The sequence below is a fragment of the Eubalaena glacialis genome, chromosome 20 (genome assembly GCF_028564815.1).
Source record: "Eubalaena glacialis isolate mEubGla1 chromosome 20, mEubGla1.1.hap2.+ XY, whole genome shotgun sequence".
Classification (NCBI taxonomy): Eukaryota; Metazoa; Chordata; class Mammalia; order Artiodactyla; family Balaenidae; genus Eubalaena; species Eubalaena glacialis.
Window position 1 is genome coordinate 6,422,522 of NC_083735.1, and position 134,973 is coordinate 6,557,494.

General features: G+C 43.6%; 6 protein-coding genes across 8 annotated transcripts; 2 read left to right on the forward strand and 4 right to left on the reverse strand.

Annotated features, from left to right (window-relative positions):
• Positions 1 to 5,779: 5,779 nt before the first annotated feature.
• Positions 5,780 to 7,537, reverse strand: SPAG11B (sperm associated antigen 11B). Its single transcript, XM_061177240.1, has 2 exons — positions 7,483 to 7,537; positions 5,780 to 5,934 (listed from the first exon to the last, which is right to left on the reverse strand). The coding sequence occupies exons 1-2, from the start codon at positions 7,535 to 7,537 to the stop codon at positions 5,780 to 5,782; spliced, it is 210 nt and encodes a 69-aa protein (XP_061033223.1).
• A 15,139-nt stretch (positions 7,538 to 22,676) lies between these two features.
• LOC133081178 (sperm-associated antigen 11B-like) lies at positions 22,677 to 56,850 on the reverse strand. Its single transcript, XM_061177239.1, is given in 5 exon segments — positions 22,677 to 22,886; positions 23,135 to 23,367; positions 28,269 to 28,418; positions 29,437 to 29,663; positions 56,802 to 56,850. Coding segments are annotated over 4 exon segments (462 nt in total). The 5' UTR covers positions 29,492 to 29,663; positions 56,802 to 56,850; the 3' UTR covers positions 22,677 to 22,862.
• Positions 33,196 to 35,846, reverse strand: LOC133081475 (beta-defensin 104A-like). Its single transcript, XM_061177611.1, has 2 exons — positions 35,789 to 35,846; positions 33,196 to 33,380 (listed from the first exon to the last, which is right to left on the reverse strand). Exons 1-2 carry the CDS (start codon positions 35,844 to 35,846, stop codon positions 33,196 to 33,198), a joined length of 243 nt encoding a protein of 80 aa, XP_061033594.1.
• LOC133081476 (beta-defensin 106A-like) lies at positions 37,146 to 44,846 on the reverse strand. Its single transcript, XM_061177612.1, has 3 exons — positions 44,798 to 44,846; positions 42,185 to 42,322; positions 37,146 to 37,255 (listed from the first exon to the last, which is right to left on the reverse strand). Exons 1-3 carry the CDS (start codon positions 44,844 to 44,846, stop codon positions 37,146 to 37,148), a joined length of 297 nt encoding a protein of 98 aa, XP_061033595.1.
• On the forward strand, positions 49,697 to 53,524 carry LOC133081477 (beta-defensin 105-like). The gene is made up of 3 exons (XM_061177613.1): positions 49,697 to 49,766; positions 50,487 to 50,528; positions 53,397 to 53,524. Exons 1-3 carry the CDS (start codon positions 49,697 to 49,699, stop codon positions 53,522 to 53,524), a joined length of 240 nt encoding a protein of 79 aa, XP_061033596.1.
• Positions 56,851 to 78,007: 21,157 nt separating the features above from the next.
• On the forward strand, positions 78,008 to 96,588 carry LOC133081332 (zinc finger protein 705A-like). Of its 3 annotated transcripts, none has more exons than XM_061177441.1 (9): positions 78,008 to 78,199; positions 81,158 to 81,310; positions 85,269 to 85,556; positions 85,818 to 85,888; positions 91,335 to 91,420; positions 93,038 to 93,164; positions 93,884 to 93,979; positions 94,473 to 94,549; positions 95,013 to 96,588. In XM_061177441.1, the coding sequence occupies exons 5-9, from the start codon at positions 91,409 to 91,411 to the stop codon at positions 95,658 to 95,660; spliced, it is 960 nt and encodes a 319-aa protein (XP_061033424.1). In that variant the 5' UTR covers positions 78,008 to 78,199; positions 81,158 to 81,310; positions 85,269 to 85,556; positions 85,818 to 85,888; positions 91,335 to 91,408; the 3' UTR covers positions 95,661 to 96,588. The 3 variants fall into 3 exon arrangements, with proteins under 3 accessions (XP_061033424.1, XP_061033422.1, XP_061033423.1); XM_061177439.1 differs by having other exon boundaries at positions 95,010 to 96,586; XM_061177440.1 differs by lacking the exon at positions 85,818 to 85,888 and having other exon boundaries at positions 95,010 to 96,586.
• Positions 96,589 to 134,973: the final 38,385 nt, after the last annotated feature.

Here is a 134,973-nt window from a genome sequence, read left to right on the forward strand (position 1 = left end):
TTGTGCATCCAGAGCTGAGAACCATGGCCTGAGGTAGAGAATCGTGGTTCCCTTGCGTCCTCTCCAGCAGCTTCACTATCTTTTCCCTGCAGTAACATGACTCTGGCCATCACCACATCCCCCCACTAAGTAAGGCTCCGAAGGAGTGGCAGACAGAGAGGAGCTGCAGTGAACGCTGGTCATTTCACCACATGATCCCACAGACCCACTAACAATCTGTGAGAAGGAAGGCTAGCCCTCCTCCTCAGAGACAGAGACAGCGCTCTCGGAGGAGACATGTCATATGATGCACTTCACGTCAGAGAGGGAGGCGTATTCTAGAGGGCAAACCTCACTCGGGGGCCCGCGTTTGTACCCAGAAAGATAGTGCTATACGAGGAGAGACGCCAGGTGGGCGACACCCCGTTTCAGACAGACAGAGCATTCCCTGAGGAGAAACGTGGGATCCTGGGCCTTGACCTCAGAGAGGTCAGCAGCTCTCTTTGAAGACAAGGCCTGGTGGCCTGCTCTTGTTCTCAGACAGACAGAGGTCACAATAAAAAGAAACACCAGGGCTTCCCTGGTGGCGCGGTGGTTAAGAATCCACCTGCCAATGCAGGGGACACGGGTTCGAGCCCTGGTCCGGGAAGATCCCACATGCCGCAGAGCCACTAAGCCCGTGAGCCACGGCTACTGAGCCTGCGCTCTAGAGTCTGCGAGCCACAACTACTGAGCCTGCGTGCTACAACTACTGATCCCACATGCCACAACTACTGAAGCCCGTGCGCCTACAGCCCGTGCTCTGCAGCAAGAGAAGCCACCGCGATGAGAAGCCTGTGCACCGCAACGAAGAGTAGCCCCCGCTCGCTGCAACTAGAGAAAGCTGGCACGCAGCAACGAAGACCCAACGCAGCCAAAAATAAATAAATAAATTAATTAATTAAAAAAAAAAAAAAAGAAACACCAGAGGATCGGCCATTTTCCTTCAACAGCCCTCTAGGAGGAGAGGCGCCCAATGGACAGGGAAGAGAGCTCCCTGAGGAGAGAGGCAGGGAGGCTGGGCTCCCCTCAGTCAGAGAGGGCGCTCCTCGAGGAGAAACTCAGCGGGGATGGCAGCCGAGTGTTTCAGAAGGAGGGGCAGATCTCTCCGAGGGGAAGTGCGCTGGCTGGCTCTCCACCTCAGAGAGAGACCGCGCCCTGAGGAGAAAGGCCAGGTTGGCGGCGCTCTACCTCAGAAGAGGAGAGGGCCCTTTATGAGGAGAAATCGCGAATGGCCGGCCTTGTTTCTCAGACAGGGAGAAAGCGCTCTGAGGAGGAAAGACAGCTCCCCTTTTCAGACAGACAGAACTGTGTGGGGTGAAAGGCTGCCTGCTTCCCTTCCTCCCTGTGAGAGAGTCACTGCTTCCTCTGGTGAAGGGTTGTACGCCCTCCCTCTCTTCAGGGGGAGAGCACACACCGCTGGGGATTCTGAACGTTCGGCGGCTTCTAGGCCCTGTTTGTCAGGGAGGGAAACAGGGGGCGGCAGTAGGAGCCCCTTGACAGCCCCCCACATTTTGGGGGCCACCTTGCCAGATGCCATCTGCTGAGCTTTCTCTTAACTTCCTGTCTTTCTTTTTTGTCTTTCCTCCTTCTCCTTCTGCCTCTGAAATGTACTGGACTTGAGCTACAAGCTCAAGACAAATGGTGGACAGGCCTCAGGCCCTGGGCTTCCAAGGGCGCATCAGGCAAGCAGAGGAGCGTGGCTGCCGGCGGGGGTGACGTTCGCCCCAGGTGTCCTCGGGCAGTGCAGCAGGGGCCCCAGGTCACTTGGGGGGCGCTGTGCCGTGTCCCAGCAGGTGTCGTGTCAGCCAAGGCCTGAAGGGCAGAGACTGGACGTGGGTGAGCATCGCCAGGGCCTCGGAAACAGAATGTACAAAGTCCAGGAGGTAAAAGATCAAAGGAAGTCCCAAAGTTTAAGGCTGCTTGGGCGGGTTGGGGCTTAGCCAGGGGACGGCTGAAGCTGGGGTCACCCGGGTTTGGTGTGAGGGGTCTCGTGGTCCACGTTGGAGCGGCTCAGGGCTCCCCATGACGACGAGCAGTAGCCCTTGGAGACTCTGGGGCAGAAGCGAGGGTCAGGGCCTCGGAAGGTCTCGTCTGGCTGCAGAGGATCCTTATTTCACCCCCAGGAGAGGGATGTAGCCCGGGACCATGGGTGGATTTCTGAGCTTCCGGGGCCTTGGTTTCCCTGACTCCTCCGTACGTGATCGGGCTCTACTAGGTTCTTTCGGAGGAGACGGCATCATTTGCGTTTCGTGGAGGAGCGTTCTGTCCCGGAAGAGGAAGTTGACAGGTTGCGCTAGTGCAACATGATCGTCAACGTGTACGGCCTTGTGGCCCACTCTGGAGGGTTTTCGTGTTGTTTTGTTAAAATTCCATCGCAGCCTTTTCCTGCTGCATCGCCTCCAAGGCCGGCGTGGGTTGCAGAAGGCAGAGGATTGCTCTGGAAGCGTGACCAGGCGGGGCTTGGCCCGAGAGATGGTGCATGGTGTTAGCAGTCACTTCCACAGCACGCCGTTGTCGCAGGGTAGGACCTGGTGGCAATGATCTCCTTCAGAGGCAGGTGAGGGAGCAAGTTTGTCACCTTTCTCTCCAGTTTACCTGTATTCAAAGACCCCAACACATGGGGAGGGCAAACATGTTCGTCTGAAGAGTCCAGATGAACTTGACAAAGATTAGCGACATTGAACTCGGCTGAGGGACTGTTTCACCCATGAGGGGTTTAAAAATCCACTCAGGCTATAATTGTACTGGGAAAGACCTTGTGTAAACGGGTCCGCGTGTATGCATGTCTGTATTCTGATCACTAAATTACTCCACCCACTGGTATTCAAATGTGATGTGTACTATTTCCGCATTGAAAAGCAATCTCAAATCATTCTATGTCTTATTTGAATCGAGAAGTTTCCACCATTAACTAACAAAATTAATCACCCATAGAGGCCCAGTGCTCTATCATTCACCAGGAATTTGAAATCAGTGGATACAAATATACGCCCACATTTCAAATGAGGAGCCTGACAGGCATGACAGTTGCAGGACTGGAATTTGGGGTTTGGATTCCTCAGTCAAGAGTCTTTCCATGACACTGTGCTCCTTATCGGGGGGATGGTTTTGTTAAATGACCCTTGGGCCCCATTTCCGTCTATGATTCTGTGTCTGAGGGGCAGGCAGGCGAATACTTGTCGTGGAGACTCAGGTCCAGGAGGGCTCTTCAGGGCTTCTCCCAGCCTTGTTTCTCTAGTTCTGTTGCCTACGGCGGGGAGCAGGGGCCCCCTGAAAATGAATGGGTCACGTGCTCGGCTCTGAGGCTATGTAATAGGGCAGAGCTAGTAAGGTCTTTGTCCCACTTTCTGACCAGTTGTGAGAGAAAAGAGGGGGATGCAGGCTTTAGGCTGTGAGAGGGATGTGGCAATCGTCACAGTGTGGTGTCCCCAGTCCCCTGGCGGCTCCCACGTCCTGTCCTTGGGGCAGAAAGGACAGCAGTGGTAGATGGAAGATCAGTGTTTGAGGCTTGGGTTAATTTATTCATTTCTTCGCCTCTTTCACACTGACTGTGCTGGGCTGGTCACTAAAGTTCCATATAGGAGTAAGACCCAGACCTGTCCTGAGGATTTCATAGGCCAGCAAGGAAGTAGCCATGTAAATAAATAACAGCAGCACCGTGACAGATCCTAACATGGGGGGCACCAAAGAGCCTGAGGGGGCACAGAGCTCCAGCAGTAGATTCCGCTGTGCAGTGTGCAGGGGCCGGGCCGGGAGGGTCCTGTGTGGAGGGACACTGGGGCCCGCTGGTGTGGAGGGAAGAATTGCTCTGTCCTTCCTAGCTGCTCACTAGCCATCTCAGAAGAGGAGGCTGAGTCTCTGAGAGGCACAGTGGGAGATAATTATACTTAGCTCAGAAAAAGGAGCCATGGGGGATGTATAAAGACTTTCCAAGTATAAACGCTGGACCCCTGTGGGACCCAGGTGGGCCCCTCTGTCTCCCACCAGCTGCCTGGGGCCCAGGATCACCACCAGGAACAGTCCAGGCCCTCCTGGGGCCAGTAGAGGGTCCCTGCTCCCAACTCCACTTGCACCAAGAGAAGAGACTAGCCAAAACCCTGGGCGCGCCCCTGCCCCCCTGCCCCGGGCCCAGCTATCCCTGGTCACTGACGAGGCTCTGATTCTACACCCACATGCTAAGCTGTCACGGCTCTCAGAGGTCTAGACCAGCTCCCTCATTTTATTTTTGAGGAAAGTAAGGTCAAGTGAAGGGGCTAGAGGCAGAACCAGACGCCGGTTCCCCAGTACTCTGGGCCCTGGCCCGTTCCTTTGTGGGTGTGTTTGTTTTTTTAGTCGTTAGTGGACAGAGGTATGGCACATGGAATGACAGCACTCTTGGCTGAGTATGTGTCTGCCTGTCCTGAAGCACGAAGACCTGTCGTGTTTCACTTGGGAGCAAAAGCTAAGCCTGTTTCGAATTCCTTCCCAGGCAGGCATTCCCTCCAAGTCCGGCACTGCCCCTCAGTCCTTTGAGGGGATGACAAAGGGCTCCACAGAGATGCCTGTGATTAAGAGAGACTCCACTCCATGCAGCCCCACGCGTCTGTCTGATTCCATTTAGAAAACAACCACGAGTAAGTTTAGGAGAGCCTGGGGAGAGGCCAAGGCATTATACCAAGTGTTCATTGAAACTTGAGCTGGGAATCAAGACATGAACCAGAAGGAGATTTTCTTGGTGACTCTTAAAGTAAGTTCAGCTTATTTGTGAGCAAACTGGACTCAGGAAGTGAACAGAAATACGGAAAGAAGGTATCTTACCACGCTCTGTAATTAGCCTAGAAAGAGCTTGGCTCCTGGTCTCCGACATCAGGACATTTGCTTTTATTATTCTTTTACATTTCTTACCTGTAATGAATGTTCATTGCTCTTTGGATGACTCGCTCAACGATATGGTATGAGTGACAACTTCCAGCAGGATTCGGAGAAACGCAAAGGGCCACGGGCTGAAGCGTCAAGGACTCTTCATGAACAAGAGCCCTGCCTTGCTTTGTTTACTCAGATATATGTTCTTCAGAGGTAACATAGAACAATGGGCACTTGATTGGTTAGATATGCAGGAATCCACTTATGAATTGTTCACCTGGGGAAGTTAACTTAGCCTTCTGATTTTCATTTCCTTTCCATCCCTAAAATGGAACTGCTTCAACCTGATTATATTCTCCATAAGATTGTGTGTTAATCAGCTGAGATAACCTAAGACTAAATGTTTGAAAATTTTAAAAAATCCTATTTACATGTGACTTACTGTTATTATTACTTGAGGAGTCTATGGAAAGGGGACAAGGTGCATTATAGTCTGGGAATAAGTAGGATGAAGCTGGGATTGGGTTTGATGAGAGGAAAGATGTCATTTGGTGGAAAAGAGAAGAGTAGATTGGCTGCATTTCTGTCTCTCTGAAGATGAGATCAGCTTGGTTTCTGGTCTACCCTGATTTGTGGGTAGGTAAGAGACAGTCCCTGGACCAGGGAAAGGAGGTGGATATTATAAAATTCTGAGACTCTTTAAAAAAAAAACAAAACAGAAAAAGACAAGGTAGGCAAGCTTTTAGGAAAAATCTTTTATCAGACCTTCACCCTTGGTGCTGGAGTCATTCAACAAATATTTATTGAGCACCTACTACAAGCCACACATCCTTCTAAGCCCTTAGGATACTTCAAGATCCCGCCTGCCTTCTGGAAGCTTACATTTTAGGTGCTAGATCCGCCATCCATCTCTGGTTTATTTTTTTTCTTCCTCTGTATGTGGTATGCAGCACCTATTCCAGGGATCGGAGCAGATTTCAGCTTTTTTCTCACCAGAATGGCAGAAAAAAAGTCTGCAGGTTCCATGTTGCATAAGGCAGATAACATTTCTAATTCCAGGTGGAATGTCCCCTATTGATACAATAAATTAGAGTTGATATTTAGTTCATATAGCAAAAGAATAAAGGATGACCCCAGCCCACAGGCCAACTCCACAAGGTTATTATATTCTTAAAAAATTAAGTGTCTGGACAGGTTCCAGTTTAACTGGGCTTCAGTTTCTTAGCTTTAAAACAGGGACAATAATCCATACCTCAAAATGTTGTCAGGAAGATATATATAATACTTATATTTTTATATGTTATTGTACTGTATCAGGCTTCTCAAGCTTCCTGGTGATGGATGTGAGTTAATGCAACAGGGAGAAGCAGAGAGAGTTTTGGAGAACAGAGTCAAATGATTGGATGGGTGGGTCTTGGTCTCTAGGAAAATAGGAAATAGTTCTGATTCTCAGCTTGTGGCCTAATTTTCAGTTTTACAGCCTACAGTGAAAGAAAGAAAAGAAAACTGAGTTCTCCTCACCATAACTTGTGGATTTGTAGGTCAAGCACAACTACCCAACGTTCCCATAAGGAAAGCATTTTCTATTTGTCACAAGAAAAAAAAATGGAACTACATGTGGTGATGGCTGTTGGCTAGACTTCTTATGGTGATTATTTTGCAGTATATACAAATATGGAATCGTTATGTTGTACACCTGAAACTAATGTAATATTATATGTTGATTATATCTCAATTTAAAAAAAGAAAGCATTTTCTATTTGGAAATGAGATGGTTGAAAGAAAGGTCTTATGTCAGGTCTGCAAATGCCAATCTATCATGACTCAGAAAACCAAAACACCCACCGAGTTGGTCTTACATGATTTAAAAAACAACCTTGCACAATCTCTCAGCTCCAAATGGGGTGTACTCTCTGATGCCATGTCATCTCAGCTCTGTCATGGCTTTTTGGGGAAGACGGCCGAGTGAAGAGATGGGCTGCGCATCTAATGAAGATCAAAGAACCACAGCCTAGGGATCTGGAGACCTGGCTTGGCCTTCCTTCTTCCAGTAACTAATGATTTCTCCTTGGACAACTCATTTACCTGGCTATGGCTCAGTTTTCCTCTGTAAAATCGGCTCTCTGTGAAAGCTGGAGGAATGCTAGTGTCACGATGAATAACTGCTCTGACTGTGATTGTCAATTGCACCGCAGGACAGTAGCGTTTCTCGGGAGCATGGTTTCCTCTCTCTGTAAAGTGCGGGGTTTCCATAGAAGAGCATTCATTCCCTTCCAGCTCTGACATCTGTATGACTGTCATTTCTTTCCGCAAACTTTTCTCAGACTGTGATGAATGCTTTCTATTTGTATCGGAACAAAGATGACCCTTTGACTTGTGTTATGACCCTGAAAACTCATATTTAGCTTTTAAAAACCTCTTTATAGGGAAGATCAAAATGGTCCAGAGCTGAGCCCCAAAGGGGTCCACCTGCACCCACCAACAACACACAAACACACACCCAACCCCCCCTCCACGGACACACAAATCAATGAAATTCCTGTACTGCCTTCCCTAGGCTCTCCCAGCTCATCCCTCCTGGCTGGGAGCAGCTTCCTACCTTGACCAGGAGATATTTACCTGAGTTCATTTGGACCAAACAGAAGAGAACAGCGAACAGAAAGAGGGCCTTCATGTTTTAAGGTTCCCTCAGGTCTCCCCGCCCTCCTGTGCAGAAAGCAAATCTGATGAAAGAGCCAAGTGGAGTGGAGAGGAGAGGGACAAAAATAAGACATTTATAGGTTTTTGGGAACACTACTCAGGAATGAGCACAGTTATCTGGTCTACTGACTAAGGCTGTGGGCAGAAGTTACTGGATACTCTTCCTTTCTGCCTAAAAATAGACAGGCTTTGTCGAATTCAGGGCTTGACCAATAGCCTGGCACATAGAGGCTGAAGTGGAAGGACGACAGGGGTGATGGTTACTTAGAACCAGGTGCTGGGCTAGGTGATGGCAATAGAGACGTGCAAAGACATGGTCCCTGCCTTCAAGTAGCTTCCGGCTGGGCAGCATCTACCACACTGGAACACACGCACACACTCCCAGGTGTGTACCCCAGAGATGGAGGCCCGTGTGCACAAGAGACAGGTACACGCATGTTCATCATTCATTACAGCTGTCAACACAATACAACCCCAAAGCGTATCACAGCATAGTCATAGAACACATACAACATGGACGTACCTCACGAACATGCTGAATGAAAAAAAGAAAAAAAAAAAGCTGGACACAGCATACGGTATTATCTTTTAAATTTGGCAAATCTAATCTATGTATTAAAATTCAGGAAGGGGTCTACTTTGGGGGAAGAGGGTAGACTCTCCACTCCTTGGACAACATTTTCTTGGTTGAGGAGGTGGGTCTAGGGGGAGTCATGGGAGCCTGGACCTGTGGGCCGTGTTGACCTGTGCTGGGGAGAGCACTGTGGGGCACTGGGGTGCAGGATGGAGCCCCATCTGAGAAGCAGGATGGCATTAGAGCCAGGTCTGGAAGGCCAGCTTTCCACGTAGGTTGATATAACAGACGATGTTAAAATGCCCAGCTGATGCAGCTACACTTTTGCCCCTACATGATTTTAGTCCCAGCATCACTTAGATTTATTTCCCTTGAAATTCACTCACGAAGAAGTTAAAAGCAAGTCTTTTTCCATCCTGTCCCCCAGGCCTTCATGATGGCTACTACCAGTTTCTTATTAATTCTTCCAGAGGTTTTCTATGTGTATATAAGCATATATGAATCTAAACTCCGCTTTTTAAATAAATGATAACAGATTATACACGTTATTCTGGACTTGCATTTTTTCATATGATATATTCAGGGGATTTTAAAAATAGGTGCTTGAAGAACTTCACTCTTTTTAACGGCTGCATAATAGCTACAAGACCACTTATAGGTGGTCTTCTGCCCCTATTTAACCAATTTGCAGCAAACATATTTGACCATGTCAGATGGCAGTCCCATACTTCTGAAGGTGAGCAAGGGTACAGGTGAGCAGTGTGGACACCCAGAGGAAGGGGAAGGCCAGGCATTCATTTTGGAGATTCCAGTTCTAGAAAGATCAAGCAAAGGAAGTGGGTCCTAACAAAGGATGCCCTTATTCACTGGCTTTTCTGTACCCTGTAAAAACACCTATGAAAATAGGACATAAGGGGAAATTAGTTGGGAACTTTACCTCTCTTTGTCAACAAAAAGGTCCACCAAGCGCTAAGTAATTATAAAATAGATATTAAGATGTGTGTGTATGTATGACTCAAACAGTAAATAATAATATTAAAACTTGAGGGCTTCCCTGGTGGCGCAGTGGTTGAGAATCTGCCTGCCAATGCAGGGGACACGGGTTCGAGCCCTGGTCTGGGAGGATCCCACATGCCACGGAGCAGCTGGGCCCGTCAGCCACAACTACTGAGCCTGCGTGCCTGGAGCCTGTGCTCTGCAACAAGAGAGGCCGCGATAGCGAGAGGCCCGCGCACCGCGATGAAGGGTGGCCCCCGCTTGCCGCAACTAGAGAAAGCCCTCGCACAGAAACGAAGACCCAACACAGCCATAAATAAATAAAATAAATTAAAAAAAAAAAAGAAATAACTTAAAAAAAAAAAAACTTGAAATTCTTTTTCTATGGAGCATTTGTTCTGAACACATCTCTGAAATCACCCATTGTAAAAAATGTATAAGCAGATTGATCTAACCCTTGAGAAAACCGGCTTCTAGGCCAGAAAACAAATCCTAAAAGTTCAAGGGTTCCAATGAATAATTATAATTCTGAATGCATCTCTGTGGATGGAGAAAGTGTAGCTATAAGAGATAAGGATTATTGTTTAATAAAAACACTAGAGTGTATATACACAAATGTATGGGTCTCTTTTTTAAAAAGTCACCTTGGTAAATGAGACGATAAAAAGTATGTTTTATTCTTTGTATTCATTCTTGCTATTGATACTGACCTGATTTAGAAAACATTTAAGGTAAAGGTGGATGGTGTATTTTTTTCTAGCAGTAAAGCCCAAATAGTTGTGAAATTATAGTTTGGAAATTGTTTTCAGTATAGTTTGGAAATTTTATGAGCTATGTTGGAAAATCGGCTCATTTGGGGGAGAAATAAATTAATAGTATCAGGATTTATCACCTACCTTTTCCTCTGCACTTGAATCTATTCCCAAGTCACAGACTTGGAATGCAACCACTAGGGAAGAATTTCATAAATAGTTTGGAGAATCAGGCATACCATTCCTAGGGATGATAAATGACCTTCCTCGTGTGTTAATTATGCATTGTTGTACCTTTGTTACCTTAAGTTGTCACATAACTCACAGACCATTAATAGCAGTAGCCAAGCATCTGAGAATTCCTTGACAGGAGAAGCTATATCATTAGTTGGTTGATATAAATATTCTGTACATCAAAGATGTGACTCATAATCACTATAAGACTCTACAAAAGGACAGCTCTCTGCACTGTCCCATTTTTAACAAGCTTAATCCTGCCCTCTTTCTATTACCTTGGAACCTGTAAGGAGAATTCTCATTCGTTAAAAAACCAAGCATTAATTTGGCCATTGCCTATCACTTTGGTTTCTGTATCTGAGTGAGGGAAACAATAAGAGTTTCCTCAAGGGGTTATTTGGGGACTATAAATAAGACAAGTAAAATTCCAAGCGCCATGTTTGCAATAAGGCGTATTTGGCAAAAGACAGCCATCAGCTGGAGGCAGACTGGTGGACTGGCTCTCCACTGCAGCCTCCAGAAAGAAGAGGCCGTTATTCTTCTGACTGGCATGGACGCCAAGGCACTGGAGCCTCCAGGTACCCAAGGTGCTGTGTTCTGTGGCACAAGGAGGGAGACTGCCTTTCCCCTTTTCCATTAGGGTCTGCTGGAAGGATCCCAAGGCTGTATCGTTGCTGCCCAATGTTTTATAGAGTTTTTACTTCCAATGTCAGTCTAACCATTTCATTAAATGTGTGATTGGACACAGTGAGAACTGGGCTGGGAATTCCACCCACCTGCCACCCAGGTGATTCTGAGATAGGGTTCTACTGTTCTCAGATTAATGGCGAGTGAAGCCATTTACCCTTTCCCACTCATTTATTTATCCCGCTAAAATGTAAGCTCCATGCAGGCAGGAGTTTCGTGTGTTTGGTTCTTTATTATACCTTTGGCACCTAGAACAGCACTTATCATATAATAACTAACTGTTGAATACCTTCATGTTCACCAGAGATAAAATTCAAATCAGTACAGAGCATATGTAAAGAAACACTACAAAATAAAGGTAAGAGAATAGTTTTGGGAAGACTCAGCAAAAGACCCATCCTGTGAAAAAGATCCACTGCAGGAATAAGAAGACAATTCTGTCTCAAGTATTTAAAAAACAAACAAACGAAAAACAGCATATAGGACTTCCCTGGTGGCACAGTGGTTAAGAATCTGCCTGCCAATGCAGGGGACACGGGTTCGAGCCCTGGCCCAGGAAGATACCACATGCCGCGGAGCAACTAAGCCCGTGCACCACAACTACTGAGCCCACGTGCCACAACTACTGAGTCTGCGCTCTAGAGCCCACGAGCCACAACCGCTGAGCCCGTGTGCTGCAACTACTGAAGCCCGTGTGCCTACAGCCTGTGCTCCGCAACAAGAGAAGCCACCGCAACGAGAAGCCCGTGCACCGCAGTGAAGACCCAACACAGACAAAAATAAATAATTAAAAATAAATAAATTTATATTAAAAAAAAACTGTATCTACCATTTACAGGCAACTGTCTACAAGGACAAAACAAGGTGGGATAAAATAGTAGGCAAGGTTTTTAGAAAATGAAATGGAAGAGTAAAGTTTTTGGTACTAAGGAAAAGTCCACACTTTGGAAGCTGAACTAATGATGTGAAGATCACACTTGAGGTGGCATTCCAGACACAGTAGGAAAAAGACACAGACACGAAAACTACTAGAGACGGTGAGACACAAAAGTCAGAGGAAGACAAGTCAACCTAAAGGCTACGGTATTCCTGAGAAGAAAACAGAAAATTTTCAGAGGAGATATAATGTGAATGGCGGTTACCGGGGGCTGGAGGGAGGGGAAGTGGGGAATTATTAATCAACAGGTGTGAAGTTTCAGTTACGTAAGATGAATAAGCTCTAAAGATGTGCTGGGCAACGCTGTGCCTGTACATGCATTGTACACCTAACATTTGTTATGATAGATATCACGCTGTGTTTTTATCACAATAAAATTACATCTTTTTAAAAAAGAAATAATGTTAAAATACTATTTAAAAATAGTTTGTGAAGTGGAAAATTACTGAAATAAGCCAGTTTATAGGACTTCCCAATCTTCAGATGAAACCAATTAAATGAGAATTGCAGTTAAATGTGCCTTAATGAAATGTTTAAGGCATAAACAAAAAGAAATAAGAGCCTACCAAAATCAGGAATCCCATAAGAGAACAAAAGCAGACCTACCTTACCTATTTCTTCCACTACACTAGATGCTGGATGAGGAAGGGCGCCTTTGAGATTTTAAGAGGAAAATTGTGTTGCAAGGATTTGGTTCCATGACTGATTATCTCTCATGGGTAAAAAAAGAAAATCATTCTGAAATATTCAAGGAATCAGAAAATATTTCATCCAAATGTTACTCTTGAAAATATTATAAAATTTATATTTGTTTCTATACTACATTGTCTTTTTTTTTTTTTTTTTTTTTGAGAAAAGGAATACCAGGTGCTATTTTCTGCCTTCAGATTTGCCATGTTCAAATCCATTTTCATGTGTCCTTGTAACAAAGGGCAGAAAGCATGACTGTGTCCTTCAATGTTAAAACTCTGTGGCTTTGCCATTCTGTTGGTTCCAGAAGTAACAGCTACTAGTGAAAAGCATTTAGTGGTTGGCTAAATTTGTCTTTTCCCTCTCAAAGTCATACTTAGGTTCATACTTACAGTTCCTCTGTCCAAACTGGCTCTTCACTTTTCCTGAAGCATTTCCTACTTACCATATGTCTATTTCAGCACATATAGTGTTTCATGATCCCCTTTTTATCCCTGTAGAAATAAACAGAATTTTCAGCCTTCACTACCCCAATGGAATTATCTCACACTCCCCTAAAAGCCATAGGGCAGTGTCGTGATTATCTATAATAAGACCAATTTCTCTATTCATCAGAGGCTTCCATCAAGTCCCTGGTTCCCAGCTGCATGAATTACATCAACACAGCCCTTGGGTTTAGACCAAGTGAAATAATAAACTGGGTCCCCACCACCTGACTCTGGCTGGGGCAGTTGTTCTTATTTTTGGCTGAGGATTCTTACCACAATATCCGCTTGAAATGATCTTCCCACTGACTTCCTCTCATCCTAGAATCCTTCTGGTGTGTATTTCTTTTGTGTTTATTCCTGTAGCTTCTATTAAAGACCAAAATGACTAGTCAGCAATACCAGCCTCCTTTCCTCCTAACCCTGGAAGCTCCTTTGGGGCTTTCTTTTCACTATCCTAACTCAGTTCTTTAGTTACTTCCTATAATCCTCCATATTACACCCCCCTGTACAGCTAACAATCATTCACCGGATCCTTGGGTAAACCAGGGAGAAGGTTGGGGCAATTATTATCATTTTCTTAAAGTCCTACACCAAATTCTTTTCTCATTTGTCTCGCAGGTCTTTTTTCTCTTCCAGGTTTACCATAAGTCATCACAGGAGAGCACGCCAAGCTCCTGCAGCCATATTTCCTTTGTCAACTGAGGTACGCGCATAATTTATGGAAGTAGGTATCCCAGACACACCTCTGTTTAATTGTCTTCACCAGCTGTGGTCATGCTATTGGTTTCCTAGGATGAACTACTCATTCATACAAACACAACTCATGGGGTTTAGGGCACTTTTGCCCACTGTGCTCATCAGGAGTTACCCAAAGCATCAACACAATTATTATTAGAGTTGAGACTAGAACCCAAGTACCTGGCATTCCCAGGAAGTGTCACTTCTACTCACTCACTCACATACACAGTCATCTGCAGCTCACAGAGTCATATGCCCTCCTGCAGGGAAAGCACCCATCTCCAGGGTTTGTTGAGAAGCTTGTCCTAGCCAGTGCTGTCGGGGAACATCCTGAGAAAGAAACGTGTGTTGTCTTAGGAACAGCAGAAAAGCCCACACCCACACGTTGAGTCTTCTGGCTCAAAGTGAGCTGGGTTAGGGTCCTAGGCATGTCCCTGATCTCCACCTGATCTAGGTTGGATCATTTAACTCTGCCTTAATTTTTCCAGCAATGAAACAGACATGATAACGGACCCGTTGCAGGAACCTTGGATAGACAGGCAGGAAGTAGTGACCAGCTTTCTCTAGGGGAGCTCTCAGAGCTCAGAGAAAGGAGAAACAGGGTGGAGGCAAATCAGAGAAGGAGCCCAGAGGAAGCAGATGGAAACGAGAGAAGAACAGATTCTCTGGGGCTTTCCTGTTCTCCCGAAAGTGTAAAAGGACTGGCCATGTGCTTCACCGCAGTGCCCGCTGGTGCATGTAGACCTAACAGAGCCATTTAATCAGACCCCCTAGGGAAGCACCCTCTGCCCCATAGTGGGGCTTGACATTGTTTCCCTGCAGCTGGGGTCTTTCCCATCCCTGCTGTCCTCATTGGTAATACTGATGTTGCTTGTCTGACCCCAGGAACCTTTTCTGGTCCATCAAGAAAGAGGCTGTGTTAATGCACTCAGTTTCCCTTCATTTGGACATACTAATTTTAATTTTGTTCTTATTGCTAAGAGATTCCCTGGGTCCAGTAAGGTCATGCCCTATGACCCAAGAGATAAGGGCAGGCCAGCTCAGAGCAGGCCAAGCCTGCAGGTAGCTGTGGTGACCACTGCATGTGTGGACCTGAAGGAAAGATTCGGTGTGGTCGTTATTAATCACCGGAAGCCCAGTGGGGATGAGATTGACTGAGCCCGTCCTCCCTATCTCCTTGCCTGCAGACCTTGGCACTGCGGAAGAAGCAGACTTCCTGATGACAGGGCAGCTCTGGGGCATGGATGAGTCTGAGGGATCAAAGCCCCGGGAAGGCTTCTTGGGGTACAGTGGGCGAGCAGCACACTGTGTATGGATGGTGGGCGAGGGGAGCAGACAGCAAGGCAGTCAGGTGTGTTCCAACCGGCTCTGCATCCTGGTGCCTAAAGGATCTCTTCCCACCAGGGGTACAGCGGGTGTCCATAACGCCTGGCCAGGCCTCGGGGCCCTGCACTCAGCGGGCTTCCGGAAAAAGACCACCACCGTGTGACTAATAGAGCTGCTCGCTCAAAACTGACCCTGAGGAGCCAGGATGCTAGCTCCCTTGTCCCCAGGCAGAGCTGCAAAAATGACCCAGAATGGTATAAAACATCAGCTTTTACCAGTTTCTTATGAATCCCCAAGCAGGTTCCAAAAACCCCTCTGGATAACATGCTTTAATGTTTTATAATCTTAATGCCCAGGAAGTTCTTTCTTATGTTAAATTTATGACTTTCTGGAGGCAATTTAAGTCTACTATAGACTGTCTCTGCCTAGGATCAAAGTAGTCTTTGTTTATAGGTACATACATATTTATCCTTAGGCACATCAATTTTGTCTTTTTAAATGTATATTTAAAATTAAGAGTAATACAATGACAGAGTATTTTTAAAGATTAAATAATTTAAAATCACCAATAATCTTAACACTGGAAACTAAAATCTTTTTTTTTTTTTCTTTTTTTGCTTTTGGACATATTTTTCACAATTAATTTTACATCAAATATGTAAAAATTGTATCCTGCAACTTCTAAGAAAGAAAATTTTATTTTATGCATTTTTATGGTTTTTATTTGCTTTTATGTTTATTATACCTAAGGGATATGGAATATCCCTTTAAGTATTAATGTTCCTTTTGGCCAGCCCAATAGATCTAACATAGTTTGCTAAGATATTGCTTTATTGTGAACATTTAAATTTTTTTCAAAAAGTTTCTCAAAACATTTTTGGTTATTTCCTGAGGATAATTTCTTATTCTTTTTTTTTTTTTAATGAAAAAAAAGGTTAAGACAACTTAAGATGAGGTTTACCCTCTTAAAAATGTAAATGCACACTGCAGTATTGTTGTGTACAGGTACAATGTTCTACCACAGATCTCTAGAGCTTACTTATCTTGAATAACTGTTACTTCACACCCACGGAAAAGTAATTTCTGGGAAGCAGAATAATAAGTCAGCAAGTACAAGTATTTTAAGTCTTACATACATAGGTTAAAAATCTCTTCACAAAGAGGTAATATAAATTAACAATGCTTCGCTGTCCCTAAGTATCAGCTTTGCGTGAGTATGCCTGTGTGTGAATTAAGCATGGAACACATTTATTCAGAAAGAAACCTGGAAAGGCAGCATTCTGTAAAGAGGTCTGCATGCCTAGTTTTGTCACCCTGAGCTCTGGAATCCTGATTGCAACCTAGATACCCACACATAATACTGGAAAGGATTCTTAGCTCATAAGAACTCAACAAAGATGTAGAGAGAATGAGGGGCTCAAATGTTCCTGACGGTTGACTAAGAATTAACTCAAGCCTAAAAATAGTCACCACTTACAAATATTTTATAGCAAGTTTAGGCAAATTCCACTGTTTCTTCACTGTGGATCTAAGATATCTTTGAATCTTCTTTTGAATAGAGATACTCACAAAATTCTAAGATAAACAACATATGGTTTCTGTACATAGAACATGATCGTCACTTGCTGCTTACCTCACCAAGAAATCCATAGCTGTTCTGCTTGGGGAAGTAGGGCTTAGAAGTCAGTATAAACTCACTACAAGTTCAAGGGGAATCAGCACTTTCAAAAAGTAGGAGAGAGTAAACTAAACTAGAATAAGTGCCATTTCAATGGAAAAATTGCAGGAAAAAAAATTTTAATTAATGTGTATTATTTTTAATGAGATTTGAAAAGATACAGTTTGGTCAATAAAAGGAGAATTGAATCCCATGAGAAAGGCACACTCTGAGATAAAGACTTTTTGCAAAATAGGAATATTTTAAAATAAAGTCTAACATTGGAACTTGAAAATCCTAAAATAGTGAAAAGTAGAAGAGCACTGCAGAAAGATAAATTAGTGATCTAAATATAAATAAATAAACAAACAAATAAATAAATATATATATGTAAATAAAGTAGAGAGTAAGGCTGGAAAGGCATCGAGATTATGCATGAAAGATAACAGATAGGGAGAATATTCCCAGGATAACTCAGGTTTAAACAGTAGGCATTCCAAAAAGAGAGAAGGGAATCAGTGAGGGAAAAAATAACGTAAGCTTAAATATACCATATATAAAAAGAGCACATATCTATAGATAAGAATGAAGTTATAACCCAGCCAAATTATTAAAGTTTATAGAAGAGAAAAAATGATCAATAAACAAACAAATGAAAAAATGCCTAACTACACAGTTATCAGGGTGTGCCTATTTTAGAAATGTGTTACCGTTTTTCATGCACCAGAGTGAAAAGAATTATTTAACTTTTAATGATATTAGAGGTTGGCAAGCATGTGGAGAAGCAGATATTTTAACATACTGCTGATGGGAGTATAAATAGATATCCTCTCTTTAAAGGGTAATTTGTATAGATTAAGATTTTAAACACACATACTCTTTAACTTAACTGCCAATTTTCAGTATTTTTATATGTTTTCTTAAAGATGATTGAACCAAAATGCTTATTGCATATTGTTTATAATGTCAAAAAATGATAGCAACAATTTGTCAACATGGAAGTGATAAAATAAGCTATGGTAAACCCATAGAGTGAAATATTATACAGCCATTAAAACAAACAGGGTGAAACTATATACACTTGCCTACAGAGATCTCATAGATGTCATTTTAAGTGAAAAAATGAAATTTACCTGAAAATGCCATTTTCCTGGGGACTGCTACATGGAATTCCCCTAAATTTGCTCTTTGCTCCTTGGAAAGTGTGCAACGGAAGTGAAGTGTGATCAAGTTTGGGTAATGGAATACTAAACTCCTGAAACAAAGATGCACAATGTAGCAATGACCTAATGGTTGACATCTAGCCCATCTTATCCGGTTCCATCCCACCTCCCCTGCCCTATTTCTCATGGTTCAGGAGGAAATAGACGGAAGATTGCTTGTTTGAGGAGAGGGTGGACCAGAGCACTGTCCCGGGCTCCTTTCCCATTCTGTCCATCAAAGAAACTCCATTTCAACGGGAGCACCATGGGCCCCTCTTCCGAAGGCCCCGGAAGAGGGAATTCTTGTTCCAAAGAGTTTAGGCTCACCTCTGTTGGCAGAGCCAAGGTTGATCTGTCATCCTCCATCCTTCAGGGTCACTGTCTTACTGATACAGAATATTCTATACTGCCGTTTGGAGTATATATCTCTATTTGCATATGGAGGCCATCTTCCCATTGTCTTGTAACTTACAATGCTCTACAGACCAACAGGAGGACCCAGGGCCTGCTTACTTAGATTTATTTTTGTTGGTGGGTTACCTTTGAAAAGCAGATGGTGCTGGGGATCTTCCCTGTCCTTCAAGATCTGAGTAAAATTTGGGGGGTAGACCATAGGATTAGTAGCTACAGGATAAATGGGGGAAGTTGCCCCTTATTACAAAGTGTGACTCCATCTGTGTTTTCACTCTTAACATCCTTGGGGTGGTTACGATAGCCCTCTGGATCTTTCCATTATGTCACAGAAAGTGTTCCCACTTCGGTCCTGCTCTGGACTGCATCAGAAACACAAAGGCATTGGTCGGCACTGAGGTTTGGAAGTGGGGGGAGATGTTAATATGGCATCTAACCTTCTCTCGGTGGATAAAAATTCCCTCAGTCGGGACCAGGTTAGGACCACCCCCAGCCCAGCCTATGGGCAGAGAGAGGGGCAAGTCTTCACTAGCCTGCAGGCACTTCCCCAAGGGCTCTTGGCGGGTAGGGAGGTTAAACAATGCAGCAGAGGAGGGGGGAGGAAGGAGAGGAAAGGGCATGGAGGCTCCTCCTCAAGTCTCCACCCTCCCCCCCAGGCTTCTTCCACCTTTGTTCCTTCATTCACTCACAAATACTTACTGAACACAGACAATGTGTTAAGACGTGCTGAGCTCTGCAGTTTGGCAACGAAGGTACAGATGTGCTCCCTGCTCAGGAAGGGCGCCTCGTGGCGTAGAGGTAGGTGTTTGACCATCCTGCCTTTACCTACCTAGACCAGGAGAGCAAAGACAGGGCCTGCCCGGTCTTGGGGGTGGGGGACCCGGCGTGGGACTCTTCCGGATTCGAGGACATTTACTCTCTCTCTGAAGGTGAGTAGATCAAAAGAAGGTGTCGAGGCAGCGTGGAAGCAAAAGGTCAGTTCGTGCCAAGGAAGATCTGGAGAGGCTGGTGTGGCCCTTGAGGAAGGAAAGGCCGTCACGCCTGGGACTCCGAGAGTCAGGAGGAGAGGAGCGTCAGAGCGTGTTAGGTGGAGGATATGGGCTTTCTCCTGGGAGTGGGTCATCTGCTCTCACACCGACGGCTTTCAGGCAAGGGTTTTTAAAGACAGTGTTAGGGGAGAGGGTCATAGGAAGCGTGCTCCTGGACCTTATTCTGACCAGTTGGTGGTGAAGAACCAGGCCATGTTTCCAGAATCTCAATCATCGACCTTCTGGTTCTGACCAGTCTGGGGTCTACATGCTGGAGGTCAGCATGTAGCCACCGTCCACCACCCGGCTGGGGGAGCTCTTAGTGTCTGCAGAACAGCACAAAGATGTGCATCAGGTTGTTCTCTCTCTCTCTTCAGGAGGAACTAGGGGTCCTGTGACTCTGTTGTTCTGATCTCTTTGGAACTCGGGGAAGGTCTAGGAGGGTCCTTTTTTTCTACAAACAAGAAATGGGGGAGACGGAGGGGCTTTTGTACCCAGGGAGGCCCTGCAGGGTCTTACTCGGTTTCAACCCCCCTTTTTATTTGATACTCCTCAATTCTGAGGGGAACAGGGGCGGACAAGAAAGGAAGCAAAGTTTTGAATAGAGAGGTTAGTCATGAACTCTGTAAGGGAGCTCAGTTTTAGGGGGACTGCAATTCCCTCCAAGGTCTGAACTGAGAGGGGCACTTGTGCGATTGGGTGGACCCTGGGGCGTTAACGACACCCAGGAACCCGGGAGCAGACACAGCTGAGGGTGGGGCTGTTGGCGTTGAAGTTCAGTTGTCCTTGTCAGGAGATGATTAAAAATACTCACATGGAATTCTAGCCAGGGACTAAGGGTAAAGAGATGGGTGTGGGACTTGCTGACCAGTGCTCACATTTCGAATTATCACAATAAATGTACTTCTAAGTCACCAGCAGTATCACAGGCTCCCACTGGTCATCGGGGTCATGTGACACAAAAGGCCTTTATCTAGTGAGGCTTTCACTTGGCCTAAAGGGTCAGAGGCTCCGGCCTGTGCTGTGGTTTCATCTCAGGGCATTTCCCCAGGAAGGTCTGGTCTGGTGTTGGCCCTTTACTCCTGACAGTATTAATAAAGGGCTTCTTGTAAATACAGGAAAACAGAGAAACAAAAACTCCAAGTGGCTTCCTATCTTCCTCAAAGTGAAAGCCTGAATCTTACGCTGACCTCTGAGTTCTCTTTGCTGGCCTCCGCTGGCTGTTCCTCAAATGCACCAGGCTCGGCCCTTCTAGGGGCGCTGGCGTTTGTTTCCCCTCCTTGGAGTGCCCACTGCCCACCAGATACCAAGGGCTCACTCCTCACCTTCAGGTCTCAGAATCTACCTTCTTGGAGAGGACTTCTCTATCTCCTGCATCCAAATGCCGCCCTCTGCCTGACACTTTGTATCCCCTCCCCTGCTTTTTCTTTTTCCGTATCATTTATCACTTTCTAATAGATGTTTTATTTATACACCTTGCTTATTGGTCTCTCCAATTAGGATATATATGAGCGATCAGAGGGTGGGAGATTTTGTTTGTTACTGGATCTCCTGTATCTAGAACACTACCTGGGGCATCGTGGATGCTTCCTAGATATTTGTTGAATGAATGAGTGAATGAATGAGTGAGTGATTGAATGAGAACAGGGAAATCATTAGAGAGATTTAAAGAGAATGGTGACATATGTAGATGTGTTTTTTGCAGGGAGAGCTCTTGTTTTCTCCATCTCCTTCTCCGTCATCTCAACTTTATGCTTCCTTTACAGACTTTGCCACACACACATGTACCTTAGCTCTCATACTTAACCATTATTTTAACTCTTACACACACACACACACACACACAAAATCCAAAAAACAAAAACAAAAAGCTGCCTTGAATACATTTTTGTTCTCGCCACTTAGAGGGAGACACTGACATCCTAAGGCTTAGTACCCAAGGCTCTATTGTTAACAGAACTCCAGCCAAGACCCAGGTGTCTGATGCCCGGTCGCTCAACTAGGTGTGGCTGAGGAACCATGGAGACAGAGGCATCCTTCACTTTCTCCTAGCATCTCTGCCTGCTGTCCCAGCATCTGTGCATGTTGTCTCAGCACCGCTCTCTTTCCTGGACCGCTTTCTCCTTCCTGTCATAGGTCTCTCTTCATCTCCTTCAGGGACTCCTCATTTTTCTGTGCCTCATGGAAACGTCAGCATTCTTCAGTGCGTCCCTCTGAAATCTGTCCCTGGGTGATAGGTTATAAGAAGGCAGTTTCTGCCTACAAGTGAATGACTTTGACTCTTTTTTTTCATTTTTTAACCAATTTTTATTGGAGTATAGTTGATTTACAATGTTGTGTTAGTTTCTGCTCTACAGCAAAGTGAATCAGTTATGCATATACATATATCCACTCTTTTTTAGATTCTTTCCCCATATAGGTTATTACAGAGTATTAAGTAGAGTTTCTTGTGCTATACAGTAGGTCCTTATTTGTTACCTATTTTATATAGAGTAATGTGTATGTGTCAATCCCAACCTCCCAATTTATCCCTCCCCCGACCCCTTTTCCCCTTGGTAACCATAAGTTTGTCTTCTACATCTGTGACTTTATTTCTGTTTTGTAAACAGGTTCATTTGTACCATTATTTTAGATGGCACATATAAGCGATATCACGATATTTGTCTTTCTGTCTGACAATCTCTAGGTCCATCCATGTTGCTGCAAATGGCATTATTTCGTTCTTTTTTATGGCTGACTTTGACTCTTTTATTTCTTGTCTCCTTCTCTCTCCAGGAACTTGTGTAAGTCCATCCAGGTCCCAGCTGGACATGGTGAACGCCGCCGGCTTCTAATCCGATGTTCCCCAGACCGGTCTAGCCCTCCCCATGCTCCACCTCCTCCCCACGTCCCGGGCGTCGCCTGGTCCCCAGGACTCTCCCCCACCCCATGCCTTTCCTTCTCCTCCGTCACCAGACCTGTAACCTCAGCCCCTGCAGAAGCCCCTGAATTGTTCCCTCTTCAGAGCCTCTGTCACCGCCTCAGCCACTGACCACATCCTCGGCCTTCACTGTCCCAGTCATCTCTTACCTTCCTGCCTCTGGTCTCACACATTGTCAGTCCATCCCCAATTCTTTTGTTAGAATGAACATCCTAACACTCAAGTATGATTACGTTCACTCCCCTGGCGCACCTGGTAACCTTCTCTTGTTTAGCCCTCCGAGGTCTTTAGCGTAATATTTGTTTTCTGACAACTTCACACCATTTTCCTGCACCCTCCTCTTTTGGTCCTTGTAATTAGTCCCTCTCCTTTGCCGTTATGCTGAGCTTCTCCCCATTTTCTTAGCAAATCATTCTTTCAAGTTTCCATGACTTCCTACAAACTGTACCCTTTGCCTGAAAAAATCTCTGCTTCTCTCTTTCACTTAAGAAACTCCTAATCATCCTCCAAAATCCTGCTCAAATATCCCCAGGAATCCTTTCTTAATTCTCTCATATTCGTCCTCCCCACATTTTGGATATACTCACATTTTAAAATATGCAGCATTTTGTTGTTTTTATGTATTGAGATGTTCTTCTCCTCATATATCCACAGTTTCAATTCATTACATTTCTCAGTGTCTAGAACAAAAGTAGGTACTCAAAAAATATTTTTAAAATAAAAAAACAAATGACTTGAATGCTTTCCTATAAAGGTTTATTACATCCATATCTACCAGTAAACATTGTGTGATTTGGAAGGTATTGTACATCTCAAGCTAAGTCACTTTCTCTAAGATCACACCGAAAGATCACGTATAGCAGTTTTTGACTTTTCTTTTGCTGCAGTAGGATGTTTAGACTGTCAGGAGCAGATGACCAAGCCTCACCTCCTCTCTGCTCAGCTCCTTCTCCAAAACACCCGCGTCTGGATTGATGGCCCAGGAGAACAGGGCGTGGACAAAGCTTTGGCTTTTATGACAACAACCTCAGTTTTGAGGTAAACAGCAGGCATCTTTCTTTTTAGAGCAATAGCCTAGTTGTAGTTCCATATAATTACAATATTTTTGACATCTGCCATCACCTCTCTTGCAGTTGACAACTTTGAAATCTGGTTCAATGTCTGTATAAAGAAATAGCCAACGTTAGCCTCTTAAGACAATCTCAAGAATCAAACACTGGTTATCTTAGCCCAAAGGGATATGGTGGAGGACGGCAGGGGATAGGAAACAGATTTCTTTTGTACATGATCTATTGTATTGCCATGCAACCATTCTGATAGCATCAAACTCAGATCCTTGATTCCGGCTTAAAAGTCACCTTCACTCTCCCTGCAAATTCAGAGGCAATTGGGAGGAGAAATGGTGAGGGATGCATTACAGTACAAATGTTGTACTTTAAATTATTTAGAATGTGGTGTAGGGGGACAAATAAGGACTCTCTGAGGTAAACTGTGAAGTGACATGGCCCCATCAGACATGTACTAAGTGCAACGGTCCCTGAGGAAAGTGGGCAGAGCCGTCCCTGTAAGGGTGATGAGACATCTAGGCCAGGCCAGGCAAGCAGGGGTGGCAGAGGGTAGAATTTTAAAGAACTGAAAGATGTATTTTCTCGCCCTCGCTACCTTATGAATGCCTGGACCTGCTACCTTAAACATGAGTCAAGTTACTTGAGTTAATATGAAATTGATGTCTCACTCTATTATAGTTCAAGCACTAAAATTGTTAAACATTAATTTTTCTCTTAAGTAGTATATTATGATGACAATGATGGAAAAGGGTGAGGGGCAAGTGTTAAAAAAAGAAAAAACTGATGAACACAATGAAAGCAGAGGCACAATATCAGAGAATTAGCAATAAGTGTCTGGCTGGGGAAGGCTTCTGATGGATACCAGGGTGCTCCGATGATCACAGGCGCTGCCACCGATTTGAGATTTGACCTTCAGACTGATTAAATGTGAAGAGATGTTACCTTCTTCCTGTCCTAATTTCTTTCATCGTATGCCTTACAATTATTTGGTTAGATCAATGAATCAATTGGTCAATCAATTAAATTATTTTCTTGTCACTTCATTTTCAGATCAATAATTTTTTTTTTATCCATAAAAACCTGCACATAGAGAATTCCCTGGCAGTCCAGTGGTTAGGACTTGGCGCTTTCATTTCCGGGGCCCCGGGTTCAATCCCTAGTTGGGGAACTAAGATCCTGCAAGCCACTCAGCACGGCAGAAAAAAAAAAAACAAAAAACACCCTGATACCATCACCATAATCAAGGTCATAAACATATTCCTCGCCTCCAAAAGTGTCCTTGTGTCCCTTTGTTTTTGTTTTGTTTAGTTTTTGTTTCTCTCGTGGTAAGAACATAAGACCTACCCCTCTTAACAACTTTTTAAGTGCACGACCTGCAGCATTAACTATAGGCTCTGTGATGTACAGCACACCTCCAGGATTTATTCACTCAGCATAACTGAAACTTTACCTTATTGAACAACAGCTCCATCTCTTTCTCTACCCCCTTCCTCTGGAAACACCCTTCTATTGTCTACGCCTCTACCTTTGATTATTTTAAATACCCCATATGGCTCATAGTAGCGAGTTTAAAACTATAAAATCAACTCCAGGTATATAGCTCTGCTTCTTCCAAGAGAGAGATTTACCTCCTCAGACCTATCATTCATCTAGTTAAGCCCCAACAAAATCCAAAGATTATTTTCATTATGGCATCAATGGCAGAGGACTCTAGAATCGTCTCAGCGCTGCTGAGAAATGTCATGTGTTTCTAGGTCATCCTGTGCCACAGCTGCAGAACAGTCATCATTAGGAACCCCTTTCTTTTGGGGATTTAAAACTTGTCTAAGTGAGAGAGCGGTAGTATATATATGGACATATAAACACTACCAAATGTAAAACAGATGGCTAGTGGGAAGAAGCCGCATAGCACAGGGAGATCAGCTCGGTGCTTTGTGACCACCTAGAGGGGTGGGATAGGGAGGGTGGGAGGGAGAGCTAGAGGGAGGGGATATGGGGATATATGTATACGTATAGCTGATTCACTTTGTTATACAGGAGAAACTAACACACCATTGTAAAGCAACTATACTCCAATAAAAACGTTAAAAAAATAAAATAAAAATAAAACTCCTTGTCTATAATGTTCACTCCATGGCTCTCTTTAGTCTTCTGATCTACTCAAAATAATCCTGTCTGAAGGGAGTTATTGTATCCCGCCAAGTATCCTAGTCTCATGCTGACCTATGTCACTTGTTTTCAGGTTATTTGTGAAGTAGGTGTTTGTACCTTCTGGCTGTCCTCTCTAGGCCCCTCCAGTGGGAAACAGAAGTGGACACACACCTTTCACCGATCAGAGGAGCTCATTCTTACTGCACCTACACACAGTCCAGACCAGCACTCGCCCTCCAGCCCCTCTTCAACCTGCATCTCTGGTCACCAAAATGAATTCTAAAAAATTAATAAAACTAGTACCCTGAATTGAACCAAGAGGATAGTATCGTAGGTTCTAGAGGAAGATAGTTTTGAATTCACACAACTTTTCTGCTACTTAGGTGGTGTGTGCTTTTGAGAAAGCCACTCTTCAAGGAGCTGAGATTTCCTTGACCATCAAAAGGAGGTGATAAACCTATACTCTAAGTTTGTATGAGTTCTAGCAAAGTACCTGGCACACAGTAGATGCTTATTATACTTAAATCATTATTATATTAATTAAATTGTTTGGGACATACTTTGGTCCTAGAAGCCTCTAGCCCTGGAATCTTTTACCAGTCAGTAAGAGCAACAAGAGGACGGATGGCACAGTCTTTGGAGACCATTTGGCTGGCCCTGCTGCTAACAACTCTGACATCACGTGGGGAAAGGCCATGGGCCTTGTTCTTCTCAGTTTACTCATTTGCAACATGGGGATAATAATAGTACTTATCTCCTAAGGCTATTGTGAAGATTAAATGAACTTATGGGAAGCAGTTGGAACAGACCAGCACAAAGTGAGCAGTATATAAATATTATTGTTACTATTATTATTATTACTCATGATAATGTCTTGTGGATTGCCACAGTAACTTATAAGACAAAATGATCTAATGTTATGAATCTCGTGTACAATAAAGACAAGTTTATAACAACATTTTGTCCACTAAGCATTTTTGTCATGAAGCAAAGCCAATTTACCCGAGTATTCACTCAAGAAATCATTACTTGTAAAATAGATAGCTAGTGGGAAGCAGCCGCATAGCACAGGGAGATCAGCTGGGTGCTGTGTGTCCACCTAGAGGGGTGGGAGGGAGACGCAAGAGGGAGGGGATATGGGGACATGTGTATGCATATGGCTGATTCTCTCTGTTGTACAGAAGAAACTAACACAATATTGTAAAGCAATTATACTCCGATAAAGATGTTAAAAAAAAAAAGAAATCATTACTGAGAACTTATAATGTGCTAAGTCCTGTTCTGGGTGTTGGGCTTTGCACAGTGAATGTGGCAGTTGATCTCTTATTCTCTGGTGAGGTTTACATTTCCCACTAGTCTTCATGTGACTTTGGAGACACAGGCAGAGCATATAGGGGACACAGAATTCACGTGGTCCAGAATCTCCAACAGGTGGATCACAGTCAATGGACCGTCTTGAGAGCATCCCTTGTCAGTCCCCAAGCCAGTTGTGTCGTGCTTCTCCTAGTGGCTCACGTGTTCCCTTCTCTGTTCTTGGTGATTTTGCCAACAGCATCCTTCTCTAGCACCAGCCTTCTCCCTTCTGCTCCAAGAAACATCCCTGCCAACAGACCTCCCCTCACAAACACCCATGTGGACAGACAGACATGCATGCAAACAATCCAATCACTCTTCCTTAGAGAGAAGTTGCATTCTTAGTGCTGGTTGACCCTTAGGTTGTAAAGACACAGCGACAGAGGCCCAGGAAGCCCACGCAGCTTCCCTGAAGTTCACCCTGCTGCAGGCAGGGCACAGGGTGTGGTCAGCAATGAGCTCTTTTCTTTAGAGATCCTACTCTCTTCCGCCAGCTGAGTTACTGAGGTCTCTGAGGCTTGCAGCCGAGAGGTGGGCGAGGAGGAGGCAGATCCGAGTTTCTCACTGATTTGTTCTGTGATGCGCTGACCTTGTGCCCTGGCAGCCAGCCGGCAGGAGGAGGCACCCCTACTCCAGCTCGCGGCTGACTCTTTCGCAGGCCCTCAGTGTCTGGTGGCATCTAAGGCACGTTCTCACTGACCCCTCAGGTCCTCAACAGACACCCTCTTCCAAAGGACCAAAGCTGACCCCTGTGTGAGGCCCAAATCTGGACCACGGAAAACAAATACGTGTTCTGCCCACCAAATACCTAGGAACGCGGGCCCATTCCCAGGCGGCGTCCACCCCTCCTTTGCACCTGCACCAGGGAAACTCAGCAGAGCAGCTGCCTCCCGTTAGACTTTGGCCGCCGAAGAGGCGTCAGGCCAGCGTGGCCTCCTGTGTCAGGAGAGACTTACTCAGGTCTCCAAGGGCCTCTCTTGAAGCCCATCTCCGGTGTCTCGGGGTGGGAACAGGGCCCAGGCCCTTTCCCTGAGGAAAAGCATGAGCCTCTCAAGTCACCAGTGGCCCTTTCCAGAAGCTTCTTCCCAAACTCATCTCAGTTTCCCCTTCTCTGTTTAAGGCCCTTGACAGGGGGAGGATCTCAGACTCGCCTCTCCGGGTTTTGGTCACCCCCTTTCTATAGAGCTGTCCGCCTCTGCACCCACGCACGGGGGCACGTCTGACCGGCACCATCCCCTCCGGCCACCAGCTTTGGGTGAAGTCTGAGCAGCGGCCTCTTGTCTGCTCGATGCTCCCACGTTTCACAAGACCTCCAGGGGTCCCGCCCTGGGGGGCTGTGAGACTCCCACGTCCCTTCCGACGGGCAGAGCAGCCTGAGCCGTCCACGTACTGTCTCTGCGTCTCCAGCACTGCTCAGCTGCCACCCCGGCCCGGTCACCCCGCATCTAGTCTTCCTGTAAAGGCTCTGCCCTCGACGTACCCATCACTTACCCAGGAAGGGGGGCGTGCGAGGTAAGAGGTGGCGTTCTACTTGGTGGCGTAACGGGTGAGACCCTTCGGTTCCACGTCCCGGGGAGCCTTCCTTTGGTCCCCTGGGACCCTCGGTGTCCCGCTGGTTAGCATACGTGACCCTGGACAATCCTGTCTCAGAGTAAACACACAGCAGAGAACGCTCAGAGCTCGCCATTCGCAGACCCAGGAGGATGAGGGGCTTACATTCCGAGGCTCGAGTGACAGTGGAGGCGGGAGGGGCAGGGGGATTGTCGCCCAAGTTTACAGTTCCGGTCGTGCAGGACGGGTACGGCCCAGACCTGCTGTCCAGCTTAGGTAACAACACGGCCTTGTGTGCTTCGAAATTTGCTAGGCGGGCAGATCTCACGTTAGGTGTTGTTACCACAGGAAAACAACAGCACGAAGAAAGGGCCACGGAAACTCTGGGAGGAGTCGGGGCGTCCGTCCCCTTGGCTGGGGGGATGGAAGCACAGGTGTTTGCGTATGTCCACACGCATCACACTGTACACAGTAAGCAGATGCCGTGCCCCGTGTAATAACCATACGTCACTAAAGTGCAGAAACAGAGAGCGGAGGATGGACGGAGTGGGCTGAAAGAGGGGCAAATGTGACGTGTGTGTGTGTGTGTGAGAGAGAGAGAGAGACAGAGAGACACAGTCAGAGAGAGAGATGAACGACCTGGAGCCTGAGTACCCGTGGAAGCCAAGCTGACAACCCCTAGGCTGTCACCAAGGTAGTCGTTGAGACCCCCTAAATGTCAAGGTCCTCCCTGACACACACTGTCCTTCTCTGTAAGGGGAAGGGGATGTTAAAAGGATAAGCAAGTGGAGTCAGGGTTGGGACCCTCCCTCCTGGGAAGCTATGCCAACAGCACATTCACAGTGTCATTCACGGGACTTCCCTGGCCAGCCAGGGGTTAAGACTCTGTGCTTCCGATGCAGGGGGTGTGGGTTTGATCCCTGGTCGGGGATCAGCCAAAAACAAAGAGTGTCATTCACAAACCCAGGCAGAGACTCCTACTGAAAAACCCACCAGGAGATGGGCTCCCAGGGCTGAGTTTCTCAAGGCCCAGCCTGGACTCCTATCCTGGAAATGACTACTGTGGAGAGACCCTGGCCCCCAGGCCCAGGCCACACTCCCAATTTACCTGGGAAGAGAAGAACCACCAGGAGAAGGGTGGTTGGAGAGAGGAACTGCCTCATGTCACCGAGGGGATGGCAGCTGGGATGCCCAGGGTGGCCGCAGGCGGGCGGGCGGCAGCAGGGCTTCCTTTATAGCTGGGCTGGGCGAGTGGGCCTGTGGCCCAGGATGGGCTGCATCCTGAATAACTTCCTGCTTTCACAGGACACAGGTAGATGCATTACTTTCCCACTGCTAGTGGAATAAACAAACATTGAGTCATTTTTCTCAGGAAGTAAATAATATGCCTGAGTGCCTTGGGCGGATTTGGTGAATAAGACAGGTAAGGGGAAGAGAGGAGGAGAAGGAAGAGGGGAGAGAAATGTCATTAACACAAAATCGCCAATTTCAAGTGCTGATGGTTAAAGCACGGCTATTCGTTAAAATGGTGACATAAATAAAGCTGCCACTGTGCTCCTACCCTCTCTTCTGAACATATTTATTTTAGCATAAAAAATCATGCAGAAAAACACAAAGCGTTTCAGGTATGACCTGACTTTCAAGGCTGTCATTGCCTGAGCTTGCAGAGGTAGTTCCAAAGCCACTCCAAATAGCCCTTCCTGTTCTTCCTCCCGAGGCTCTCCCTCATCTCTTTTCACCCTCCAGCCTTTGTAATTTTTTCTGGCTCTTTTTCAGTTTTCTCCCCTCTTTCTATTCTCCTCTTTCCCCCAGATGCCTGACTATTGATGCCATTGGGTCCAATTCAACACTGTTTTGAAAACAAATTGTGTAACTGAGCCTGGGTTTTCTCTTCTAGCGATAATTAAGCCAAAGGCGCGTCTTCATCGTCTTCTTAGCAGGCATGAGATTTCATTTTGCTGCTTTATCACAGGCTTGTGCAACCCAGGCAGGGTGTTCTGGACTCAACCAGACGTTATAACCATCTAACGTCCAATATAACGTCAGTGACTCTGGAAAGGGCAGTGTTTATCCCATGTATCTTATGTGCATGCACATTTTGGTCCAGAGAAAAATGTCTTTGATTACTTGTGTAAATGAAAATACATCTGTTCTCCCCAGAGGAAGGTGGAAGTGGGTGGAGAAGGGGGCAGCAGGTACCACGGACACTTGGCATCCGGGGAAGCAACAAGGAAGCAGAGGAGGATTGCAGCTCTGAACCGATGCTCACGGACTTGTCCCAGCATCTCGACCCAGCAATCACCGCTCCGGGTCTTGGGCGCGCAGAGGTTCTAGGCAGAGGTAGCATTAAGATCAAACACATCCTTTTATTTTTAGGCATTAGGAAATCTTCCAATTCAAGAGGACATTGGGGATTCTGGCAGGGGTGGGAGACAACTGGTCCAAGATAAGGGTCATTAGTCACCGAGGCCACCAGATTCTGACAACTGGACATCTGAAGAAAGTAGATGGTCAAGAAAGGAAGTGAAAAGCTGTGGTTACCTCAACTCTAAATGGAGATTTCTTATTCCCTCACCCCATGCTCTCTGTACTTTTATATTCCAGTCCAGCAGCTATTTCTTATAGTTGTACTTATATGTACTTAAGTGTAGAATTGGGATCTTTTATAAAGATAATGCAAATTTTACAGTATATAAGCAACTTATTTCTACAGATGTTTGTTTTCCCTATTAAAAAAAAAAGAGAAAAGAAAGCCCATTCTAATATTCAGAGGTTAATAGTGATGAGTCACGGATCAACCTAGAACAGTATTTTGAACACTACCAAATGTAAAATGGATGGCTAGTGGGAAGCAGCCGCGTAGCACAGGGAGATCAGCTCGGTGCTTTGTGACCACCTAGAGGGGTGGGGTAGGGAGGGTGGGAGGGAGATGCTAGATGGAGGAGATATGGGGATATATGTATATGTATAGCTGATTCACTTTGTTGTACAGCAGAAACTAACACACCATTGTAAAGCAATTATACTCTAATAAAGATGTTAAAAAAAAAAGAAAAAAGAACAGTATTTTGATAACCACCGCTCAGCTAAAGGAAGGCTCTAATTCATTCAAATCATCTGATCAAATTAGATGAAGAAATCGAGCCCCAAACAGTCACGTCTCACTTCCTCTGTCTAGGTCTTAAGATAAAATAATCCCTCTCCAATGCTTCTGACAAGAGCAATTCTTGAGTAGGAGGAAGAAGTGAAAAGCTCGTCCTGCTTTTTGATAGACAAATGTTGGCAAAGTCATTATAAAAGCAGTTGGTGTCACATTGGTCCTAACAGAACAAAGTTCTGAGTCCTCTTCCAGAATTCTGTGTTCTAACAAAACCATAAAGCAATTTACCTGCTAAAAGCCACATCCATCCTGAGGGGGAGGAGAACCCATTTCAGAACATTCTAATCACTAGTTCTAACTCCTGTTTTTTGTCCATGCAACTAATAACTAGTATTCTTTTTTGTTTGTTTGTTTTTTGAAGCCGCTTAGTATGTGAGATCTTGATTCATCTGAACCAAGTAGGTGAGCTAAAGTAAAATGGTAGAGGCTGGGCTTCCCTGGTGGCACAGTGGTTGAGAATCTGCCTGCCAATGCAGGGGACGCGGGTTCGAGCCCTGGTCTGGGAGGATCCCACGTGCCGCGGAGCAGCTGGGCCCATGAGCCACAGCTGCTGAGCCTGCGCGTCTGGAGCCTGTGCCCCGCAGCGGGAGGGGCCGCGACAGTGAGAGGCCCGCGCACCGCGATGAAGAGTGGCCCCCGCTTGCCGCAGCTAGAGAAAGCCCTCGCACGAAACGAAGACCCAACACAGCCAAAAATAAATAAATAAATAAATAAATAAAGTAGCTAATTAAAAAAAAAAATGGTAGAGGCTGCTTTGCCTAAGAAGATAATCTGCAATAATCCCTGCTTACCCCACATTCACATTTTCCAGGATTTAACGCGGTGCCACTCAGGAGGCAAGAAAGAGGATGTGCCGGTGCTGAAAATCTCACCCCCTGCATGTTTCCTTTTTCCGTTAAGAACTTGGATGGAGGATCTGCTCACCCAGATGTTTGTTCCATTAATCTTCCAACCTTCTCCCTCTCTCTCTCCCCGCCTCTGTCTCGCTCTCTCAACTTCAGGTAATACAAAATGTATAAAGGTGTTTGCAAAATAGTGCTATCCTCATTCTATCACCCTTCCTTCCTTTATTAGCTGGACTACTGTCTGAAATACAGTTTGGGCAGGAAAGCCAGGTCAAATGCTTTATTACTCCCCTTACTTTGCCGGTTTTCAGGTTAAGAAGTCTGAGGGCACCTACCCAAACCCTGCCCAGTGCCAGAGCCACTCTCTTCTGCCACCTGCTGGATGGGGCCCTCCATCACTGGGGTCAACCCTTCTCACAGAGCATCTCTTTGCTTTGTCTCCCTGGAGGTCTATGGTTCGAATTACAGTGTATGCCAAACAAATTGCACCTCATATTGATTTATTCCATTTTAATTAATAAAAGACATGTAAAACTGTTGAGCAGAACTTCTGATGCGAAAAGAAACCCAGTGTTATCAAGATCAATTGATACAATTCAGGCAAAAAATAAAATGATGTTCACTTAGGCTTGTGGCTGATTGGATATGTTGTTTGGTTCATCTTTTCAAGTATTGAGACTCTCACGTAACCTGCATTGCTGTCCCCCCCTCATCAGGTGGAGGCCCTGTGTTCTCTGCATCTCCTGTACTGGCTCTGCATGGGGTGAAAGCTCTCAGCAAGTCCTCACTCAGTGGTTCCACCGGGGATGTTCCAGCTGGAAGGCCTGGAGAAGAAGACTCAGAGGCCTAGCTGTCGGCAATTCTAGGGACCAGGCTCCACTGGATTTCTGTCTTTCACTGGATTCAATGAGTTGACGGTCCACTTTTCCAAACAGCACGGATAGGTGTTGGGGCATTTTCCAGTTCTGAATTCTGGTCTTTTACAATTCCTCCGGCAGCGAGAAGTCCCGTAGCCGCATATCCTGTCTGCATCGAGGTCACTTCTTACTAAATAGCAGAATAGGTCAGTGTGATTAATTGTAACCAAGGACCAAGAGGCGAGGCTTTGGCAGCAGGTGTTTGGGGGGAATGATGGAAACTGACTGGAGAATGCGGGGAGGAGTAGCGGTGGGACTGACACAGGATGACAGCTGCCCTGACGACCCCACCTCCTCCGCTTTCCTAGCTGATTGGCTTCACCGTCTGATTTGCTTCCAGCATGACTTTTGCGTGTGTGTGTGTTTTAACCCAGAGGCCTTTAATACCATCATTTTAATCAGAATTATAACAATGTTGAAAATTTTTAGCAAGAAAATATTTTACGTGGCCACCTTCATTCAGCCAATTAAAGGGAGTGTGGGTGATAGATGGTGGACTTTTTTGTTTCATGTTCATTGGTTCATGTCACACTTCTTTTTAAAATCCCTGCAAAAATTTGCTATTACTTTGTGATTAAATCCAACCAAGCCCGTTAGCGTGGTCTACAAAGCGATGGCGATCTGAGCCTGGGTCTCCTCTCCAGACTTGTGCTGTTCCCTAGCGGCCCCTGCTCTCCCGCCATAGCCCCCCTGGCCTCCCTGTGGCTCCTGCACACCAGCTCTTGGCTGTCTGTGTGCCCTCCCTTGCGCTGTGCCCTCTGCCTGGAATACTTTTCTCCTCTTCCCATGAACGACCTCTCTGAACCTTTAGCTCTCAACCTAAATGTCAATGTCGGGGAGATCTGCCCCGTCCTCTTCATGTGCTTAAGTGCCCCAGAACTATTGTCTTTCCGATGCAATTATTTTTATTCCTTCGTAACATGTATCCCAAACTGTAGTTCCTTTTTTTTTCTTTTTTAGTACTTTGGTCTTCTCAGTTGAAGTCCAAGTTCCCTGAGTGAAAGATGTTCGTGTCCCACGCTCACACACCCAGTACACGTGCACAACGCGTGCTCAACGAGGACCTGCTGGGCACCTGCCTGGAGAGACCAGACTGGAACGAGTAGGGGAGAGTCAGATGCGGGAAACGAGATCGAATCCTGATCCTTTGGCCCTTGGCCTAGAACAGAAGCGGGAGATGTGCGTTTCCTTACTCAGTCTCCGTGTGTGCTCTCTGAGGCTGAAAGCAGCTGGTTAAACCAGCCCTCACACGCCAAACTGGTAGCATTTCACAGTGGTGCCAGGAGAGCCCTGGAAGCACAGGTGTGGAACCCTGGAGCGGAAAGGTGGTTGGTGGATTGAAGGATCCTCCCTGTAGAGAACTTTGCTTGAGGTGGCTCTACAGACTGGTGTCTCTTGCATTTGGCAGGACCAGATAAACGCATTCTAGGGTAGACCGAATGATACTGGGTCTCCCTAACATAACTGATCACCCACCTTCCCGCTTCGTGGGCATTGCAAGGGGCTGCGGGTAGGTAAGCGCCAGAGTCACCAAAAGTAGGAGCAGCAGAGATGCGGTCGGGCAGTCCCGGCAGTTCGCGCTCCCCTTGCCCCGCTCTCCCCACGTCGCGCCCCTCCTGGGGGCCTTTCTCAGGCTTAGACCGTAGCAGCCAACCCGACCCAGCCCTCAGCAGCCAAGGGCGGGCAGTGGCGACCAGGTCGGCCTGAGCATCCCCGTGGTCCTGGAGGGACCCCGGACCCAGGTTTCTATCTCAACAGGTTCTTTGTCTTGTGATCACAGGTCGAAGGGAAGCTGGTTTTTGATAAATAAATTACTATCATACTTTGACAGACCTGGAATACGCTGATAGCAGAATTTCAGGGAGGCGTCCATGGGAAATGGCCCAGGAAGAAAGAGCAAGGAAGGAAGAGTTAAGCTAAACATGAAGCCTTGGGATAAAGAAATAACCCATGTGGATTACTGCAGGGACACAGCCCAGAAGGGGAAAACGTGGGCAGGGCGCCCTTCAGAGCCATGGGAATTCACTGAGCGGCTTGAACAAGATTAGGGAGTTGCTATGAGTCAAACGATTGGTGTAATCCCAGCACAGCTGGATTCCTCTTAATCCTCATCCTCTGACATGATATGAAAAGGTGTTCTAAAATTTAGGAGGGTGAGTGGGATCCCCTTCTGTGTAGATCAAAGCTTTTCAGGAAGCAGAAGGGGGTCATCAACGGGAAGGGGAGAAGACATCTCTTTCCACACAATCAACAGTGAATAATTGCAGCTGTCCTGCAATGCGGTAAGTACAGTGAGTGAATCCCCCTGTGATGCCTAAGGTCCCTGCGTTTTTGAGTTATGACGTCTCACTGCCAGGAGGCGTATACGAGGACTGCCCTTCACTGCATTTTACTCATGGTCTCAATCAGGGCAGAGATTAAAGGCTGTGATTGAACAAGGATGAAGCTCCCCGTGGGATGTTTATTCTTAGTCAAGGTTTTTCGTCACATCCTGTCCTCTGCAACTGCATGTATTTCTAGCTAAGGGTCTCTTTTTACCTGGAGGACCTTGGTAGAGCAGAAGAAAAGTGGTTAAGAGAAGGATAAGGACCCTCATGGTGCAGGGTGTCACCTACACATCGGCACTTGCCATCTACCTCTACAAGGATTAAATCATGAGCCACTGCAGCTGCTGACCTGCAACGCCCCCTAAAAGGACTTCTGGGTGGAGAGTAGGAATGAGGCACTCTGTGCTCTGGAAAAAACTGGCAGAACGGGTCTTCAGATAGTTAGATATTTTCAGGAACCGATGTTATGAGCCCAATTCTTGCATCTCCTCCTATCTAGAAAAGCATTAAAATCCTTCATGGTGATGACTGCTCCTCGTGACTAGCAGTGACCTGTGTGAGACTAGCAGAAACCTTCCGCAAAAAAATACGTGCTTGATTGCATGTCCCATCACCAGAATCACATATATACTGACCTTCCCCCCTACCTCTTTGGAGCAGTTTCTCAGAGCCATCTGAGATGCTGTCTCCCGGGCTATAGTCCTCATTTTGCCCCAAATAAAACTTAACTCACAACTCTCATGTTGTGCATTTTGTTTTCAGTCGGCAAGGGGTTGCTGGAGAGACACAGAAGCAAGTCTGCCAGAATTACCACGGGGCAGGAGAGGAGCATCTCTCTCTACGGGCAGGGTGCTGCTATGGATCGCCGAGGCTTTCGAAAAGCAGCATTTATAGGGGAGCGCTCACGAGACGCAGCGTGAGGGTAGGCGTTGGGGACATCCCTAGTGGCACGGAGCCAGTGCTCACGATGGGGAGGGTGGGTTATTGTATGGAAAGGACCCTTTATGAGGAGTTGTTTGCAACTTCATTTGTTTCCCCGTCTGAAACAAGAATTGGAAAGAGGATCTCTAAGATATTCTTTGATTCAGATGAAAGGACTTGCAGTTCTGTTTCAGTTCAGCTGGCATTAAATTGCTCCAGGTAAATTTCAGCCTGGAGCGTCTTGTTGAAATTATGGCCTAGGCCAATGGGGTTAAAGTCTATCATTCCCAGGACCGCTCTGAAATAAATAAGCACACAATGTGAAAGAGAACAACGGCGTGGGAGGTGGAGGAGATCTCAGCACGTTTCCGGGACAGAAAAACCTATGGGGTGTGGATAACAGGTATCTCCAAGGAGCAAGTATCGAAAGGAGTTAGGAGAGAACGACATTTGTTGCAGGTGCAGGACGGACCTGTGGAGGCTAAAGTGGGGAAGGAGCAGGAAAGGGCAGGGAAAGTCTTCGCCCTTGTTGTGGGCCTGACACCCCTGAGAAGGTGAGGTGGGGTTGAGTAGGAAGAGCCTTAGATTGCAGTGCAGCTTGGCAGCTGGGACCCGCAGAGCGCGGCCGCCTTCGGAAGATCCTTGCATCAGCAGACACGGCCCAGCTTTGGGTCCGCCCTGTGCTTATTCTCTGACTGGAAGCAGCCCTGGAAGACAGTGCCCTCCTCAGGGGGCTGCCTCCTCACAGGGGACCAACCTGGGCACCAAGGGGTGTAACCCACGGGCTCTGCCCGCCTGTCCCAGCTTAGGCGTAGTGAACTTTGATGATGCGCCTCAGGGAAAAAGCTTAAGTTCAAGGTCTGATGAGCCTAAATTCAAATAGACTCCGAGGGTGGGCAAGCACAAGTGGTGGAAGGCACTGAACGCCCCAGACCAAGACCCACCCCTTGCTTCCTGGGTTTTAACTCCAGGAAACCCACCAAGTTATCACGGTGAGAGACCAGAAACGAACACCTGTTGGCTCTGGCAAGGAGAAAGGAAGAGTAATTATGTGACACGTGTCCAGAGAATTCTCTGTAACAAGAACTTACTCTCCAGGGAGAAGAGCTTTACTAGAGCCACGTCCCATCCAGGAGAAGGGCGACTCCCCTACATGAGGCCCACCTAGCCTTCCTGTCTCACCTGAGTGGTGGTGGGAGAGGCTAAGAAAACCTTGTGAAGGTGGCATTGCAGAGACGCAGGGCAGGAAAGGACTGAGGTTTAATTGTAAGATTATAAACTGCTTCCCTTCCGCCCACTTTAGCCCCCCATCAACAGGGATCCAGCATAGGAACAGCACGTTACAGCTGAAAGAGCTGCAGATACAAACTACCTAAAAAGGAGTTGTTTCCAGCAAACCCAAAGATACCAGGGGAGACAAAAACAAGGACATCAGAGGAAACTGAGGCTTCTGACACCTACAGCTACAGTCAACAGTAAACACAGCCCAACTCCCAGTCAGATTAACACGAAACCTCACACTAGAGACCAATTCACTTCAGTTCCTATTACCCCATGCATCACGTCTGGCTTTCAGTAAAAAATTACAAAGTATGCTAAAGGCAAGAAAAAACACATTCTGAAGAACTAGACTCAGATATGGCAGAAAATTTCAAATTCTAAGACTGTGAATTTAGAATAACTATGTTTAGTTTGCTAAAGAAGATTTGGCAACGTGCAAGATGCGTAATGGAAGCAGAGAGAGGGAAACTCCCCGTACTGTACTCTTTGGAAGGAAGTCCCCATGCACAGTCCACACTTAAGGAGTGAGGAATTATGCCCACTTCTTTGAGGGCCAAACATCTGCATAAATTATTTGGAATTATCCTGCATGGGAGAGCTGTCTCTTCTCCCCCATTTCTTTCTTTCTTTATTCAATCTTTTATGTTAGTATGGAGTCATGGTCATAGATCTTCATTTTATGCTTTGGATTATGATCCAATACTACTTAATTTATTTATCTTTGCTCAAATTAATTCAGGTTTGGTCATTGGGAGCTCTTTCAGTTGGTTTTTGTGTTCCTTGGACATTCCCCTGCCATCTTTGCGTTTGTTTGTTTTGCTTTGAGTACTCCTGTATGTTCCGGTGCTACAAGCTGCTCTGGGTTTATCTCGCATACCTCCTGCTCCAGCCCTAGAATTAGCCATCTCTCCAAAGATCCTTGGCTCCTTTTATTGGGGAGTGATATCAAAAAGCAGGATCTAGCTGCTGGAGTATCATTGCTTCTAGGCCATCTCAGCTGACGGGGCAAGGAAATATATGTATAAAAACCCATATATACATATACATATATATGGGTTTTATGGGTACACACACACCCTTATAAATATTTGTTTATGTAATCGTCTGTATCTACAGTAAGCTAAATATGAGTTCATATTGATGTCTCCGACTCTCATCCATCCCCACATGGATCATTCTAACTTCCTTGCTTATCTGTAAACTTCCACTCCAGCAGTAAGAATCCTGGCCCCCAGCCTCTCCCATCCACTTAATTGTTCAATGCCCTTGTATCTGTACAGCAGTATCTGAATCCTAACTTTGTATTACAAAAGAAACAACGTTATCAACAGGAGTGTGGTCCTTTGGTATGGTTCCTTTGGCCTTCAGACTTAGAGATGGCCCTCCTTTTCAAAGGGACTTAGGTCAGTATCTGCCTCCCCCCATACAAATGCCTTCAGTGAAGTTGTTTTATGCATTTATGATACGGTTAGACTTGTTTTGTCACATTCTGCATTCTATCCTGGGGCAGCCCTGACTTTCCTAACTTATCTCTTTTCATTTGCATAGTGCACCGTAGTTCAATCTTCGTGCTGCAAAGTTCTAACGGTTTTAACAAGTGCTTAGTATCATACAGAATAGTTTCACTTCCCTAACGCACACCCTCTTCTTCCCCTAGGCAACCCCTGGCAACCTGTGATCTCTTTACTATCACTATAGTTTTTTCCTTTCCAGAATGCCATATAATTGGAAACATACAGTATGTGACATTTTCAGACTGTCTTTTTTCTGGAACAGTATGTATTTAAGATCCATACATGTCTTTTTGAGGCTTGATAGCTCATTTCTTTTTATCCCTGAATAATATTTCATTATATGGGTGAACCACAATTTGTTATCAACTCACTTATTGACGGATATCTTGGTTACTTCCAGTTTGAAGTGATTATGAATAAAGCTGCTATTGATATTTTGTGCAGGAGTTTGTGTGGATATAAATTTTCAAATCAATTGAGTAAAACGTTACAAACTGATGTTTTAGGAAAATGCAAAAATAATTTAATGGAAAAAAGACAATCTTTTGAACAAATATGCTGGAGCAATTGAACATCCATAGGTTTAAAAAAAAAAGACCTTGACCATCTCACAACTTTTAGAAAAATTAACTCAAAGTGGTTAATGTATTTAAAAGTAAATGTTAAATTATAAAACTTTTAGGAAAGAATACAGGAGAAAATCTTCAGCGTGTAGGGCTACTCAAAAAGCTCTTAGACTTGATCAAAAAACAAGATCCTTAAATAGAAAATATGTTAGACCTCACAAAATTTTAAAAATTTGCTCTGTAAGAGATCCTGTTAAGAGGCTGAAAAGACAAGGACTTCCCTGGCAGTCCGGTGGTTAAGACTTTGCCTTCTAAGGCAGGGGGTGCAGGTTCGATCCCTGGTCCGGGAGCTAAGATCCCACATGCCTCACGGCCAAAAAACCAAAACATGAAAAAAAAAAAAAAAAAGAATCAATATTGTAACAAATTCAATAAAGACTTTAAAAATGGTCCACTTAAAAAAAAATCTTAAAAAAAAAGAGGTTGAAAAGACAAGCTGTGGATTGGGAAAAAGTATTTGAAAACCATATATTCAACAAATAGCTAATATCAAGGATATATCAAGGACTCTCAAAACTCAACAGCAAAAACAACCAAAAAAAATCCAATTAGAAAATAAGCATATGAGAGATATTTTACTGAAGGAGATATAGAGATGGCAAATAAGTACACAGAAAAATGTTAAATATCATTAACATTTAGAGAGTTGCAAATTAAAATCACAATGAACTATCAATACACTCTTACCAGAATGGCAAAAATAAAAAAGTAGTGGCAACTACTTTTAGCCAATGCTGGCTAGAATGTGGATAAGCTAGATCACTCTTATCTTGTTGGTGGGAATGTGGAATGGTGCAGCCATTCTGAAAAACAGTTTGGCCTCCTTTTAAAAAAACTATACTTCCAACTACTAAAGGATGCAGCAACTGCACCCCAGGACATTTATCTCAGAGTAATGAAAACTTATGTTTGCCCCCAAACCTATAAACATCAATGTTTATAACAGCTTTACTTGTAATAGCACCAAATTGGAAACAACCCAGATGTTCTTTGTTGGGTGAATGGTTAAACAACTGTGGTTCACCCACACCATGGAATACTACACAGCAATGAAAAGGAAAAGACCCTTGATGCATGCAACAACTTTGAAGACTCTCCAGAGAATTATGCTGAGTAAAAAGCCAGTCCTCCAAAGTTATATACTGTATGATTCTATTGATATGGCATTCCTGAAAGGACAGAATTGTAACAATGAAGAACAAATTAGTAGTACCAGGAGTTAAGGAAGAGGAGGAGGCAAGAGGGAGGAAAGTGTGGCCATGAAAGGGCAAAAAGTAGGGTCTCGATGGTGATGGAAATGTTCTGTATCAATGTCAGTATCTCAGTTGTCGTGCTGCTTTGGGGGGAAATTGGGTGAAAGGTATAGGAGATGTTTCTGTGTGATTTTCTACAGCTGTACGTGACTCTACAATTGTCTCAAAACAGAAAAATGTCATTAAAAGGGTCACTGATTCCAAGAGGATTAAGTACATTGACCCTGAGGAATTAAAAGGGAGGTAAAGCAGGATTTCTGACCCAGCAGAGAATCAAGGCTGGATCTTAAGCCTAGGGAACATGACAGGGAATCCTTAATTGAACCAGGTAACATGAGAGCTTAGAGTCAGAAGGTAATTTGGCAGTTAGCCAGTTCCTAGGAAAATAGTAGAAAGTCAATTTGGGACCAGGATCCTTGTTACTGGAGCTACTAGCAATTGTAGAGATATTTACGATCCCTGTGCCCAACAGCAAATTTGATTCCAGTCTTATAGGTAGGGAACAAGTCCATAGGAACTGTCTCCAATTACAACTAAAGGCATGGAGTCAGGATGATTAATTTAGACAGGTGTGTGACACAGGATAGTCCTTGATAAATAGATTATCTATCCATATATCATTAATATGATGATCCATCTAGATATATGTTAATTTCTCTACCTCCCCGTCATCTATCTGTCATCTATCTATCTCAACAGGTTGCTTGGGGTTGACTGCCTGAGAGAAAGCTAGAGGTTTGTTGATTATAACAGCTTCTAGCCCCCTTTTAAAAAGAAATATCAAGTGGCTTAGGGACAAGTCCCTTATCAAAAAAGTACAGAAAAAGAAGCCAAGAGTCAGGGACCATCAAGGTTAGCTACTCACGTTCCCCCTTCTAAGTGAATCATTGACAAATGGATCAAAGAGAGTCATTTTATTTGTATTAAAGTGTCTTCTTACTGGAGGCCAGAGTAAAAACAAGATGGAGGTGGGTCGTCTGTGCTGCTCTGGAATCTTAAGCGTTTTCCTTACTTTTCCAACATGCCTGGAGTGTCACACAGCATTTCAGAGACTTCCGGCAGAGACCCACAAGTTCTTCATTTATGTGACAGGACTCCACGCATCTCCCTTTAAGCTTGTAGCATTTGTCCTCAAGAAATCCACTCCTGGCTACACAAGGGAAAGAGCCACCTGAATTAATTCTCTTCTCAAATATGTCTAGTTACCAGGTACAGTCGTGTCACTCATCAGGGAGGGTTCCTTTACCAGTTGTTACAGCGCCTCATCCTGCCAGCAGATGAGATGGCAGTGGGGGAAGTGTTTTCTCTTTGATTTTCCTATGGTCTTGTCACACAGGCTGAAAGAGCAGGAAGGACAGATTTGCCTTCCTTCCAGCGTGTTGGATTAGGCTGTGTGAGGGCTTTGGGAAACAGAAGCTAATGTTCTTTCATCAAAATCTTTTGGGATATTGTCAACTTGTTCCTATAAACACCTCCAGAGTCAGTAGCTTCCCCAACACACTCTCAAAGTGCTATCTGTAGATAGCGAGACCTGAGATTGGGAAGATGTCCCATGACTGGAGTGAAAAAGCATAAATACATAGAAAGAAGAACGTTTACTGTAGTGGCTAGAAGTTGAGAGATTGCTTTAAGAGGCTCGATTTGATTTCCTCTCCACATTCCATCAAATGTGTTCAAGAGCAGAAAGGGCGCTGTGTCGGGAGTAGTTCTCCCAGATTTTCCTTGTGTCTTTCTGCATAGGATGCTGGCTCTGGCCTTAGTACTTGATGAGTAGAAATCATTAGAGTAGCCAGCTTCAACTTAAAGACAGGCAGAGCACCTTTTTTTAAAAAAACATTTTTGCTTGTTTGTTTTTTGGTTTTGGCTGTGCCACGCGCCGTGCAGGATCTTAGTTCCCCCTCCAGGGATTGAACCCGTGCCCCCTGCAGTGGAAGCACAGAGTCCTAACCACTAGACCGCCAGGGAATTCCCCAGGCAGTGCATCTTACCAGAATCAACATTTTAAAGTTGCACAGTTCAGGTGTGTATGTAATGAGTGTGTCAGACGTACACAAATTGCAATTAATGTCAACATATAAAGATGCCTAATTCACATACCCGTAAAACTAAAACCAGATAGATTAGTGCCAGCATGTGCGCTAATCATACCAAGCATCGGCATATGAGCTCCTCAGTTTAAATACCCCGACATTTCAAAGCTCAGTGAACCCTGGCTTCTACCACAGGAATTTATACTCTCTCTGCCCTCCTAATAGTAGAAGGCTATCTCAGGCTAGGGGTACTGGACCTCACTCTGACAAGAGTCCTTGTATTGGATCCAATTCGCAGTGATGGCCCAGAAAGAGAAAGCCTCTGGAAAGAGCGAGAGCACCCATGCCTACAGGGCTTCTAATGGATCACCACAGATACCCATCTAGAGAATACGTGTGGGCCTGTGTGTGCACGTATGGCACGTTAATGGGTCAGTTTCATTTAGTTACATTAGATAACTTCCTATTACATCATCTTGTATTGTGTTGACTAATTATATACTAAGTATGAGGGATCTGAAAAGGGTGCTGTGGTTAGTTTCCAACGTGTCCATCAAGGCCAGTGGAAGGAATGGTTCACTCTAGGTGCTAGATCCCCATGTGCTTGGGACAGAATATACTCACACAGGGTTACTGCGAAACAGACCAGAGACGTGCAGAGCTGGTGGAAACTTCTGAGCCTCATACCAGGGATATCACTGGCATTTGGCACAAATTCGGACTCACGGTCGGTTCTGGAAAACCCTTTGTCCAGCTCTCTGGAATGTGGGATGAGTCTAGCCTTGCACTGTGATTTTGGGCAGGATCCAGATGGAGCCATTGGAGGTCCTCAGGGGTGATGACGGAGTTCTGATGCGGAAAGGACACTGTGGCGAGACAGAGCCGGCCTCAAGGCCTGCCTTCCCTCCTGCTTCCCCGCATGACTTTGACAAGCTGCTCGGCCTACCTGAAGTTTAACTTCTACAGCTGTGAAATATGTGTAAAACAGGCCTTCCAAGCCAAAAGAGTTGCTCTGAATGTCACTAAATTACAGGTAGGGCAGAGTCGCCCTCAAAGGCACTGTCATTGGAGAGTGAAATACATTTTATTATGTGACAGTTTGGTCTCAGTGTCCAGCAGTCGAATGGCAGTTGAAGCTTTACTATTTTAAGTAATACTGTGACTGGCAGGGTACACAGTGTCTCCAAGCTCCACCCCTTTCTCTTCCATTTCTCTTTCTCTGTCTCTCTTCCTTACCTGTCTTAATCTCTATCACAACTATTTTTTAAAAGATCCATTGATGGCCACCCTTGCTTTCAATTTTTTTCAAATTTTTGTTTTTGTTAATAAGCATAAGACAGGACCAAAAGGCATCTTTTCTGGCATATCTTGATGTCTTCAAACCTGTGACGCCCCATCCTAGATGATAAAAAAAATGCAGCGACTTTATAGCAGAGGCAGTAGAGGAGAATTGCCCTCCTTTGGCAGATTCAGGGCTCCTGGGCCGAGGGTGTCACCGCATTCTAGAGCGGACTGCGCCCAGGTGCCCGCGGAGACGGACTCGCTCTCCGAGCCTCCACCTCCGATAACCTTCCCTGCGAAGGTGCTCGTTTTACCTGGGGCCAGAAAGAAGAAGATGGCAAAGAGAAAGAGGGACGTCCTCATGACTTGCAGGTCTCGAGAGATCAGCACAGTGTCCACTAGAAAAGAGCAGCGAACACCCACATTTAAACCTTTCTCCAGCCTGATAACATCTTGGTCGGTGAGGCGTGGCGGAAGCGAAGATGTGTCTGTGCTCTTCTCCTGGAGGCCACAGTCACATGGGTGGAGAGAAAGACCTGAACTGTCCTCTTTAATCCTCCTCCTTGTGAGACAGGGAATGGGATACCTCTCTTTAAGAAGACGTGAAATTAGGGGGATAAACATCCATCGGCATCACCCCACTACTCCGATTGCTGCTAATGTCGAAATACCCTAGACGCATTTGTTAAAACAAGAATAACCCCCGCCTCCCCAGCCGCCAAGCAACAAATGATTGCCGTGTTATGGAAAAGGTGGTTTTCACACGTGATCTGGATAAGCTCACCAATTTAATTCCTCGTGCTCCACTGATACCAATGAGGGATTGAACGTATAACTACCTTCGAGAAAACGGACACGTTTCTCAAGGGAAGAATTCCAGATGGTATTTGCTGACACTCCTCCTCCAGGGGACGGAGCTTAATTGTCTCAACTTGAAAGTGATTTGCTTCCAAAGAATAGAATATAGAAGGGGAAGAACAGTCACTGAGGAGTGGGGGAGCCTGGCAGGCACGCCTCACCAAGTGGTCAAGGTTAACCTCAGGAGGGGTCAGTCATGTATCCCTGACGTGAGGAGTGGGAGGAGAAGGACACTTCACTCTGTGCTCTCCTTCTCCCAAACCCTAAACCCCAGTCCACTCATGAGAAAACACCAGACAAACTGGAATGCTGTAGTTTAGTTAGTAGTCAAGTACTACTGTGACTTTCTCGGTTTTGACAAATGAACCATGGTTAACATGAATAACTATTAACATGGATGTTAAGGTTGGGGCACTGGGGGGAGGGTAGATGGGCACTCTCTGTACTATCTTTGCAACTTTTCAGTAAATGTAAAATTATTCTAAACTAAAAATTTTATTTTAAAAAACAATTGGGGGGGGCGGTTTCCCTGGTGGTGCAGTGGTTGAGAATCTGCCTGCCAATGCAGGGGACACGGGTTCAAGCCCTGGTCTGGGAAGATCCCACATGCCGCGGAGCAACTAGGCCCGTGAGCCACAACTACTGAGCCTGCGCGTCTGGAGCCTGTGCTCCCAACAAGAGAGGCCGCGATAGTGAGAGGCCCGCGCACCGCGATGAAGAGTGGCCCCCATTTGCCGCAATTAGAGAAAGCCCTCACACAGAAACGAAGACCCAACACAGCCAAAAATAAATAAATAAATAAATAATTAATTAATTAAAAAAAAAAAAACAATTGGGAGATTTCCTATCTAACTTTAGCCTCAGTCACCATGATATTTTTGTTAGGTATTTTTTTATGCATATTGATTATATATGATGAATGATCCAGTTAGGAATGATAGACTGAAAACATGCATTTTCTCTATTCCCTTCCAACCTCACCTAAATAGATTGAAGCCCCCAAGAAAAGACAAACTTCCAAATATTTTCAGTTATACACAGTTTCATTTATCTTGTTTATTATCTCCTCATCTCATTTATTTTTGCTTCTTACAAAGTGAGTCTGATTCATCTGCAAGTGAAGGTTGCAAACATGAGAGACTGACCGTTGGATCCTCTGAAACAAATGAATGTTAATAAGGTGATGGAAACTCCACTTCTTGTCAGGGATTCATGTGGTTTCTCACCTAAATTCAGGATGTGTAGTGTCTCAGTCTGCTCAGGCTGCTGTAACAAAATACCACAGACTCGGTGGCTTATAAACAACAAGCATTCATTTCTCACAGTTCTGGAGGCTGTGCAAGATCAGGGTGAGGACCCTCTTCCGGGTGGCAGATGGCTGACTTCTCACTGTGTCCCCACGTGGCAGAAGGGGAAGGGAATCTCTCTGGGGTCTCCTTTATAAAGGCACTAATCCCACTCATGAGGGCACCACCTTCATGACCTAATCTTGTCCCAAAGACCCCACGCGCAAACATCATCACCTTAAGGGTTAGGATTTCAACATAAGAATTTGGGGGGAACACAGACATTCAGACCATAGCCTAAAGAAGCTTGTCTGAGCTCTCACAAAGAGCCAACTAGCTCTCCTGAGGGAAGTGCTGTGTGTAAACTGCTAAAAGAGCAGTCCTCCTGTTCACACCTCACTGGGAAGAGGACAAATGCATTTTATTGGGTGAATTCTAAGCACAGGAGTATGGTGAGTTCCAGGATTTGGGGGCTGATCAAGGAAAAAGCAGGACCGCGAGAGGCAGTAACACCACAGGCCATATTGGGTGGCACGTGGACAGGGTTACAGGAGGAGGCCTTCCAGAGAGCACAGCCTGAGGCCACCAGCCCAAAGGGCAAGGGGACTCCGAGGAGAGGGGCATCGGAGGGGGGCTCGTGTGTCTAGATGGCGTCACTTGGCAGCAGGGTGGGGAGTCTCTGGGTCGGAGGGCACAGAAAGGCGGCAGCAGTTTGGGGTCATGGCTACAGGGTGTGTCTGATCCGTGGTTAGCAGGTGGTGGGTGTGATTTTGCAGGGTGTGCAAAGCAGGGGGGCTCTTCCTGGCTGAATATATGCCTATTTATGCTACATTCGGAGCAACTGGATGTGGAAGAATTTGAGTTTGGAGCCCGGTGATCTGTGCTACAGAAGTAAACGACACAGGGACCAGCACACCGGGGCCATCTTTGGACCACTGGTGCAGGGAGACCTCGCGGTTCCCACGACGAGGACAAGCCCTATAATTAGAGGTGGTTTCAAGCGTCATTTTATTTTTCTGAGATTGGAAGTTCACTCCAGGTCAGGACCAGCTACATCATCTGCTGGGCCTATTGCAGGATGAAAACACATGATTCCACGTTCAAAAAGCAGGGAAAAAAAAAAAAAAAAGCAGGGAAACGTTGCCATTAAAGCCACCAAAATATGAAGCTTTTTCCTTTCCTCTCAGATCTCTGTCATAGTATTTTTTATCTGCTGTTTAATGTCGTACTCCCTTGGACACAGGGACACTCAGGGACACCTTGCGGACCCTCCCCGGTGCCCCCCACCCTGCCGCTCTGCGCATATGCTTGTGGCCCACTGGCTGCTGGGTTGCCCCCGAGTCCTGCCACCCGCTGCTGGGCAGGTGTGCCTTGCCCCAGAGAGGGTCAAGCCAGGCATCTCTCCTTCTCACGGGCCTGCCATCCCCACCATGACAACTGGGCGACTCCTGAGATCCTGAAACGCCTGTGCTGGATGCCGTCGGTGCTGAATTGCAGCTGGGGAGAGGCTCGCTCCGGTCATGCTGCCCGCCTTCAGCACAGCACTAGCAGCCCTGGGGCCGGTTGGTCGGTGTCCCGTCCTGAGATGCACAGGGCTCAGGAACATGGCCCCAACCCTCTCTGGGTACCAGTCCAAGCTAGGAGTGCACGGTGGCAGCGGTCGCCGGGAGGGAATAGAAAGGAGGAGGCCAGGCTGGGGCCCAGGGTTCATGGGGCAGCGCCGGGGACCAGAAACCCTCCCAGGGAGCGTCAGGCTTCGTTTACAAAACACATAGTCAAAGGTAAAAGGATGGAAAATTTCAATACAGTGAGTGCAGAGCTTTAAACCCCAAGGTGGCAGGAAGAGCTCTGTGACCGCCCTGGTCACCTGCCCACAGAGCCGGCCTGGCTACAGGTTATTAAAAATGCCCCAAAGTTGAAAGGCATTAGGCTCAGCTCTATCCCCCAGCACGTACATATTAGCTTGTGTTCCTGAAGCTTAATTGTTGAAAACACATACACGTATCAGCGATGTTGTGTTTATGGGCCGGGAAAGCTTCATTATGAATTCGTGGGCTTGGAAAAGAGTTTACAGAAACGCTAGAGAGAGAGATGTGAGTCAGTCCTAGTAACAATCGCCCGACACTCTGCTAAGCACTTTCCATACGTTATTTCAGCTAATCCTCTCCAATATCCTGTGGCGTAGGTACCACCATTACATCCTCATTTGAAGGATGAAGAAGCTGAGGTTCAGAAAATTAAGCAGCCTGACCGAGGTCATACACTGGCTAAATCAATCTTTCTGACTTCAGAGTCTAATTATTAGAGTCTACTAATTTTAAAATTATCCTATTTTTGCATTTCAAAAATGAAGAACAGAGCCTTGCACGAGCATAGGCAACAGGATGGGACTTTTGGGGGGTGCAGTGATACGGGTATAACTTTTAATACCCATGTTCTTCATGAATTAAAAGGGTGTGATAACTATGACTTTGGTCTTCTAGGTGATGTTGTTACGGGCTCAGGGATTCAGAGGTAACTTGGCAAAACGATTGCTACCCCTCCCTTTCTCCTTGGGAATTTTAGGGACAGTACACGTGAAAGCCAGGGAAGTGACACTATATATATTTATTGAGCTCTCACAGGCACCAGGCCTCCTTCACAGCATTCCACATGTTCAAAACACTTTTGTGTCATCATCACACCAGCTCCTCAGAGCAACCTTGAGAGGTTGGCGGAGTGACTGTGCTCTCTCTCAATAACTCTGAGTTGGTCCTTGCTTGATAGATACGCAAACTGAGCTGGGAGCGGTGAGGCGTAGTTTGCTCTTCTCCCTGGACTAGGGCAGAGTTGGCCTGGTGTCCTTTCCACCACCCCAGTCAGAATCCCCCCCAGTTCAAGGCTCTATGGAGGCCAAGGGTTATGATGCATCACATCAGTCCTTGATCCTGGGAAATGGAGCATATAAATGTGCTTTCTTTATGGATCCACTTCACTGACCAAGAGCATATCCCATTACTTTCAAATATAAGGGAGCCTCTCGTCCTCTCAAAGGAATCCTGAACCTCTGTTTGAAGTCTTCCCTCAGAGATGGCGCCAAGCAGGAAGATGTTTTATTTTGTCTTTGCCTTTTTCTTCATTTTGGCTCAATTTCCACCAGGTAAATGAGAGGAGATGGGGTCGTGATGGGGCAGAGCATAAAGCTTGATGATTCTGCTGCGTGCCACCCTAAAACGAGAGTAACAGCTCCCCTCTGCACTTCTCATGAGAACTCTTGAACCTGCAGTAGCATTTTCTATGAGCAAACTATGATTCCTTTTATTTGTTTTTTTATGTTTTTAAAATTAATTAATTAATTTATTTTTATTTCTTTGGTTGCATGGGGTCTTTGTTGCTGCGTGCGGGCTTTCTCTAGTTGCGGTGAGCGGGGGATACTCTTCGTTGCGGTGCGCAGGCTTCTCATTGTGGTGGCTTCCCTTGTTGCGGAGCACAGGCTCTAGGCGCGTGGGCTTCAGTAGTTGTGGCATGTGGGCTCAGTAGTTGTGGCACGTGGGCTCAGTAGTTGTGGCTTGCGGGCTCTAGAGCGCAGGCTCAGTAGTTGTGGCGCATGGGCTTAGTTGCTCCGCGGCATGTGGGATCTTCCCGGACCAGGGCTCGAACCCATGTCCCCTGCACTGGCAGGTGGATTTTTAACCACTGTGCCACCAGGGAAGCCCTATGATTCCTTTAAAATAAAAAACAAACTTATTCTTGGATACCAGGAGTTCTGGCCTTCAAAAATAGAATAAAGATTCAACCTCTGTGAGTTGGGAAAACTTTTACACAGTGCTATTTCCCGCATTGATATTCATGTCCAAAATGTGCTTTGTTTTGAATTTAGGGTGCCAGGCAGGACTCGAGTATTCCCAGCCACTTCCAGCAGGTAGGTTAAATCCCTTTTTACTTTTAGGAACTCTGGCCCTGTTAGGTATCTCTGACTTCAGGAAGCCATGTAGATAGTGGTGAAAACAGAATTGCCTGAAATCCCAGCCCACTAACTCTACCTTCTTCTCTTCCTCTTGTTCCCAGCGTCATATCTGGATTTTCCATTTCACAGAGAAATCTCTTTGTTACTGGATTGTAATTTTGGTCATGGGGCTTTGGACCTCGTGGCTGTTCTCAGTAGCTCATGGTACTAACTAAACCAAGGTGACAGGATCAAGCTTGTACCAGCCAGTTAACACTGCCCTGAGAACATGCCCACCTATCTCTTATAGCCTCTGCTCCTAAATCCAGTAAGGTGTGTCCCAAACGTATACCACTGGTCTAAAAAGGATCAAATAAAGGAGTCAGGGCGTTTCAGTGAAAACTCATCACCACTGCAGAAGAGATATTCATAATGAATAGCCCACTGATTGTTTTTTCTGTGAACTCACCTTATACAGGAAAAAAAAGCATATTATAAACAGAACTGAAAGAAATATTTCTGGGTAATTCTAAACAAAATTTACAAGTGTTCAGACAGAATTTCAGAGTGAGAAAGAGTAAGGTTGCCACTAGTCATTCAGTGCTTATGGTGTACCAGGCAGTCTATTAACAACTTTATGTGGATTATGTCATTTGATCTCCAAAACATCCCTTTAAGGAAGGTACTATTATAACCACCATCTTACAGAAGATGAAGCAGAGATACAGATTAGATGTTAAATAATTTAGCCCAGGGGATACAAATAATAAGTAGTAAGCTAGACTTCCAAGTCAGGACAAGTTTTAATACCGTGACTATCAACCAGGTAGGATAATGCCCAGCAATACTCGTAAGCAGAGGTAGCAAACAAAATCTTCAACAAACTGTGCTGCACAAGCATTGAACAATCAGACCATATGCTGCCTGGAGAAGAGCAGATGCTGCCTTAAGCAATGATTTTGCCAGTGCCGGTGGGTACCAGCTGCACGTAAGCCCTGTGTATAAACATAACCAGAGAGGGTTACTCGGGTGATGGGTCGGAGAATGGGTATTCTAGGTCTGTAGCAAATGGGAATCTAGAGGTAATCCCTGGCATTCCAAAGAGTAAGTCAGATGAGAAATACAACAGAATCCCATATCCTCTCTGATTCCATGGCTGAAAATGTTGATTCTTCCCTGATTCAGTAATGAGAATCTCAGGAAGTAGGACAGGCTGAGACACCAAAGCACAACTATTAGCAAATCCGTGTGAAGAGAAGTGGGGCTTACACAAGCTGGGAAAGCCAGGTGGAGGCTAATGTAGAAGATCCTAGGTGAGGAAGGAGACTGAAATTTAGGAGAAAATCATAAAATTAGAAGCTAGACATGAACAAGAAGTTGAGAAGCTTGAGATTCAGCTATTGATCTGAGGTGCCTTGAAGCCACAGAATTGTACTGTAGGCTTTAGACCAAGGTGGTGGAGAAGAAAGATACTGGTTTGATATTTGTTATCAGGGAGACTTTGATGCCATCTGCTGCTAGGAGGAGCGCATCTTCAGTAGAGCTCTACCTGACATCTTCTCTCACCTCCAGTCAAAGAGAGTGAGAATAAGTCACCAGGGACTTTGTTTTGGAGTCGATCGGAATTCTTATCCAAAGGTTTGATGAGTGTACAGCATCAAGGAAAAGAGGAAGGTGACACGAACCCGGGCTTAGTAGACCAAAGGCTGAGGGGACGGATTTGACACTAACAGTGGCCTTCCTAGGAGCAAACGGAGAGCCAAGGCAGTCCCCAGGACCATGGAAATCTCCAATACAATGTAAGCAACACTTAGCATGAACACACACAATCTGTGAGTTCGTATTCAGAAGTTATGTGGGCGACCTCAGGAGATCCAGTAGCCAGGCAACAGGACGGAGCCCCGGGAATGGACCAACGGCAGCTGGGTGAGTTACGGAGCAACTCGCTCCGTGCGCAGGGTGAGGAGCAGGTGGTGAGGCCGGAAACAAGCAGAGGACCACGACTGACATGACACCGAGGACGGAGGAGTGAGCTGCTAGGAGCTGGCTGAACGACTGCAGTGGCGGCACCAACCTGAAGGCTCTATGTTGTTGTGAGGTTATTGGGGAGGGGTGGTTATAACAGGAAAGAAAGTAAGAGGTTACAATTTAAATGCTGCCCCTGGAGAATCAGGCCAGCAAATACAGGCTTCCTGGCTAGCAGAGGCACTACCTACCTGGTCCATGAACGTTATCCTGAAAAATTCTTTGTGGTCCTGCAAAAAAGTTTCTGCTTAAAGGAACAACCAGAACAGCTAACTGAGTAGACAGTGTTTGGCAAAATATTCTCACATAAATTATTCCATTTGACCACTAAAAAAATTAAAAATGTAGCAAGTATTTCTAGAATGTCCATTTGACAAATGACAAAGCCGAGATTAAGCAGTTTACCGAGGACACGTGGCCATTACCTGGCCCAAACAAAACTGAACCTGAGTCTTGAAACTCTACCCTCAAAGATCTTTCCAAACCACAAGATAACCCTCCCACTTTCACCTTGTAACCTTTACAGCAGCATCAGGTATGTATTTTTATGGTTCCGTAATATACATGACACTCTGTCCAACTGTGCTTACTTTTGACCCATGCAGGTTGCTAAACCCATGAAGACAGGGACTGCACCTTCCTCTTGCTTAAACATTAACTCTCCCCAACTCTACTCTGAAAGAAGTGGAGCTCCTTGGAAAAGTCCAGGCTGTTTCTTGAAAACACTTTTTATAATCATAAACCCCAAGCCTCCCTTCTTCTTTCCCCTCCCTAGAGAGCCCTTGGGAAAGGCATGTCAGCAGCTCTTTCTTGGCGCAGGTGACTTTGCTCCTTGCGAGCCATGCAGGCTCGGCCGGGGCAAATGCAGGAAGATGTGCGCGGAGGACGAGAAGATTGTTGGGAATTGCAAGGTGAACTTTTTCTGTTGCCGACGGAGGGTCCAGTAAGCCACACCAGCACTCTTCTGGCTTCAGAAACAGGACCGGATATTCAAGGAAGGTCAAGAGAAGTTATGCAGCTTAACCAAGTCACACAGCGCGTGTCAGGATCATGCTCATTTCCTTCTTCCTTTGTTTCTTTGCTTATTTTTTAAGATAATCTTTAAGCAGGCTGCCAGTGGGGAGAGGGAATGGGGGAGGGGCAAGGTAGGGGTGGGAGATGGAGAGGTACAAACTGCTATGTATAAAATAAATAAGCTATAAGGATATACTGTACAGCATGCGGAATAAAGCCAATATTTTATAATAATTTTAAACGGAGTGTAATCTATAAAATATTGACTTCCTATGTTGTACACCTGAAACTAATAGATTGTAAATCAACTATACTTAAATTAACAAAAAAGTCAAGACGTGAGTGGGTACCTGATAGCTACTCACAGAATCAGATACTATTACTATATATTTATAGAGTTCCTTATAATTTATGAATCTTTCCCCCATAATTTTCTTGTATGACTCACAATCATCTTATAAGGTAGATTTTATTATCCCCATTTATATTTGAAGAAATTGAGACCCAGGCAGGCTGTCATTTCCTCAAGGTCATAGCTGGAAACCAGTAAAGGGTGTGCACACCACTATCATGTTCTGTGTATCCATTTACATGCACTAATTCTCACAAAGTAGGTACATGAAAATGGCATCCACAACACTGTTAATGGGATTATAATTCTTTAGAGTTTAACAAATTATTTTTTCCACATCATTTCTTGTTGTACCAATATATTGTCACTCATTCTAGTACTTATGGTGTATTTTTTATTGAATATATTTGACATAGAACTGTGTAAATTTAAGACATACATGTTAATTTGATAGATTTATATATTGTAATATGATTGCTGTTGTAGCGATATTTAGCACCTCTATCATCGTACCTAATTATCCTTTCTTTTTAGTGTTCGGATAACTAAGTTTTAGTCTCTCAGCAAAACTGTTGTCTGTATTCATTATACTGTGCATTAGATCACTATGGCTTATTTACTACCTGCTGCAAGTCTGTACCCTTAAACAACATCAGTGTCGCCCTCCTACCTCCCATCCCCTGGTAACCACCATGTTACTCTCTGTTTTTTACAAGTTTGACTTTTTTAGATTCCACATATAATAGATATCATTCAGTACTTGTCTTTTTCTGACTATCTCACTGAGCATAATGTGCTCAAGGTCCATCCATATTGTCGTAAATGGCCAACAGTTCCCTGAAAAGATGCTCAACGTCACTACTCGTCAGGGAAATGCAACTCATAAACCACACCTCACACCACTCAGAACGGCCGTCATCAAGAAGACAAGAGACAACAGGTGTTAGAGAGGATATGGTGTGTGTGTGTTTTTTAAAACATCTCACATCTACTCAGTTAAGGTCCAGGGCACCAACTCTGTGTTTCTCTTTCTACCAGTGGATGAAAATGTTAGAGATTAATTTCAAAATGTTCAGCATTGAATATGCATAAATGGTTGACTCTATAACTTTGCCTTATGAAATAAAATTTGTAGCTTCACAAAATAAAGGTCAAAATTATCAGTCCTGTGAGTAGTGACTCAAACCTGAGCTCTCAGTTTTTTTTTTGTTTGTTTGTTTGTTTTTAAAAGCAAGTTTTAGGTAGAAAGTTCTGTCTTTTTGTTTTTTTTAAACTTTGGGTTTGTTTATTTATTTATTTATTTATTTATTTATTTATTTATTTATTTATTTATTTATTTATGGCTGTGTTGGGTCTTCGTTTCTGTGCGAGGGCTTTCTCTAGTTGCGGCGAGCGGGGGCCACTCTTCATCGCGGTGCGCGGGCCTCTCACTATCGCGGCCTCTCTTGTTGCGGAGCACAGGCTCCAGACGCGCAGGCTCAGTAATTGTGGCTCACGGGCTTAGTTGCTCCGCGGCATGTGGGATCTTCCCAGACCAGGGCTCGAACCCGTGTTCCCTGCATTGGCAGGCAGATTCTCAACCACTGCGCCACCAGGGAAGCCGGAGCCCTCAGTTTTAACATGTGAGACTGAACAAGAAGTTGCTCCACATTTGAGTGGACCACGGCCTCATGTGTTGTTGTGCACTCAGATCCACTCCCTGTCCTCTCCCTGCTCTGCTCTGTATAGCTGGCGGATTCTCTGCAAGCCTCACTCTCTAAGCTTCCTGGCTTCTCTGGCTGGTGTCAGTCAACTGCAAGTGCCTGGCAGAAGAATGGCAGACGAGAGGACAGGAGAACTTTGGGATTTGCTCTCTCACCGCTCCAGCTCGTGTCCTCACTTCTCGCTCGGCACTCCCACTGCAGGCACCGCTCCTGCCAGCTAGTCCCCGCTCCTGGGCACACACCAGAGCCTCCTGTTTTTCTCCAGCCATACGGCAGGGGGGGGGGGGATTCCAGCTGTGGCTAGTGTTAGTGTGGCCTCATTGTTCCCATTTTGCAGGTTTGGTTTTTCCAACACTGTATCACCAGCTGTCCATATTAAATCCTCTTTATTGAATCTTCTGGTATGGGAACCATTTTCATGCCTGGAGCTTGGCTGATCTGACTTTTAGGCTGACTCTGTTGTCAGATCCATTTACATTTGATCAATTGTTCTCCAAAAGAGATCTGAGACATAACCATTGTGAACCCTACAGCGTTTCCTTCATTTTCACAGGAATTAATTGAGGGAAGCGGCAAGTGGAGGCTCTGGTCTCGAGAACCTGGTTGAGTCGTCACCTGCTAGTGGATGCTCCTCCTGCCCAGGTCTCCCCAGCAAGAGTACAGTTGATGGTTCACAGAGCATCATGAGGCCAGGGTATCCCCTACTCATTCCATATCCCATGTTGCTTGATTCCCAAAACTGAAGGTGTTCTGGACCCTAACTGAAGTCTTTTTTATAGAAGAATTCATGGACATGTCTCAGAGTCATACAGAGTGGGGGACCAGTGGTTGTGCCCTGATAGTACCTTAATAATTACCTTAAATAGCATCCAGAGTCAGATGGCTTATGGTCTCAGAGGACACCTCCTATAAATGCTCAACTATTCACAAATTTCCCTTCTTTCTCTTGCTCTCTTCTCTCTTCCATACTTTGCTCTTTTTAGAACTTTTCCATCCAATTACCTTTTTTTTTTACCCCTGAGACACCAGTCCTTCCTACAGAATAATAAAGTCTCAACTCACACTAACTTCTTGTTACTTGAAAAGTCAGCCCTTTCAGATGTCAAGTGGATGCCCATGACTTCCTCAGATAAGTTTCTGTTGATTCCACAGTACCTTATGGAGATCTCTGATATCAGTTTCTGCTGGATCTTCTGAAGGGGAATGTCTTCTGAATGCTGGATGGGTCAGCGGGAAACGGCAAGGAAGAGAGACACTGGGGCTGGTTTCTCTTAAGGTATCTCCACTCACGTTAGTCTGCATAAGGCTCCTGTTTAGCAAGATTTTATCTCCATTAATTTGAAATTGTGTTGGGTTGGCCAAAAAGTTCGTTCGGGGTTTTCAGGTTTTTCCGTAACATCTTATGGAAAACCTGAACGAGCTTTTTGGTCAACCCAATAGCTATTGGTGGTCTCATGCTAGGTGGCTATTACCCCTTCTTGGTTCTGGGTTCTACTTCAAAGCCCTCTCACAATAACTGAAAGAGAATGACAATGCCTATAGAGCAAGGCAGATCAGTTTGGGCTGAATTCCCAAAAGGTAGAGGACAAAACACTAAGTATCATTAACTTCCACGTTCCCAACTGAGGTACTAAACTGCAAAGGCAAGAATGGCAAAGAGGGTGACCACAGAATGTGTTTGGAAACACTCAGCCTTGTACTAACTTGAGGGCATAAAAGAAAGCTAAAGGAGTCAAGGGACAGGATTTCTCTGGAAAATGTGGGTGGGGGGTTCAGCCTCTCAGGGGGAAAGGTGAGGAAAACAACGCTTTCACGCCAGTCCTTATGAGACTGGCTACAAGAAGCCTCCCTGGAGAATCTGACATGTCACCCCGTGGTGCTCATGCCTGACTCACGCCTGAAAATATCTACCGGAAAAGAGCTCTGGCTGGAGTTGCCTATGACGGCAGAACAAGAAGGGAGCAACAGTGGAGTAGCTGCACTTACGATATTAGGCAAGGAAATGGGTGTGATTCCCACGGACCAAGTGAATGGACCAGGGTCACCGGGCTGAAACTGTCCTAAAGGGAAACCCCCCAATAATGTGGCCTGTGAGGGCAAAGGGAACCTGTAGTAAGTGGTTTCAGGATAGAGCTGGGCGAGGAGAGGAGCTGAGGTCAATCCATAAGAGATCAACCAGAAAGAATATTAACCATTCAGGAAGATGCACAGTGAGGTGGGCCACACAAGAGCCCCAAAAGAACACATAAATGTGCTTACCATAAAGATTCTACCTGTGATACTGCTGTGTTTGTTTGTTTTACTGTATCACAAAGTACTAGAACTCGGCAGCTTAAAGCATCGCACGTTATCTCACGCTTCTGTGGGTCAGAAGCCTGGGCACGGTATAGCTGGCTTCTCTGCTGAGGGTTTCACAAGACTGAAATCACGGTGTTGGTTGGGACTCTGATATCATCTGAGGCAGGAAAGGACGTCAGCCAGGGCCTTGTCCTGAGCAAGCAGCGGCTGCCTAGCACTCCCGTGACTCTTTCCACAAAGTGGCAGCTTTCTTCAAGGCCAGCAAGAGAGATTCTCATCTTCAAAACTCTCCAACTTCTTTTTCATAGCACAAGTGAGGGGAAAAGAAACAAAGCTATATGGAGCAAAGTTTTTATTTACTATTGAAATTAAGTTAGCATTAATCCAAACAAGATTGTTTTAAATTAATTGTAAATCCCCAAGTAATTAATAAATTACCTCAAAAATATACAGCAAAATAAATAGGAATTAAATAAAATAAAAGGGACTAAAGTAAAATAAAGTAAAAAGGAATTAAGATGTACACCAAGCAATATCTATTTGCAAACACAAAATAAGTCAGTAATAGAAGAATGGAGGAACAAAAACGACAACATTTAGAAAACAAATAGCAAAATGGAAGATATAAATCCTACCTCATCAATTATGACATTAAATGCAAATGAATTAAGCACCCCAAGCAGAGACTAGCAGAATGAACGTTTTTTTAAAAAGATCCAACTATATGCTGTTTATAAGAGACACTCTTCTGATTTAGGAAACAAAGAGGTTGAAAGTAAAAGGATGGAAAAAGATACACCATGCAAACAGTAACCAAAAGAGAGCTGTAGGGGTTATACTAACAGCAGACAAAACAGACTAAGACAAAATTGCTACTAGAGACAAAAGAGCTTTTTATAATATAAGAGTTAATCCAGCAAGAAGACATAATAATTATAAATATATATGCACCTAACAACAAAGCCCCCCCAAAATGAAGTGAAAGCTGACAGAATTGAAGGGAGAAATATTTAATTCAATAATAATAGTAGGAGACTATTATCAATAGTTATCAATATCCCAATTATCAATATCCCACTTTCAATAATGGATAGAACAACCAGAAAGAAGAGCAGCAAGGAAATATAAGATTTGAAGAACAATGTAAAACCCACGAGACCTCACAGTCATCTATGGCCCAGCCCACCCAATGACAGCAAAACACAGATTCTCTCAAGTTACTTCTCTGAAGTATTCTCCAGGATTGGCCATATGTTAGGCCAGAAAACATCCTCAATAAAAAGAATTGAAATCATACAAAGTATGCTCTCCAACCACAAGGGAATAACAGAAGGACAATTGGGAAAGTCACAAATATGTAAAAATTAAACCACACACCCCCAAATAATGAGTCAAGAAGAAATCACAAGAAAAATTAGAAAATATTTCAAGGTGAGTGAAAAATTTTAAAAAATACCAAAACTTATGGGATGCAGCTAAACCAATGCTTAGAGAAAAAATTATAGTTTCAAATGCTTATATTTAAAAAGAAGAAAGATCTCAAATCAATAAACTCATTACTAAACCCAAAGCAAACAGAAGGAAGATAATAATAAAGATTAGAGTGAAAATAAATGAAATAGAGACTAAGAAAAACAATAGAAAAAAATCAACAAAACCAAAAGTTTGTTCTTTGAAATGATCAACAAGATTGACAAACCTCTAGCTAGACTGACCAAGAAAAAAAGAGAATACTCAAGTTACTAAAATATGGAATAAAAGAGGAAGCATTACTACTAACCTTAAAGAAATAAAAATTATTATAAGGGAATACTAGGAACAATTGTATGGCAACATTTTAGATAATCTAGATAAACTGGACACGTTCCTAGAAAGATATAAATATCAAAACTGATACAAGAGTAAACAGAAAACCTAAATAGACCTATAACAAGTAAAGAGAATTTATTGATAATAAAAAACAAAAAACTACATAGTAAAACCAAGGTCCAGATGGCACCTCTGGTGAATTCTAAAGATGTTACTCCATTTTCTTATGGTTTGCATATTTTTTTGATGAGATGAGAAGTTTAATGCAGTTCTTCTCAGTGTTCTTTCTCACCCCCCCACCCCCGGGACACATAAGGCCCCCTATTAATGACTTTCCTTCTGCCAAGGGTAGAGGTTTTTGTTTTGTTTTGTGTTCCTTTCCCTCAACTTTGATTTTTTTTTTTAAACCGGTGCTGTATGTTTGCCCTCAAAACACTGGTAAACAGTGCTTGCTGCCCTTCCCACGGAGTTGTAAGGCTTTTTTTTCCATGTGGGAGGATTCTGGCTGGGCTCTGTGCCTTTCTCACATTGGCTACTGTCCCCCTCATCCCAGCCTACATCATGAAGGATGCTTTCCCAAGACTGTCAACTCCATACTCTTATATTTTTTTGTGAGCATCTGGTGAGGTTCATGAAGAAGAACTTGGACGTTGGTGTGAATGTCTCTTTTGTCTGTGGCTCCCAGGAGTTCTATATGTTCTTTCTAGTTTACACTTGCTATTAGCAATTCTTTATAGACTTACCTGAACTCCTTTTACCAGTGTCTGGTAGAAGCTGCCTTAGGTAAGCAAGTGCTTATGGCCTGTCTTTATTGGAGGTCCCTCTCTCATCTTAGATTTGGAAATAGGCAGTCGCCTTGTAGCCTTAGCTTTCTGAAGAGTTCAAGAAACTTTGAATACTTGCAGCTCACCCTGCATTTTGGTGTGTGTCTGGCTGATGTGGGAAGATGCCCTTTCCATTTTTCTACATTCTAAGCAGAAGCCATCTTTTGCTTAGTAATAATAAAAACAACTTCTTTAAGAGATATAGAAATATTTGAACTTTCTGCTAATTCTTGTGTCAATTTTGGTAAGTTGAAACTTTGAAGGAATTTTTCTCTTTTATGTAAGTTGTTGAATGTTTAGGCATACAGTTGTTAATAATATTTTCTATTATTTTGCTGGGAATGGCAGTCTCATGTGTGCAGTCTTTGGACCTCTACTTAGCATCATAAGATGGGTTCAGACTTGGAACACTTCCTTACCAAGAGATAAAAAGCCCACACAGCCTGTACTGGGCTTGTAACCTTGTGTGGGAATATCCGTCCCTCTTTCAGGCTTCCAGAATGCTCCTTTGTCTTTGCCTGAAGCATGTGCATCATGTGGCACCGGCCAACCCCACTGTTATGTCTGGCCCCTGAGGGGAGGGGACGGGGTCTTTCTGTTTTGGAACAAGTAAGGTGTATGTGGGCAAACTGCTTTGCATTGGCCACTGGGAGAGACCCACGGGTCACAGATGGACCCACACCCACTGCTGTGGCTGATCTGACACCAAGGTGCAATAGGCAGAATGCTTAGAGTTCTCCCCTAGGATTGGTAACTAGTGCACAGTACTCTACTCTCTTGGTATCAATAACTGGTGCACAGTAATCTGCTCTGACAATTATAATGTCTGTAGGCTCTGTAGTGCTAACCCCTCTTTCATTCCTTCTACATACTTGGACTTAACTTGCCTTTATTTTTTTCTTAAAAAGGAATTTTAAGTCATAGATTTATACATTTCTCCTTTTCTAAAATAAACATTTGGATATAAATTTCTAAGTGATTCTTCTGCTGGATCCCACAAAATTTGACATATTCTTTATATTCAATTTGAAATGTTTTCTAGTTACCCTTATCATTTGTTCTTTGATACATACACAATCTAGAGTTATATTCCTTAATTTCCAAGTATTTGGAAATTTCCTAAACAGCTTATTATTATTAATTTCTAATCTAATCCTTTTGTGGTGAGAAACATTCTTTGTAAAATTTAAATGTTTTTAAGTACATCAATAATTGTTTTATGGCCTAGTATGTGATCTATTTTGGTGAATGTATCATATGTACTTTAAAAGAAGGGTGTGTTTTGCAATTGTTTTATGTTGTATTTTATAAATATCAATTTAGTCAACATGGTGATAGGGTTGTTTAGATCATCCATGTCTTCACTATTTGTGTCCTACTGTTTTATCAATTGCTGAGAGAATGTAAAAATCTTCTATACTATGATTCTGAAACTATTTCTCCATCAATTCAATTACACACGAACATGTTAATAATTTGTATGTCGTTTTTAAATGAATTAGCTGTTTTCCTTATGCAACATCCCACTTTCTATCTGATAATACTCTATTTTATCTGAGACTAAATTGCCACTCCAGCCTTCTTACCCTTGATATTTTCATAGTTTATGTTTTTCCATCCATTTACCTTCAAACTCTGTCTTAATCTTTTAAATGCTTTCCTTATAATTTATGGTCTAGTTAATTTTATTGTGCCAATTTATTTCTTAGCTTTGATAATTCACAATTATGGATGATGTCATCATTGGAGTAGGCTGAGTGATGGGTACACAAGACCTCTCTGTACCAGTTTTGCAATTTATTGGGAGTTCATAACTATTTCAAAAGAAAAAGATTGCTTGGAGAAATGCTTCTTTAGAGACAACACAGTTTTGTCTTCCTGATTAATCCACCTAATCATTAATGCTGCCTTTAATGAGATTGTTTGGTCCATTAACATTTCTACATAACTAATAATTGTTAGATTTTTGTCAATCAATTTATTATTTTTGGTGTGTTCATTCTGATTTTATTCTTCTGTTCTCCCTTTCTTGTCTTCTTCAAATTATTTAAATATTTGTGTCAAGAATTCCATTATAATTTATGTATTCTCTTCATAGCTAGCACTCTTTGTATTGTAATTACTATTTTCATAGGGGATGTCAATATACATCTGTAACTTTTTTTTTCTTTTCAGGCTAACTCACCTCTGTCACTATATTTTTTAGCTCATAATCACAATATTAAATAGATGCCATTTAAATTGTGTCAGGTTTGCAATATGCTTTGCCACATATCAGCTACTATTGTAAGCTTCACAACAATCTTTCATACCTACTTAGAGTTGGTAGTAATCTACTTTATTTGAAATTTAGAAATCTTGTAACTTTATAGGTAGAAATATTTCTCCCCACTCCCATTGTTCTTTATGCTATATTTTTAGTGTGTATTACATGTACATACATTATAAACCCACAATGCAATGTTACAGTTTTTCTTTAAAAAGTCACATAAATTTCAAATAAATTAAAAGACAAAGTATTTTTTATAGTTACTCATATATTTATCATTTCTATTTGAAAATCTGTTTCTTTCTGGCATTTCCCTTCAGCCTCAGAATTTTCTTGAATCTAAAATGTCTTTATTCTATCTTCCTTTTTGAAGGAGATTTTTCCTGCATATTTAATTTGTGGCTGGCCGTTTTCTGTTTGTTCCATTGTTGTTGTTTTCCTTTAGCACTGTAAAAGTGTTGCCCCACTGTCATCGGACTTCTAGTTTCTAGTGTGAAATCATTGGTGCTTCAGTTGTCTCCCTGAACTGAATGTGTTACTTTTCTCTGGATGCTTTCAAGATGTTCTTCCTTTTGGGGATTTCAGAAGTTTGAGTATGATGTGTCTAACCATGGTATTTATGCTTTTTGCAGGTTACTGAGCTTCCTGGTTTTGTAAATTTGTCTTTTTCACCAAATTTCAGAGTTTTCAGCCACTATTTCCTTGAATTACTTTTTACCCCGTATCTTCCTGGAAATGCAATTACATCTCTACTACAGCTTTTGATATTGTCCCACAGGCCCTTGAATGCCTATTGTTTTCAAGCTTTTTTCTCTCTGATCTTCAGATGGCATAATTTTTATTGATTCGCTTGCTCTTTATCCTGTCATATTCACTATTCTATCAAATCTATTCAGTTAATTTTTTCAGATATTATATTTCTTTACATTTTCTATTTTTATGATATGATTTCCCATTTAAAAAATTTATTTTGAGTATATTTCCTTTACCACTTGGAGACGTTACAATGGATGTATTAAAGTGCTTGTTTGATCATTTCAACATCTAAGTTATGTCTTGGACACTATAAATGCTATGCTGAGAATCTGGATTATGTTATGCTCTCTGAAGAATTTAGTTTTTTGTTTTTTAACAGGAAAGTAACTGTTAAACTCAAATTGCAAATACTATCTTGTCTGTGATGGGCAGCAACTCAAATCTGTTTCATTTTTTGTTTTTTGTTTTTAACCTAAAATAGGCTGCTCTGAGTTAGCCCTGTGCATGTGTGGATCAGGGGTTAGCAAGAGTCATGGCAGAGTTCACACATATAACCTGGCTCCCCTTCTCTGGCTTTTCAAGTTCCAGTATTTTCCAGCAGTCATGACTAACTTTGATTCTGCCCTTGCGTCCTAAGTTTAGCAAGATGCTGGGTTATTTTTACATATTTATTTTTGGAGCTTTAACTTCTCTACACCACACTGCAATCAGAGAACTCATTCTGTGCTGGTCCATTTTTCCAAGTTTTGGCTTTTCTCCAAAACATGTCTGCCTCTATTTCAACTTTCATATCCTTCAGGTAGGTTAATTTTTGGGTTTTTTTTTCCCCCAGAGTTTCACTTGTTATCAATGGAAAAGATCATCTGTTAGGAGCTCTCCTCACTTTATTAGAAATGGAACTCCTCATTTGATTTTTTTTCATATTTCTTCCTTTATTAATTGCTGTTTCATGTCTTTAGTCCATTTTTCTACAGAAATGTTTATTCTTCTCTTAATGATTTATAAAACGCTTTATATCTCATTTGATTTTTAATCTTTCAGATAACTCCCCTACTTAAAACCCTTCGATGACTTTCCTTTGATTTTAGGATAAAATTCAGATTTCTTAGTAACATATAAATACACATTGTATTTATTGTCCAACACATATTTGTTGAATGAATACTATCCCCATAAAATATAAAATATGGGCATACATAATAATATTATTATCCTTAATAATACCATACATATATAAAAACTTTGAACATTCAGTAACAATTCTCATATTAATTGCTTCGTAGATTCCTCTAACTGGACAGCTATCAATTAATAAGTCAAATACATATATTTTGAGCTCCGACTGTTACAAAGCACTGTTGTAAGGAATGAATGGAAAGAAAGAGATGAGAAGATAGGTATTTTCCTTTATGGAGTTTACAATATATATGGGGAGATAAAATTTTTTCAGAGAGTATAATTTTTTAAAAAAACAAATATACCAGGTGCCAATCAATAATGGCTGAGTGAGTCTTATAAAAGTAAGTTGCATGTAAACTCTTAGATAAGAAGAAAATCTTTTTCTTAATGTTTGCTGCCATCATTCTTCTTGCTCAAATTTTCTCAGTTAAGAGGGAAATCCTTATAGATGTATGGATGGCAGTCTGTTCAGGATCTGTCTTTTGAGAAGAAAGCTCAGCTTTTAGAAAAGTACATGACTCAGCCCTATGTCCTAAAAAGGTCCCAGAACAAACCAGTTACAGGAAATCTTTTCCTAAGCTTAGACACAAATCAATGGGACCACACTGATCCAGACCATCTCCAACCAGAAGAGTATCTAGTTAATTTCCCTAAAAGCTCTATGAAGAGGTTCAGACTTCTCTTTACATTTAGATCTCTTTCCTCCTTCTGTAATCTTTGACCTAGCTGCAATGTATGACAAAGTGATTGCTTTAAAATGAGAGAAAATGTCAGAGGCAAACCCCAAACACTCTTGTTAATTTAGAGAAATATAGCCTTTATAGTCTTAGTGAAACTAAACTTATGATAACAAGTTCTTAACAGTCTGTTTTTTCATGTCTCACTAGTTGCTGCAAATCTCCTAACCTTGGATTATCTGGGACTTTCTTTCTGGCTCTTACACACTGATGGAAAATTATATCATTTAAAACACTAACATCTTGATTAGTTTGCTTTTAAGTCCTTGAGTCCTTTGAAATAGGTTCTCTTTGCTCCACACAGCCAAGACTTCATCCCTAATAAACTTTTATGTCCATTCCCTCCTCAACTATCCTTCATTCCTTCTGTTATGAAGCCTTTCCTCATGGAGTTCTCCATACACCATGAAGCATCCTATTTCTTCATGGTTGCTGAACTTCTACACGTATTTATTGTACAATCTGGCCTCAGTAGAGCTAGCTAACCAATAGCTATTGAATGTGTGCTTACCACTTATGAGAAATTTTTCTAGGAACTATAACAAAAGGAGGTAAAGTGGAGGTGAACATTAGAGCGTGGTCTTTGCTTTTAATTTACTTACAGTTTATTAGTCTATTATTTCTGTGTTGGTCAAAAATGGGTTGCCCATAATAATAAATAAGCATGCAATAAATTTTAAAAGTATAAAGTGAATGGATGAAACAGGAAGATGCACAAATTATCTATGATACAAAACAGTTCTCATAAGTGCCGTAAAGATGACGAGTATGAGAGAAGCCATTGAAGCAGAAGCTCGTTTCTAACTGGTGGCAGGGGTGGGGGGGTGACGGGTGGTCAGGAATGGCTTCCTGGGAGGTGGTTATTTGCATTGCACTTTTGAAAACAGGCAGGACTAGAAACAAAGAACAGAGCCGAGGAACACTGCCCTCCTGTTTGAAAGCCCCTCTTGTAAAGTCAGTTACTTAACTTCTGCCCTCAGTCTCCTTCCCGGTCAGGGGTGGACGTGTCAGCCAATGGATCCAGGCTAAGGAAACACATTTCAAGCTGTCCTCTCCATCTCCTTCCATCAGGACTCCAGCTGCTTCAAATCAATTGCAGAAGGAGATGCGTAAGAGCTCCTTGTCCCCAAAACTCAGCTCAGACACATTTGGTTCTCAATAAGGAGCACAGTTTGGGCACAAATTAGGACCACCACGACAATCACATAGAATCTCAGCATCCGAAGTGAGTTTAATGCTCAATAAAAGAGGTGATGAGCACAGACTGTCATGCCAAAATATTTGAGGCCGATCTCAGTTCCAATCCTCATAAGATTTATGAACTCTGTGTTTCAGTTTGTTTCCTATAAATGTAAATAGTAATAGGGCTTTTTTAAAAGATCAAGACATTTATTATAGTTATTAGAGTAGAGGCTAACTGGTTTTAATTAAAATAAAACAAAACAAAACAAAAAAACCTTAAACTAGAGTAACAGAAAAAAGAATTTATTTCTCTCTCCTGTAGAAGTCCCAAAATAGGTAAGTTGAGTAGGTTGGGTAGAAGGCTCTTCTCCATCAAGTAAGTCATGCTGGGACCAGGGAGGAAGGTCAACCTTGCCATCCTAAACATGTGACTATGTCATTGATTCTAAGATGCTCTAAAAGGAAGGGATAAAAATTTAGTAAAAGACATGATTTAAAAGATTACATAGAACTTTGTTATAAAGCAGAAACTAATACAACATTGTAAAGCAATTATACTCCAATAAAGATGTTAAAAAAAAATAAAGAACACTTTAAAGAGGAAAAAAAAAAAAAAAGATTACGTAGAAACAGCTCACATCTCTCCAGTCCTATTTTATTGGTCCAAACTCATTCATTTGGCCATACGGAAACAGAAAGCCAGGAACAGTTGTCTTTACCTAAGGACCCATGTGGCCAGCTAAAACTCAGAGGTTCTTTTACTAAAAGACTGAAGGGGAAAATGACTGCTTGGGGACAGTCTCTCTTTATATAAGCTGCTTAAACAGTGCCAGGCATTGATAGAGTTAACTATTATTATTGTTTTGTTCCTGTTGTTCTTATCATTATTATTGTTATTCTCTGCCCCAATTCAATGTGAACATATAGCATGTCAATTGACTGCCCTGATGCCTGATAAATTTCAGTGATCTATAACTCACAATATCCCACGTTCAACTTTGGACTACTGAAAATGTTTCCCTTTAAGCAGAAATCTAAGTTCTTGTGATTTTTTTCCATTGGTTAGTCCTACCTTGGGCATTAACAAGCCTGCAACATGGTAATGTCTGAGATGTATGACAGCTAATATGCACACTTCCCCCCAGAATTGTTCTTTCCAAGAATAAGCATTATGCCTTCTGAGAACAACTGTCAGTTCTTTCAGTTATTTCTCCAAAGAATATATATCACCATTTTTTTTTCAATCATTCCTCTTAAAACATTTTACTCCCTTCAGCTTGGTCTCTTTGTTCTGAATGAACGCACATTGCCTAGGCTGCCCTAACGTTGCTGCAGAGCTAAAGACAGTATTCCTTTGATGTTATTTACAGAGCAGGCTAGTGCCACGTTTCTCTTCATCTTTATACCAAAACTATGGAATACCACAACCATGTGCCAGTGCATATGGTCTGTCGCTGACCTGCCGATAATGTAAATAGCACAATCTTTGCCTTGTGTTATTTATCAGAGACTATTATTTTGGAGACAAGAAAAAAATCATTTATTGGAAAAGACTGTTTATTGGAATTAGAAGGTATATTGTCTCCTCCCAGGAAGAAACATTCTGTTTCTATATGTCCAACAAAGATTATAGCTGAGGGAACTCTTTTTTGTTTTTCCCAGTTGAATACAAAGGAAGGACACTGTATATACTGAACCAGGGATCTGAGTTCAGACATAGCTGTTCAGGTCACATCTGCCTTATCTGATATCTAGATTCACACTCTATGTCTCCATGAAATTCGGTAACGGGGAATTCTAAATTGGTCTGGATGGTGAAAGTTTGCCTTCCAGTAATTAAGTACTGGATAACTGAAGACTAATTGCTTTCTTCACTTTCTAGCCAGAGGAGGACTTCGAAGACAACTAAGCTGTCTGAAAATGGAAGGTCGCTGTGAAGTCGAATGCCTTTCCTTTGAAGACAAGATCGGGGGCTGCAGAGCTGAATTGACACCATTTTGCTGCAAAAAAAGAATTAAGAATTAAAAGCTAAGCAGCAGCTACACAAATGAAAGAGGTGAAGATACTCTGGCTGTGACCTCAGTGCAGCGAACCTCTCTGGATTTTCTCTCCTTAACCTCCACAGTCTGGATTCTCCGAAGTGGTCGGTCTAGTTTCTGGTGCTGCAGGAAATACCCTTTCTAGGCGATGAGCTTCTGGAGGGGAAGGCTCTATGCCTTGTTTGCTCTGCATCCCCCGTTCCTCGTATAGGGGCTATTAATTAATTTATTGATGGATAAAGTGAGTGAATTAATAAATAAAACAGTGGAATGGAAAGGCTGGAGTGCCAGGCTGATGAGCTGAGTTCTAATGTTATAGTCCTGGCTTCTAGCAGACATGTGACCGGGGGCCGTCTCTACCAAGATTCTGCTGTCGGTAATGTGAGGAGATCCAACTGTGTAGTAAATGGACCCCTTGCTGGACACCAGTTGTGGCCTCCTCGGCAGTACCACTGTCACACACTCCTCCACTCTCTCCTTTACAGGTAGGAATTGTTTAGAATGTCTCCCATTTCCTGTCTGATCTAGGACATTGAGTTCCGCAAAGATTTGGACCCTGTCCAAATTTAAGTTGGCCATAGATTGAGTAGCATCTTCATTCTGGCCATTTGCAGGGAGAATTTATCAGCCCATGGCCTATTCAAGCAGTAAGTTCCCTAGAGATCATCTAATTAAACACCCTCATTGCAGATGAGGTGATCCAAGTTCAAGATCATACAGTTAGTTACAGGCTTAGTTACACCTCTCTTCAGACAGGTTTGGTCTTGTGTTCTCAGCACGTCCACAGAAAACTGTGCTGGATAAGCACACAACAACAAGGCCAACCCTAAAGATGGGACATTTTTTAGCAGCTCAAGTGAGCAGTTAGATTGAATAAGAAGTTGAAAACAACTGTAAAAAGGTGGACACTTTCCAAAATCCCTCCTGGGATCCTGGGATCCTTGCTCTTTGGAGCAAACTGAGGCTTACCTTTGTCCTGATTTGCCTAAATCTAGAGTCCCAGCTTTCAGGCAGAGCAAAATGTATCTCATAGGCCATTTTCATCCTAGAAGATTGACATCACACCCTTTCAGAACAGAAGAAGCAAATTCCCTCAACTCTGCTCTAGAGGATTTCCTTACCTACTGGGTTAAGCTTGCTTCCTATAAAGATGTAAATAAGAGAGAACACAATAAAAGAAACTTTCCTGGAGCAAGACAATTTGTAAAAGGCTTTAAAATAAGAAAAAATGTTTTCTGGGAAAATGTTCTGGTATTACTACTTATCTTTATGGCTCATTTTTTAATTCTGAAAACTGCAACAGGTTGAGGAAGTTACCTGTTGCAATCAAAGGAACTGTGTCAGGTTCTGGCACAGCAGTTCAACGGCCTCAGATAAAACTAATTGCCTTTGAGAATCTAAATTTACTTAGACTTTCTCTTCCCCTTTTCTTCCTTTCTCTTTTCTCCTTTTCCTTGCCAAATGACTTGAAAGGTACTGTATGTTTTCTGTCACTCTAGTTGCTTCTCAGCCTATAGAAATGTCTTCTGCCTTCATCATACCACTGGACCTTGTCTCTTAAGAGACCAGTGACCTCTTAGACGCTTCTAAGTCACTCTTCTCTTCATAAAGATACCAGGGTTGGGAATTCCCTGGCGGTCCAGTGGTTGGGACTTGGTGCTTTCACTCCAGGGGTGCGGGTTCAATCCCTGGTCGGGGAACTGAGATCCTGCAAGCCGGTGGCATGGCCAAAAAAAAAAAAAGAAAAAGATACCAGGGTCAACTCTAATGATCTATGACCAGTATTCGTCCTCGAGGCCATCTCTGGAACACCGCACATGTGCTCCGTCTCCTGTTTTGTTTCTCTCTCCGTTGCCCGCAAGGACTTAGGTCTTCTGGCTCTTTTTCCTCCTCCTCTTCACTCATTCTTGGTCTCCTTTGTTCCCTCTTTGCTGGGCTTGCTCTCACCACTGTTTCTCCCATCTTCTTACCACACATGTCATCTCTGAACAATCCTACCCACTTTCGGGGCTTCAACTCTCACCTACTGACATGATAGCACCTATTTTCCAGCTTTTCTGGGCCACAAGCCACGCTGTGTACCCAACTCTGTGGTGTTGTGACACCGCTTCTGCCAGACTCCTTGGCTGGCCAGCTTCCTGTTAGCGCCTGTAAGAAAGGTATCCGTGGTGCACTGGAAATACGACCAGTGAAGACACCTGTTCCCATTGCCAGGTCCTGTCCTGAACGCCCAGTAGCAGCAGGTGGTTGGTTCCAGACTCCAGCTTCTTTTGACTTTCTCAGCAGCCTCATGAGGATCCCTCAAGAGAACCAGCTACCTCCAGGCTCTATCCCCTTGAGAGTAAGAGGACCAAATGGGCTGTGACCTGCTTGCTGTGTACCCTGACTACCCACACACCTGTTCGGCTGCATCCCCTCCTCGGAAGTCTGAACGCTTGCTGCAGGATGCCGCCACCTCACTTGTCTGAGCCCTGGTCAGAGAGGGCTCCTTCCTGAAAATGTTGAGCTTCATTCATGTGGGGTGCACCCAGCTCTGACGGCCGAGCACCAGCTGTATGGTGTCCACACTCTCAGGTCCAACTTCAAGCTGCATGCAGCCAACCCCAGAAAGTCTAGCACTGGTCCCCCGACAGCTAGTCTTTCCTTTTGTTCCTCTAGGCCTGGAGGTGGTAACTCTGTCCTCTGGTTATTAATCTCTGTGCCCTTTCAACTTTCCAGTCCCTGTGTAACCAATTACTTGCATTAAATCCCCTCTGTTTCAAATACCCAGTATGGCTTCTGTTTACCTGAAATGGAATTTGTCTGATAAAAACTCTACACTATGTTTCCAACACTAACTTCTTGCTAAAGTTTGTTAGGCTTCTGGTCTTCTCTAGATGGATTTCTAATAGGCACCTCAAAAGTAACTTGCCTTTATTTCAATGTATTACTTTCTTTCCAAAACTGATCTTCATTTAATATTCTAGATCTTAAGTCAATATTGTTATCCTTTACTCAGACACTCAGGTTAAAAATGGCTTACTCAGGAATGCTTACCTGGCCTCATAAACCACACAATTCACTCATTACATCAATCTACATAAATTGCTCATTAGTAGCTCAAAATTGTATTGCAATTACTATCCTCCCCTCTCTCTCCTCACTGACATTGTTGTAGTTCAGGGCCTCATCATCTTCAGCCACTACAATTTCTCCATCAAACTAGTTAATCCTCATTGTCAGTTACCGAAGGTTTTCTTATAAATTTGGGATTGGACTTTGTATGGAATAAGGAATAGTTTCACCTTTTCATGCTGCACGTGTATGCATGAGTGCATGTAAGTATGCACACACATACATACACACACACACCCCCCATGTGAGTTGTTCAATCATAGAAACTAAGTATAAGATTCATATTCAGATTTATAAGACTACTTGGAACACTACAATAGTAGAGCTAGAAGTAGCCTTGGAGATCATCTAGGTCAATGTTTCCAGAACTAAGTTGATTCTAATCGCCTAGAGGTATAAAATCAGAGCTCTGTGCCCACTCTAATGCTTTCATACTGGGAACTCCTCAGCTAAAAAAATGAATTTTTAAAACAAGTTTTCCAACCAAGTCTCCTGCCTGATAATGTCTGAAATTGATCGCTGAACAGAGGAGCATCTGAGACGCAAGATGGTCACTGCTCTCAGCCCTCACCTCCAGTGAGTCGCAGAATCAAGATGCACGACTCAGATCCGTAGTCTTGGCTTCATATCCACCAATATTTCACTGTCCTGTGCTTTTCCATTTGAAAAGGAGACGCTGAGAGGAAATGAACAAATGGCTCACCTTCCTGCTCAACTTAAGGGATGGAAGCTCCACTTTAGTGGGCTAGAGAGACTCACGTCCAGCAAACTAACATACACGGTGGCAAGAGCCACAAGCTGATGGGAGACCTGTGGGAGTTCAGAACAGGAGGGCGACTGACTCTGAGTAGTTACTGGAGTCTCTAGAGGGTTTGCAGACAAAAGACCCTGTCACTCTTTACACCAATGGGTTTACCAAACTAGCCTAAATCTCTTTAACTAAAACTGAAGGCCTGTTGTCGATAAACTTCCTTTCTATTGTCAATATAATGGTAGCTTATGTTCTCAGTTGACAATCATTTCCATTCAAAACTGGCCACTCCCATGATCCTGGGGAACGGAGCATCCAAAATAACAAGGACTCTCTGTCCTCCCTTGAAGCCCATTCGCTCTTATGGGACACCTCTGTCCCTGGATATCCTTAATGAGGTATTAAAATGTCATTGTCGAAACAAAGACATTCCACTGGTCCTCGTGCACTGCTGATGGACATAAAGCCATCTCTACAAACACCTTCACCCATGGGAACGTTTGTCATTCTCCTTTGCCATTTTATTCTTTTTTGAACTATGTCTCACCAGGTAACAAAACAAATTTATAAAAGCCTTGGTAAGTTTAGAGAATATGAGAGCTTGAGAGAATCCTGCACCCAAGACAAAATCCCCAGGACCTATGCACCAAGCAGGGGCCCCAAGGAAAATCACCTGACCCCTGAATCATCGCTTCTGACTGTGTGAACCACGTACCAGGTCAGGTAAAGGCTGACTTAGGTGAAGTGCAGTCAGAGGCTTTCCAGGTGTCTGGAACTATCTCCGTTCCATCAACGAAAATATACAGGATCTGAGTAATAGAAAATGGGACATTTTCCTAATAATTCTTTGTCTCTAAAACTCCTCTGCTTAATGTTCTCCAAGAGTTAGTGATGCTAAGATACTGGCAAAAGAGAGTCATGACAAAGCTCTGTGGACCCAGGCAAAGGGAAGCGATAGGCTTACTATGAGTCTGAGAAAACTAACCCAGTACTAACCATCTTCAGGGCTTGACTCTTTCCCTACAGCCTTATTGCAAACCTTGGCTCTCTTTCTTCCCTTTCAACCCCGGCTCTTCTAAAATAGAACCTACACACAGGGGTTCAAGCTGACCCCAAAACTGAGTGTGCCCTTCTACATTCAGGGAAGGATCAGGAACTAGAGGTATTAACCATTCTGCCCAGACACGCCTCACAGCTTACATCAGACTCCCTGCTTCTGGCCGAGGAATGGCTAGAAACATCAAAGAGAACAGGCCAATATCCAAAACCCCTGGCCAAGCACGTGCAAGGAGGAATACGTGATATCACTGCACGTGAAGTAGGGCATTTGTTTGTCTTTCTGAGGAACACACATCTGCTCCACCTCCTCAGTTCAGGGAGTTTGCTGGGCTATGCCTGATTTTCCCCTCTCTGAACCCATCCTAGAATCTCTCTCTGGACAGCAAGCTGGGGCAATTTCAAGGCATCCTTGGTCCACCAGAACCAACATGAAGTTTTCTAAGTATACTTGGCAGCCCAGGTACCACTCTTGTCTTCTTGGAAATGGTGGAGAAAGAGTGACCCACTGCTCAAGTGTCCTCAGGATTTCCTATCTCAGCTCAGAACCTGAGCACCAACATTGCCAAAAACTGCGATGCCACCAGGATTCCAGTGACCTGACTCAGCCTCTAATGAAATCACAAGCCCCCTCGCAGGCCCACATCACTCTCGTGGCAAGCTGGAAGACACAGGGTGTATGTCCTTGGATGGCCATTATCACCAAGATATTTTCTAAGTCTATTTGGGGGCCAAGGAACAGCTCTTGCCTTCCTGAAGAGGTTGGAGAAAAAGTTACTGCCCGTCCGAGCGTCCTTAGAATTTTCTACCTCAACCCAGAGCTGAGGAGCCACCACTGGGCATTTTAGGCATCCCGAGTCCCTGGAAATGTTTAAAGTCCCCTTCTGGTCAGGAAAGGCTGGTGCTGCACTGGAATATGCACACGATGGCAACCACCCATGTACCCCAGGGACCTCTGCATTATCTAGGTCCTCCAAGAAGCAGAGAAAGGCTCCTGTGCTATCTCTTGTCTCCCTTTGCTGGTCTGGGGGAGACAAGGGATGCCTCAGCCCAATCCCTGATATGCCAGTGAAGACATCTGGCCCTCCAGGAGTCTGATGGCAGAGATGGCAGAAGGACAACCAAATGCTGAGGGCTGAGCACATGCTGGGACTTAGTGTACGTGGTAGGTGTGGCTTCTGAACACTGGGTGTGGATCTGGCTCCTGCCTTCTCATCATGGACCCAGGCCCAACACCCAGCTGGCCGAACTTCTGAAATCCCATGGGTGTCGTGTGGTTGGCAGGCCCCAATCGGGGTCCTTCCTCCTCCATTCCTTAGGCCTCCCCTCCAGGAATGGGCACCTATGTTCCCAAGTTCAGCCATGCCCTTGACCTGGTTGGTTTTCTATACCAGCAGGCCGCTTGTTTTTGCCTTATGGAATAATTTCCCTTGTGAAACTCTAGGAGTCTAGGTCTAAAATACCCCATGAGGACTAGGTATGGGTACCTAGTCATCTACTCTGGGGGGTCAGTACTCTAATCCCCCATCTCCTTGGGTTTGTTATTATCATTAGTGTTAACGTCACTGTGTTCGGCATCCTACCACTACTGCTGTTTTCATCACCACTTATTATGTGTCTTAATGTGGATTATTTCGGTGGTGGTTGTATAACATTGAATACAGTTACTCAAGATGAGGGTCCCATTTACTGGAGACCATAACTGATGTTCCCCCAAAGACTGCTGTTTGCACTGAGGTGGCATTTCCCCAGCTTTACCACTTGGTCTCCCCTCGTGGGACTAGCCTCCTGAAATGTTCCTTGCCCCCTCCTGAGGCAGGGGGCCCAGTGGAGGCTGTCCCCAGGTTGGCTGGGCCTCTAGGAATTGCACAAGTTCCCTCCAGGGACCAGCACTGTCTCGTGCAGACCGGGAAGACCCAGGAAGCCTCCCTGGCTCACCAGGGCCACCTCAAATTTCTAATTCCACTAGGGTTGGCACTTGCCATCCCAGAAAGGCTGGGAGACATGTTACCGACTGCCTGAGAATCCTCAGAATTTTCTACCATAGTTCAGAGCCCAGGATCCACCATTGCCAAAAATAGAGGCACAGCGAGGGAGCCCTGGGCTCACCTGGGCCTCTATAAACCATCATTGTCCCCTTATTGGCCCAAGACATGCTGGTGCTGCACTGCAAGGCACGGAGACGGAGACGTGCCAGCCTGAGCGCCCGCACCACCTTCTGTCCTCCAGGAAGCCTACGAAATGCTTGTGCGGGCCAGTGACGCCCCCTACTGGTCAGGAGCACCATGCACGACTCCCCTTGCACCTTCTCTAGTGGAATGCAAACCCAGGTGTCTGGACTTCCCCAGGCCTGTGGAGAACAGACGGCAGAAGGTCAGCCAGGAGGTGCTGGCTGCAGTATGGTGGAGGCTTAACGGATGCTTATGGATGCTGTCGCATCATTCAAATCAGTGTGTGTGTGTGTGTGTGTGTGTGTGTGTGTGTTTTAAGGCAGAAGTAAACAGAGGAAGAAAATGTTGGACACCAAAATTTCCACAGGTTGACCTACATATATATACATATATATATATATGTATATATATGTTGGATTTACTGTAGCGTTTTCCTTTATAGCTCATGTGCGTATACATTATTTGCATCCTACCTAAGATTCTGCGAAATTTAGGAAATCACTTCAAAGTCTAAAATCAATTCGACTTAAAATCAATTTAAAATCCTTCAGGATTCCCAGGGAGTTAGGCAGTGGGCGGGGCTTCCCCACCTCTTCCCCCCATATGAGCCCCAAGGTGTTCACTGTTCCCCTGCCTAAGAGAATGTTAGCTTCTAGAAGTTAAATCCACGTGAGTCCATATATCTAATATTAAAAACAAACAAACTTAAAAGTTGAAGAAACTTGTATTAGTCACAGGAAAACCAGATGGGTTTTTCTATGGAAATAATCTTTTGAGAAATTGCTGCAGCATGAATAGCTGGAAATCAGTCTTGCCAAATTCCCTCCAGCGTGAACTTCAGAATTTTCAAAGAAAACAGAAGAGATTTTAACTCACATATTTCACATTAAAAATATTAAAGGTATAAATGAGGCAACTGAAATTTGAAAATACAGTTTTACTATGCTTTCTGATGTTCACGTGAGAGAATAGATATTCCAGTCAAAGGTATCTGGGAGTAATAAAAACTGATTCTTCACTAGTTAAAAGCAAAATCCACATATCTCCTAAAAAGCACACTTTTTACAAGCCTCATTATCCATACTTGACACAAAACATTCAGAAACAGAAAATGAGGGGACTTCCCTGGTGGTGCAGTGGTTAGGAATCCGCCTGCCAATGCAGGGGACACGGGTTCGAGCCCTGGTCTGGGAAGATCCCACATGCCGCGGAGCAGCTAAGCCCGGGTGCCACAACTACTGAGCCTGCGCTCTAGAGCCCGTGAGCCACAACTCCTGAAGCCTTCGTGCCACAACTACTGAAGCCCGCGCGCCTAGAGCCCGTGCTCCGCAACAAGAGAAGCCACCGCAATGAGAAGCCCGCGCAGTGCAACGAAGAGTAGCCCCCGTTTGCCGCAGCTAGAGAAAGCCCACGCACAGCAACGAAGACCCAGGGCAGCCAAAAATAAAAAAAAAGGAAATAGAAAACGAAAACGTAGATTAAAATATCTCATTTTGGGACTTCCCTGGTGGTCCAGTGGTAAAGACTCTGCCTTCCAATGCAGGGGATGCCACAACTACTGAGCTCGCGTGCCTCAACTAGAGAGCCCACGCCGCAATGAATGGTCCCACATGCTGCAACTAAGACCCAACACAGCCAAAAATAACAATAAATAAATAAAATATTTAAAATAAAATATCTCATTTTTCAAATTAAAAATACTTTCAAAACAATAAATAAAAAATACTTTCAGGTAACTGCGGTAATAAAGAAAACTGAAATTACAATATATTAAGACAATAAGGACTTAAGCAATGTGTAGGATGTCATTCACATGTCTCAAAGGTATCACAGGACTCACAGGACACGCTCCCAAAAGGGATTTTTGACTTAAATCATTTTCTATTTTTTGAGAAGGAAAGATCTCCGCATTCAGCACATGTGGCCTCCCAACTCTAAGCTCTTACCTTAAAGCACCGTCAACATCTAACTTGAAGGAAGGTGTGCGCAGCGCCGCTCGCCAGACGCGGTACACCCTCCCGCCCACGCGGAAAGTCAGCTTCCCTGCGCGGAGGTACCCACCGACCGGAAACGCTCTGGGGGCGGGGCGGAGGGCGCAGGTCACGGCCCCACGCAAGCCCCTCCTCCCTGGCCCCGCCCCCGAGCTCGCAATTTCCGGCCGACCCGGAAGCAGCTCTTTTGGCTCGAAGGCCCGTTACCTGGCTTGAGTTTCGGTAGTTCTCGTTCAAACTCGCTCTTGGATGCCCTGAGCGCCGCGTCCTCCACACCCGGAGTCCCGGGCCCCTCGACCGCTACCGTCCCCGCCCGCGGGGAGCCCCGCCTAGTCGGGGGGAGCTCTGCTGCCGGGGCCGGACCTGAATCTGTTCCGGTAAAATCGCTGCGCGGCTGGTCCTCGCCCCGACCTTTCTGCCCCGGTTCTTTTCACCGTCTCCGCTCCCCACCCCGCGCCCTGTCAGGTCCCTCTCGGTGTGTATTCTCCGGCCTTCGAGGCGGCGTCGGGCCGTCCCGCCTCCTCCCGACCCTGCGTTCTGCAGCCCCCTGTCCTCTCCTGAGTCTGCGTCCCCATCCTGGCTTCATTCTGGGGCCCAGCCCTGCTGCTCCGCAGGCGTTCCCGTCACAGTCACCTCTTCAGAGAGGCCCCTGAGCCCAAGCTGGGGGCGTTCACCCGTCCCCGCCCCGTGCCACCCCGCGGTCTCGAATCCCATCCCACCGGCCGTGCCTGCAGGGTGTTTACATTCCCGGGGCCGCCCTGGAAAGCGTGCTCTTGCTGTGCAGGGGCTGCTGCATTCAATTCCTGCGAGTGCAGAGGTGCGGCAGGGGGATGACGGGGAAGGAGCGAGATCAAGGGAGAACCAGGGAGACAGAGTGAGACAGAAAAAGCAGGGGTGAATGGAGGTTGGGGGGGGGAGTGGGTCGCATGGGCTTGAAAAGACCCGGTAAGAGTGAAGGAGAATGACCTGGGCAGCAGGGGGATGAATGAAAAGAGACAAAAAGAGGATCAGCAGAGAGATGGCAGAGGGCAGAGAGGAGGAGGGAGTTATGAGCGCCAGTAGCAGCGGGGCAAGAGAAAGGCAGATCCCGGATTCATTAGTTTTGTTTTTAAATTTCCAACTTACAGTCCCGTTTACAGGTATTGTGTCAGATTCCGATGATGAGGTCTCAGTGGTTTTCCAATCTTCATCACATGTTGAAAATATTCTTCAGTGCTTAGCAAGTAATTTTACACTGTTTCAGTGTGTTCTTACTAAGGATATCGGTAATTTTCTATGTCAACAGTCAAAACCTAGATTAACCACTTAGTCTGATATTCAACATCTTTATCCCCTTATATGAGCTTTTAACTTAGTGGGCTGTGAACTGAAGTTTCCAGGCAAGTATATATTCCCTTTGTCGTGTCTTTGAAAGTGATCAAGGGTGAGCTGGATTGTCCTCAGAAGTAGTTGGAAGAGAGCCCTTCTGTTCATGGTGAATAAATTGCTGAGCTGTTTCCATTGCTGACCTCCTTTCGTGTTTTCCAGTGCTACTAATTAGGTCTTCTTAAGATCATAAATTTTTTTTTATATTTTATTTTTGGCTGCGTTGGGTCTTTGTTGCTGCGCGCAGGCTTTCTCTAGTTGCAGCAAGTGGGGGCTACTCTTCTTTGCGGTGCGCGGGCTTCTCATTGTGGTGGCGTCTCTTGTTGCGGAGCACGGGCTCTAGTCGTCCGGGCTTCAGTAGTTGTGGCACGCCGGCTCAGTAGTTGTGGCTCACGGGCTCTAGAGCACAGGCTCGGTAGTTGTGGCGCACGGGCTTAGTTGCTCCGCGGCATGTGGGATCTTCCCGGACCAGGGCTCGAACCCGTGTCCCCTGCATTGGCAGGTGGATTCTTAACCACTGCGCCACCAGGCAAGTCCAATGTCATTTTTTGATGGTTTTAATATGATGTTCTGGAAAAGAGGAGTTAAATACTTGAGATTATTGTGATTAAAATCGTGAAAGGAAGTGGCTCTTGCTCAGGAATAGGAAATGTGATTTTTAGGGGCAGGCAGGGGTGAGAAGGGCAAACCCTGCACTGTCGCATCCAGGCCGTGTCATTCCTGTGAGGACAGTGCTGGTTCCTCTCCGCTGGCCTTTCCTGCTGACCTCCTCGCCTGCTCCAACACAACGGGGAGTCACGAGGCCACTCGACAAGGGAGGGCCCGGACTTCACAAACTAAGCGAAGATCAAAAGTCTCTCTCCAATGAGGAGGGAGAAGAGGGCACTTGACTCTGAAGGGAGCCGGAAGAGCGAGCAAGAATGCTGTCGAGGGTCAAGGAGGCAGGAATGGGGGGGAGGCTGAGAAGCCCAGGAGCAGGAGGGAGGGAAACGTCTTCCCATCCTCACCCGAGGACCCTGTGCTCAGCAGGTACGGGAGGAGACCGTGGGGTCTGTGGCAAAGAGGCTCACACACTCACTGCTGCCGCGGAATATGTGGGCTTCCGTAGGATGGGAGGGTGTTCTGAAGAAATGGGCAGAAAAACCCATCTGCCGGTCTCCTGTTGAACGCTTCTGAGTCCCTGTGGTTTCACTGGCAGCAGGGGACGGTCTGTGCCACTTAGTGAGTCCCTTCCTGTGTGTGGCTGAGTATAGGGAGGGGGTATGAGAGGCACACCCTCCGCACCGAGGGAGGATCTCAAGGCTGATCTTGGCTGAGAAAGAAGCTTTCCACGTGTCTTTATTAAATCCATGACTTGACCCTCAAAACTTTAATTGATTTCTGTCAGATAATCTGTTTCTTCATTTTATTCTTCAATCTTTTATTTAATCTTTTGTTTCTTTTATCTTCTTAATTTGTAACAATTTGAAATGTCAACTCACTCTTGTTTCCTTTTAGTTTCTCTTGGTTTATAAAGTTGAACAAGCCCTCTCTGCTTCTATTAAGTGTGTTTAAAGTTAAACACTTTTTCCAGGTAACAACTGTGGCCCTATTCTATGGAGTTGATATGTTCATTCTTCATGGTGATAATGACTCCAATTGGCAATGGTCATTCGATTGTATTGTAACCCTGTTGTTTAAACTGTCATTGTCTTTCAGATTGTTAGTTTTGTTTGTACTACCTGATTCTTATTTATTTTCATTTTCATTTTCATTTTACTGTGGTAAGCATATGTGGCCTGTTTGATATATTCTCTTTTGCATTTAGCTAAAATTTTCTCTGTGGCTAATTACAAAGTCAAATTTGATGTGTGCACTGGATGTACTGAAGTCTCTACGTTGGAACAAATGGGGATAAAAAGTCTCTACGTTTTGGATGTACACACATATACACACACGTTCATTAAAGTACGTGTGTATGTGTCTTCCAGGGACTCTGGCCTCCTGGGAAGAAGGCCAGACTCAGGGACCATGCCCTGCCCACCAGCCCTCCAAAGCTCCGCCTACTCTGAACAAGGAGACTAGAGCACTTTCTCAGCCCGTCTTGCTGCACTTTCTGCCATGCTCCCCCCTACAGCCTAGAGGTAGGTGTCATTACTTTGGGATCTTGCTTCCGAGCCTGGGACTGTTGGTGGGCGACTGGACGGCCCCTCCCTGCCCTCCTGCGCTCGCAGGGCTGTAGAGCTGCATGGGCAGTTGCCTGGGTCTGGGCACGTTTAGAAGGTCCTGCACGGCCTCCAGGCAGCAAGGGCCTCCTCTTCAGCTTTGCACGCTTCTTCTCCTGGGCCTATTCCAGGGCCTCCGAGGGGTCTCAGGAAATTTTTCACTGAGCCTGGCCAGCCATGGACTCCCTCCCCAGGCCTTGCAGGCAGGCTCAAATGGTTGCTGGCCCCCAAGATGACTTAGAATGTTTTCTAGAGACTCAGGCAGGCCAGAATGTCCTCGTCTAGTCTCTCCTGTCAAAATGGCCACTCCAGGCCTCCTGAAGCAAACTTGGGAAATTTGTGGACACTCGTTTCTGGAAAGGGCACTGGGAGTGACTTGAAAGCAACTGTGTGTTTGTATTTTGTGGAACCCTCTGTAGTCCGCTTCAGTAAACTCGATACCCTGCGTGGATAGAGAGAGCTGATTCCGTGTTTTTTAACAAGAGTGATAAATCATAGTTGTTGTAATAAGTACAGTCACGGTGATTGACATCAATAATGATAATGGTCTTTATGACAAGAGCAAGAAGAAGAAGAAACTGAAGGAGATGGGAAAATAGACTGCAGACCTCAGTGAATGAGTGATCAGATACCCAGTAGGACTTGGGGTGGTTCGATTCAGAATCCTAGGTCTGCTCCTTGAAACGTGTTCTCTGAAGGTGAAGGACACGCAGCAAAAGAGAAAAAGAAACACCGGAAGTGGGGCATAGGTGAAAGCAAGGGCTCCTAGGAGATCATCTGCAGGTGAGACTTTCAAGAAGAGAGGAGCCCAGGTCCAGGGCCTCCCTGCCGCCCCATCCCATCCCCTGGACGTCTGGCAGGAGTGGGGGCCTCCCTGGAAGGCAGGGATCCCTGCTCCCCTACAAGGAACATTAAGCCCCAGCACTCTCAGCCCTGAGTCCTGGCTGCCTGGCTGCCATCTGCTCTTCCTGGGTCCTTCCGTATCTGTCCATCTCTGTTCCAGTGTCTCTGCCTGGGGCTGCTGGAAGGTGTCATCTCCCTTCCTCTGGCTGGAAGCCTGGGAGTAAAACACCAGATGAAAAAGGGGGCAATAATTATGAACAAATCAGAGGATGGGAAAGATTTTTAATCATATGAGTACTTATAAACTATAGACACTCAAAAAACAAACAATTCAGAGCCAGAGCTAGATCCCATTCTACCTGGAATAGACTTTATGAAGAACTCCGTGAGATCCTCCACGACAGAAGGATGGTTTAAGGGAAGATGCGGTAACGTGGCACTCTGTGGTCAAGAAGATAAAGTTGAGCCAGAGACTCTTCTTAAAAATGCCATGAAATTTGGTGTAACTCCAGAAAGCAGGAAGTTCATATTAACTTGCTGTAAAAACTCCTCCAAAACAGGCATAGCATATGAACACTCATCGCCCAGAAGTGCTCAGAGAAATGGATGTACCTCTGTAATATACGAAGGTGCACAGATGTATAGATATGGACACAGGGGAATAGCTCTCTATATGACATGGGAGGGCAAAGTATTGAAACAATGATACAATAATGTAAACATGCCTTGGTTAATCTTCTCTGACTGGTAACATTAACAAAGTGAAAAATCCTACTTCATATGATGAAAGAAAACTGGATTCTCATACGTTGCAGATAGAACAAAAGTGTGCTACATTTGGGGGTTAGCCACCAGGCAATATCTGTTCACTTTTAAAATACACATGAGCCCACAACTAGAATGCATCTTCTGCCAATCTCCCTCAAAGTAATAAACTCATTATTAATTAAGAATGCCAAGTAAAGACATTCATGTTGACATCACTGTAAGAGGCAGGAGAAACCAACTTAAAATCAAGCAGTGAGCAAATGGTTGATTAATTTGAGGTTCACTCCTGTATTGGAACAATAGAGAAATTTAAGGAATAAATTCTGTCTCTGGCAGAACACTCAGAGAGCATTCCAGCCTAATTTTTTTTTCAATTTTTTTTTATCGTGATAAAATACACATAGCATTTACCATCTTAACCATTTTACGTGTACAGTTCAGTGGTGTTAAGTGGTATTACGTTTCTTCATACTGTTGTCCAAACTATCACCACCATCCATATCTAGAACTCTTTTCATTCTGCAAAACTGAAACTAAATCCATTAAACAATATATAGCTTCCTGTTCCCTCCTTCCCTGTCTCCTGTCAACCATCATTCTACATTCTGTCTCTGCTGTACTATGTTGTTCTATGCATTCCTTTTTTTGTATGTTTTAATACTTCTTTATTGAATTAAATCATAACATTATTTTTGTCATATCATTTCCTTTGTTATCTTTACCACTAACATGGATTTTATAGGTTGACATGTCTTTCACATCTTTCAGTTTCTCTCTAATCCTTTCAGTAGTTTTTACTTAATCCTTACTTACTTCTTTTTTCTTTTGCTGATTTTAAAGCCTGTCATCCATGTAAATTAATGACTTTTTAGCATTGTCATTTTCCTTTCCCTTATCTCCCACTGTGGTCTTTTCTCTTAAATTATTAATAAATCTTAATTTATTTGACTTTGGAAGTTTTGGAGCTCTGTCAAGTCATTTTTCTTTCTTCTGTTGTCTTATAATCTCTTACTTTCATTTTTGTAATTATGCTTTGAAGTTCTGTTAAGGTTTTTAATAGTTTGTAGTCTGTCCATTACTAAAATTATTGGATAATTTTTTTTTAAATAATTATGTATTTTTGGCTGTGCTGGGTCTTCCTTGCTGCGTGCGGCCTTTCTCTAGTTGTGGCGAGTGGGGGCTACTCTTCGATGTGGTGCGCAGGCTTCTCATTGCGGTGGCTTCTCTTGTTGCAGAGCATGGGCTCTAGGCGTGTGGGCTTCAGCAGTTGTGGCTCGCAGGCTCAGTAGTTGTGGCTCGTGGGCTCTAGAGCACAGGCTCAGTAGTTGTGGCGCACGGGCTTAGTGGCTCCGTGGCATGTGGGATCTTCCCGGACCAGGGCTCGAACCCGTGTCCCCTGCATTGGCAGGTGGATTCTTAACCACTGCACCACCAAAGAAGCCCCTGGATAATTTTTAAATAATGTCTTGCTCCAAGGCATAGGGTTCCTTGAATATTAATATTCAATTTTTTTTTATCCCAACCTCTCTTATGCTTTAGCCTTTTAATAGTTACTGCTTTGGTTATTTTTTCCAAGTTATTTTCATTGAGTTGAGTTCTCCTTAAGCCACATCAGTTCATGGTGATAGTTTGGGAGGGAATAGCAGGAACTCCTCCTGGCTCAAATAAATGACTTTAACACAGGACCTTTGGAAAGTTTGTGGGACCTGGTTGAGGTTTTCCATAATCTAAGAAAGTTTAGCTCCTGAGGGGCTGCTTTTTTTTTTTTAGCTTTTTGGGTTTTGGGGGTTTTTTTTTAATTTTTGAATTTTATTTTATTTTTTTATACTGAGGGGCTGCTTTTATTTACAGTTCTCATCCACTCATGACCTTCTTTGATGCCTTCTATTTGGAAGTGTGGGCAAAGCACAGTGATACCTAGGTACATTCCTTCCCACTCACAGGGCTGTTCTGTTTCATGTGCATAGTGGTTCCCTGGATGTCCCTGTATGTCCTTAGAAGAAAAATCCTCAAGGTAAAAACAATTATTTTATGTTTCAATTTAAATCTGCCCTGAAGTCAAAACCTAACATAATCCCACGGACAATGCCTTATTAGTCTTCCTCGATTTTCCTTCCTTGTCCTTGGATCCTCCCATATGCTCTTGATAAGTCAGTAGGTAAATCATATTTATGGAGTGTCTTCTGGACATTGTGAACTGTCCTAGATATTGACTACCTTTCCCCAGGTATCAGATCCTTGCATTAATCTGGGGTTTTTCTTTCAGATCTGATTGAAAGTACTCTCCTCCCTGCTGGGTGACTCACAGAGGAAAATAAGAGGAAACAGTGCCCAGAATCCAGCTATCACGCCACCCACCCACCCACAGACATTTAAATAACCCTCCAGATCCTCAGTCCCCTCAGCTCACCCTAGAAGATTCCAGTTCCTCATCAGAGTGCATGCATACAACGGGCAGAGAGCAAAGCTCGAGAACCACCCTGGCACTACTTGTCTCTGTGATGCTGAAGACATTCTCCTTCCTGTGTGTTACAGAGAAGATTCAAATTTCCAGGTAGGGACCAGTGTCTGGGGGAGGGGCGTCCTCACTATTCTTAAGATCAGGTACCTCAAAGCTTGGGGTAGAGGCAGGTGTTTGAGGGGTGTAGAACATAGGACCCAGTCCAAGTGCACTAAAACAGAAACATTGGGATAAGAGCTTAGGGCACAACTGGAGCAGGGCTTCCAGCCACTTTCTGGCCTTGTGGTCACGGAGGAGGACAGCAGGGGCTCGGAGGGGAAACCACGGGCTCGCGTCAGTTTTCTCTCTCTGCAGAGTTTGTAAGCTTTGGAAGATGCTAGCTGAACATTCTGCACTATGGAGATGTGCACCTGACACCTTACAGGGTACGTATGGCCTCTGTTTGGGAAAATACTTGAGGGTCTCTCCTGTAAACGGGGCATGGCAGTTCTTACACAGAACCCATGCTGGGCTCCTTGGAGCGGGTATCTATGACGGCTCAGTGGAGCTTTGGTATTGTCCAGGGGCCCTGAATATCTGTCATTCCACTCCCTGATTCAGGTTGAAGGCAGTTGATTTTTGTCCTTTGATCATCGGAATGCTTGGGTGTTGCAGGGAGAGGCCCCGGTTGTCAGGCATCTCTTCCAGAGACACGTGAGAACAGGGTTCCAGTCACTGAGTGTGGGGCTCTACGTGATCTGCAGCATAAAGCCTTCTGAAATCATTCCAGCTTTAATTAAGGAGGCTGGGAAGAGGTGCCCTCACCAAACTGAACTCTAGTTGCATGTTCTATACTTGAGGAAATTCCCAATCACCAAACTTCCCCAATCCTCACAAGTGTAGAACTGTACAACTGTGAAATTTCAGAGTCACGGATCTTCAAGGAAAGTGACTTCTCTCCACTGCTTTTCTAACACACCTTGTCCTGGACCCTCTTCTTACCTTCCAAGGCAGGCAGATGATGAACCTGCCCAGGCTGCAGGCTCTGTGTTTCCTGGAGTTGGTGGCATTCCCCTAGTGCCTGACTAGGGGCTCATGATGGCTCTCTCTGAAGTTGATTGACTCCACAGCCTAAAACTGGTGAACTCCTTCTCATCAGGTGGATTCCTGCAGGCAGTAGTAGCCCAGCATCTTCAGAAGCTCAGTATGAGAGTGGGCTCAACAACCAAAGTATTGTCTCAACTAGAAAGGATGGATTCCCTGCTATCACTGGAACTAAAATATTCCTCCCACCACTGAAGACTTCGTCTCTGCTTCTAACATTCTCTCTGTTTGCCTCAGAATGCCAGGTTCCAAGTCCTCCGGCTCCTGGAAGTCCACACCTCAGACCAGGGGAGGGAGGAGGCCAGGGCTCCTCTGCAGGAGGTGCTGCTCCTCTGTGTGGTCACCTCCAATTCCAGGCAACACTCATCCACCAAGTGGTGGAAGCGATAGCCCAGTGTGACTCAGGCCTCCTCCTCACCGTCCTCGCCTACACACCCTGCGTCATTTCTGTCCGTCCCCTCGCTGCCGAATGGTTATCCCTCTGGGGTTCCAATTTTTCAGAGGCGTTTTAAACCATGAGAGGACGTAACTCACATTAAACTGTGGTCAGGGAACAGACTTTTGAGCTAGATACACGTGAGCGTGAAATATAGTTCAACCAATTATATGCTGTGTAGTTTTTGTTAAGTCACATGAATCCTATCCAGGTTGGTTTCATGAAAGGAAAAGTGACAATAATAATGGCAAATGAGGGAATTCCCTGGCGGTCCAGTGGTTAGGACTCTGCACTGTCACTGCCGAGGGCCCAAGTTTGGTCCCTGGTCGGGGAACTGAGATCCCACAAGCCGCACGTGCCGCGGCCAGAAAAAAAGAAAAAATAATAATAATAATGGCAAATGAATAAATGGCAAGATTATAAGAATACTCCTGTTACCTAATATGTGATCAATATTGATGACATGTTTGGGTAGAGGGCTTCTTAGATCTGCCATAAGAGTTATCCATAGACTTTGTTGTCTGTACTTTCTGCTCAGTTTGCTTTGAACCTAAAACAACTCTAAAAAAATAAAGCATTTTTAGAAAAAGAATGAAAGGATATCATCTGTTTTCCTTAATTCCATATATGTGATTTACCTAATTAGTGAGAAAATATTTGATTAAAAAGGCATGCCTTGATTAGATCTACATTGACTTGGCATCCAAATTAACCAGGGTGTGTCTTTTGATTTACATGATTGATGAGAGTATCAGCTGCTTATAAAGAGGGATTGCCATCAAAAGCTGATTTATCTAGAGAGAGAAACTCTGAGTTCCCTTGGGTGGTGACTGCATCCTCAATAAAGAGTTGGCTTCCTTGGCTTTTCCATGGGTCTGGGTAAGTAGTAGAGAGAATTTTTATCAGGAAAGACAGACTCCGTTATTTCAGAAGAGTTTATAATCAGGAAATGATGGTTTACATGAGTGCAGCCACTTGGGAGCAAGTTTCCTTACTGTGGACATAGAGTTTCTCTGTATTTATAATTCATATGTAATGGTCAGGGGTGAACTTGGCCTAATCTTACCATGCATAGGTAGATTTAGACCACTGGGAGGGCAGAGCATAAATAAATATCTAATGACTAATTAGATGAATGGCCTCAAGGAGTGGTAGAGTTCTGTGTAAATTAGGGCAGAGGGGAAGGGAAAGGTTTAAGTTGGTTGGAGTTTAGTGAAAGTCTCCTGCTAGTTGAGATTTAAACTGATGCTGACATAAAATGTGTATGGGTGGGAAGTTTGTGTATGTGGATTGGGTGGAAATGAAGGTTGATGCCACTCCCCAGTGTAGAGATGATAGCAGCGTGTGTGTGGGCTCAGCCAGGTCGTGCACACTTCAATGCCAGGATGTCTGGTGGAGCCGTTAACTAAGATTGAAGACTAGAGGAGGAGTGATTTTTGTATTTGGAGGGGCAGAGGTATTGTCCTGAGAAATATTTTGTTTCAGGTGTATGTAAGTTTGCAAGGAGAGATGATAGCGCAGAAATGGAATCCAGACAAGAAGTTGGTCATTTTCAACAGAGATAGCAGTAGAAGAAATTAGAACAACTGAATAAATGTGTGAGAGGAGAACAGGCGCTCCCATTAGGTCTTGAGACGCTCCAATAGGACCGAGGAATTCTTTGTAGAGGACTGGGAGAAGGACTGATAACAGAGTAGATTGAAAACAGGAGAATGAGGTGTCAGTTTAGGCGAGGAAGAAGTTCCGAAAAGGAGGTCAAGTTTCAACTTTTGTTTTCAAGGAAGAATCTACCTGCGGGGAGATACTTGGTGATATTAACAATATGTATGCGTAAGATAATCATTGAGGGTCTTTGCAGGTCAAGGGAGAGGAGGACATGAGGGCTGATGGCTGTACTTCCAGCTTGATGGTGAAGGGAGAATAGATGGGCAGGGACTTGAGAAAAAATAGGTTCAGAGGAGATTTTTGCTTCAAGTTAAAAGAGACATAATGAGCTTAACTGATGAGGGGACTGATGGACAGGTTTCTGGTAAAGGAGAACAAGAAAACAGGAGAGAAAGGAGTTCAGTTGGAGACGCTAGACTTAGCTAGTGGCAGCATGACCCGTCAATTTGAAGGGAGAAAAGGAGTAACCCAGGGGTAGGAATGTAGGAATATCTGTAGCTATCATGATGGTGAACCGAGTTACTTTGTCACATCATGTAATCCGTCTGTGTTATGACCTGAATTGTGTGCCCCCAAAAGTCAAATATTGAAGCCATCCTCAGACCTCAGAGTGTGATGGTATTTGGAGATTAGGCCTTAAAAGCGGTGATTAAGTTAAAATGAGGTTCTTAGGGTAGGCCCTAATCCAATTTGGCTGGTGTCTTTGCAAGAAGAGGAGATTATGGCACAGACATGTCCAGTGGGAAGACCATGTGAAGACACAGGGAGAAGACAGCCATCCAGAAGCTAAGAAGGGCGGCCTCGGAAGAGACCAACCCTGGCTTCACTTTAATTTCGGACTTAGAGCCTCCAGAATTGTGAGAAAATAAATTTGTTTAAGCCACCCAGTCTGTGATACTTTGTTACAGCAGCCTTAGCAAACTAATACAATATGTGTAGTAGGAAATAACCTCATCTTTTGAAATGTGAAGAGTGTGTAGATTCAAAAGGCATGGTGACAATTTGAAATATTTATGGAGCAAATATTTGAAATATTTCTGTTTTACTTTGCAAAACATAGTAGAGTTGCCAGATATATTTGAAAACAACTAGGAGTAGTGATTCTGTGTTTAGACAGGGGTCAACTTAGTAGTAGTGTGTGTCAGATGCAGTCATGGAAAGGCAGGTACAAGGAGTCACCTGCTATTGGGATTTTGATGGGGAAATCCGGTTAATAGTCCAAGGGACATAGAAAATGTTCTGGTCTTGGTAAGTGCCTGTTGAAATGAGTAAGTGTGGATTAAACTGAGCAGAAAAAATGTAGAGAGATGTAGCTTGATGTTTGAGAAGTGAAATAAGTACATTGGGGGTCCCCATGTGGCAGAGGACCTGAGTTTGGGGTATCAGAAGGCAGAGGGGTTATAGTTACAGGTTGGGGCTCCTGATTAATGTCAGAGGTGATATTCCAGGTAAAACCTGGATGTGGTGTGTATTGCGTAAGGAATATGAGCATAGGAGACAGGCAGAACAAAATTAAAATTATAGACGTGTCATTTCTAGCTGTGACTTTGTTATATGATTAAATTTTTGGACCTCTTCTGTGTATGTCATTTATTATATTGGTAAACAAACTAAAATCGCCACGTTTATTTTAAGGCCTAAATGAGTGAATATACGTAAATATCCAAGCACTAAGTCATGTTTGATACAAACTTTTTTTTTTTTTTTTTCTTTTTCTGGACCTCAGGTACAAATGGGTGAGTTAATCCTACTTTTGTTTATGATGCATTATCATCATTTTCCCATGAAATATATTTAGTTATTGGTATTTTAGGGGAGAATTTACACTTTATAAATGCTTTCTCTGTGTGTCTCTTGCACACATTTGTGTGCATACATATATATATATATGCATGTACACATACGTGTGTTTGTGTATAATGAAATGCAGGGATATTGCAGCTAATGAAGATTACTGCAGAACAGGATTTCAAGGATTTCAGCTACCCCTTTGCTAAGATAATCAGATGGAATTAACTAGATTTCCTCGCACACCCCAGCCCTCCTTGACACACAGGGCTCAGACAGTCCATGACAGTAGCACTGGGACTCGTGTGCCCCTGCTACCTTCTGGAGCAGCGGATGTTAAGGACTAGGCTGGCAGGGCGGGTGCCACGGTCCCTCCAAGTGGAATAAGTCCTTAAGTTAACGCCCTCATAAAACAGACTTCTAGTTGATTGACTTCCAGGTCCGTGGGGGTCAGATCCAACAGAGTTAAGGGAGCACCGCCATGAATGCTGGGGAACCCCTGCCAGTGTGTAAGTCAGAATAATGAAATCTGAGAATTCCCAGTGTTTACCTGCAGGTGGGAACCAAAATCTACGTGCAGCGTGGGTGAGGGGTCACTGGCTTGGAGTCAGGGAGAGAACTGAATAACTGGGTACCACAGGCTAATTAACATATGAAGCTCAATACTTTCCATGTTCTTGTCTGTAAGTTATTTGTATTTCTACTTTTTCAATTAACAACCACAGTTAAAGTCTTCTTACTTCTGACCCTGGGAGAGGAGTAGAGGCCTCTGTGTGTTTCCAGTAGAGTGTGCACTGCATGTTTGTTGGTTAGACTGGGCGTCACACCCAGGTGAAGGTTTGGGGCTTCATGAACGTGTGCACAGGACTGGAGTCTCACGGCTTCTTCTCCCTCCTCAGCTCTGCCTGCTCAGTGCTGGGACTGTCTGTGAGTGAAAACCCAAGAAAGACTGCTCGCAGCTGAGTTACTGACAATGCAGCCATTGGTGAGTAAGCAGTGCCTCTTTCTGCTGGAATTGCACACGCTGCTGCTGACAGCAGATGGGCAGGTTTCTCTTACTTGCATGGATGTTCTAAGTGCAGTCAAGAAACATTCAGGCGTCTGAGCTCCAGTGAAGTTTCCCCAGGACTCCAGGATGGTTGTCATGGGTCAAGAACTCCTTAATAACCAGTATCCTTCCTAACATCACACTCTTTTATTCCAGCCTCCGCTAAGCTTGTGTATTTACAGAAGAGGTGAGAGAAGTTTTCTTTCTCTAATCTGTCCATGGTCTCATTGGGGAATAATTCACTCGTTAATCACGTTATTGGCTATCATGGTCTAAGGTTGTGGTGAATAGAGATGAGGGAGGAGGAGAACATTACAGTCCAGTAGGGAGGCCGAGGTCTCATCAGGTGAGTTCAGTCAGTCCTGTCTTCACAGGTCCTGGGTGCGGGCTGTGAGCTGTGAAGGGAGCCCGAGAGAAGTTGAGGCCAAAGCAGGCATGAGGAATCATTCATTTATTTTTTTCCAATTTTAAAGTTTTGATAGAATATATTTGCTCTTTCAGGAACTTCTTAAAAAGAAAATTAACCCCTTTTTTCATTTTTGGTAACTGGAATTAATGTATGGGGAGTATTATTTCCTTAATTGTGGCTCCATATTCAGGAGGAATAGAGTAAAATTTAAGACCCTGTGGAAAGTTTTGAAGAACTAGATAGACCAAAACCAGTCAAAAGGCTTCTGTTATCCTTTAGCAGAGAGACAAGCTAAAGAAAGGCGACAGTGAGGACTGGTGTTTGAGGTCCCAGAAAAAATTGAGAGTGGGGGTCCTCCCACCACAGGGACGGTCAGGCTGGGCCTGTCCTTCAGCACAGCCACCCCAGAGTCCCCCTGGCTTGTGTGCTGAACCATCTGACCTCATACCTTCTTATGAACACCCAAGTTCTGTGGAGTTCAGCGAGACCACGCCTGCTGATACCAAGTCCTGTATGAACTTGTTCATTTCTGAATAATGCTGGAGATGGTTTCAAGGTTCTCGGACATTTTAATAAGTAATAGACTAAGGCTTGTATTTAATACATGTTTACTTAGGTAGGAAGAACTTCATCCATTAGTTCATTGGATCTTTCAATACTCATAACAGGTTATTAAACCATTTAATAGATGAGTCTGAAGTTCATTTAGGGGAATGATACAACTACAGTTATGGTTTAAAAGTGGCAAATCATAGTTATTGTTTGCCTTGGATGTGTCAATAAGTTGTTTGAAATTAATCAGGAAGAGTTTTATGAATTTTCAAATGCAGCTTTTAATCACATGTCTGAACTCACAATTACCAGTTTTTTGGGAAAATTTCCAGGTTTGTTTTTATTACACCGCACTTCGTGTGATATTCCTTTATAATAAAGTTTTATTAATTCAGACTGTGTATATCTCTGTGATATATTGAAAAGCAGATGCCAGCTCAGCACTGAGAATGAACTGATGGGAACCCCAAACTCAGTTTGATCTTTCTGTACACCCAGCTTCTCCACCCCTCTCCTCAGTGCTGCCATATCAACCCTCCTGCTCTGGACATTAGTAGGGGCTGCTCTGTCTGAACCACAATATCCATGTTTAGGAATCAGTGACGTTTGAAGATGTAGCAATCAGCTTCACCCAGGAAGAGTGGGCCCTGCTGGACACATCCCAGAGAAAGCTGTTCAGAGATGTGATGCTGGAGAACATCAGTCATCTGGTCTCCGTGGGTGAGTCTGGCAACATTTATGTATGTATGCAGGTAGGTAGGTAGGTAGGTTGGTAGGTAAGTAGGTATTCATTGATTCAGTCAATAAGTATCTAGAACAGCTTCTGCATACTCACTCCACTCCCTGTCCTGATTCTTTCATAGACCTTATAACTACATGAGAGAAAGTTGTTTTTTAATATATTACTTATATCTAGTTTGTCACCCCACTAAAATGTAGTCTTGACCACAATTTAATGTCTTCCTTGCTACTCAGTCTTTAACACTCAGAACAGACCCAGGAACTCAATGAATGTTTTTGAATGCATAAATAAATTGATTAAATATTTTCTAAATGTTCTGCTCTAGTCACTATTCTGAGGCTTGACAGCCCACTAGAGAAACTAGCAAAACCTTGATTATTCTTGTGGAACTTATGTTTACTGGCATCTGTTTGAAAATAATATTCAACCGACTGTGGAGACATTTAATTTCTCCATTTTTTAAAAGGCTGAGGATTCTGTGTTCTGTCTTTGAACTTGGCCATGGACATCAGCATCCAGAGGTCTTCACTATTTTGGTCACATGATCTGTACTTCAGTGTTTTCTCTGCTCATGGTGGTGTTGCCTGGGCTGAACTTCAGTGGTCTCCTTGTTCTTCCTCAGTAATGTGTCCTGAACTTGATGATAATGCCCTTTTATTAGCACAGAACTCAAAATCCACCTTTTTTCCATGAACAGGGTATCAGCATTGCAAATCAGATGTGATTTTCCAGCTGGACCGAGGTGAAGAGCTGTGGATTGAAGGAAGAGGATTTTTCCAAAGCCACAGTCCAGGTATGCAGCAGCGGCCTGTGCTTCAGTATGAGGAGGTGCCTAGTCAGTGAGTGCGTATGTACTTAGAAACATCAACTGAAGATTTTGTTAAGTGAGTGAGGTTTTCTAAAACGTAGGTGAACGACATTGGGGCAGAATTCTTTAGATGTTATTATTCCTTACATATTTCAGTCACATTCATGTGTACTCCTGCCATTATCTTTTTTTGGCTTTAGGGAAAGTTAAACTTTCACATAATAACTCTTGTTCTCATCCTCCCCTTTGAAGGTTTTCCCTCTCTCTACCCAACATCTCATCTCCATTTTAATATTTTCATATTTCAGTCCTGAAAATCTTTACTAATTGTCAATGCCCTATAATGTGTTTCTGTTTCCTAGAGTATTCCCTATTGAAGTACCAATTTTTGAAACATACTCATAAAGGTCTTGGAGCTTTTCAACATTTTCATTCCCCTAATGGCATTCTAATTTTTTTTTTTTTCCAATTATTTTAGGCAGGGAAAGTGCCCTTAAAGAAATGTTAGCCACACAGCATATCAGCAGGAAAGACACATCTACAGTCATCCCACTGGTAAGTTTCCTGAGTGTTAACCCTGGTCATCCAAATTAAAGACCTGGCAATGGAATGTTAGTAATTGAGCACAATAGCCTGATTTACATTAAGTTGGGATTAAGCTATTTCTGAGCAAAAAGTTATGGATGGTTTGAATTTAGTGCAGAAATTAACCTGAGCTCAAAACCATAACCTCAGATCTTAAAAAAAAGGGGCAACTGCATAAACATTGCTCATATGCCTAGTCTTTGAAACATATTGCAGTCTTCAAAATTAACCTATAACCTCTGCAGCTGGGAGGCTATAAAGAGAAAGCCTTTGTGTATGCAGGGAGTAACACATCAGGCGTATGCAGGTCATATCGGAAGGATTTTAAATGGAAAATCTCACTGAATGCTTTGTTTTAGATTCGCGTGTAGAGGAAAGAATGTATGTATGTGGACAAACTGTTAATAGCCTTTTATCTCCTTCCCAAAAGCAGGTATCTCACACTCCAGAGGATCCCTTCGAATGTAATGATTTGGGGGAAAATTTCACTCATAGCTCCACACTGAGTCAACATTTGTTAACTCACACGGAAAAGACACCCTATATCAACAAACAGTGTAAAAAATCCCTTAGTGACCAATCATACCTTAATCAACATAAGCAGATCCACACTAGAGGTAAATCGTGTGAGTGCCATCTGTGCGGGAAAGCCTTCAGTAATTGCTCTAGCCTTAGAAGACACGAGATGACTCACACTGGAGAGAAACCGTATGAATGCCATATCTGTGGGAATGCCTTTATTCAAAGCTCTGACCTTAGAAAACACAGTCTAACTCATACTGGAGAGAAACCATATGAATGTCATCTCTGTGGAAAAGCCTTTAGTCAGTCCTCTAACCTCAGACAGCATGAGAGGACACACACTGGAGAGCAGCCGTATGAATGTCAACTCTGTGGAAAAGCCTTCAGTAAATGTTCTGCTCTTAGACGACATGAGAGAACTCACACTGGAGAGAAACCGTATGAGTGTCATCTTTGTGGTAAATCCTTCAGCCAGTGTTCTGCCCTTAGACGACATGAGGGAACCCACAATGGAGAGAAAATTATGAATACCTTCAGTAAGTATTCTGACCTCAGATGACATGGTATTATAAATGTAACAAACGTGGACAAGACTTCAACTATAGCTTTAACATTTAAACACACCAGAGGACTCACATCGAAGAAAACACTGTAATCAATGGGGAAGATCCTTCAGTTATCCTTATTCAACTTGACGTATGCAAATTTATATGGAAGAGAGTCCATATGTGTGATATTTATATGGCAAAATCTTCAGTCAGTGGTCTGACCATAGATGACATGAGAGAACTCATACTGTCAATAATAACAGCTCTAAATTTTAAACACATTAGGGGACTTGCACCAGGGAGAATCCAGGTCTGCAATCAATGTGAAAATGCTTTCATTTATAATTCATGGTTAAACAACGTGAGCAAACTCCATTTGGGAGAGCCCCTAGGTCTAATCACTGTGAACAAACATTCAGCCAAGCACAGTCTTGATGTGCACGAGAAAACTCAGTGAAGGAATGAATAACCACTACAACAGGAAGTAAGCGGATGAAGGCTCTTAAGGAATACCAAGTAATTCATCCAGGAGAAGTGATTCAATGTAAAATCATGAGAAATCCTTTATTCATAGAGCCACACTTGTGGTACATGTGTGGATTCAGACTGTACAAAACATGCTCAGTGTCATGAAAGAAGGATGACACTTCAGTGATCTCTCATTTCATAATCAGCGTTAAGGTTCTCACACTGAGGAAACAGCAATCCTAAAATCAAAGTGGCAAAAACTTCATCTAGACTTCACATTCAGAAAAACTAAGTTGAGGGGGTGAAAAACCCTTTAAAAGAGCCTTTAACATACAATTCAGCAAATAATTCAGAATTTTGAGAGAACTATTTATGGAGAAAAGCCTGACATATAAATGCAAACAGTAAAGTGATCTGGGAATACTGAATGCAGAATTTTGTAAGAAATTAAATTTTTCCAATAGATTATTATTTGTAAATATTTGAACAATAAAGTCAGTTGCTGAAAAGTCTAGTCTGTTGGTGAAGTTGTAGTTTTCTCCATGCAGCTGCAAGCACACAGATCTGGGTCTGCACTCCATGGCATGTCGGGGAGACTTGGCCCGACTCTCTGCATCTTCCCTTTCTCCACAGCCCCTTCCACACAGCTCACCTCCACTTATTCCAGCTTCCCACCAACATCAGCTGTCTCATCTATGCACTGGTGGTGACACAACAGGGGCCTTCACCCCACTGGCTGGTTTCTCAATGTGCCATGACCCTGGCCTACCACGTAGACAGTATCATGGACGTCTAGTGTAAACCAGGGGGTAGTGTCCAGCCTGTCTCTGCCCCTGGGCAGCTCCGCGGGGCCAGAGAGGCAGCTCTGGTGTTCCAGGCCAAGAACACTCCTTGGATTTTGCCGTGAAGCCCCTGAGTTGAGCTAGCTGGGGGCAGAAGCTCATCGTAGGACGCCATCCCACATCTTATTCAGGTGAGTCCTGAGTTATGCACCGACTTGCTTCCCAAACGGAGCCACTATTGTGCCTTCCCCACCAACACACACACACACACAACAGCCCTGCAAAGAAGACCCCAGCAATATAATATCCCCTAACCTATCACACACCACACAAGCCTGTCTTATTAACTTAATGTTCTTTTCCCCAAGCAAAATGAAAGTTCTCTCAAAGCAGGTCTCTCCTGCTTTGTGCCTAGGGCTTGGAAACGTGTTGCCCTTCAACAAACTTCCATACTGAACCTAAACCTCAAGGGAAGTGCTCTCAAGAGATAACTCAGCTGATTTGTGCTCTTCCCAAACTAGCACAATCCCCAAATCATAGCTTGACAGGCTGATTAAATAAGCACATCTTGGGGTGAAACTGATACATCATAATTTAAAAAAAAAAGAAAAAGTAATTCTACTGTTCAGCTAGGGTGGAAACAGTCATGTGTGAGGATGATGAGCAACCAAAATTCAACATCTTGGTGCTCTGGCTGGAGGGGTATTGGCTGTGATCAGGCAGGGACACATGGAAGTGTGAACAAGGGTTAAGTGGAACAAACTAGTGAGAAGTTCAGATCTGGAAGACAGACCCCATGGGTTACTTCCACTGTCACAGCCCATGAGACCTTGTTATTGAACCTTTCTGTAGCTCAGTTTCCTCCATTCTAAGGTAGAAGTAAGCTTAGTGCCTCTATCTTAAGAGTTGTAATGAGTACTACCGAGTTGATACTGTATACACCAAGTTGTTACTGCAGGTAGTAGGCACTTTGTGTTTGCAAATAGAGAATATTTTTTATAAATTGAGATCTGGAAACACCACTCTTCCTTACCTCATTTTTTTATTGAAATATTTCATATCACTTAAAAATATAATAATTTGTATTACTACTACATTTAATCTGCTTAGGACATACATAATTTACACTAAAGCTATAGTTGACTTTAGCTGTGATCCTGGGCCACAACTGAATTTGAGACTTATTTGGTGGCTTAGTCAGAAATCACCTCCTCTGCCTGACTGTGTCTCCAGGAGGGAAGGGCCTGGTGCTGCTGGGGGCAGGGCCTGTGTAGGTGCTGGGACCCCCAGGAATGATGTGCACTCTCCCTTCTCAGAGGAGCTCATGTCCCACTGGAATCTATCTACACCGACCCATGCATGTCAGTGTGCTGGGCATTTGCAGTGAGATCAAGGGATTTCAGGACTGATCACATAAAGTCATGACCACAGAGGGGCAGCATCACAAAATGAGATGTATTGGGTGGCACAAAGGTGCAGCTTCCCTATCAAGGATAACTCCTTCCAGAGGCTAGAGTGTGGGACCACCACCAGGAAGGGGAAGATAACAAGGGAACACCTGGGGGAGAAGGTGTTTGGAAAGGGGGGGTGGTTTCATTGTCCAGATGAAGTCTCTCAGCCCCAAGATGGGGAGTCTCTTGGTCAGAGAACTATAAAAGGCCAGCAGCAGCTTAGAGACTTGTATAGTCCATGGTTTACCTTATCTATGGTCAGCAAATGTTGGGTGCATTTTCACAGGGTATGCACAGCAGGCAGGCTCTAAATGGTTAAAAATCTAATTTGAGCTATGTTTAAAACAATTCAGTATATAAAAATTTAAATTTGGCACTGGTGGGCTTTTGAGCTAATGGGCCTAGTCTCTTGTGAAGATGTAAAACAACAGGCCCAATATACAAGGACCATCTTTGACTCATTTATAAAACACTACTTGATAATTTCAACGGATTTTTTTCTTCATATTCACTGGTTATTTATTTTGCCTGCTCAAATCTGATGTTGCAACCTTCTATTAGTATTTTATATAATATAAAACATAGAGGTAAAAACCCGTAGTAATTTTCAACTCCAGAATTCCTATTTGACTCCATTTTATAATTTCTATCTCTTTACTGAAACTCTTGATTTGGTGAAGCGTCATTTGCCTGCTTTCCTTTCGTTCTTTGAGCATCACTGAGACAGTTGTGTAAAGCCTTTGTCTCGTCAAGTCCAATGTCTGTACTCCCTCAGGTACAGTATCTGTTAATTTTCTTTTTCTTCTCCCTGAGGATGGGTTGTACTTTGTTTCGTTGCACGACTCAATTTTTTGTCAAATACTGGATATTTTGACTATTATAATGTGCCTAGAAATCAGATTCTCCTGCCTTCCTGGGATTTGTTGTTGACACTTCATGTGGTCTGGGCTTAGTTGTTTGTTTACTGATTTTCTGAACTCTTCCTGTAAAAGGTTTTGTCAGGAATGCCACTGAGGTCTCTGTTCTATTAGCTTAATGGTCACCTTGTGATTTGAGAGGTGTCTCCTTAAACACTGGAGCCAAAAAACCAAAACCAAAACCAAACAAACAAAAAACTCCGACACACAGAATACTCTGCCAGTCGTAGCAAATCTTCTCTGTGTTGGTGCTTTTCTGAAAGCTTCGCAAGGCACTTTACAACTGTCTCACCCTTCACTTGCTGCTTGCACCACTTACTCTCTTACCATCTTGCACCACTGTGCCATGTTTGACACGATTTGTGAATAAATATTGATACATTATTAACTAATGTCCACATTTTATTCAGGTTTCCCTAGGTTTACCCTTCCTGTTTCAGAATCCCATCCAGTATACCACATCACGTTTATTCAGACTGGCTCCTTAAGCTTCTCTTGGCTGTGATGTTTTCTCAGACTTTTTTATTTGTGATGACTTTTGACAGTCTTCAGAAGAACCAGTCAGGTTTATCTGACATGAAAATGTTTGAAACACAGGCATACTCGTTTTACTGCACTTCACTTTATTCGCTTCACAGATACTGAGTTTTTCACAAATTGAAGGTTTGTGGCAACCCTGTGCATTGATCAAGTCTATTGGTGCCATTTTTTCAACAGTATCTTCTCACTTAATGTCTCTGTGTCACATTTTGGCAATTCTTGCAATATTTCAAACTTTTTCATTATTATTATATTGGTTATGGTGATCTGTGATCAGTGACCTTGATGTTACTGCAAGACTCACTGAAGTCTCAGATGATGTTTGGCATTCTTTAGCAATAAAGCGTTTTTAACTAAGGTCTGTACATTTTTTAGACATAATGCTATTGCACACTTAAGAGGCTGCAGCATAGTGTAAACGTCGCTTTTATATGCACTGGGAAACCAAAAATTTCCTGTGACTTGCTTTATTGCAATGTTCACTTTTTGCTGTGGTCTGGAGCTGATCCCACAATATCTCCGAGGCAAGCTTGTATCATCTTAAAACATTTTTGAGAGGCAGTAGTTCATGTAACAGCAATAAAACAAATGTCTATCCCGATGAACTTGTACGAAGCACCTTATTGCTCGGTTTCAGTTCATGTTATCGGGGAGGCCTCTCACTGCCGTTTTCCATACAGGACGTGAAGACCACCCTCTCTGTCACCTACCTGTGTCCTCAGGTGGTGCATGGGAACCGGGTTTTTCTACCCCTGGTGTATTCCATCACCCCACACGACACTTATACACGGACAGTACCTCCCAGATAAGCAAGCAGGTCCTCAAGTCCTTTGAGAAGTTCCTCCATAAGACATGTGTTAAGACCTGGAGATTCCTGTTTAAATACGTAAGATATTGAACGACATGCAGAACTGTCTCTAAAACTGGTTCTAGTGTTGCCAAATCGGAGAAAAAGCCATTCGTGTACGTGGGTCTCCCCTTATCCACTGCTCTGTGACCCTCCTCATCACAGCACCCAGAGCCCAGCCACAGTCCTCTGAGCAAATCAGCCGTAACTGCAGCAAGGAGAACAATCAGCCGGTTTCTGGTCTTCTCCGTACGGGGAGGCAACCTCTGGGTGATACCTGTGCCGTATTTAGAAGATTAATATCACCACTACATTTAATATTCAGAGGCATCCCTCACTCAGTTTATTAGTTCCTGAAGGCAAACTGTACAGCTGCCCTGTGGGGAAAACTAGCCCCGAGAAAGGTTAACCAACTGGTGATTCATGATCACATGCATACGAAAGCGTTCTGAAAAGCACCTTTGAATTGAATGAGAAGAACTACAGTTAAATTCAAGTACCGCTGCATTTAATAAAGAGACTATTCTTAGGGGTTTTCACATTTTAAAAGTTGTTTTAATTAAAATGTTAGAAATCAAATATGACTGAGGTGAAAACAAAGTTACATTTCTTCCTGCAGCGCCCAGGCAGTGAGAGCCCTCAGATTTTAGAACAGCAGGATTCAATGATAGGTGGACTGCAGTCATATCTGGAATTCCAAAGAAAAACCAATGAGATTTTGAGTAGAAGGGTGAATTAAAATACTAATCATTGCAGTATTGATGATATAGTAATTAATGAAAATATTAAGTCATAGTGGAATATTTTAATGGTAAACATATACATTTCAATTAACATTATTTATATAACCTGTGCTTATACTATTAATACTGAATTATGCAGTAATTAAAAGTAATGATACTTTAATATCAAATTATGAATACTGTTAATATATTCTACTTTACATTACTAATATTGTTAGAATTTGAAAGATATGTGCTGTTAATAAAATTTTAATACTTTCTAAGATTCTCAGTAATATTTATATAAAAGTTGTGTGAGGTAGTGTTTAGTCAACAAACAGTGATGTTTCTTAAAGTGTTGGCATTTTCTGGTTAACTTTTTTTTAAAGGCAGTTTTTTTAGAGCAGTTTTAGGTTTACAACAAAATTGAGAAGGTACAGAGACCTCCCATTTCCCTCTGTCCCCACCCACGCATGGCCTCCTGGATCATCGACACTACCACCAGGTGGTACAGTTTTCACTAAGGATGAACCTACGCTGACGCATCATAATCACCCACTGTGCATAGTTTACAGTTCACTCTGGGAGCTGTACATTCTGTGGGTTTGGACAAATGTATAATGACATTTATCATCATTATAATGTCATACAGAGTATTTTCACTGCCCTAAAACTCCTCTGTGCTGATTAACTTTTTAAAAAGTGTGTATTTGCAAAAGAATGGGTTATCTGAAGTTATAGTTTAAAGTCTTTTAATTTTCCACATAATGAAATTGTTATTACCCCCTTCTATTTATGAAGGGTTCCCAGCGTTGGTTAATGTTCTCATCTGAAATGTTAAGTGATTCACACTCTGGCATACTTTAAATATATCATTTCCTCGTAAAGAGAGCTTTATTTGAACGTTCACATTACTATTAACTAGACTACCTTAATCTACAATATTTGACATGTGCTATAAAAATATTTGTTGAGTTAATACTATTGATTTTAAATTTCATAACAGTTGGTTATATTTCAATGTACATTTTTCATTTTACATAATTTTTTTATTTCGATTATTTTGGAAGAGTTTCTTCTGTACATCGACAGTGCCGTAGTGTGTGAATGAGCCTAGCATGAAATGTTGCTAGATGACAGACCCTAAGGTAGAATGTAAAACAGACATTATTTTAGTCTTTATATGCCTGGAACATAAGAATCCACATATTATCACATGAATCAGCAATGTACATCATGCATAACTAAAAAGACACTTTAATTTTTCCACTCTGCTGATTCTCTAAAAAACAAGCTGTAGTAGATTTCTAAAATCAACTTCTGGGTATTCCCTGGTGGTCCAGTGGCTTTCACTGCTGTGGCCGGGGTTCGATCCCTGGTCGGGGAACTAAGGTCCCGCAAGCCACGCAGCATGGAAAAAATAAATGAATAAAAAATAAATAAATAAATAATCTTTTAATATATATTCTAAATATGATAATCCAGATTTAATAGTGACAATAACAAAACAGCATCAAATTCCTGTACTATGTTAGAGGGATCATTCGAAAGCACTTAGTAATTACTCATATGGTTCCCTGTTATTCTTCTCCTTAATCAAATTAAAAAGCTAGAGAAGTTTGGGAAATAGAAAGTTTGCCTTCTTGGAGGAGAAAATGACCATTGGTCCCCCAAAAGCAGGAGTAAAAGTAGTTCCTGAGATAAACTGTAAACACTTGAGGCCATTTTTCTCTAGGAGACTCAGCCCACTGGGCCCAGGTGACAGTGACACAGCGCCCAGAGCGTGTGGCGTGAACATGCCCACTGGCACACTCCTGTTGGATCCAATGTGCAGTGTCATTTCATTGTTACATCACATACAGTTTATACATTAATTTTCGGTAAAAGCCAAAGGGTTTTTCTGTTTGTTTTCTTCTTATTTCAACTAGTTTTTCACTGTCATGAATGCTCCATACAAAATGATTTTTGTGGTAGACATTTCTATTTTGTATCAGTTCACTTACTATTTGGAATGTTCTCAAATGAGGCATAGGGAAGCCACTGTGGCACATGAATTAGGTCACTGATCAGCCTTTGTACATCTCATCCGCTCCAAGCTGGCATCTGGGGTGAGGGAGGCTAAGCACTCACCAGCCCTGAATCCTATGGGGCTGGCATTTAAGCAGCTTCCAGGACTGAGCTGAGTGCAATGGGTATGGGAGTGGGTAGAGCAGAGCTGGGGGCATGGGTAGGGAGAAAACTGACATCTGTTCCCGATGCAAGGGAAGGTGGGCGACCAACATCAGGAGAGACTGGGGAGGGACCGGCCCTAAGGGGAATGAACCAGGGCTCACTCGCTGCCTGGACCCTGCCTCACCCCTTTGCTGAAGGTCGCTGTCACCACCAGCCCAGTTCCCTTCCTCCTCCAGTCAGGCTCACTGTGGCTCCAATATTTTCCATCAGGTTTTTACTCCATTTCTGTTCTTTCCTGGACCTAGAGTCCAGAGCAGATGCCCTGAATGCTCCAGCTCACCTTCTGCCCTAATCTTCTTTGAATTGTATGAGAGGAAAGCAGACCTTGTCAGCCGCAAGCTGGTCTGGTACCCTCAGCTGGGTCATGGTTGTCTGGTGAACATAATTCCACAGAACATCAGCATCACTCAAGGCCATTATACGACAATGATGAATCAAGACGAAAACAATTCCACCCAGTTATGTCTGGACACAGACAAAATATGGACATCATCCAAGCCACAAAATAACCACCATCCCCCTGTCTCAGCATATACAAGTGACTGCTGCTTCTTTACAAATTATAGCTGTAGTGTTGCTTTCTTCAGACCTCCATAGAGAGATTTCATAAGACAACAGTCATAGAATTACCCCTCGTGTGGGTTGTCTTTCAACTTTTATTTTCATTTTGATGAAATCCAATTTATCAATTTTTCTTCGGTTGCATGTGCTTTTGACGTCATTATCTAAGAAATCATTGCCTAATCCAAGGGCACAAATATTTGCGTCTTTGTTTTCTCCTGAGAGTTTTGTGATGTTAGCTCTTATATTTAGGTATTTTATCCATTTTAGGTTTTTAAAAATATTATGTTAGATATGGGTACAATTTCTTTCCTTTGCATGTAGATGCCCACATAAAAGAGACTCATCTCTCCCACTGAATGTTCTTGGTACCCTTGTCAAAAATAAATTGACCATAAATGTGAGGATTTATTTCTGAACTCTCAATTCTATTCCATCGATCTATAAATCTATTCTTATGCCAGTATCACAGAGTCTTAATTAATGTACCTCTGTGGTAAGATCTGAAACCGAGAAGTATGAGGACTCAACTTATTTTTCCTTTCAAGGTTGTTTTGTCTATTCTGTGTCCTTGAATTTCCATGTGAATTTTATGGTCAGCTTGCTGATCTCAAAAATGCCAGCTGGGGATTTTGATAAAGATTACATTTAATCTGTAGATCAATTTGGGAGTATTATCTAATATAAAGTCACCCAATCCATAATCACTTTCATTTAGGGCATTTAGGTATTTCCTTTTTTCGTATATCTTTAATTTCTTTCAAAACATTTTGTAGTTTTCAGTGTACAAATCTATCTATTATGATAAATATTTTCTTAAGTATTTTATTATTTTTGGTGCTAATGTAAATGCTATTTGTTAATTTTCCACTCTCCAGGATCCAGTCCTGGATCACACATTGCTTTCTGCTTTTGCCAGCCCCTAAGGGCACTGAACGCTCCCTTTACTCCATCCCTGCTCCAGTGACGCCTTGTGCCTCAGATGCCAGCCGTGCACCTTAGGCACCGCTGCCCCCTCACCCACCTGTACTTTCTCCTGATTGCTTTTGTTTTTCTCCTACCCCACCTTGGCCCTGGTCTCTTGGCCTCCCATCCCCTATCTCTTCTCCTCTGACCTGTTCAAGATAGGAATGACTGTGGCAGGACAGGTAGGAAAATGCAGAAAGGTTTGACATTTCAAGAAGAGAAGTATTATTTTAACATCAAGCTTTAGTCACAAACTATATGTTTATTCTTCCATGTTTGTATTAATTTTTACCACATACATTTTTAAACACTGATATGACAGATTACATTATTTTGTATTATATTTTTCAGTTTATTTAGATTATGACTGAACCAAGTCTCTGTAATTATGTTGAAAGCTGCATAAAAATATAAACTGAGCAACATATCAGATTTTTGAGGAAACTTTTCCTGTGTATACAGGATTACAAGTACTAATCATTGAAATAATTTAACCTAATTTTTTATTGTTACAAATTCTTCATTAAACATTCCCACATCATAGCACAAACCTACATTTTCATCTTACATTGTTTAAGAAAGGTCATTTGCCAAAATGCTGAATACTTGGATGTAATGTAGGTTAAAGAATTATTGACAGAATTTTTTCTGTAGTCTCCCCTATAGAATTTGCCCATGTTGCTTAAAGGATAGATTATAAATGAAGGCATTTCCACATTAATTGCAGACACACAATTTGTCCCTGTGTAAGTTCTCTGGTGTATGTAAACATTAAAACTGAGGATGAAGACAGTTCTTCATTATATTTATAGTGTGGGTTCTTTCACATCAATTAGGGTTAGAGAACCATTTGAAGGCTTTTCCATTACACGTGACTATTTTAAGGATAGGACGTATGCCTGGAATTTTGGCCATATTCATTTCATATATAGGGTTCCTCTCTAGTGTGAACTCTCTTATGCTAAAGCCAGAGTTTTCACCAAAGTGTTCCTATGGTTTTTCTCCAGTGTGAATTCTCTTATGTTGACTAAAGGATGAAGGATGATAAAAAGCTTTTCCACATTTATTGTAAACATAGGAATTCTCTCCCATGTGACTTTTTTTGTGTGAATCTAAGTTAGCCTTTTGATTGAAGTGTTTCCCACATTCATGACATTAATAGGGCTTCTCTCCAGTGTGTGTTCTTTGGTGTATACAAAGCTGAGGGCTCCGATGGAATTCTTTGCCACACACATTACATTTGTAGGGTTTCTCTCTTGTGTGAATTCTTCCATGTGAGCAAACATTAGCCTTTTGGCTGAAACATTTCCCACATTCGATACGTTTATAGGGTTTTTCTCCAGTGTGTGTCCTTTTGTGTATAGAAAGCTGAGTGCTCTGGCGGAATTCTTTCCCACATTCATTACTTTATAGGTTTTTTTCCCAACGTGAGTTAGCACATGTTGTGTCACTGTGGATCTGTTAGTGAAAACTTCCCCGTACTCATTATATCCACAGGCATCCTCTCCAGTGTGAAATCTCTGTGGTTGGAAGGAGATGAGAGGCTGTTAAAGAATTTCTCAGAGACGTTCATTAATTCTTTTCTGTACACATGACTTCTACTTTGACCACGATGTGAGTGTCTCCTGCTGAAATCTTCCCCATGTTATTTACATATGCATTGCGTGTTATCTTCCACAACACAAAGAGATTTCCTGTTTCATAACATTTCAACTGCAGGGCTATCAAACTTGTTAAAGATTTCACTAGTTTCAAAGACTTCAAGTATGAGCCACGTTTATGCAATTGTTCTTTTATAAGAACTCAGGTTATGGTTTTGAGCACACATTAATTTTTCCCTAAATTGAAACTACCCACAACCTTCTGCTGGGGCAGCATTTACATCCAACTCAAATAACCATCGTGTCCTGCATTCTAAAGCCTTTCAGTTCCCATGTCTTTAATATGGAGGAAAGGGTTTACCCCCTTGAAACTCACCACTGACATGCAATTAGATGGGGTCTTTTCTGCAGATATCTTGTACGAATATTATTTCTTCTCCCATAAGGCCGCTTTTCCTGTCTAAAATAATGTTAAAAAATGCTAGTGTGGCATTGGAGAAAGAAACCTGCTGAAAGCATGCAAGGCCTATGTGAGTATGTTTCAAATACTGACCCTGACACAGAGCAGGAATGTGAAAAGGAGGTAAAGTGAGTTGAAACACATTTCAGAAAACTGAAAATTAGAAAGTATTTTCAGGATTGAAATAAGAGAAAAAATAAAATCAAGATTGGTAAAGAGAAGGAAAATTGTCAAAGGGAAGGGAACAGGACAAAGGACACTATGTGAAACTTTAAGAGGACATAACAGTCCCTTTCTGAGGCCAAAAGAAAGTGCAAAAGACAGTATAGGCCCCAGTGGCCTCTACTGCTTTCCTAAAAACATAACTCACTCAAGAAAATCTGCAGCGAGGACTTCCCTGGTGGCACAGTGGTTAAGAATCCACCTGCCAATGCAGGAGACACGGGTTCGAGCCCTGGTCTGGGAAGATCCCACATGCCATGGAGCAATGAAGCCCGTGCACCACAACTACTGAGCCTGTGCTCTAGAGCCCGTGAGCCACAACTACTGAGCCTGTGCTCTAGAGCCCGTGAGCCACAACTACTGAGCCTGTGCTCTAGAGCCCATGCGCCACAACTACTGAGCCCATGTGCCACAACTACTGAAGCCTGTGCGCCTAGAGCCCGTGCTCCACAGCAAGAGAAGCCACCGCAATGAGAAGCCCGTGCACCTCAAGGAAGAGTAGCCCCCGCTCGCCTCAACTAGAGAAAGCCCACGCGCAGCAACGAAGACCCAACGCAGCCAAAAAAATGAATGAATGAATAAATAAATAAATAAATATTAAAAAAAGAAAGAACATCTGCAGCGGCCATTTCCCAGCTTCTGCTCTCCCAATATCAGGATCTTCCTCGTGCTGAGCACACGTGAGCCTGGAGCTCACCTGGACTCAGGCACTGGCGAAATCCGTTTCCTTCCCTCCACAGCTCCACTCCCTGCTCCAACTGGGAAGTCACATCTGATTTGCGGAGTTCATACCCTGTTTGTGGGGGGGAAAGAGATACACTGGTTTTGCATTTTCTGCTGAGAACCATGCATGTCCTTTCATTTGAGGGCAGGACACCAAGGAGGGACAAGGTGAACACTGGAGGACAGCCCAGGGAAGAGCACCCCCAACGCTGAAACACTGCCACTGTGACAACACAGGGAGCTCTTCTTGTTGCTGGTGTGCAGGCCCGAGGTCAAAGCCAGAGTGAAGAATCCTCAGCGTTTTCAACGGAGAAATTAAATGTTCCCACAGTAGGATGAACTTTACATTTTAAAAAAGAATCCGAAACACAGAAGCTCCACCAGAACAATCTAATTTCTCTTTGGAAATAGATCACTGGTATTATTTTCAAGAATGAATTTTTAACCATCAGGTGAGTATACAGAGCAGGACAGTTATTTAGTAAATATTTAATACTTTTATTCATTTAAAAATATTCATTGAATTCCTGATCGTTAAAGATAAAGAAGAGAGAAAGGGAAGAGTGGTCAGGAAAACTATATTCTTTTGGGCTGACAAAACAGGTGTAAGTAAATAAATAAACAAATGAAGTAACTTCAAGTAGTTTTAAGAACCACGAAAGAATGTGAATAAGGGTTGAGAAGGGAGGGGGATATGTGGAAGCTGTTCTGGATACTTGTTAAAAATATATCAATGTTGACAGACTCACCCACAGACACCAGATGACTGATGTTCTCCAGCATCACATCTCTGAAGAGCTTTCTCTGGGATGTGTCCAGCAGGGCCCACTCTTCCTGGGTGAAGTCTACAGCTATATCCTTGAAGGTCACTAATTCCTAAAACATCATGGACATTTTGTGCAGCCAGGGCCTTCCCTACAAAGGGCCACGGGAAGATACTGGACACAGCAGTGCTGCAGTTGGGTTGCTGTATAAGAGAAAGCTCAACCCTGTTTGGGGTTCCAGTCAAATGTTTATGGTGACATGTCGTGTGTCTTTCACACAGACAGAAATATCCACCCACTTTGAAAACATAACATCATTATAAACATGAGTGAGATAACTGTGGTGGAAATAACCTGGGCATAGATAATGGTCAAATTCTGCAGGACTGAATATCCTCCTAGAGAATGTGGATAATCAGGGGTGGCCTCTCTCATCTCTACACAACTCACATGTTCACGACAGAGAATAAGTCGTACAGTTCAGAAGCAAACCCCAAGGGGCCCTGAGCCTGCTGTACAGACGGAGTGTCCTGGCCTGACCCTCCTGCGGTGAGGCTTTGCGTTTCCATTTTCTCTGGGACCTTCAAGCACGGGTTATCATTATCCTTCCTGTTATCACAACCCTGTCTATATGCTAACGGGAAATAGGGGCCCCTCAGTTGAACCTGATCTTTCCAGCCCTTCAAAAATTGCTACAAGACCCTAGGTTTATTCTGTTACAATCCTTTTTCGCAATGCACAGCCCGAATTAAGAAAACGATTCCAGACATTTCTGTTTTCAAATTTGAACAAAGTTTAATTACAAACAAGGAAACTGGGTTTTTGGGAGCAAGAGGGGTCAGGAGAATTTTTTTCTTTTTTTAAGTTATTTAAATGTTCAAGTGTGTTCTGTAAACACTTGAATAAATTTAAAATTGGGAAAAATAAATAAATTATTCCTCATTGCTCTCCTCCCCGCTGCCCCAATCTCAATGCTGCACAGCCCTCCTCTGCATCTGAATCACTGGATGGACTGAACTCACCTGAAGAAACACCTGCCTCCCTGTAGGATGATAAACGTTCGCTATTACTCATTTCCATCACCTGTGTCCACCACATGCCTAAGCCCAAAGTGGACACTAACATGGGATAAATGAGAAGAAACAACTTTTCACCTTTTCTTCAGGACATGATTAAGGGGGTGGGGAATGGAATAAAGTAGTGTAAATACTGGGTAGGGGATTATTTCTTGAGCAGTCCCCGACCTGCCATAAGCCTCCCAGAGTCCTGAGGAATTGTGACAGACAGTAATTTAATTTCACGGGGGCACACAGGAGATCCAGGGCAAGAAGGGAAATGCACTCCTCCCCTGGAAAAACAGGTATCAATTCACAAGAAAGAGCAAGTCCTACTCACCTGGGGTTGCATTGTCTAGAACTCAGTCACCCTGTCTTCCTGTGTATTCTCACCAAAGGACAGTTCCAAAACTAAGCAGATGAGGCTGAGGAAAAAGAAAGAAGCCAAGAGACTCCAGTCTTTTCTAACATTCCCAGACATGCCCACCGTCTTGAATCTGCAAACCTTCACATGGTAGTGACTCCTCACCAGAGTCCAACCCACACTGCCTGCAGCAGGGACAAGGACAAATGCGGAGAGGGCGCTCCTCTCCAAGGGTCAACTAATAATGCAGATATTAACATCCTCACTACATAGACAACGAAACACAAGTATGGGGCTTCACAGTTTAATTAGACGTGGTGTTCCGATGTATTATTTAATTCCATCCCTGGCACCAAATCCTAAGAGAACCTGACTCCTGCCATATGGAGATTCTCGTATCCATAACCCAGGACGCCATTCTGGAGTTTTCTGATTTTATAAATCTTGGTGAGGTCCACTAGCATTTTTTTGCAACACCCGTCTCAGCTCATTAGTGTCCCATACTCTCGCTCAAGATAACTTGCCTTTAGTCATCTTGGTTCCTCCACATGTGGAATTCAGGCAATGTCAGTGTCTCAACCCTAGCTGTATACTTCAGGGCCTTGGATATGTGACCAAGCAACTCTGGAATCTCTAATGCTGAGCGGAAACAATTCAGAGACCAATCCCTTGCTCAAGTGCTCAATGATTCTCATCATGCAAGTCTAGCACGTACAACCCCTTGCACAGAAACAAGCAGGAGTACACATGTCATAATGCTACAGTTATGCTGCACAATCCCCATAAGGCAGACAGGCTCATAAAATATAGTGAAGGGGTTTCGTTCTGGAGGAAATTTATTGACTCTTTGGGATACCTCAGTGAAATGGTGTCTGGAATTCTAGTTATTTTTATGAACAAGATTATCCCTTCATTTTATAATTTAAGGATATGAAAGAATCTGTCAACTCTCAAGTACTACCTAAAACAAAGTTTACAATTAAATATACTACATCACCAAATACTGATACCGTGCCAACAGAATATGATTAAAACCCTTTGATGCTGAGGACCTGGAAACAGAAAAAAGAAATCTGCTAGTATTAAGTGAGACTCTGAGTGGAATTCACATGTATTTGCTTACATACATATGTTGTTGCATTTAATACTCACAATAACCCTGCCTTTATGGATTAGTCACACATTTTTCTTTTTTTCATAAATTTATTTATTTATTTATTTATTTTTGGCTGCATTGGGTCTTTGTGGCTGTGCGCGGGCTTTCTCTAGTTGCGGCGAGCGGGGGCTGCTCTTCCTTGCTCTGCGGCATGTGGGATCTTCCCGGACCAGGGCTTGAACCCGTGTCCCTGGTGTTGGCAGGCGGATTCTTAACCACTGCGCCACCAGGAAAGCCCTAGTCACACATTTAACAACTGATGTGCACTAGGTTCAGGAAGCTTTATTTATATGACAAAATTGCATAGCTAGAAATCGACAGAGTAAGAATTTAAAATGAGCTCTGCCCATCTCTGAATATCAAATAACTAAATATTCTAATCTTGTGGGTAGACAGCAAAACCAGGTTTTACCCGTATATGTCACCAGTCAGATCCATGACCAGAGACCTCTCCCGCACAAACCTCCTCCTTTCAGCCTGTTCCTACAAATACTGCCCATGCCCAGGTTCTCCTACCACATGGGAACCTCCAGTTCACTGACCTCAATTTCCAAAATCAGCCCTCACCTCTCCTCATTTTTACTGACCAGTGTAACACGCAATTACTCATTTCAGCATATACACACCAAGACCAACAACTCTAATGCCCCTTAGTCCTTGCCCACATCCGCTGAGACGCCAGTCCCAGATGACCCCAAATAGCTCCTCTTCCCATGGCTGCATCTGTCACAGTTCAGGTTTAGGTATTGATCTGGTCTAATTACAGTGTCATATATCTCCCAAAGGCTTTTTCTAAATATCTGGCATCTTACTATGGCTTACTAATCACTCTGCCATGCTTCATTAATATGTCAATATTCTCTGTACCTTTCAAATCTCACAAATTCTCTTTTCCTCACTTTTCAAAAATGGCTTCACTTCCTACTGCAGAGATGAATTAGATAAATTGAAGAAATACTTCTGCTCACTGGCATGAAATCTATACTTATTCCTGAATTCCAACTCATCAGTGTGTCCTCTCATGTAAAAACTGAAAAGTCATCTCTACTCCTAACTAAATCCAACTTCTCCAGTTGTACCCCTTTTTCACCTACTCCTCAAATATTTCATATTACAGATTAGAAACTGAATTTATTGTACCAGCAACCTCTTCATCACTTCCCCATCCATCTCCTTAAACTCATTTAGTCTCTACACTCTTGAAATAAAAACCAGCTCTAAGCCAATTTACATCTCGTCCCTGCCACATGACCTTTCCCCTTCAAAATAAAACTGAAAAACAGTACACACTTGGTCACAGTTTCCTCACACTCCCTCACTTGTAAAAATCACTAACGATCTCGTTAATAAATTTTGATAAGATCACAGGTATTCCCCCATAATTAAATGCAATGAGTGTTTCTCAACCTTTTACTTGGAACCAAAGCATGATCTCCTTTTGGGAACTTTCTCTCTCCTATGATTATCTGACAGCTCAAATTCCTGTCTTTAAAATATTCTAGGGCTTCCCTGGTGGCGCAGTGGTTAAGAACCCACCTGCCAATGCAGGGGACACGGGTTCGAGCCCTGGTCTGGGAAGATCCCACATGCTGCGGAGAGACTAGGCCTGTGTGCCACAACTACTGAGCCTGAGCTCTAGAGCCCGAGAGCCACAACTACTGAGCCCACGTGCCTAGAGCCCGTGCTCCTCAACAAGAGAAGCCACCGCAATGAGAAGCCTGCGCACCACAACCAAGAGTAGTAGCCCCCGCTCGACGCAACTAGAGAAAGACCGCGCACAGCTACGAAGACCCAACGCAGCCAAAAATAAATAAATAAAATAAATATATTTTTAAAAATTATAAAATATTCTAGTCACTCCTTCCAGGAGTCCTTTTCAAGGTCCTCCTCCAACAATAGTGTTAAAATAGCTCAAGGTTCAATCCTACCCCTTTTTTCTCTCCCCTTACAATATACTATCTCAGAACTCTCACAACAATCCTTTACTCGCTTCAATTTTCCCTTTGTTAAATCTAAACTCATATCTAAAAACTCGTATCTAGATTCCACTTCTGAGCTATAATCTCCACCTGCATGTATTACAGGTGTGCAAAACGAAATATATTTCAAAATGAAGCCATTAACTCTTCCGCAAATAAAAATTCCTTCTCTTCTAGTCTTCAAAGTTAGATAATGGTCCCACTAGCTATCCAAGAATTAATCTTCGACACTACTTTTCAGAACCACACAAGGGAGTACTGCTGTTATCTCTACACTTAGAACTATTGTCGTCTTTCATTTTCACTCCTTTATCTATGCACATAGGACCGCTCCATATTCATTAGGTGTCAGCCTGAGATTAAATGCCATTTGTTCTGAGATCTTGTCTTTAAATGATAAGCCTTTCCTTCTCAACTAGTTGGCTTGAGTAGGACTCTACATTTCCTTTGGTCTATTCATCTAATTTCTCACTATGCATTTATTTGTTTGCTCCTTTCTTCACTGCCAAGACCACCTGCAGAAAAATCACCTGCAGAATCTTAATGCAATTTTCTCTTTGACTGTGATTTATGAATTATGAATAAACAGAAGTTCCATGTACACAATCAGCTAACCTGCCCTCAGAAGATTATGATAAATGGTCCCGCATGAGATTGAACATAGTAAGATGCACCCTTAAAAGTAAAACAAAAAATGATTATATAGCCCCTCTGAGCTTTTAGCTTGCCTCCTGTTGCCTAATTTGAACTTGTTAAAAAACATTTCAGATAAAAACACACTGGCGACACTGCCAAGAAGCAAACATACTGGGGGTTATGGAGAGTTCATGTGTTAATACAAATTAAGAAAAGTCAACCCAGTTTGCATCTCTCCAAGGATATTTAGCTATATCCTAAGTATGTAAATCACTACTACAAAGATTAAAAATATTAGGACCTTTCAGAATAACTGAGCCACAACTTATAAGTGATTTGAGTATAAATAAAATGTGTTTTAACTAATTTTTTAAAAAATAAAACTTAGGAGCTTCCCTGGTGGCGCAGTGGTTGGGAGTCTGCCTGCTAATGCAGGGGACACGGGTTCGAGCCCTGGTCTGGGAAGATCCCACATGCCACAGAGCGGCTGGGCCCGTGAGCCACAACTGCTGAGCCTGCGCGTCTGGAGCCTGTGCTCTGCAACAGGAGGGGCCACGATGGTGAGAGGCCTGCACACCGCGATGAGGAGTGGCCCCCACTTGCCGCAACTAGAGAAAGCCCTAGCACAGAAACGAAGACCCAACATAGCAATCTATCAATCAATCAATAAATCTTTAAAAAAAATAAAAATAAAAATAAAAAAATAAAACTTAGGGGCTTCTCTGGTGGCGCAGTGGTTGAGAATCCACCTGCCAATGCAGGGGGCACGGGTTCGAGCCCTGGTCCGGGAAGATCCCACATGCCGCGGAGCAACTAAGCCCGTGAGCCACAACTACTGAGCCTGTGCTCTAGAGCCTGCGAGCCACAACTACTGAGCCCACGTGCCACAACTACTGAAGCCCGTGCGCCTAGAGCCCATGCTCTGCAACAAGAGAAGCCACTGCAGTGAGAAGCCCGTGCACCGCAACGAAGAGTAGCCCCCGCTCGCCACAACTAGAGAAAAGCCCGCGCGCAGCAACAAAGACCCAATGCAGCCAGAAACAATAAATAAATAAAATAAAATAGTAAAATTTATAAATAAATAAAACTTAGAATTGAGATGTCTCAGGCTACTGGTGCAAGAAAGAAGAATATAAGATTCTGAAAAACTGTTGAAAAACAATCTACTGTCATTTTGAGTATAAGCTTTTGTTTCAAAATCAATATTTTCCCTCCATGTCTTTTTATGACAATTTTATAAATTTGGGAGTGTCCTCGGTTTATTTCAACAATTCCTGTCACACTGAGGTCCTGGAGAAGACCTGTCATAAGATGAAATTAATTCAGAAGTATCTAGGGCTGTCATTGGGTCACACAAAAAAAGTTAATCATGGTAATAATTCAACTTGAAAACCAGATACGCTGAGAAGCATTATTTTAAATATATGGGAGAGAAGGCAACTTCCTTTAAAGCCTGCAAAGTGAAATCATAACAAATTCTGATTTGGATGTGAATAAAATATCAACATTTAAACATGGTTGGGAGTTTTAATACACCTAGTCTTCAATTTTTCAATGTTTTTTCAACTACTTTCACTTTATAGAAAAACTACCCTCCAGAAGGTAACAAACACATGTAGTGTTGCAAACACTACTTCCCTCTCGCCTGGGAACCGGGTGCGTGTTGACCAGGCCCTTCCCGTGTCCCCAGGTCACTCGACCAAACACCCCGGCTCGTCGTGCTGCTTCCACCAGCGTCCACACGGGTCCCTTCCTCCGCATCTGTAGCGGGAGTTCCCCTCAGAAACAATCTTGAACCCGTAAAAAATACGACAGCGTGCTGTGATTTTCACCCCAAACCCCTCACTGAACACATACTTCTGTAAAAGAAGTCTTGTTAAATCAGTGCACGAGAAGGTGAAGAATAAAACACTTGGAGAAGTCCACAAAAAGGAAAGCACTTTCCCGCTCTTTGAGAAAAATACGTACCTCCAGGTCGGGTCTGTCCTGAGGAAACAAACCGCTTGCTCTCCGGGGCAGGCGGCGTCCTCGAGGTCCGCGGGCACAAAGCGCATGCGCCCTATGTGCGTCACGCCACGTGGCGCTCCTGCGCCCTCTGCCGGCGGCCTGGCGCGGTACAGGATGCTCGGAGCTCGCTGTTCGCTGGGGACGTGAGCCCTTCACAGGCTCTTCCGCAGTTAGCCTGGGGGTAACAGACACGTGAGGGGAAACGGCTAGAATAGCCCATGTGCTAATGGATGACGGAGCTTATCATATTAAGCTATGTTGATAGCTTAATATTGTAAGTATTAATATTAATATGTTAATATAAACGACGATTATTCCTTATAGACATGCATCTATGTCTATATGTATATATGGATCCATGGATCGGTAGATACAACTTAGGTGGACATACATAGGTCAGGACATACAAAAATTTCCTCACACTGTCAGCTGAGAAGCCAAGAAACAAGCACTCCCCTGTAGCAATGGACGCATTCAGATCTACGTTGTTGTTGTTGTTGTTTTTGAACATATTTGCCAATGAAAAGAAACCATGGTCCCTGGAGAAATAGGTCATTCTAGGTCTGGAGCAGGAAATGTACAAGATGAACCTGGAGACTCTTGTAGTTCCAGACAGTGAGGAAGTGTTAATTCAACAAAACAATAAACGCACACATACACACACGGGCACAGATGCAATTATGTCAAAGGAAAACAGAAATCAACTAAAAGAATTCCCAAGGGCCAAAACTGGAAGATTCTGAGCAACAAAATAATTAAAGTAGTATTCACTATAACCCAGGGTACAAAGTAAATATCCAAGAGTTCATACTGATTTAAATAAAAGACTAACTATATAAATAAATTGGGGGAGGGTACAAATCTCCCATGGAGAGGAATTCCTGATAATTCAGGCGGATATCAGCAATCCAGGAGGTAGAGTAGAACTCTCCACTCTTTAAGGGCTGTGCATAGTGAAATCCTTCCAAAACAATGCATTTTTTGACATGACGAAAGCATAACTTTCCACTGGAGAAACCTGATAAATAGCTGGACAGACAACATTAACATCCTAGTGATAAATCATTTCATACTTGTAGCCTTGAAATGAAATGATGAGAATGGTAGTTTACCTCCGTCATCTTTCTCAAAAAACAAATGAACAAAATAAAAATTCAACAAATAAAGAAACACATAAGCCAAACTAATTATAAGAAAAATCATCAGCTATATCCCAATTGGAGTAAATTCCATAAAATTCCAAGGTTCCCCGGAGTACTTAGAAAGTTCCGTGGTTGCTTGAGTGAGCCGGTCACTTCCTCCACGGCTTCCAGGGCAGTATCAACATCTCCTGGCCACCAGAGGCGACCTAGAAAGTTGTCACCAGCTCAGGAGGAACGAGGTAGCTGACTCTGAGCAGCCATTTTGACCAATGGTGGTCTCCTGGCTTTCGAGCTGAAGTAAAAATTTCTGAAGAGGGAGACGTGTTCTCCCTGCAGCCTTTCCGGGCTGGTTCTTGTGTCCTTGGGGGCATCTGAGAGAAATATCGGGAGTCTCATGCCCACCATTCACTCGCTGGCCTTCTGTGTCATTAAGAGCTGTTTCTGGGTCCCTGAGTTGAAGGAGAAAATTCAGTGGTTTCTCAAGATGTCCAAAGATCCCCTCAGGTGGTGATTCCAGCTGGCTACAAACAGTTGCTGGGCTTCGCAGGGACTTGTGACTTTTTCCAGAGTCTCAGGAAGGCCCAGTACATCATCCTTGGTTCTCACATTCCAGCCCGGGAGAGCCCCTGCCTCAGAAGGGGGATGAGGAGTATCTCAGGAGCGTCTTCAAGCCGAAGGTTCAATCTGGAATATCAGGAGCTGGGAGCTGCAGTACATGAGTATTTGTGTTGGGGAACCCCTCACAGACATCTTCAGAAAATCAGACACCCTTGGTGAGTAGAGAGGCTCTATTCATTGCTGTATAAATATAACCAAAACACAATACATAAGGGCAACAAATATATGAGTAAAAATAATCATGAATGTCAACAGTAACAAAGATCATTCTCATCCTAGTGATACTAACAATTATAATACTGAAAATAGGACTCAACCTACAAAGAGGGTAGATAAGAGTACAGATTCCCTCAGGTGAACGACAGATACAGATCCTGGACTTCGTGGAGACAGTCTGAGTCAGAGTGCCGGGTTACACAATGAGAAAGTGTTCCCTGAAGGCAAGGCGTAGCAGCAGGTGGGATCACAAGTACACAGCCAAGGTAGGCACGTGCAAACACGGGGACTCTCGCGTGAACTCTGCTTCCAAATCTTTAGGGTATTAAGACATTCAAAAGCTGCAACATACACTGGGGGTTTTGGAAAGCATTTGCAAGTCCAGACGAAGCATGCTCGGAAAAGACCTGAGGTGGCCTTTAACCTTTCACCTCTGGATGATCTCATGGCTCAGAGTAAAACTAGCTAGCTTGGGCTTCCCTGGTGGCGCAGTGGTTGAGAATCTGCCTGCCAATGCAGGGGACACGGGTTCGAGCCCTGGTCTGGGAAGATGCCACATGCCGCGGAGCAACTAAGCCCGTGCACCACAACTACTGAGCCTGCGCGTCTGGAGCCTGTGCTCCGCAACAAGAGAGGCCGCGATAGTGAGAGGCCTGCGCACCGCGATGAAGAGTGGCCCCCACTTGCCGCAACTAGAGAAAGCCCTTGCACAGAAACGGAGACCCAACACAGCCAAAAATAAATAAATAAATAAAATTAAAAAAAAATTTTTTTAAAAAATTGTAAGTTAAAAAACAAAAAACTAGCCAACTAGTAAGGATTGTCCTACAACAGTGTCTGCAAAGACTGGGAGAGCTGGATGTTCTTTTTGTTTTTGATGTTTAAAAATTTTTTAAATGTATTTATTAAATTTTAACAGAGGCATAAGCCTGCAAAGTATACACTCCCGGAGGCTCCCATGGTATCAAATGCTGGTCCTGCTTCTGGAGGCCGACTTGGAATATTTCAGGATGCTCCTCGGAAGAAAAAGTATCATGTGGTACAGCAGGAAACACTTCCCGATACAGAGTGTCTCTTCGATGTATATCAACAACCACAAAAATAATTCATAATAAGAAAGGTAATAATGGATATAATGATGGATAACAAAAACAACGATGATGATGATGATCATGGTGAGGGAAATATAATTATTATATTCATGATAATAATAAATCTAAAGAGATGGGAGAGGACAGGTTTCCTGTATCCTGGAGGGAGGGTCCTGATCCACACCTGGCACAGAAGTACCGCTTAGTACAGACATTTAGCTCCGGGTACTGTCACCCCTCAGATGCGGCTGCATTCCTGCCATCCACACTGGCCGGGCTCACAGGACTCAGACATCTAGACCTGCCCACTCTGGCCAGAGTTCTTGTAGGACATCATCCTCATAACTCTCTGATCTGCAGGGTGATGAGGACTGTGGGATCCACCCTCGGGCTCCCCAGAGGACCTTAACTGCAGCACATGCAGGGGGTGGGACTCAGCTGCAAAGAGCCACCTGCCTCAGGGTGACAGCCTCCCCAGAGAGGCTGACAGGCAGTGATGAAGAGAGGTAGGGGAGGCACAGCCCTGGGCACTTGGGTCCAATTTGGGACAAATATGAAGGGCCGTGTCAGCACAGTAGCCACCTGTTTGCTTGGCTGACCCTTGCTGTCAGGCTGAGGTGCAGCTGGGCTTCCCATCTGCGTCCATTTCTTCCTCCTCATTGTTTCCAAACATGTTCATCTTGAAATCACTCCCTAATAAATATCCAGCAAACGAGACTCCATCTCCTTTGCCCTCTGGTATCCCAAACTGTGACAAAAGTGATAAGATTCCAAGGAAAATAGGGCTCACGACAGAAGGAAGCAAATTCTGCTGAGGATGGAAATAACATAAAGACTGATGACCTCTCATGAGATTTGTCTTTTTTTATTAGATGTTAGCTTTACCGGCAAGAATAATGTGCATGAATTAATGGGGACAAAAAGATAACATTGGTGTGGGATGAGGAGAAATGTTAATTAATGGACTCTACCCTCAACTTGATTTAAAAAGAAACGAGAGGGCAGCAACTGGAAGTAAAAGGGGCTCAAAGTGTTTTAGTTTTTTCAATTCAAATTTCAGGTTGGATGATACCATAATGTATTTAAATGCTAAGAGGATAGTTCCAAGAGAGGGAGTAGTTTAAAATAAAGTGTATACGTTTTAAATTATAACATAAAATTCATGATGTGGCAGGAGATCATAGGAACTGAATACAAATGTAGAAATAAATTACCAAGTTGAGATTAAAGGCAATTCCTTTCCTGTTATGAGGGAGATGGCATAAATAATGAAGGACAGTACAGGAATACTCTAAACCTAGTGGTAGAATGTATACACATCCAAAGTTATCTATTTCCCTAGGCTAAAATGTTAACAGTTATCATTGCTGGGTAGTAGGATTATGGGTGATATTTAAATGTAAAATTTCATTTTTTATAGGTTTCTACGGATTTCTATGAATAAATTACTTTTATATTGAGAAAATAATACAAAAATATCTATTTCCTTTGTGAAAGAGTTTATATACAACCTGATAAATGTGAAAAAAACTGTGAGTCCATGAAGAATGAATAGCAATGGGGAAGGTTTGAAATACTCTTTAATGTGAATGGGAGACAGAATTGACAAGCAATTCAATCATAGGATTGCCAGGCATTTTTCTGAGAAATAACTGAAATGTCCTCAGATACAATGAAATACTTATTGTGCCCCCAGTTTAATTATTTCCTCTTGGGAACCAGGAATTTTAAGCTTAAGGAGCCATCTGCACAACCATAAAGTTTCCACTCAAATAGTTACCGAGTCCAGGCTTGCTCTGCTTGCCGCATGACAAGCTAATAAATCAGAGACGAGGTGCTGAGGCAAAGAATAGCAACTTTATCAGGAAAGCCAGGCGTCTGGGAAGATGGCGGACTAGTGTCCTAGAGTACCATCTTATCGGGGTCTGGATGCTAGTTTCTTTTATAGAACAGAGGGGGGAGGAGGTGAGGAAGTAAAGTAAGAAGGCCATAAGTCTTGCAAAACATCTCCTGGTTTGGCCAGGCTCGGGGAGGGGATGTGTTAATTTCCTCTTTCTTGCAGCCATTCACAGGTGGGCAGGGTCAGAACGTCTCCGTGTGAGTTGAACAAAGGCAGTTTAGTTTAACATTCAATTGCTGGGCTTGCCTGCCCACTCTGGCCAGAGTTCTTGTAGGACATCATCCTCATAACAGAGGGGCAGGGTTCCCCATGCAGGTCAATATGTATGCTTATAGCTATAGAAAGATGTAGATTGACTCACCCTTCTCCAGCTGTAAGGAAATTGCCATCTCAAGTTAAGGAATTTAGGCTTTTCTATGTATGGGAAGATGCAAGAGTTTGCGCTCGCTGAAATCATTCCTTTGATATGCACCTCACCTATCTGGGGCCAGTATTCTATCTTTTCACATCCTGAGTTTCCTCAAGGCTCACCATAGGGAGTGGCTGCAGTCTGATGGTGGCCAGATGGCAGGTATTCTTTGTTTCCTTCCGGAGTTCCCTCAGGGCTTACCAGCTCAGGTTGGAGGGCTGCAATTGCTGCTTGTGACATCCTTTCTTCACTGATATGGCAGGAAATATTCCATTTCTCAGATCCTCCCTTTGGTCCAGAATTAGACCAATATTTGGGAGACATTTCATGACCAAATCTTGTCCCACAGAGCTGGGAGGCTCATCCCAGATCAGGTGAAAATTCTTGTTGATATGCCACTCCAGGTGCTAATTTCCAGATTAGGCCCTGTTGATAATTAAAGATTTTCTGGGGGCTTCCCTGGTGGCGCAGTGGTTGAGAATCTGCCTGCTAATGCAGGCGACATGGGTTCGAGCCCTGGTCTGGGAAGATCCCACATGCCGCGGAGCAACTAGGCCCATGAGCCACAACTACTGAGCCTGCGTGTCTGGAGCCTGTGCTCCGCAACAAGAGAGGCCACAATAGTGAGAGGCCCGCGCACCACGATGAAGAGTGGCCCCCGCTTGCCGCAACTAGAGAAAGCCCTCGCACAGAAACGAAGACCCAACATAGCCAAAAAAAAAAAAATTAAATAAATAAAAAAGATTTTCTGGATTCTCTGTCTTATTAGTCTATTATGAACCAGGAAATGTTTTCCCTATTGCTTCTTCCCATACCTAGAATCACACTATTACAATTATTCTATGAGAGTCATAAATGTGATCTATTTCCTCAAGATGTTTAGCCATCATCAATTTTGTTGGAGGCCTGGTTACACACTGGGTACTGTAAGAGAGAACAATTTTATAAAAATAGACAGGATATAAGTAATGCAGCTAGTAACATTGACAAAGAAGTCATAGTGCAGCGGGGAGACACAAAGCATAAACAGTTTGGAAACAAAGAACAAATTAAAACAATGTTTAGTATAACTGGTTGTAATCCAGTTACAATAAACAATCAAGTCCACAGGAGAGCCCGCTGGAGAAGCCAACTTCTGGCGGATCAGGAACAGAGAAAAAGATAAATGTTTCATCTTTGTTTACAAAGGTATACTTCATCAACTTATTGTAGGTCATGGCCTAAGAGAAAAGGTTTTTCTGGAAAACAAGGATTAAGGCTAGTATATTTCCCAAAGTCATAGTTATAAACCATTGTCATCTACAATTGGCACTCACCATTGGCACTTGCCATCTACCTCTACAAGGAGTAAATCATGTGCTGCTTCAGCTGCTGACTTTCAACACCCCCTGAAAGGAGTTCAGGGCGCGGAGCTGAAATGAGGCACTCTGTGCTCTGGGAAGAACTGGCAGAACAGGTCTTCAGATAGTGAGCTATTTTCAGGAGCCGATTTTATGAGCCCAATTCTTGTATCTCCTCATATCTGGAAAAGCACTAAAATCCTTCAGGGTGATGACTGTTCCTCGTGACTAGCAGAAACCTTCTGCAAAAAATATGTGCTCGATTGCATGTACTCCCTCTTCACCAAAATCACATATATACTGACCTTCCCCCCTACCTCTTTGGAGCAGTTTCTCAGAGCTATCTGGGATGCTGTCTCCCGGGCTGCAGTCCTCATTTTCCTCCAAATAAAACTTAACTCGCAACTCTCACGTTGTGCATTTTTTTAAGTTGACATCATATTCATCAGTTCATTCAGTCCCCTGTAATTAATTCCTGTAGATCTGGATGAAGTAATCAGGTTTTCCATTAGTTTTGTCATTTTTTACCCAGTCCAGTGGTATTATCTAAAGGCTATCAGAAACTTATATTTGTTAAAAAAAAGTTCCTTTTTATGAGTCTTCTTGAAGATGGCAGTTTTGCAAAGCATCACCTTAGTTGCCTATGCATGATAAAGGTCTTTAAAAGGCAAGGCTAAAGATCTGACTACAATTCTTCTTGGCAAAGAAGCTTATCCAAGTTGCTGTGACATACAACATTTTAAGATAACAACTAAAATTATAACATTATACCAGGACATATACAAATTTCAGAAACTTTATATAATTTCTAGAATGTCTATATTAATAACACTTATTCATACCGTATAATCTGAGGAGGCTTAACACACATTTGACAATGCTTTCTGTGTAATTTAGCATACCAACAAATTCTAGTCAGTTTAATATATGTGTGTGTGTGTGTGTATATATTCTTTTCTGAGGTGCCTCAGGGTCACAGTTCCCTAGCCCCAAAAAAGGAAGAAAATCCCAACCAGCGCTCTGCTGCAGGCGAAACCAACGCAATAGGGAAGGAGACCCTGGTGTCGTCACACACAAGTCCTATTATCAGATCGGTCTCTCAGGGTCACAATTCCCTAGCCCCAAAAAAGGAAGACTCCCAACCAATGCCCGGTCAGTCCAAAAGGGGAGAACCCCAACCAATGCCCCATCGGAGATGAAGCTGAATGAATGATTAAGGCTAGTTCAAAAGGAAAAATCCCAACCAAATCCACTGCAGGCAAAACCTACGCATTAGGGAAGGCTCTCAGGGGCCCTCTGAAGCATCCCAAGGCTAGCTGAAATCAAAAGAACTTTAATTAGAATTTGATAGGAAGTTCATCAAAACTATCAAAAAGTTTTTTTTTTAAACATTTGGTCAGATAGAATATTTAAGAACAAATACAGATCAGTTAAAGGCAATATAGTTCACACAATCTGTTATCAAAAGCAGCATTCTAAGTAAATTTGTTCTCTTAGCAGAGAGGAACCAAGCCTGGTCCGGCACCAGTCTACTTTTAATAACAAAATCCATTTACCCAATTAAATTTAATCTAATCTCAGCCTGACCATGCATAAAACTCCTTTTTACTCAAAGCACATATCCCACTTTCCTACTGTATAGTGAAATGTTTTATTATTTTTAGTAGCTTTAATTACTTATTTAAATTAGAACCCCCAACTCTTAAAAACCTTAATTTCTAGTAAAAACCAAGAGGCAAGTAATAGTTACCAAAATCTGGAGAGACTATTTTAGATAATTTTCAGAATGTAATTATTCCTATGCAGTTTACCTAAAAGCTCTTATCTTGTTTGCATTTAATTCATTCATAAAAATTTCATCATACCAAGTTATCTTTCTTGCTGACAAATTTGCAACAGATATAACAAGATTTCATTTAACTTCTATTAAACCTAGTGCAACAGGAGGGAATGGGGTAGAGCACAACCTTTAAAAGAATGACACAGCCATAGTACATGACAAAGACTGATTAGAACCAACTGGGTCCAAGATGGCGGAAGATTCGACTGCCAATAGACCTTGAGCCTCATTATGCGCTCATTGTAATACTTTAGCTAAATGACACACCCACCAGCGCCATGGCAGTTTTGAGGCCAACCATAAAAGGTCAAAAAGTGGGCGGTGGCCCAATTCCTGGGAATCCCTGCCCCTTCCCCCAAATAGTTGGAATAATCCTCCCACTCATTAGCCTATGAAATGACCAGCCCGTAAAAACTAGCCGCACCATGTTTCCAAGTCTCTTGCCTTCCGAGATGGCCCACAGTCTGTCTGGATGTAGAGTGTGTTTCTCTCTAAATAAATCTGATTCTTACCTATCACTTCGTCTCCGAATTCTTCCGCGGCGAAGAGAGAACCTTAACTTCACCTCGAACTACTGGCGAAGCGAGTCAGAAGAATACGATAAGCCTCAGCCTCTCGCCTCTCTTGGGCTTGAGGGGCTCTACTCACCATTACCCTCCCACCCTCTCTCTTTTGCTTTCTTACTCTCTGTTGCCTTTTTGGACTTAGCCTCTGGCCTCTCTTGGGCCTGAGAAGCGCGGCCTTACTTCCAGCCATCTCCATCTCTCTCTCCCTCTCTTTCTTATAGTCTGTCTCATTTTCAGACCTATTGCAGCAAAAATGTGGGCTCAGGACGAGCATAACATCGCCCCCTCCCCGAGGCTACCCGCATAGGCTTATTGGTCCACGTCTGCCTAACTATCCTTGTCTCAACTCTGCATCCCTTCGTCACTCTTACTTGCCACTCTTATCTCGTGACTTTGCTGGAAACGGGGGGAAAAAATCTGCCAGGCATTTTCCAACCTTGCCGCTAGGTCTTCCACTTCTTACTGTTACATATGCGCGGGGCATGCCAGGGAAAGCTTCCAGCTATCCTCACAGACAGCTAAGGACCCTAACCATAGGATCTTTGCCCTCTGGGTTTGCCTTATGCACCATTTAATTAACTATTCACAGGTCCAGTTGTGTAAAAAGATGGACTACAGCCTTACTTAGAGTTCGTGCCCCTGGTTACTGCAGCTGCCATCCCTTTAGGGCGCTCCCTCCACGGTGGGCGGTCCCCGGGGTGTCAGGAGGGGGTGGGTCCCGCGCCGCCTGGTTGGGACTTAGGGCAGTGGGACCGTCCCTTCACCGCCAGCCTCCTGGTGTTTGGCCCGCCCCCTCCAGGGTCCACCCTGACGTCACCCCGCCCTGTTAGGGCGGGGCAGGCGGCTCAAGCTGGGTGGGCCTTGCACCCGGCCCCGCCCCGGGGGTGCGTGCCCGGGCACTGACCCGCCTTTGCCGCGCTTGCCTCCCCGGGTCGAGTGATTGGGAGGGTCCTTTCAGGGTCGCGGGGCCTCCGTCCCCCCAATGACAGTCACGAGGCCGCCGCCTCAGCTGCAGATCCGCCCCTGCGCCCAGCCACAGTGGCCCGCTGGCCAGAGCACGTGTGGGAAGGCGGGGGGGGGGGGGGGGGGAGAGCGTGACACCGAGGCCCCAGGGGTGCCGCCCACAAAAGGGATGGGAAAAGACAGGGTTGTTTTCTTTTTCAGAAACCATCTCCCTTAATGGCCAGTGCCTGCTCTCTGAAACTTACCACCTTTTTAGAGAAAAAGCCTGGGACTTGGTTAGATAGGTCTTAGAACCACGAGGATGTCCAGGGGGAACATATCCCAGAACACAGGGATTAATCTGTAGAATCTATAGAGAAACCTCAGGAAGGGCACTCATCCCGGGTACTGCGGATGCCAGGATAAGACACGGGCCCCAGGACGCTGCGGCCAACAGGAATGCCACGTGGGTGGGTACCTGGCCCCCACTGTGGATGAAGTCAGCAGGACGAGCTGGACCGGGGTGCCTGGGACCAGTCCTGTCTTTCAGAGCCCCCATGGGACCGCCTAACCCTAGTGCCCCTCTCTGGTGCAGGAGCACTTGCTCCCCGAGGGAACGACGGAGAACGCCTCCACCATCCCCAAGGACTCACCCCTCGGGTGCAATTTGAGTCACTGGGACAAGTGTTCTCTAGATTCTTTAAAATGAAAAAGCTCATTTTCTTTTGTAATGTATAAACTTAAGGACGATGAGGCCTGGCCAGAAAACAGGAGCTTCAACTATAATGCCATCCTACAGTTAGACACCTTTTGCAAAAGACAGGGGAGATGGACAGAAGTTCCTTATGTACAGGCTTTTATGGCCCTGAGAGAAAACCCAGAGCTATGCAAGTCCTATGTTAGGGAACCTTGCCGGTTGGGACCCATTCGGGCTACACAAAAGCCCTCTCTAGCGGCACCCCTGGAAGAAAAGGGGCCCCAGACAGAAGACCCAAATACTTTTGAGGGACACATTGTATGTGCAACCCACTTCATCAGCCAATCAGCCCCTGACATCCGTCGGAATCTTCTGAAGCTTGCCATGGGGCCCCAAACCCCTCTTAACCTTATTGACAAGCTTTCAGTGTCTTTAACAATAGAGACCAGGCTGAGGAGGAAAAGAAGGAACAGTGTGACTTAAGGAAGGAACGACGGCAAGCCAGGCTTTGGGCAGCTGTCATGACAAGACCTAACCCACCTCCTGGTCACCCCAAAAGTACTCCCAGAAGACCTCCGCCAGGGAAGGGAGCCTGTTCAGCTGTGGGAGTCCCAAACACTGGAACAAGGAATGCTCAGGAAACAGGTCCCAGCCTAAACCCCAGACGCCATGCCCACTCTGCAAGCAGATGGGCCACTGGAAGAGGGACTGCCCCAGCTCCGAAGGGAGCAAGGAAATTCCTCCATGCCAGTCATGGCAGTGGCTGATTGACAGGACCTGGGACCTCCCAAGGCTCCCGAGAAGACAGTCATCATCACACGGGAGGAACCGTGGGTGACCATTGACATGGCAGGTAAGCTTGTCCAATTTCTAGTGGACACAGGAGCCACTTACTCTGTCCTGACTTCTCACGCTGGGCCCCTTGCCCCTGTAATCTGCTCTATTGTTGGGGTCGAAGGAAAGCCAAAACTAAAACCCCTCTAACTTGCACTTGGGGAAAAAGTCTTGTAACTCCCAAGTTTCTTGTCATGCCTGAATGCCCCAGCTCATTATTGGGAAGGGATTTTCTCTCAGCCTGTGGTCAACTCTTAGTCTCTGAAAACCAAAGCCAAGGAATGTTTTTGGCTGGACTATGTATTACACAAGATATGGACAGCCCAACCCAAAATATTCCCCCCCAAATTAAAAAACTTATAGATCCGCAGGTCTGGGATCAGGGAATCCCAGAGAAGGCAAAGTTTTTCACTCCTATAAAAATCACCTTAAAGGAAACTAGTAACTTCCCTTCCAGGTGCCAATACCCTATAAAACCAGAGGCTCAACAAGGCCTCCAACCCCTAATCTCAAAATTCATTAAATACAGGCTTTTGGTGCCATGCCAATCTCCCTGTAATACTCCAGCCCTACCTGGTCTTCTCCAGGAACCCTTATCTCCATCATCCTTTTAAAATGCAATTTCAGACTTTCCTGGTAGCACAGTGGTTAAGAATCTGCCTGCCAATGCAGGGGACACGGGTTCGATCCCTGTTCCGGGAAGATCCCACATGCCAAGGAGCAACTAAGCCCATGCGCCACAACTACTGAGACTGCGTCCTGCAACTACTGAAGCCCACGTGCCTAGAGCCCTTGCTCTGCAACAAGAGAAGCCACCGCAATGAGAAGCCCGCGCAACACAATGAAGAGTAGCCCCCGCTCGCCGCAACTAGAGAAAGCCCTCGGGCGGCAACAAAGACCCAACGCAGCCAAAAAAATTTTTTAAATAAAATAAAATAAAATGCAAATTTCAAAGAGTGTAAAGCAATTTAGAACTTGACTTGTGAAGGATAAAGGACACTTAGAAATCCTAAGTGTCTTCTGTAAACATTAGTAAAAAGGGTTTAGCCATCTAGACAAGTGATGTTGATTTGTTCCATCTGCCAGAAGCCCAGTTTGAATCCAACCCCTTGTAACTGATGGGTTTTACGTTGTACCTGACAGGGCTGAAATTTTGAAATGAGATCTATGAAGTCTCTGTTTCTGTGTTCGTATGCATCTATGTGTGTTGTAGGTGCATGGTATTGCCAAAATTAATTCATAAAAGAGCTCTATTTAATTGGCTTAAAGGAAATTAAGTGCTTACAGCTTATATAAATACTCAGAAATATGATCTGGCCAGAATGAATTTCAGGTTTATGTCATCTGGAAAATATTCAATACTAAATTAATATCTGGCATTGAAGATGGCTTAAGCTTGTTGGTGTAATTAATATAGACATGTCTTTCGAGTCATCAATGTTAAGTATAATATTTCTGTTGTACCTAGGTTTACTAGAGGTGAAATAAGACCTCATTCTATCTTAAAATTGGTCAACGAGAAAAGTAACTCGATGTGAAAAAAATTTTTACGGAAAGTAAGGTGTGTGTTTTTAGTAAAGAAGGTATGAGGAATGGAATTGCATTTTATTAAGGGAAAAGAAAGTAAGTCTGGATGGTTTTGGATGGAAAAAATTAAAGTGGTGGATACAGAAAGTGATGGAAGTTTTGTGGAAAGTGAACCCTGAGAAAAGAGTTTTGTGCATGGTCAGGATTGACTAGGTTTAGAATAAATTTAACTGAGTAAATGAATTTTAAAAGTAAGCTGGTGCAAAACCTGAATTTGGCCTTTCTCTCTGTTAAAAGGACAAGTTTTCTTAAAATGTTAAACTGCCTTTGGTAACAGGTTTTAAGTTCTTTACCTTTTAAGGGATCTGTTATGTATTTGCCTTTAAAATCTTTTATTGTGGGGCTTCCCTGGTGGTGCTGTGGTTAAGAATCCGCCTGCCAATGCAGGGAACATAGGTTTGAGCCCTGGTCCGGGAGGATCCCAACGCAGCCAAAAATAAAATAAATTTAAAAAAACAACAAAAAAACTAACCATGCCATATTTCGAAGTCTCTTGCCTTTGGTGGCCCACACTCTGTCTGTGTAGTGTGTTTCTCTCTAAATAAATCTGATTCTTACCTATCACTTCATCTCCGAATTCTTTCATGACAAAGAAAGAACGTGAAATTCACCGGGAACACTAGGTGCAGTGAAAGTATTATACTCAATAATGATGACTATAAAGACAGGTCTATATTAATTAGATCAACAAGCTTAAGCCACCTTCAATACCAGATATCAGTTTGATGCTGAATATTTTCTAGGTTACGTGAGCCCAAAATTCATCCTGGCCAGTTTTGTATTCCTGAGTATATAAGCACTTAGTTTTGTTTTTCATTTTTAGTCAATTAAGTAGAGCTCTTTTACGAATTAATTTTGGTAATACCGTACGTCTACAACACACATAGACACATACAAACACACAAACAGACCTCATAGTTCTCATTTCAAAATTTCAGCCCTGAGTCAGGTACAACAACGTAAAACCCATCAGTTTACAAAAGAGATTGGATTAAAATTGGGTTTCTGGCAGATGGAACAAATCAAGCTCCCTTGTCTAGATGGCTAAATCTTTTTACTAATATTTACAGAAAAGACACTTAGGATTTCTATTTATACCTTGCCCTCTTTTAAAAGGATGGCAGAGATAAGGGTTCCTGACAAGACCAGATAGGACATTTGCATCTCAAAGATACAGGCGAGTTTCTTCTAGGATGACTTTGTAAGATAAGTAAGGAAGGTTTGGGGAGTGGTAAAAGGATTGGTGGGCTTCGGATTATTTTTGGAGCTACCCCTCTGGTCCTGTAAAGACTAGATTTGTAAAACAAGGACAGTTTTTTTCTTTTTTTCAAAGAATTGGGTGGCTACCTCAATGATATGGAAGCACTGACATACCCATTTACCTATGTTGGAATGTTTTACTTTTAGCTGCTGTGATTCTCCTGCAATAAGAATGCAGAAAAAAGCATCTCTTAAGTCTAGGACTGAGAACCAGCCGCATTCTCCTGGAATAGTTGTGAGCAGAGTGTATGAGTAGGCACCACAGGGTGTAAGTCTTGGACTACTTCATTAATAGCCCTCAAATCTTGGACAAAGCAATATTCTGCTGAGTTTGGCCTTTTGACTGGGAGGATAGGGGTGTTATATGGGGACCTGCCAGGTTTAATCAGTCCTGCTTTCGAAAACTTTTCCAGAATTGGCTGAATTCCCTTTTGGGCCTCTTGTCTCAGTATATTATTTTAGATTAGGTGTCCCAGCATCCCTTTGGCAAAGGAGATCTCATCCCAAGAGGGGGATTGGACACTCTGGCATATATAAGAAGCTATGTTTCAAGGTGAGGTCCCCTAGTTGGCATTCTAGAGGTTGTAAGAACAAACAGTTTTGTACTTCTCCAGAAACTCCCATGACCACGATAGACTGAGATGTTTTCTGTGCAACCTTAGTATTTACCACAGAGTATGTGGCACCCGTATCTACTAGAAAGTCAATCAACTTGTTCCCCACTTGTCAAAGTTACCTGGGCCTCCAGTGGGGAAATTAGAATCGGATGCCTGAAGTCCAAGGGAGTCCCCGGGCTTCTTCATTCATTATCAGAGTGTTCCTCTCTCCTGTCTCCTTTTTATTATTCTCCTTCTTATTCTTTAGTCTAGGGTAATCTTTTTACCAATGCCCTTCCTCCTTGAAGTAAGCACATTTTTCCTTCCCCAGTGGTTGCTTACCTTTCTTTAGGTTACTCGCCTTCCAGGAATTCAATGCTGCTGCCAGAAAAGCTGCCTTGCATTTTGCATCTTCTTGCTTCTGTCGTCATTCCCTGTTGTTGAATACTTTAAAAGCAACATCCTAATTGAGAAGGGTTCATTCCACATACACCATCTAACTTCTGTAATTTTCTTATATGTGGGGCGCTTTGCCTGATGAAGGTCCATCCTTACGTTCTCAGGGTCTGCACCTGTGTAGTGCCTATAAGCTTGGTAAATCTTTTCTAGAAACTCCGATGGATCCTCATTTGGTTTTTGTTTTATCTCCTGAATTTTGTTAAAGCTCTTTTGTCTAGGTCTGCCCTTGGGTTTCCTTTCGACTGCTACACCATAAGGGGGCAGCCCTCTGACTCCTTTCCTCCTGATGCAATAGCATAAATGCTTCTACATATGGAATCTCGTCTCTTTCCCCTGCTCTTTTGCAAAACACTTCTAATTGCGAGATCGTATAGTAATTGAGTGAGCCATTCAGGAGCCATCGCTCCTCTGATCCTAATATATATTGGGTCCACACTCTATTACAATAGTATATCACCTCTTTCTTAGTCATAGACTCATGGCTATGTTTTGCCCATTTATCTAATATACGCCCCAAAGGGCTCTCCTTTGGAATAGATGGAATATTTCCCATTTTTTATAAGTTTGATAACACCAAAACACAAAAGACGCAAACAAATTCCAACATTGATGCAGGCAAATGAACAGGTTCCCAAATCAGGTAGAGTCCAAGAACAATTCCCCTCTCCAACAGGGAAGCCCAACCAAATTCAAAACAAATTGAGGGGGGGTCTTTGTTCACAGTAGTACCAGAGCTACATACCCTACAAAGAGCGAGTCTCGCAGAAGTTTGTTGATTCCTTGCTCCAACTGCCAATTGCTGGGGTAGCTGGTGCCACTTCAGGGAATTTTGAAGGGAAGATCCTCAGGAGAAATAGTCCCAGAAGCTGCTAGGGCCTTGTCTCAAAATTCCTGACCGGGGCCGGCTAGCCATGATCGGCAAGGCTCTTGGCTGGCTAAGCCAAATTTGTTACCGAGTCCAAGCTTGCTCTGCTCGCCACATGACAGGCCAGTAAATTGGAGATGAGGTGTTGAGGAAAGGAATAGCGACTTTATTCGGAAAGCCAGGCATCCAAGAAGATGGCAGACTAGTGTCCTAGAGAACCATCTTATCAGGGTCTGGATGCTAGTTTCTTTTATAGAACACAGAGGGGGAGGAGGTGAGGAAGTAAAGTAAGAAGGGCCATAAGTCTTGCAAAACACCTGGTTTGGCCAGCCTGGGAAGGGGGTGTGTTAATTTCTTCTTTCTTGCAGCCATTCACAGGTGGGCGGGGTCAGAATGTCTCCCTGTGAGCCGAACAAAGGCACTTTAGTTTATCATTCAGGCAGAGGGACAGGGTTCCCAGAGGCAGGCCATTATGTATGCTTATAGCTACAGACAGATAGTAACAAAAGCAATGGAGAGCAAAGGTTAAAGTAAAAGAAACAGATCCAACATGGAGTCAGATTTTGTTCTTCCCTGTTACAAAATGTATAAATCAACTGTGAATGACCTGGAAGTAAAATTATTTACTATATTTTACTATGTAGGAGTACTATGTACTCCATTAACCAAGAAATAAAGTATAAAATTGTCTTCCCATTTTCTTTGGACAATTAATAAATTATTAACCTGTTCTTGAAAGTTCTACGTAGCCAGTGCTTTAAGAGTCAAGTTCTCCATCCCAGTAATATAACTTATATTGTCACCTCATTATTTACATCTCAGTTTTTCATATTTTCTCATCTTTCATTTTATTTGTAAGTACATGTTTCCTCCAAGGAACTCCAGCTTCATGTACATAGAATTCCATTATGTCTGATGTCCTGCTTTATTTCCAAGACACAGAATGTTTCCCCATACATAGAATGCACTCAAAAGTATTTACGGATGGGGCTTCCCTGGTGGCACAGTGGTTGAGAATCTGCCTGCCAATGCAGGGGACACGGGTTCGAGCCCTGGCCTGGGAAGATCCCACATGCCGCGGAGCGACTAGGCCCGTGAGCCACAACTACTGAGCCTGCGCGTCTGGAGCCTGTGCTCTGCAACAAGAGAGGCCGCGATAGTGAGAGGCCCGCGCACCGCAATGAAGAGTGGCCCCCCGCTCGCCGCAACTAGAGAAAGCCCTTGCACAGGAACGAAGACCCAACACAGCAATAAATAAATAAATTAAATAAATAAATAAATAAATAAATAAAATTTAAAAAACAATAAAAAGTATGGATGAAAAAGGATAAGTGGATTTTCCCAATATCCTTTTACAATGTCCTTTCATCTTTGCTCTCCAACTGTGTGTAAGGGTTATAATTTTATATCAGTCTGGAAAATCCAATCCAATTGAACAGGGTGTGGGGCTCACAGTCTGAAGCCCTATTAGAGTCTAGTTAGGGTGTGTCCCTGGAATGTAGCCAGATTAGGATTCCAGTAAAAGGAAAGTCAAACAGAGGAGGCATTTGTCCTGAGAAGAAGAAACAGAACAGGAGCAGTTCGGGATGGTGGAGGAAGAGGGATTGGCTGCTTGCAGTGGAACTTGCCTCTGAATCTATTTCAGCTTCACTAGCTCCTCTGATTTTGGGTTCTGGTAAATTCTCCAAACAGTGAGTTGTGAGGTGGCTTCATTCCCTTAAAATTGTCTAAGTCGTATCTGTCTTTAGACTTTTGTCCTATCAAAGCAGCTTCTTATGGTCTTTAAATTTTATTGTGCCAAGATTTATTTTATCACTCTCATAATTCTAGATTTGACTATTTGTGTCTTTTTTTGTTGTTTTTTGGTCCCAACAATATAGTCACTACCAGCCACATGTGACTATAAAATTTAAATTAATAAAATTAAGTAGCTATATTTCACTACCTCTGTAGTGTTACTTAAATTTCAAGTATTCCATAACCACACATGTGTGGCAGTTACTGTATTGTACAATGCAGATACAGAGCACTTCTTTCACCTTGCAAAGTTCTATTGGCACGTTGATCTGTATCTTATGTGTTATTTTTTGTTGTTATAAATACTTCATTTCCTGCCTTTCTGGATTAATTTCCTTTTATGGGTTTCATCAAGCGATTTTCTTCATTTATTTACTTATTACATTTTATTTATTACATGTCTTGAGATAGATATTTTAAAATAAGTATCTCAAAATAAAATAAATCTCTTGAGGTATTTATTTTAATTATTTTAAAAAATTAATAAATATTAACCTTTGATTCTTATTACTTGAGAGATGGTGTTGCACAGGGATTCCTAGGTATATTGGTTCTTTCTGCTTATAGGGATGCCCTGTTGCACATGCCTGGGGATTTCCTGGATACCAGATAGGGACTTACATATTCCTATCTACCTATAGAATAAATAACCTGAGAGTAAAAAATAACAGTCCATTTCACTCTGAATTTGCCTTGATGTCAAAACCAAACA

What these genes read in the sequence shown, in the direction of transcription:
- SPAG11B (XM_061177240.1), bottom strand. Translation starts at nt 7,537, where the DNA reads ATGAAGGCCCTCTTTCTGTTCGCTGTTCTCTTCTGTTTGGTCCAAATG. An exon ending in TTTGGTCCAAATGAACTCAG is followed by an intron (nt 5,935 to 7,482) that starts GTAAATATCTCC and finishes TTGTATCAATAG; the next exon opens with GGGACATTCCACCTGGAATT.
- LOC133081475 (XM_061177611.1), bottom strand. Translation starts at nt 35,846, where the DNA reads ATGAGGGTCCTTATCCTTCTCTTAACCACTTTTCTTCTGCTCTACCAA. An exon ending in GCTCTACCAAGGTCCTCCAG is followed by an intron (nt 33,381 to 35,788) that starts GTAAAAAGAGAC and finishes TCTGCTATTTAG; the next exon opens with TAAGAAGTGACCTCGATGCA.
- LOC133081476 (XM_061177612.1), bottom strand. Translation starts at nt 44,846, where the DNA reads ATGAGGACGTCCCTCTTTCTCTTTGCCATCTTCTTCTTTCTGGCCCCA. An exon ending in CTTCTTCTTTCTGGCCCCAG is followed by an intron (nt 42,323 to 44,797) that starts GTAAAACGAGCA and finishes TCCCTTGTGTAG; the next exon opens with CCAGGAGTGGATTTCTTGAG. An exon ending in ACTCCAGGCATGTTGGAAAA is followed by an intron (nt 37,256 to 42,184) that starts GTAAGGAAAACG and finishes CTTGGTGCCCAG; the next exon opens with GTTGGTCCCCTGTGAGGAGG.
- LOC133081477 (XM_061177613.1), top strand. Translation starts at nt 49,697, where the DNA reads ATGGCGCCAAGCAGGAAGATGTTTTATTTTGTCTTTGCCTTTTTCTTC. An exon ending in TTTGGCTCAATTTCCACCAG is followed by an intron (nt 49,767 to 50,486) that starts GTAAATGAGAGG and finishes TTTTGAATTTAG; the next exon opens with GGTGCCAGGCAGGACTCGAG. An exon ending in TTCCCAGCCACTTCCAGCAG is followed by an intron (nt 50,529 to 53,396) that starts GTAGGTTAAATC and finishes TTCTTGGCGCAG; the next exon opens with GTGACTTTGCTCCTTGCGAG.
- LOC133081332 (XM_061177439.1), top strand. An exon ending in TTTCCAAAGCCACAGTCCAG is followed by an intron (nt 93,980 to 94,472) that starts GTATGCAGCAGC and finishes CAATTATTTTAG; the next exon opens with GCAGGGAAAGTGCCCTTAAA. An exon ending in CATCTACAGTCATCCCACTG is followed by an intron (nt 94,550 to 95,009) that starts GTAAGTTTCCTG and finishes CCTTCCCAAAAG; the next exon opens with CAGGTATCTCACACTCCAGA.